Here is a 104754-nt window from a genome sequence, read left to right as displayed (position 1 = left end):
GACTAAGTTTTGAATTAAAACTTTTTATCTGTAAAGTATTAAAGTTTAAGACATGAAAAAGTTTTTCAGAAAGTTTCATCTCTTAATATGACATAGAAAAATGTTACAGAAATTTAAAGAACATCAAAAGTAGCGGGAACGGTAGCCTCTCGGGCGCGCGGTTTATTTATTAATAAATAATAAGTTTTACCCTGTTAAACGTTAAAAATATATAAAAACAAATCTTAAAACAAAGTAATCAGTATTATATTTTTTTTTAATGAGCCGACGCGCTTGTACTAATAACTGGCACGAAAAACAACCCGCGCGCGCCAGAGTGGCTGCCGCTCCCGCGCTACGTTCGGTGTTCTTTAAATTTCTGTAACTTTTTATCTATAGCAAATTAGGAGCTGAAACTTTCGGAAGACTTTTTATATCTTTATACTTTAATAATTTACAGATGAAAAATTTAAATTCGAAAATTCGTCACTCAACTTGGTTATATATTACTATATTAATGTTGTGCGTGTTACTTACTGTATTAATGTTTTGAATTACGAAATAATATTTTTACATTTGTGTATTCCTGCAGTATAAAATAACTAATAATTTATTTCTTTATTATTACCTTAATTATTACCTTCTGTAACAATTTTCAGTTGATATCCCTAATTTACAATTTTTCTATGCCCAGGTAGATAAGAAGGGTGGATGTAAAGTTATCCGACAAAATACATTTGACTCGCATGCGAGTAAAAAAAAATATAAAATAAAGAGTTGTACAGTATTTATAGCGTCATTAATATTACAAGTAATTTATGCCATTTTTAAAATAGGCTTAGATTTTGTAGAGATTTGTAGAGATTAGATTTTGTTGTATATATTTGTTTTATTGTTATCCTTCAATTTTTTTTATTATTTCAGATAAGCTTCTTCTTCTTTGTCTCTCCTAATTTGTCTGTAACTTAGTTGTGGTTATCTCACTACTTTAAAAAATAAAAGTATTAATTGACATAAAAATATGCTTCTACGTTAAGATAAATTATTATTTACGACAACCTATTGTTAATATAGCGGATGTGTTTTGCAGAACCGTTTTTCCTGCAAAGTAAAATCACTTATAAACAGAAGAGATAGACATATCTCCCCCACCATTTGTCTTGTGTACTGTTCCTTAACGTCCAGCATGCTGTTCCTTAACGTCTAGACTGCCTCATACACCGTTCGCATCTGTTGTATATAGCAGTACCGGTTGTTACAGGGTTTTAACTTCGTTTTGTGTTTTCTGGCTTCTCGTTCATTTCACTTTCAAAAGATCATAAAAGAATATCAGGTAATAAAATATTTTATTCTTAATAAGTATGACTCTTAATTAGTTTAATGTATTTTATATTTCAGAAAAAAAATTAATCACTTTTATTTTAATTGAAATGTTATTTATCCATTTAAAAAATAATAATAATAAAACTAACTTTTTTAAACAAACATCAAGTTTTCAAACGGAAAAGATACATTTTATTTATCTAATTACTAATTTATTAACATAAAGTCTGTGTTTTTATGAAATCAGAACTTTAACTTTTTAAAGCGGAGTTTAATTTTAATTTTATTAAACAACGGATGAAATTTAAAATATATTTTATTAGTAATTTATGCAAATAAACAGCTTTTCTGTTAAAAAGTAAGCCAAATTTTAAAAATTGTTCTGTTATTGTAAGACTTAAAGAAATACATTATATTGTCATGTTTTAATATATAGTTGTTTTAATGATGAATTATGCTAGCTTGTAAGTGTGCTCTCAGTATGTGGAAGAGCGCTAGCGCGGATGTACAAATCCAGTCGTTTCTTGATTTGCAATGAATTTAATGAAACTGCCTGATTAATAAGAAATACGGATTTTTATTTATCGTCAAAATTAGTTTGATGAAATTTTGATTTTATTTTAAATCAAATATATAAGAAAAATATAGATAAGCATTTTTAAATCCAGGCATGTAATACATTACCTTGCGTAATTTAATAATAATAACATTTTTAAATCTATAATTGTATCTTTTAAAGCGACTAACGTCGCAGGCTGAGATAATCATGTCAGTCTACAATGGCTATTTGAAGGAAGTGTTGTTAGTTTATTTATTATTGTTTATTTATTGTTTTTATAGTCGGGCATCGACTATTGTAATCATTATTCCTATTATATTTTTTTTTTGTACAAACATATATGGTCATTAGCCCTTTTCCCAAACAGAAAAAGACAATTTTCTTTCCCTCACTGATAAAATCACTAGCGAACTGGTAAGAAGAGAACTAGTAAGCAGGTATGGACGAAAAATCCGTACCTGTTCATTTAATGTTCTATGACAAATAAAACATTAAAATTCCCAAAAGAACACAAGATAACTGTGGTGTATAGGACGCTTGCCACTTAAAAACACACTTTTAGACGCTTGCCATTTCGAAAGAAATGTTGTCAAATTTATCAAAACAACTGCAAAGTCATACAATTATTTTAAAAAGTCATCCTTTCATTAAATTTGTCCAAAGCTTATAAAACTCTAATATCCTTTTTTTCTAATATTAAAATCTCTTTCTTCTCAGTTCCCTGAATGGTGATTTTTTCAATTTATTCTTCGGCTTCAGGCTTCTTCTGCATTTTGGTTTCACTTTACTTCCTCTTGAAACTGGTCCAAGGCTCATTGCTCAGTGGATAAAAACTCTTTTGTTTAATAATATTTGCGTTTTTCTTTACCGGGTTTAGGCTGTCTTCTCAGGCTGGATGATTTCCAGATTTCTTATTAATAATACCATCAACCATACTCGCTAATGCTGGTACTAGCTTGGCAATTACGATTTCTTTCGCTTTGAAAGAAGCGTCAGGAGCCGCAGTAACCTGTGTATACGACATTACTTTCGGCCATCTATTTTGGAAAAATTTCCTCGCTTCGAAGTAGTTCACTTTTTCAGTGGTCCTAGCATGTTGAATTGCTACTTCTTCCTTGTACTCTGGACAGTTTCTCAATCTTACAAAATGATTCTCATAACAGTTGACCCAGACAGATGGATCCCTACACGGGTCATCGGGATGTAATGGGATACAAACATAAACACAGATTTGTTTCCTCGTACAATGTGCCGCTGTTCAAAATCTCACACATCCAAACCACCGCAATGGAGTCGGGATAAACGGAGGTACATCTAATCTATGAAATTCAACCTTTATTTTTTCCGAACACTACGATTTATTGAAGGTTAGGACATGCAACATGGAGGGTTCAACTTCCCGTTTCGTCGTATCTTTAGTCGTCGACACGCAGCAACTCCTTGTTCATGTAGCTCTTCGAAAATTTGCTCTTCGGTGCAGTTCAACAAGTCCCTGCACGCAACACTTTTAAAATATTCAGTATACTGTGTGGCGTATCCTCAATGTGTATCATTCCAATCTTCTTCGCCTTGAGTAACCGGGACGATTGTAAATCGTTGACGGTTTCAACAAACAGTCCAATAGCGGTTTTCCTAACCTTCTTTGCCAGTCCTCCAGCAGTTTTCGTTATGCCTCGAAATATCACAATAAACTAATCTTGCCAAAATCTCCTTCTCTCCTTTTAGTAACCAAATAATTTTGTATCAGTGCGCTGCCTTTTAGTCGAAACTCGTTTTGTTCCGTCTTCTCTACATTCGTGAATCCTATACTCTTCCTTCGATTCGCTTGTGAAGACAAAGGGTTTCTAAAACGAGACGGTTTTTATGTGAACCCTCTGCCACAAAAATTGAGGAAATATATATTTCCGTAAAAAACAGTGTCAGTCAATATGTCGTAAGGTGCGGGCGGAGAGACGTTAGACATGCCCCGGATCACTGATCCTGGCTGGGTTCTTCCAGTTAGCCGCCTCCTGCAAATTCCCGGGGAGTCAGATACTGCCTGACTCGATATACCGACATTCCAGAGCTCGAACGTAGCAGTAAGGTCTCCGATATTCTTACCCGAGGGACGATCCCTGCCAACGGTCGAAGTGGCTGACTCGTCGCTGAGCGGCACAAGACTTCGGTAGAGCAACCTCATATCAGCTCACCTTCAACCCGGTTACACTATTGGGATGAGCACTTCTCGTCTGCCCACCGCCCAGCGACTTACGGTCATGCCTCCCGTTCCCTCTACAAACAACGAAACCGGGAAGAACAACCGCAACCAACTCCGACAGCTTGGGACTGTCAATCCTGTACCCTCCCAGGGGAACAAATTATTATTATTATTATTATTATTATAACCGTTTTATACTTGTACTTAATGATCAAGATGAAGGCGATAAAATAACTATTAAGGAAATGCCAGATTCTCTCCTGTAATGGGATTACTTAAGGATTTAGAGGATTTTGTTGACACGAAAATATTTAAATATACTAAGAAGGGTCTTTTTTGTCATTCTATACAATTAAATGATTATGAAATTAATCATATTAGTAGTGTTTTATCTTTGCCGATGTGTTTACAGACTTAGTAAATCTGTTCATAATGACAATAAAAAATCGAGGTGCTGTTATTTTACACTATAATATTATTTCTATTAAAATATCCAATTTAATTACATTATTGACTTTTTTTTTTTTTTTAATTGAAGAATAGATGAAGCAACTTATAATTTTTAACTTAACACAATTTTACGCAGATTTGTTTATACAAAAATATTTGCCGTTAATTGTTTTCAGGGCTTCTGGATCAGTGATTTTCCAGTTATCGACCTTTTTTAAATAATAGCTATTTCAGTATAAGTTTAAAAAAAAAGTGTTAATCTTTTGGTAAGCTAAATATAATAAAAAAACAATTATTACTACTAGTGAAAGAACTGATATTTGTAAATTAAACTGTGCTCAAGTATTTCCCGTCAGTGCTGGTGATATACGTTAATATTTGCGGGGCATTGTTTCATGAGCAGCCGTCTACACAGCCACTGTTATTAAGTGATTGTACCTTAATAGTAGCAGTTATTAAAAAAACAAAAAAGAAAAAATTAAATATCCTTTTACTAATACATTCCCGATATAATAAAGTTATATTTTAATTACTATACGCATTTTTTATTAAGTTTTTAAAAACAAATTTACCAGTTAGATTTTAATTTAACTCCCAGAAATAGTTAATTCTAGACTGAAATATGTTTTACAAAGAGTGGTCGAACAACCGGAAAACCGTTAATCAAAACACCAAAATTGACGAGGACAATTTTTAAGACAAATTTCATTTATGAAATTAAATTGCATAAGTTAGCAGGAAAAAAAAGATTGATAAATAATAGCTTCCTGTATTTGTTATCTTTTTTATGAAGAAAGTGATTGAGCTGCAAACGCACGAACAAATTCAGCAAATGTCAAAAGAACATCTGATAGCTACTCTTTTTAAAAGAGATTTACTTCATAAATTTTTAATTTTACTTATTAAATTTACTTTTGGGTTAAATTTGATCAGGCTTTTAAATTAACGACATTATTTCAAATATTGCTGCCCTGAGTCTGGATAAAACAAACAACTTCTGAACTGTAATTATGGGGTTTGTAGTAGCTTGTTTTGAATCAATATTCGATATTATGTAATATTATATTTTATATTATTATATCTTATGATATAATATATCTTATTATTATCTATTATATCTTATGATATTATTATCTATTTATTTGATATTTATATAAGATTATTTTTGTATTAATTAACTTAGCTGATGAATTACCTCTTAATTTTTATTTTCAAACTTTCTTTTCTTTTTTTAACATTTAGTTTTTAATGCTTCCAGAATTTTTCTCGTAGAAAAACATTATTTAATAATAGTTTATCTGGTGTTAAATGAGAGAAGGTCTACAGGAATACCTTGCTATAACATTTATTGAATTATAATTATAACTTGTTATGAAAACTTAATATTTATTTCCTCTAACAAAAAGAATTATTATGCAAAAATTGTATTCCAGAATGGTCAACCCAGTTCCTTTGAAATTCCAGTTTAACGCATTACCAATCTTTTTTTAATAAATGTTTATAATTAGAATTAAAAAATATTTCTTTGATTCAACATTTTTCAATCATATTGTTTGCAAACAAAAATGTTTTATATCTTATTTATGAAATGAAGAATTGTACTCTTCATTTAATTCTTATTCTTCATAATTCATACAATTATTACAGGAACTTCATTTTAATAAGGTTTGAATTAGCGAAATTTGTAAATTACGAACTCGATTTGAATAAGCATGATATTCAAATAAAGATTCCTTTCTTTTTTTTGTTTTTGTTTTTTGTGTGTTTTTTTAAAGGAATTATTTTTATTATTTGATAAATTTAAAGTTTAAAAAATACAAATTTTATATTGTTATTTTGCCTTAAAGAAAATATTTCTAAAATTTTTCCTCGTTCCACACAGATATTAAATCGAAGTTTAAACAGTATTAAATAGTTTTATAAAAACATACCTACTTTAGTTTTTCTTAATTTTCTTGGAGAAAACTTTAAGAGAAGCAATACTTTCTACTCTTCATCATGCTGATGTATTAAATTTTTACTTAGCAGCTATTGGAGGTATCTTCATTCTGTTTTTTTCTTTTTAATAATGATAATTCTGAAGTTTAATATTTTTAAATTCTTTACAAACTTAAAATAACTGTTAATAATGTGGGCCAAAACAGACATCAGGAGGTTTTTCTATGAAATTATTAAAAGTATTCATATAAATTTCTGATATAATTTAAATCTGCTCTGGGACAGCAGACAAATTTTAAAGTGACAACATGGATCCGACCTGAAAAAATGAATTTAAAAAAATAATAAATTTGTGGAAAATACAAAGTTACATTTTAAAACATTATAACTTATATTGGTATATAACTCAGGTAAAGTTTTGGTGAATAGAAAGGGTTATCAGAACGCTCTTATAGTGTACTTTTACGTTACATATTACGTATTAGAGATTCTCTAATACCTTTTTTTACTTACTGTTTTTTCTTGTCTTATCATATTTCATAGTTAACTACAAAAAAATATTTCACCTTTTGATATTCAACATAACTTATGCATTACTTCCAAAAAACTTTTCACTATATCTAAAATTAATTCAGTGAGCCCTAAGCGTTTCTGAAAATTATATTCGTTAAATATTCTGTTTTATGTACACTGAATGTCAGTTTGTTAATTTCAACGAGGTTTATTTAGTTATAATGACCAGATCACATTGTTTGTGATTAATTAGAATTTTACATTTTACCATTTTTTTAGGAAATTGGTTGTTGAGTTTCAATTAACCACACATCTCAGAAATGGCCGACCTGAGACTATACAAGACTACACTTCATTTACACTCATACATATCATCCTCATGTATTTGTATTTCTAAAGTTTTTTGTATGATTAAGGTATTGAAACATAAGCATTACACAGATTAACAAAAAAAAAAAATTATTTGGAACTGAGATAAAAGTGGGTATTCAATACTGCTTTTATTGTTTTAAACCAGTAAATAATTTGGAAGTGAAATAAAAATAGGTGAATTAGAATGCATTTTTTATGCTAAATCTTAAAATGAAATCATCTTTTCTTCATCACTCAGATTTTTAGTTATTACCCTTTAAAATATTGAGAAACTTCTTACATAATAGAAATTTCAAAACAAAAATAATAATAATAATTACAATTAAATTTCCTACCTTTATTTTGCAGACATTTACGTTTATCTTAATTTCTTTTTTCTTATTTCCCATTTGTGTTCCCATTTGTCTTCTTTTTTTATCATCTCATCAGAAATTCATCCCATCTGCCTTGATAACGTTGTTCCATTTGCAATATATCTTGGTGGAGCCTTTATCCTTGTTCGTCGCTGATATCACACAAGTTTAAAGGGAAAAAGTGCAAATGAGAATCTAAAAAATGAATTTTTATATGACATTCTGCAGCCTCATTTTTTTTAGTTCACTAAGAAAAACTAAGTTCATTTAGAAAACCAGGAACGACATCTTAAAATAACTTCCATGCTGCTAGTTCTTTAGGATTCAGTTTGCTGTTAAACATATTTTAACAAATTAATTTTCTTATTTGTGGGCCAACAAAAATTCCCTATTTTACGTCTATTTTGGCTTCACTAAACTGTTAAAAAACCTCAGCTAAATATTTAAAGCCATCTCTATCTTTATCTAATGCTTTTAAAAAATTCTTCATCAGTCCTAGCTTTATGTGTAGAGATGATAAAATAATATCATGTGCTTCGACAAGGGGAATATTGACAACATTTTCCTTTTCTGGGGTAAACTGATTTCTTTTTGACCAGTCTTTAATTGCATAGAATTTTTGTGTAGCCCGAATATCCCACAAAAACAAGAAATACGTATATTTTGTAAAGCCACTCTGGAGTCCAAGAAGAAGCCCTGTCGCTTTCAGATCAGTAATGATTCACCTTGAGTGTTCATCATATTTAATAGCTTTTAAAATTTTTGACATACTTCCATACATTTCTATCATTCCAACAGCATGTACTACCATTATAGAAGAAAACATATTCAAGTTATGCAACAACACTGCCTTTAAGCTTCTTTTTGACAAGTCTACAAATAAATATCAATCATGAATAACATACTCAATGTCCAGTTCAGATATTAGTCCCCTAACAGCATGGAAGGAAAAAATAAAACCATGTCTTCTAAAGTATTTCAGTAAATTTTTGTTTCAATTTCTATATACTGAAATTTTAGTATCCTTGTTTAATAAATTCCATTTTTTAAGTCCTGAACCTAGGAGTTCTGCATGTTGTTTTGATAAATACAAGTCACGAATTAGATCGCACAGTTCTGCTTGTGTGCTGAGGTAAGGTGAGATTCTTCTGGAATGTAATTAATATCTATTGAAGTTGAGGTTTCATTGGTTGAGCCTTCTGGGAAATCAGAAATTTCTTTCCAAGAAGTTGGAGCAATCAGAATCGGTAAATCAACACCATGAAGTACTGATCTCATAGCTGAAAAAACATTTGGTTATTCAATACTGCTTTTACTGTTTGAAATGAAACCAGTAACATTTGTTAAGCAAAAATAGCAGTTATCATAATGGTTAGCAGGCTCTTGCCAAGTCATAGCTACCCCAAAAGACAATACTGTTTTTTTTCCTAACCACTGGGCTAGTTTAACTTAGCACTTGGATGAGCTCATAGCTTTAACATAGCTACATGTGAAGCTCAGATTTATCTTGGTCTCCCAATGGACAGTCAAAATATTGTAAGCAGTTTTCAACAGATTCATTACTGGTTTTTAATGACTTTTCATGGTAAATTCTCTGCAAATATAACAAAAAATATTTGGAAAATTTTCCAACCCTGATTTTTATTCATTGTAAAATTCAAAATGTTTTAATGAATGAAAGTAAACTGAAATATTACAGAAATACTTACTTAATTATAGAAATAATCAAGTTTTAATTTATAAATACTTGATAACTTAAAATACTTTATAAAATTGTTTCACCATGGAGTGCAATAAAACACTGTATGAAACACACACACACACACGCACACACACACACATACACACATGATTTAACAATCTTCATGTTCAATAAAATAATACCAAAAGTTGTTCTGTCATAAAAATTTAATTACTGATTACTTGACTCACTGACATGTCTATTCATGTCTGGCTTGACGTGAAATGACATCATTCAACTGTTATGTATCAAATAAAGGTCCACAGCATGCATCATAATATAAATAAGATGTGAATAAGCAAACATACAGACATACTAACTTATTTGTATTGTTTGTTCCACAAATGATGGAACAAATAAATTTAAGGGGTTGTAAATTAACAACATTATGTGATGGATCGTTTCAGAATACATATTCAGATTCAAATATAAAATACTATATAGAACACCTACTCCCTTTTCAGTTCCAAATTTTATGTTGACCAGTGAATAAAGTCATAATTTCCTCAAATAAAATGAAACTATTTTATGATTGTAATTTTCTTCCACTGATATAGCTATTGTACAGCTGAATCATGTAATGCATTGATTTCTTGTTTTACTGAAATTCGGTAAATGGAAAAAATAAAATAAAAATATTTTTTCTAGTGAACCAATGTTTATAAATTAGGTACTATTTTAAAGACAGAGTTTTGAAGAACATTTTAGCTACAAAAGAGAATCCACAATTTTTCTGTTAGTTCATATCCTTTAGTAATGAAATAAAATTTAACAGAAAAGTAACTTTGAAATAAGATAAGATCTGCCCCTATTTTTTAGCTAATTATGAACTAAGTAAATACTTTTCCCTCATTAATAAATTTATAATGTTAATAGTTTTTTGATAACGTAGACTAGAATAAAATGTTCAGCATTTTAAAAAATGTAGGGTTCAAGTATAGAGATAGAAGAACAATTTCTAACATTTACAGCAACCAAACTACAACAGTAATAATCGAAGGACATAAGAAAGAAGCCATAATAAAAAACGGAATCCAAGAAGGATGTTCCTTATCCCCGTTACTTTTTAATCTTTACATATAATTAACAGTTACTGATGTTAAAGAACAATTTAGATCCGATGTAACAAAGCAAGATGAAAAGATAAAGATGCTACGATTTGCTGATGATACAATAATTCTAGCTGAGTAAAAAAGATTTAGAAGAAACAATGAATGACATGGATGAAATCCTACGCAAGAAAAACTCATGAAAATAAACAAAAACAAAATGAAAGTAATGAAATGTAGTAGAAATAATGTAGATGAACCATTGAATCATTGAATATAAAAATAGGAAGAGAAAAGATTATGGTGGTAGAAGAATATTGTTGTTTGGGGAATAGAATTACTAAAGATGGATGAAGCAGGAACGATATAAAATGCTATAGGAGAATGTTAAAAATCAGGTGGGTGGATAAAGTGACAAATGAATAGGTGTTATGGCAAATTGATGAAGAAAGAAGCATTTGGAAAAATATAGTTAAAAGAAGGGAAAGACTTATACGCCACATCTTAAGACACCCTGGAATAGTTGCTTTGATGTTGGAGGGACAGGTAGATGGGAAAAATTGTGCATGCAGGCAACATTTGGAATATGTAAAAAAAATTTTTAGTGATGTACGGGGTACACCAAAATAAAACGATTGGCACTAGATAGGGAATCTTGGACAGCTGCATCAAACCAGTCAATAACAAAAAAAAATAATATTAATAAAAACAAATACTATTAGTAATATTTGTTATAATAATAACAAATAATATTTGTTAATACCTCGCCTATAACATATTAAGGCATCCTGGAATAGTCGCTTTGACATTGAATAGACAGGTAGATGGGAAAAATTGTGCAGGCAGGCAACATTTTAAATACGTAAAACAAATTGTTAGGGATGTAGGATGTACGAAGTATTATGAAATAAAACGACTGGCACTAGGTAGGGAATCTTGGAGCATCAAACCAGTCAAATGACAAGACAAAAAATAAAACAGTTTTTTATAGTGTAGTTTTTTATACGATTACTACAAAATCAGAATAATTCTAAAAAAAAAATATTTTCATATTAAATTCTTTAATAACAAAAAGTGTTTAAACAGGTAAGAGAATTTCGTTAAGTTTTTTTTCGTTAAACAGGTTTTATTTTTTAAATACATTTATAAACTAATATTTCTCATGAATATGATAAACAGCCTATATGTAAGTATAACAAAGATATAATTTTTAATTAAATTACTGTGAGATAATCTGCATTTGTTATTATTTCTATTACCATGACATAATATAACTTTATTTTACAAATAGTCTTTTACTGAATTTTTACGAAACTTTCTTTTTAACGTAACATATTAGGTATTATTACGTATCCAGGGAATATTTACTCCACTGTTCTGTGCATGTATTGTTTTAAACTAATTAAAATGCATTTTAACAAGCTTCTCTGTTACGTTATAGTTTTCATAATTTTATAAAGGTCGTTAATTTTTTTCCTCTAAGAGAAACAAAGGAATATAAATTTAATTATCCATATTTAATTTATTTTTCTTTTACGTTTAATTTTTTAAATAGCTACTTGAATACCTATGTTTCGTTAGGGGTCTTTAATTCATTACTTATGTAATGAATTACATTGTCTTAGATAAAAATATCTAAGACAATAGTTTTAGTTGTGACTCTCTGAGAGTCAAAATTATCGTATTGGTAGAATTGTTATTTTTATAAAATATAAATAAAAATTACCCGTCGAAATGCTCTTGTCTTTTCTTTAGGAGTACATAATTTAATTAGGAATAATGTTTAGCTTAAATTCATACCATTGCCGAGAATTGAATTCCAAACCGATGATCTAAAAACCAGACTGATGATCAATACACCAGTTGACGTGATGTTCAGAAAGTATTACGATTTCGTACTTATAATACAGGATTTTTAGGAGACTAAACTGGAAAATATAGTGGAGTTAGGCAGTTTACCATTAACCTTGTTTTACGATCTTATGAGCTGATGTAAAGGAAATTTCCTAATTTTGTTGTAGGTAATGTTAGAATAAATATTTATACCGAATTTCAGGTTGTATTTCAATTAATTTAAGAGATACGCAAATTTATATATACATCGTATACATGTAACTTGTATGAAACTTTGAATGTCTATCTATTCAGACATCTTTTAAAAATTCATCCTTTTATTTTTATGAAAATCGGTGGTTAAAGTTTCTTGACGGCTTGATTTAGACGAAGGCTATTTTTCATTTAAAAAATATTCCTGAAAGATGTCGCTTTTTTAGTCAGTTGCAGTTTTTCCTCACTTTAGAAAAAAATTATGAAAACAAATTTTGAAAAACATTTAATAGACCGTTTTTTGATAAACTTGATGGTTTTCTGGTTACTTAATTCATAAGCTTACAATATTGATAGTCAATTAATTAATTATGTCGGCATATTTGTAGAAAGAGTAATAATACATAATTTGAAAATATACGAGTAAAAATATGACAGTGATATCTCAAAAAAAATTATAATAAAATTGTAAACCTAAGAATGTCGCAAATATCATTTCTTCTTTGGTGGTTTAATTAACCACACATCAAAAAATGGTTGACCTGAGACTGTACAAGACTACACTTCACTTACACCCATACATATCATCCTCTTTCATCCTCTGAAGTAATACCTGACGGTGATTCCCGGAGGCCAAAACAAAAAAAAAAATTGAAAAGAAACCATATCATTTCTTCCGCTCAAAAAACAAAAATTTCTGTAATATAAATAAAACCGTTTTTAACAAAATGATACTGTTATCAAAAAAAGGTAAGACACTACATCTCTGTCATCAAAATCTGTTATTAATTTAGAATTTTCTTTAAAAAAGAATTATATGTTAAATATATGTGATAAACAATAGATATGCAATAGTAGATAATAAACAATTTTTAAGCGTTCCATATAATAAGCAAATATAAGTAAAAGTATTAAAACATTTAATATGAGACGAAAGTAAGTACAAAACCCATGTGTGTCTTAAGACACAATTTTCTGCATGGGAATTAGCTATAGACGCTGTAAAAATTCTGAATAGTATATATTTTGAAAGAATTTTCAGAATTTTCTTTTAAATCAGATATACCCAGACCATTCAAAAGATATAAGACAGAATTTGGTACTTCATTCATAAAAATTTATATATCTTTTGTCACCATGTACTTCGTTCTAGTCTATAGCATGTTTATTCGTCTGTTTTTTTTCTTAATATCAGTTACAATAATTATTTAAACATTCCCGCTTACTTTAAATTTCAGTTTCATTCAGTTTATTTTAAATTCTGTCATCATTTTAGATTTCAGATTTTAATTAATTTATTAAGAGTTTATTTTCATAAATAATAATATTTCGTAGAAAAATATTCTTTTAAAGAAAAGCAGATTTTTTAATGATTACAAAGAAAATTCTTAAATCTTTTCATCTTTTTCTTCGGTGATACGTTTGCAAGGACCACACAAATATCACTTCATTTCGTTTCTATGTTTTTCTTCCAAATGTTCTTAAATCTTCCGGACTGTACTTATTCTTTCTTCAGTCCATTCTCTTCGGAAGAGTGTTTTCGTTTCACCTAAAGGAACCTTTAATTTAAAAATTATCCTTCTATATTCCTCACGATCCAAACAATCTTTTTCTGTAATATTGAACTTTTTGAACTCTTCTTTCATCTGTTTAACAAAATGTCCTTGACCTTTGAAGCACCACAGTTTATTAAAAATCTGTTTGTTTAGCCTTGATTGGTTTATTTGAGACTGTCCACAGATTTTTAATACTAAAATGACACTGCGGTATCGTTTTTAGGCTAAGGATTTGTTCTGCACAAGTTCTATTTCAACTGAATCCACCTACCTTGATATTCACCTAATTTTGAATCGATCTGCGTTTTAAGTCTGTTAATTAGTAGTATGGAAATATTTTATATGTGATAGGTAATAATGAGATTCCTCTGTAACGAACGAATGATTTCTAGTGCAATGGTGAATTAATGCGACAAGCCAAAAATCTGAAATTTTTTCTTCTGTCCAAATTTTCCGAAATATTTTGATTGTTTCTGTTATGAATTTTTTATCTGCAACCTTCCATAATTCTGCTTTATGCATCTTCACCGGATGCTTTGTTGTTTTTGAGTGAGCTAATCTCTTTCTTTATTTCTTCTTTGTCTGGTTGATTAGAGTCAGAATTCTGTTATTTTGAATTGGATATTTAGCGATTGTTGGAGAACATCCTTTTAGAACTATGTTTAGCATTGAAATCTCTTAGTAGAATTTTCACATGATTTACTGGGATTTTGAGTGTTTCTTCTAATTTATCCCAGAATACTTCGACTTTTTATAGAGTTGTTTTATAATCATTATTTGTTGGAGCGTGTGTGTTAATTAGTATGTATTTTTTGTTTAATGATTTGATGGTCAGAAGTGACAAACTTGCGTTTACACTTTTGAAATCAATAACTGAGTCTAAAAAGTTTGTTGACTGTAGAAGCGGTTCAAAATTGTGGGACATTTTTATTGCTCTTTTGCCTAGTTTTCCTTTAAAAATTCTGAAGCTATCCGATTCAAAAGTGTCTTCATTTAAGAACCTAGTTTCTTGAAGGGCCAGTATAGAGATATTTAATTTGTGTAGTTCTCCAGTTAATTAAGTTTTTGTACTTGGATTAGGGAATTAATATTATACTTCCAAAAAAGTATTTTCTTTTATATTTAAATTTGTTAAGGTTTCTGCGATGCTGCGATCTACTTTTAAGCTTTATAATATTACCTTTACCTTATCATTTTAATTAAGGTGGAATGAAATTTTTCTCAATCCGGCAACGATTACTCCAATATTTCTAGGCTTACTGGATAAAAGTGAACAATATTTCCCCGTCACCGTTTCTAAATAATAATTGTAGAATTTGAACATCTGATGGAAAAAAACTGAGAGTTAATATCGTATTAAAAGTTATTCTTTTCTTGCATATAGAGTAGATATTGTATTGGATCGCAATTTATTTGAAAAATGTGTGTAGTAATTATGGAAAATTATACACGAAGCATAACCCTTTTTCTTTTGTTTTCCCCTCACAAATATTGTTTTTAACTAAACTGTTACAGTTAACGTAATATATTATCCATTTTGAATAGGCTAAGTTGTAAATCACTTATTAGTTATAAATCACCTATTAGTTATGGCGGTATTATTTGTTTACTTATTGAACTCGTGATTATTTTATGCATTAAAAAACAAAGAAAAGAGCTTTTATTTATGATTTACAGAAGGATAAACGTATCATAAATTATACATTACTACTATTCATTAGCCTATTATCTGTATGTTAACCTACCTTTATTTTTTCAGAGTTTTCAGCATAGCTTAAAAAACTGAAGTAGAACGAATTTAATTAAATTAATTTTGAAAGAATATTTAGATAAATTTTTGAAATTTTTATTCGTATAAATTTTTAATCTCATAAACTGATAGAATTTATAAAATTAGCTGCGAATTAAGAACAAACGTTGATTTTCTTTTGTAAATGCATTGTTTCATACAGTAGAATGCATTCGAATTCTATAATAAGGAAAACCGTTTATTCCTATTCTACAACCGCAGCAATTAAATCCATCCTGTAAAAGAAAAGAGTTCAATGAAGGAAATCTATTCCAGAACATTATGAGAAGTGATTCAAAGATCGAAACTTCAGGAAAAAAACATAATGTCATTAGAATATTAATCTAATTAGAAAAAAAAAATGTTTTTAAATAGTGAATACTTCGCGCTGCTTGAGCTTTTCCAAGGTTTTCTGGTTTTAATTCTCTGAATACAGCTGAAAAAATAAAAATAGAAATAATTATCATAAATTTTTTTTGCTGAAATTTCAATCGTAGGAATGACTAAGCCAAAAGCATTTTTCTATAATTAAGAAATATTAATATTAATAACAAAACAAAAATATTAAATATTTAAAAACAAATACTAAATATGAAAATAGAAATAAATATAAACAAAATTTTGTTTTCTTGAACTGTTTAAAATTCCATATAATAAGTCTGGTATTATTCTATAGAATAGCTAGTGATTTTCATGTTCATTTAAATTGTCTGTGATTTATTTTAAAATTGTAATACAAGTATTTATAGATCAGGGTCATAAAATTATCGTAGTAGTTTTTTACAGTTTATTACTCGTGTAAACATAGATTCCTTTCACTTTGTGCTTTTTAACTGTCGCTGAATAAACTAGTAAATACAATTAATTAATTGTAAGATTTCCCTTAAATTACTTTATGCAACACTGAGCACTGCAGAAGGGTCAATATCGACAACAATTACGTAACCCTGTACTACTGATGTACTGTAATTTTAATTGCAGGTAATATGTAAGATTTACATAGTTAGGTCAAAAATGATAATTTTTTTTTAAAGCCTAATTTTTACCAGAGAGGCCTTATCTCTTGACCATCAATGGGTGACCCAAACTCTCCACTACGTTTGCTGTAAGAATAACAATATATAAAAATTTAAGCATTAAATTTTTTAGCAAATTTTCTTTATGATTCTATACAATATTAATACGATACATATTTGCAGATATAATGATTATTGTGGTCTTGACTGAAAAGAAAGTAAGTAATTCTTAACTTGTAATTGGTAAACCACAAGCTTTATGAAATTATTCAAAATTGTTATGAAAATAACACGAGTCCAAAAAATCGCATCGTCATACTTTTTTTTTGTAAATAGGCTAAAAAGCTTCTCTTCTTATCTGAAATTCATCTGCTGTTCAATTAATTATTTTCCAGTTGTAAAAAAAACTAATCTTACCGGAATCTGTTGATATTGGTTACACCATTAAGAAACGATTACCATATTAAATTTTTAAAAAAATTTGTTATCAACATGAGAGAGTATTTAAATAATTTTGGTACGAGTAGATATTTGTTTTATGGAAATCAGACATTAAAACCTACTGCTTTTAATAATGTTTCTTTAATGAGCAGACGGTAATCAATTTTAATATTATTTTTTATATTTTTTAGTACTTTATGATGGTAATAATATTCTTTTTAAATTTTCTTTACTGTTCTTACTATGGCATCACAAGCTTCAAAATTACACGTCTGAAACTAAAATCAATCCAGTTGTTTTCACATAATTTACATTACGGCAGTTTGGCTTGCATAGGTGCGTGTCTCTCTCTCTCACAGACACATGCACACACACGTGCGTGCGCGCGCGCGTAGAGAGAGAGATCTTAAAAAGTATAAAATGCAATTTAAATACACGGAAGGCATTCTACACAACAGGTTGCATTATAATATACCCGTGTTTAGGTACGATACACTTTAAGTTTGTAACCAGGCTTGGCATGAAATTAGTCACTTCTGAAAAACGGGTATTTCTAGAAGTATAAATATTCCATAGCACAAATTAAGGAAAGAAAAAAGTGAAATGATTTCCCATTCCACGCCATGGAAATCATTTTAGTAAATTATTTAGATCAATAGTGTAAATATTCTCAAACTATTTGAGGGAAATTAAGTTAATCTGGAAGAGATTGCGGGAAAAAGATTAATTTACTCCCCTTTCGCTTCTGAAATAATGCATCCGGCTATTATCTCCTCTGTATTTTCTGTATAATTTATTGCGTACAATTTTGAATCAATCTGATTCAAAATCATAAAAATTGATAACATTAACAAAATCAAATAATTTTGCTACTACAGCTTGAGTCATTTTATACGTTTTTATTTGAAAATCACGAAGTTTGAATGCATACAGCTACATCATAAATCAGCATTTTAGTTTTTATTCTAATTCCCCAAAATTAAGCACTGGTAATTATCAAAAAATTAAATACAGGAACCCTTCATAAAATTAAACTTCTGTTTGTTTTTATTTCTGTAATTAATTATTTTTTATCTTATTTTTCATCAGAATCCAATAAAACCTTAAAGTTACGGAGTAAATTGACGGACAAACATTACTTCTATTTAAATTTTTCAAACGGGTAACAAACAAAAAATATTGAATTTTTTGTTGATTTACGAATATAGATGGAAAATAAGGGAATGAAAAAGGAAACGCTAAAAATTGGGAAGGTGAAAAGAACATGAAAAAAAATTGAAAATAAAAGAAAAGATGTGAAATATTCGTCCAAACACAAAAGTGTTTCCAAATTTTTGAGTTTTGAGGACCTCAATAAAAAATTATAAAAAAATTCTGAATACAAAATTCTAAAATTACATATACACATTTCAAGAACAGATGACTTAAAGTTAAGAAGTTAGAGAATTATAAAATTTCATATTTTTACGAAAACATAATTTTAATGGTAGTGAGCGTATAAAAAGTTGAATGGATTAGTTGGAATATACTAAAACAGTTGTTTATCTAATGTAATCAAATAATAATATAAACAAGTGAAAGTTATAATAAAGTGAAGGAGCTTGTACTTAACGTGTTTGAAACAGTATTTTACAGGCCTATTATGTTTTTTTTTCATTCACATCGTCTTTTAGCATTAATCGTACTTCAACAATTTTTTTTCCATTTTTTGTTCTTTTTTAAATGATATTTCAGTAATTTATTTATAATTACTGTTATTTATTTTTATCTTCCACTCGAGTGAGGAAATGTGTCAGAAACTGTTCGTAAAAACAAATTACTCTAATCGTTTTACATTCTAAGTTTAAAAACCTTCATATTATAGCATACGTGTAACCGCCTTATATTATTCAGTAAAATTACTTGCTCTTTCTCCAGATTTGATTCAAGGTACCATTCCTGTTGCAGATACCACAATGGAAACACTTAGCACAACTTTAATACCAAATCGGTTTAACTCTTCATTAAGCTGGTTATATTTTGAAATTTTTCACACGTTGATATTATTAAAATCATTATTATTATATTTTTAATAATAAATATAAAAAAATAATAAAGTGTACTTACTATTTATATACCTAAAATTTCACACCTGTGACAGGTAAAAACTTGCTTTTTTTAAAAAAACAGCGTTATCTGTTGGACGTAAAAGCAACACACACTATACTAAATATTTTACGATTCCATTCCAATGTTTCCGATATGTGTGTCCACTATAGACTGAAAAACTGCTGGGCCGATTTACGAGCGAGGAAAAAGGAAGAAAGGGAAAAATCGGAAAAGATAAAATTCGAAAAAGGTAACAGGAAAAAAGTTAAAAGGGGGAAAATGGGAAAAAGAAAAAGGGGAAAACGGGGGGAAACGGGAAAGAAGAAAAAAAGAAAAGTTAAAGGGGGAAAGAGAAAGGGGGACGTGGAAATAAGGGAAAGATAAATGGGGAAGAAAGGGGGAAATGTGAGATATGGAAAAGATGAAGGGGAATATTGTTAAAATGAAGTTGGAAAAGGAAAGTTGGGGAAATAGGAAGAAGGAAAGGGGAAAGGAAAGGGGTAAAGGGAAAAAGGGAAAGGTTAAATTTTGTGAAGTTCCGTAATGTTCATTTTGTTAATGTTTTATCAAACTTTCAATTGTGTTCATTTAATCTATTTATATACTCAAATCTAGCAATAGCTTAGCATTGTTAGGTCTGCTAGTATTAAATAAGAATTAAACAGTTTCACAAATTAATTTATGAATTCACAGTTATTTAATTACTGAACTAAGCTATATTTAAATTTTCTTATTAATTCTAAACGATAGTTCCGATCATCTTTCACAATTTTCTTAGAAGTAATCAGTCTTTACTTAATTTTTTTTCTTACTGTAATGATGACTCTAGCCAACTTCAACCCTGCTTATTCATGACTGGGTAAACCCCGACAAAATATATATAACTTTTATTCTGTCAAGATTATACAATGTATAAAGCTTTTAAGTCCTTTGCAACCTTGCCTGTAGTTCGAATTCCACATTTCCCCACATTTGCAAAAAATAACTGATTTTCCATTTCTTGTAAATTTTTTGTTAGTATCTAGGCTATCTCCAGATTGAATTTCCTATAAATTTTAAGATATATTATTCTCTTTCCTTATTCATGACAAAAGTCATAAAATCATTACTTTCATTTTCAATAGTACAAACTGCGTCTGACACCTTTCACACTCACACATATTCCAACCATTCTTTCAGTAAACTCACATTTATATATATATTTCTTACGCACAATGTCATTCGTCCATTCTTTATAACATACAATTTCACATTCAGTAATTTTCTTTGTCAAAATTCAAGATTACCATTGACGTGACATAGCTTTAACTTTTACGATGGAACTTTTAATATACAAGTATATACCGATCTATATAAATGTGAAATCATAACTAAGTATAATGTTTGAAAGGTGAGTAATTTGCTTTCACCAATGGTGAAAGTCAATCGTATTCAAATAAGAAATAAACAATTTTGTCAAATTGTAAAAATCTATTCAAATAATGAACAGATTGTTTAAACTACCATTACAAACCATTACAGATTACCTATCACTACTTTTTTTGTCAGAAAAAGTGTTATCTTAATCATCATTTGGAATATCCAAACAAAAACATTTCAACATTTGAACATAACAACAATAACGAAGGTTTGATAGATGTCCGTTATGTTAAAACATACACCTACATCAAAAAACTACTACTATAACTTGTGTTACAACTATAAAACCATACCTATTTAAAAAATATAGCTTGTGTAAAAACATAAGGTAGTTAGGTAGAGGTGAGACCTTTAATAGCCAAATGATTTCAAAAGTATTATAATTATTTTCTCTTTAAGACTATATTAATTTAGTAATAACTGGAATTAATAAATAATAATGTAATTTGGATTAATATTTTTTCTAGGTAATTTGTTTACATATAAGATATTAAAATTATTATCATTATTATCTTGGTATTATGTTATATTTTTATACTTTTCTTACACATTACACTAATAGAATTGTACAAAAAGAAGACAGGTATCCTAGTAGTATAGAACAGTATTTTACCTTGCCAAGTCTATCTTCATTCTCTTCTAGCTCTTGCTAAACTTTTACATTCATGATAACTTTCTTGTGGTACATTGTAGCTAAATGTTCTTTTAGAACAATTTTTCTTGTCTCTCTTTGCATTTTCTACTGATCCTTCTAGCACTGACTGACTTAATCAATACTTTTCATTTCATGTTACATCCTATTCAACAATTTTTTCTTATCTGAATTGTTCTGCTGAACCTATTTTAAATAATGTTGGAGATAAACAGTAATGTTTTCTTACACCTCTTCAAAATTTAAATCACTTATTTTATGCGTCCCTTAGCTATTTTATGATTTCAGATATTTCTTTTATTTATATCCTAATCTTTCCTGTATATTACTCTTTAGCATTTTACTATTTTGAATTGTTAAATCTATTTGAACAGCTGACTGCTATTCCACACTTATAGAACATTCATTTATCCCTTTACTTCTTTTTATATAATTCTCATCAAAAATTATTTATCAAAATAGATTCTTTGGGGCTTTTCTCTTCTTAAATCACCACTATTTACAATGTTCAGCAAAAATTGTTCCTTTATTTACCTAGTCTTCAGATCAAGATACTCCGAAGAATCTTTCTGGATGCAAAATTAAACTAATTATTCTGTATTTTTGAACTTTACTCCACTACATATTTGAAGCTTGGAATTTATTTATTTATTTTCTTTTTTTTAATATTCTGCCCATGTCCCAATATTGTAGATCAAATTACACAATTTTACCACCTTCTATAATCCTTCTTCATTAAGATATTTAATCCCTTCTACTTACTTCTCACTAATTCCCATAGGTTTTCCACTTTTCTTATATTTTATGGTTCGTTCAACTGATTTTATTGTTTTCCTCTTATTTCATCTTGAAGGTCTATAAGGATAATTCTAACAGAAACAATTTATATTTCTATATATTGTTCCTCTACATATCCTTTCCACCTTTTAAATGCCTCTTCTCCTTTGTATAAGGTTTTACCATCTCTAATGTCATTTTATTTAGTGCTTGGACCTTCCTTCATTAATTCCATATTGCTGGTCTTATATTTTTTATTAGCCTGCATTTTTCCTTTGCTTTTACATTACTCCTCTTAATTCATACTCAGTTTTCTGCAAAGCCTTTACAACCTTCTTCATTCTTCCCATTCTTATAATTTTTCTGTCAGCCTTTTTCATTCATTTCATCCAAAATCTTTTTTAATTACTGAATCCCGTTGTTAAAAATTCATTCATACCATTTTCTTCGGCATTTGTTGTCTTAAATATTAGACCTAGATTTTACATTGCAACCTATTTTCCAGTTTTCTCTTTCTTTAGCCCATAATAATCTTCCACTTCCTAATCTCAATTTCAATTAAGAGATTATCATACATTACAGATTATAAATTTATTTATCTATCTATCTATCTATCTATCTATATATATATATATATATATATATGGCTCTTGACCAATTATTATCATTTTTAATTGCATTTTGTTTTTTGTTCCACAATTAAGTCAATCTCATATCTATTTTCATCCATCAAATTTCCAAGTGCAGATTCTTCTTTTATAGTTTGACTTAAGCACTCATTATGAACATCTTTTTCTTCCTGCAGATTTCAATAAGCATTTTCATTCCATATGCCCAGGCCATACTTATCCACTACTTGGTCTTCTATAATTTTTATTGCAGAATTCTAATAACCAATTGCATTTAAATTTAAATTAAAAAAAAATAATAATAATACTGTAATATTTTTTTGTGTCCTAGCCTAATTTGACATGCACAATATCTAAAACTCTCCATCTCAATCCAAATTTATTTAAATTATAAAACTGAACCAGTCTATACAAACAAATTAGATAACTTTACAATAAATTACAATAGGCTAGTGTCTCAGTGTTTTTATATTATCACAAATAAACTGTTATTAAACCGGTTCTGTGATGCTACAAGATCCAGATATTCAAAATAAAAAGTATGCTCGGTGCAGTTAAATTAACTGCAATATATTAGGAATGTCAGACGACTTTAAATGCAAAATTTGTTAATATACTACTTGTTTTATATATATAGATAGATAGATAAATACATTTATAATCTGTAATGTGTGATGATATCTTAATCAAAATTGAAATTAGGGAGTGGAAGATTATTATGAGCATAAAAAATTTGAATGAAAGATTCTCATTCACAGCAATACTTGCTCTCAAAAACCATGTTAAGTGCAATTTTCTTAAATATTGATCACTTTTATATACATATAAAGTAAAATATATAAAATAGATGAATTGTTTTTTTTTTTAGGTTGTAATTTCTCACAACAGGTTGTAAATTTAATTACAGTCTGCTGTGTCAATTAGATCTGTAGATCATCCAATCTCAGACTAATCATAATTTACAAAACAATAGTACAGGGGATTCAATTTACTAAGAAAAAAATACTTTTCATAAACATAATATACTCATAAAAAACCCTAATATCAGTTATTATATCTGCAACATTTTCTTTCGAGAAAGAATAAGTTTTCTTCTGATCAAATATAATTATATGAAATATCTAATAATTAGTAGCAAATCATATAAAATTTACATTAAATGAATAAATGTTTTCTTTAAATTATGTCAAATGATTTCAGTGCTTTTATAATCCAGAATAAAAGCACTGTTTTGAATATGGTTTCACTGACATTATTGATAAATGTTTTAATTTTGTTTTTTCTTTAATTAGGAAGAACCTATTTATCATGTGGTTTAGAGCTTGTAAGATTTTCGTTATATTTTTCACTTAGTAATAAACAGTTCTGTTTGGTTTGGTTTTGTATTGTAGTATTTTATTGTTATTTCATAATGATCTTAGCAATAAGAGTTTATAAAATATTACTCGCCGAATTATCAATTAAAAGTTGTAATTAATTTTACATTTCAAAAACATTATTTTTATTTTATATTGTATTATTTATTATTACGATATTTATATTTAAATCTGATACCTTTTCTTACTGCTGCTAGAAAAGTGAGTATCAGTCAAAAAAAGGAAATAAAATAGGATAAATTTTTAAAGAATTTAATATACCAGTTTCTATAGATCACTGAAGTTAAATTGCATTAAATCCTGTTTTCTCTTAGTCAAGTCATTAACTAAAATAAGATTCAACAAGATTCTAATTAAATTAAATAATTATAAATTATGGGAATATATAAATCAAATCAGTGTATAGGAAGTAGCTTAGATATTTATTTAAAAATAGATATTCTTGCCTCATTTATATGGTTCTGATTACTGTTGCAATTAATTAAAATTATTACTTTCACTTCATCTTAAATGATTTCTGTACCGGTTCATTTTTTTTTCTTAATATTAGTTAGTGTGACTCGTTTAAGCTGGATAATTTAATTACAAGTAAATTTATGTAAACTAACCTGTTAATCGATCTAATACTTTAAAACATACCTTTTTATTAATAGATTCTATTTGAAATCAGAAGTTATTACTTAATTTATATTTTCTCATATGTTATACTATACTAGAGAAGAAAGTATTGTTACTAGTCAAAAATGTTTCTTGTTATCATTTATGTTTTTCAAAGCTTTAAAATGTCCTGTTTCCAAAAAAAATACTAAAATCTTAGTTTAAATATTCTATATGTGTAGGCATTTAAGCATATTTTGCATTCTATTATATTTTCTTGTATTGGAAAATGTTTAAAATACAATCATGAGATTTGTAATGGTGCAACTTGTGTATTATGACAATTATTGAAATTGTGTATTATTAAATAGGCTTAATAGTATATTAATTGAGGCTGAACTTAATTAAAATATTATTGATATGTGTTGTATTTTTTTAGCTTATAAAAAAACTTATTAAAAAGGTAAAAAGAATATAAAAAGTGATGTAATTTAGTCTGTTCAAACAAAAACAAAAGATTAAAGTTTTTTCTTTTTTTTCACTTTTTCATCCATTCAGATAGAAGTTTTTCATTATTAATTTGATGTTATTGGGTGATGTTATTTGGGTGCTTTACAGGGATTGCATTTTTTCAATTTTTTTTTTTAAATAAAATGTTCTGTTGAAGTAGCCAAAAAATAAATTTAATTTGAGGAATGTTGACTATGTCTGAGGGTACTTTAGGACTATGTTCTAAGCAGTCAGATGACAAAAAATTTGGGTACGAAGTCTTAATTTAGAACAGAATTTTAAATTAGGATTATTTTTGACTTTTTTTTTTTTTTTGCAAATTCTAAATAATATGTTGAACGTATGTTATTGTTAACCAAGTTCAAATTCTGTTTACTGAGCTCAGTCGTCTACAGCCCTAGAAAACTTATTTTCAAATTTCAAACAAGATTTCCATTCCTCTGGTAGTAAAAGCTTTTTTATTATTTAATTATTGTGGTTAAAATTTATTAAAATAGTTGAGAAACAAGAATTTAAAAAATATGATGTAGACACCACATGACTTCCTTGTACGCCTATTAAATTACATATACACATTTTTAAAAGTGCATAAAATTTTATTTCATTAATAACTGATTTTTTATTTTTATTTTTTGTTATTATTGAATTATTATTTATTGTAATTTTTTTACAATCACAGGTTAATAATTATTAATAAATCAATATATTTAAATTTAAAAAAAGTTGAAAAAAAGGAAATAAAGTCGAATTCAAACTTATGTGTCTTCCCCTTGTAAGATCCAAATATTTCATTATTAAAAATTTTATTGGTTATAACTCTGGAACCGATGAAAATAAGTAACATTTATGATATATCGTTGAAAAGCTCTCAATGAGGTCTTATTTCTGTAGTTAAGAAAAAAATTAAAGCTCAAATTTTTTGGATTTTGGTTTTTTTTGGATATTTTGGTCAAGTCGATTGCAATCAAAAAGGGAATGTTTCGTTTATGTTAAGTGGACTGTTAATAAAACAAAGACTGATTCGAATTAACAATTGTATATTAACATGTTCATGATTTAATTTAATTTGTATTACTTTGTTGAAAAATATACTTAATTTAATGTATGTATATGTCTACTATTTGATGTGTAAATTTTGAGTGAACAATGAGTCTTCAAATGATAGATCGAGACTAGACTAGACGAGATGAGACTGAGTCTGTGACATTTAATGACTAAGACTAACAGATTCTAGTGCTGAGCCGACTTATGTAGTGTAGATGGAGCCGAGTGAATCATCAGGAGCTATATCTCAACTACTGCCCGCCATAATTTAACACATCTTACGATAATATAAGATGATAATTATAATTACTATAAGATATTATAATAATTGAATCCAGCAAGCTTGGCGACTAGGCCGTATCGTAAGGCCTAGTGTTATTACACACTAACAATTAATGAATAAAAAACATGTTTAATAAATAAAATAAAATTATGTTGAAAAGACGTAAAAACTAATATTTAACATCACATGATGCCAGACAGCAGTTCTGCCTGAACAGGGGAGGTGAACAACTAGATGTTACAACCGTCGTAAATCCAAAATTTCAACATCCTACGGCTAATCGTTTTTGAGTTTGCGAGATACATACGTGCATACGTAACGCCGAAAGTAGTCAAAATAGATTCAGGGATGATCAAAATGGATATTTCCATTGAAATCTGGAAACCGAAATTTTACGCTATTACAGCAAAAAATCAGATGTTGGCACTACATGACTTCCTTGTACCCCTATTAAATTACATATGCATTCATTTTTTTTTTAAATGAAAAGTACATAACATTTTATTTTATTAATAACTTCTGATATTTTTTCAGATTTTTTTTATTGTTATTAAATTATTTATTGTAAAAGATTTTTACAATCAGAGATTAATAATTATTAATAAATCAATATATTTAAATTAAAAGAAAAAAGTTAAAAAAAAAGAAGGGAGATGAAGTCTAATTCGAACCGAATCAGACTATACGTACAGACGTCACCGGAAACTTGCCAAAATGGATTCAGGATTGGTCAAAATTCAAACAATTTTCTTGTACGCATTAGCATTCCAGAGTTATAACGGTACAATGGCAACGCAGTGGTCCTATTGTTACTGTAGCCGGGGAGATCGGCATTGTTCAGCGACTAGACCGGTTTCGAACACATTTCACATTTCACTGGTGCCCAATTCACATTTTAACACTTTCACAATTTACAGCTCCAAAACGGTAAGTCGTACAAGAAAATTGTTTAAATAAAAGTTGTCTGTTTTTTTTGAGATTAACAACTTTTCCAAATGCAATACAGACGAAAAAAAATTTTTCCGGTAAAAAAACCCGAAAAAACACGTTTTTTACAACTTCAGCGCCACCTAGTATATCAATTTCAAATTATACGGCATAACTTCAAAGACATTAATTGTAGAGGAGAATGTCCTTTACATTTTTTGTTTGAAAAATGTTTCTCTAAAATGCATAGATTCAGAGAAAAACGCATTTCAAAAACTTTTTGAGTTTTTCAAAAATCTATGGGAGGGAGATGTTAAAAATCTGGAGTTAAGCTTCCCTCATCACCCCTAACATATGGAAAAAAATCAATCGGCAGGTAAGGATTTTCAAATAAAAATACAAATTGACTGTACTAGTAGAAAGAGTAAGTTTATCTTCTTGAAATGAAAACAAAAAATGTTTAACAGCAACAAACACCGCTCAGTCTTATTTGTAAAATTTTCTAAATTCAATATGAATCTACAGCAAAGTGAATATGAAAGGAAACGTAGATAAAACGCATGACAGTGAAGAGGTCAAATTATTTTCTATTAATCAATTTAATACACGCTGATGCGCTTTTATTAAGCTCTCAATTTACGTTGATCGTCTAATCCTAAATTATTTAATACATCTTCCTACAACTTTAGTTAACTGTGTAATGAATTTTTTTTTATGTTTGTCTTTCTTTATGTTTTTTAACTGCTAAATTTATTTTATTAAATTATTTAACTCTGAATGTGATCCAACAATGTAGTTTCTCCACCACAAGATCCTATAACTTCTTTCTTTCTCAATCGATCTTAAAACTTTTTCATTTCATTATTTATCTACCGAATTAACTTTTTTATCACGCTTCGAATAGAAACCTATTTCAATAGCTTCATCTATTTTCCATTTTAAGTTTTTTTTTTACTGTTTTATCAAGATCGCTGCAAAACTTGTTCCAGCATAAAAATACTTTTTTTTAAAATTGTCCTCATAAGCTTACATTTGATATTATTATTCTTCTTCCATCCGTAATATTTCTAATCACTTGCGCTAGATTAGGCTTGACATTATCCTTAGTTCACTAATTATTTGTAATTTTACCAACTGAATAATAAAAGAATAGGACTAATTGCTTATTTACGCATGCTTACTTACGCAACTTAAGTCAATGAACCGTCAAAAGAATAAAGGTAATTCGGAAACATGCGCTGTTAAATAAAAAAAAATTAGCCTGATTATAAATCATAATAAAGGATGATGATACAAAATAACTGAAAGACTGAGACTTATTGAATCCGAAATTAAAATTCTCAAAAAATTGATTCAATGAGAAGCGAGTAGCATCAATGAATTCTGGGAAGTATAGCGGGTACTGGGACTGTAAGAGAATAATAAGAAGGGGTCATTTTTCTTTGCACTGTTTCCTTAAATTTGTAACTCCATCCTTATGATTAAGGATAGAAATCATATAAGAGCCTTACTACGGCAGGATCTGTGTTCAATTTTTTTCGTTTTACTTAAATAAGTTAATTCTAACATAGATAAACAATAGCCCGTTTTTACTTTTATCTTATGTACGAGTATATATATATATATATATATATATACACGAGACAAGTGTACTCGTACAATAAATTTTGTGCATAATAAATTATCTATGTTTAATAAAATTTTGCTATTTTTTTATATTAAAACTTTTTTTTTCTTTTTTTAAATAGAAAATTATTTTCTGGAACCATCTTTCAGATTTTAGCGGTAAGCTTAGTTGGAAATTCAGTCATATTTATTTAGTAATTTTTTTAAATGAATCGTCCCTCATGAAACAACTTAATCACTGACGATGACTGTAAATTTAAAAATTCGAAGATTTGTCATAACTTATATATTATGGTAGGTCAGTATCGGTAATATATGCCTGTATTTCCTTTACTAATCTTCCTCACAACCATCCATATTTTAGACTAGGAGCTTTAGAATAACTGAAGCAGCTGTTGTCAAATTCCAAATGATTTAAAACGTATTCAAAATGAGATTAAAAAAATGTTCGGGAATAATTTTTTTAAATTTTTCACTTAAGATTAATGAATAAAGGAATAAAAGTTAATATCATGGCATCGTTTTTATTAACTTTTTTCTCTAGCCTCCTAACGATATTAGCTTAAATTTTATCAACCAATAATTATAAAACTTTTTTTTCTGTACGTAGTCTGTTATATTATTCAGTTGTTGCTTGCTTTTATTCTATTTTACCGTTAGAAATCATGCAAAAATGACAGCCAGTAAAATTAAAAATAAATGCATTTATACTTATCCTTTTCAGTATAATTCAGTTACCTTCTTTTATTTCAAATACAAGTTCTTTTCTAGTCGGCGGAAAGTATTACTTTTTTTTAATTTTATCTCCATTACATGGTGAAAGTTAGTCCAGCTCCAGCACAGCGATCTTATTACAAATAACAGCAGATTTAACAGGAAATGACATAACCACTATGTAATACTAAAATCTAAAATATAACACTAATAAATAGCAATAAATAAAGAATATCACTGTCCTAGAAACATTTCAAATAGAGTTATTTTGGTAGATAATAATTATTTGTTTATATAATTTTTAAAACGTCTTGTTATCGTTTATTTTACGAATAATTAACAGCCTGAATAATTTATTTTTTATTTGGTATGTTGCACGTGTTAATATATTCTCTATTCTAACAAATTCCATTAACTTATAAATTTTGTTAATCTAAAACCTGTTAACATGCGTTTATAAACAAAACCAATTTAGTTTTTCTTCGTCTTTGTTTACACTTAACAGTAATTTATTCTTCATTTACTTTCTCTTGTGTTTCTTTATTCTAGGTAATAATTTATTTACAACTGGCAAGCGTACCAAGTTTTACCCGAATGGTAACCATTTACAATAAAATACACAATTTTTTTTACTTTTTTTGTGCTCAGAGGGATCGTTCGAAAATTGTTACGGGTGAATACCCAAACTTAAACATTTTACGTTAAAAGAAAAGTTTATTTCAATTATTTTTTAGGAATCATTTCCTACACAAGTTTTTTTAAAGCTGATATCGTAAAAATTAACTGATAGAAATAATAATTGTACTATTTATTTTTATTGTCACATATTAATGACAGAGGGTTTCTTTGTGTGTGTGTGTGTGTGTGTGTGTGTGTGTGTGTGTGTGTGTGTGTGTGTGTGTGTGTGTGTGTGTGTGTGTGTGTGTGTGTGTGCGTGCGTGTGTGTGTGTGTGTGTGTGTGTGTGTGTGTGTGTGTGTGTGTGTGTGTGTGTGTGTAATCGTATATGTGTATATATACATACATTTTTTTAACGCTAAAATATGAAAAGACCATATTGAAAGGTACGTACACCAAAGAATAACTATACATGTATAAATTTCAGTAACATTTAATCATTTTCTTGCCAAAATTACTATAAATAGTAATAATACATGGCCCAATTAATTCAAAATATTTAATGATATTTATTACACTTAAACCATATATTTACAAATATCACTTAGCTAAAATGTCATTATTCAATGAAATAACATATTAATAAAGAATAGATTGAAAACAGAAATACCACCTTCAATTTTTTACTGTTGTGAAGCTACTTTTAATAAGATCGCGACTAGTACAAAATAATTACCTTCAAATCATTTTATTTCCGCAATTTATTTTGGGTTGACTGATAAAAGTTATTGTAATTCCATCATTATAGTTTTTATTCCTTTTTTTCACTTCTACCACTGTCTTTCTCTCTGTCTTTAATACTTTCATTTTAATTTATTCCTTCGTAATAAGCTTGCTATGAATACAAACCTTTTCACATATGCATTAGAATTAAACTCATTTAAACAACATAACTATAATTTTGCGTGCAACATATTTATTACATAATACGTGATATAAAAAACCACCTTTCCTTTTAAATTAACATATATTTATTATTTATTTTTATCTGAGCTGTAGAATACCTTGATCTGGGTCATATGTGATTGTAATTCCCTGATACTATTATGTTATATCGCAAACAGTTCTAATTTCAAATACTATAATTTCACGTGACAATTAACCGGTTAAGAAATATTTAAAAATATAACCTAATATTTAAGATTCTAATTTGCAAATTAGTTTTTCTAAGATGTATAAATTACAGATGTAAACATGTCTTAACATCAGGATTTTTTTTTCATAATTATTGAAAACCAGCCGTACTAATGTAATACACAATAATCAACTCTGCAATTGATAACTTTACGCTGTTCACTGCAGGGGGTTTTATAATGAACATAATTACTCACAGAGAAAGTCATTCTTACTTGTGCCTCTTAAAGCTAAAGTGCATTACATGCATCACAGATCTAAGAAAGAGTCGGGCAGATATTTTAAAGCAACAAATTATATACCTTTCTAATGTAAAACAATATGTTACAAAACAGTGCTTCAACTCAGCAAGGGAAATGAACATTCTTTGAAAATGTATTTTGGATATCCTTTAAACTATTTTTAAGAGAACGAAAATGGAAAAATAGTTTCGTATTCCAATTTATATTCCGAAAGTGCGCGAAACATTTAACAAACATTTGCGAGAGAAAGCTTCCATTAAAGTCAAAAAAATTTCGTTCACACATCAAATTTCAACTTTGTTTTTCGCTACAAGGTCTAAATTGATTTACAGATATAAAATATTTTATTGAGCTCAAAAGGGTATAGAAATAAAAAAAGATCCTAAAGTATGGTTTTGACTTTGCAAAGAAACACATTTACTAATTACTTTAGCTGCTTAACTACTTTAAAATTGTTTCTATTTTTCTATAAATTTCAGCTTTTTGAAATAATATCTAAATTAATTATAAATATTAGTCCTTAAATTAATATTTAATTCAAAATTTGAAATTTTGAAGAAAGGTTTCACAAACGAAATATTGTTGTTGTGTGTTTTTAAGCAGTTTAAACTTTTTAAGTTATTTTCTATTTTTAATTGTTTAGTTTTGTGGAGAGCTGCATCAAACCAGTCAAATGACTGAAGACAAAAAAAAATTATTCTTATTCTTAAAATAGGTTACTCTTACAAAAATTGTTGATCGATTGGCAAGAAAACTGCTTCTTGATAAAAAATAGATAAATAAATACGAAAAAGAATGCAGAAAAATGATTTGAAGAAAGTGCTACCCAAGTTTAATTAAAGCTATCTGGAAATTACGAATACTGTTATGGTTTTATGTCAAGTTTTTTAAGTAATTTTCTTGAAGCTTGATAGGGAAAATACTCTGAATATCAAAATTACATCAGATTATATGATATGTTACATGAATCCAATATTAAGTGTGATGACAAAGAATATTCTCAATCAGACTAAGAGAACATCTAATTTTTGTTTAAAAAACTTTTCACATAATTTATCTAGTGGATACCTACTACCAAAATGTCTGAGGATCTTCCTTTATAAAACAAATAAGAATTATCAAAATAGGTGCATTTTGAGAAAGGTAAGGGATGTATATGCATTAAAAAAAAAATATACGGGTTGAATTAAGTACCTCCTGTTAGAAGCGATTTAAAAATAAGCAAATGCAATCTGAAGGATTACTGAAAAAAAAAAATATTATTTTTTATTTATAACGTATGAAACTGAAGAATGGATTGAAGAATACGATCAACTGCTAAAGCAAAGGAAAAAAGCGTGGCAACGACGACATCACTAAAAAACTGAGCAAAATAGACTGAACTTTTCAAGCAATAGAAAATTTGTCGCCAAAAATCTCAAAGGAATCAAAAAACTCAAGAAGACCAACTTTTCTCCCAGGTCAACTAAGACTTCACCAAAAGTAAAATGAGGAGCTTTTACAAGACCTTAAAAAGAAAGCAAATCAAAAACAACCTTCCGACCCTCCAACTCCAAGATAAAAGCGGATAACAACACGATAATTACAAAATTCTAGCGAAGTAGAAATAGGAGAACCTATTAAAAGTTTTTCCATTGGCGTAAAAAAATGTTTCAATGAAAAATGATATTATATTCATAGACGATTTAAAGTTAGTATTCTTTTTATCTTTACTTAGTATTTATTATTATAGCTTCATAATATACACCTTTATGTCATTGTGATGAAATTTTTAGAAAGATAATCTATTTTTAAATTAAATTAAATTTATAAAATGAAAATTATCTTTCTATAAAATTTAGAATGAATAAGTAAACAAAATTCCCGTATTCTAGAAATTCTTAGTTCACACTCGAATCAGTCTCTCATTACATCATTTTTTTCAGTCTTTTCTTACTTTTATAAAATTCAGCTTTCTTGGTTTTGCATTTCTAGTGACCATTTTAGATCATAGGGACATTTTCTATTTTTTTAAGTGTAATACCCCAGTATTAGATGCTAAAGACTAGGGTAATTTATTTAAAATTTAACATTTTAAGATAATTTTGAAGTACGTAGAAATTATTTCTACTAAGTAAATACTGCTAATTTGTAGTAGAATTTTAACTTCAAAATTATTTTTAAAAACACTGGATATAATAAATCTTTCTTAAATAAATTTGTCTTTAAAGAATAGATAAACCGAAGGACGTTGTACTAAAAAAAGTAATTATATTTATTAAAATAATTCTATTTGCAAAGGGTCAAAGAATATAAATATATTTCATTTTTTCTTTAATAAGTAAATTCTAAATGTTACAGTTAGTAAAATAATTAGAACATATTTAATGTTAGTATAATGAATTGGAAAATACTGAATGGTTTGATTGCGTCTTTTGCATTATTGTTAAAAAGTAAACGTGTATATAAAAAAAATTGTAAGAAATTTGTACCGTTAGAATACTACAAAATTATAAAAGAATTGTAGTAGCATATGAAGTAAATATGTTTTTAAAAAAGTAAGGATATTGAAAGAACTTTACTGTTAGATTTTTGTTCACATTTGCCGTTAAATTTCCATTTATATGTAATACAATTATTTAAACAGGCACAATCCCTGAACTCAAATGTTTGCGGAGTTAAGTAAGTTTGATATTATTGGTTAAAAGTAACTAATAACATGAAATGAATGAATTGCTGTATTTCGATAAAATTAAGAGGATTTATATATTAAGACAAAGTTTATAAAAGGTAACACTCAGTTTCGTAACACGTGCTCTTTATTAAAATGTAAGACCAATTCATGACATAATATTATGTCGCCATGTGCGTGAGTTGTAAAAATGTAGTTCTTCAGATAGAGAGCATCTATAAGTTAGGATAGTAAGATCATGAGATTATTGAAAATAACTGTATGTTTTGTTTTAATTCCTAAGAAATGTAAAATCCGTACATCATTTAAAAAGATTGTTGTTTTTACACAACTGCCCAAAAAGGGGTGTTATGGTTTTAGGGTGTTTGTTTCACTGTAGCAGCTCAACGGCTGAACCGATTTAAATGTATGACCCCTCGTTGGAATCCTTACGTTACGGGAAGTGTCATAGGCTATATAAATATGTACGTATATATGTATGTTTAATTACAATGTAATATGTATATTTTAACTACAGGACCAAAAAAAATCATATACGATTCTAAATGGATAATCGATAGTATTTTCAGTATCGATTTATTTGTATCGAAAATAGTTGTGTTTTAAGATCTGCTACGATATTTAACGAATGAATTACGGTAGTAAAATTTATTAATTTATTTTATAATTATTATTTATTGTTTATAGACTTTTAAAAAAATTCTTATGATTTTTGAAGGGCAGTATGTTCGATCATATAAGCATCATCTTTCTTATTGCTCATATTTGTTTGTGTTGTTTCTTCTTACTTATTGTTTATAAAGTTTTCAGAAAAACAAATCACATGATTTTTAACGGGCAGTATATTCGATCAAGTGAGAATGTGCTTCTTACTGCTAAATATTAACTAATAATCCATTTCTTTTATTAATAAAATAAATAAAAATACAAAAACAAAATATGAATAAAAATAACTCACGCTTAGCAATCAAATAATCTATAATTGACAACGGACTGCTTCTACCAGGAGAGAGAGTCGTGGAGGGAGCCATTGATCCGCTTTGTGCCAAAATCTTATTGTTGAATATTAACTAACAATCCCTTTCTTTTATTTTTTTATACGACTGCCCAAAAAAGAGTGTAATTTATTTAGGATGTATGTATAATTTTTCCACCGTACCAGCTCAACGGCTCAACCGATTAAGATGTATGAACCCGCGTTGGAATCCTTACGTTACCGGGAGCGTCATAGGCTGTATAGATATGTATATGTATATATATATATATATATATTTATTTATTTAAATAGATTTAAAAAATTTGAAAAAAATATATACAAAATTGTCATCCTCTTCAAATAATTCTTCAGTAATCCATATTTGTCAGGAATGTTTTTTTACGGCAGTCGTGATTTTAATTTTCAATATTTATCTCTTGTTTAATTATTGCTCCTTGAGATTTTGAATGCAGAATAGCTGTGTTTAATTGGTTTTCTTAAATATTATGTTATTTCTACATTGAAAGTGATGGTTTATTTTATTTAATGTGACCAGAGTAATTAATGTTTGTTTGTAGTATGAATATAGTAGCAAATATTCCTAAAAATGGTTCTTAAAGTTTCTATTTGAATTTAAAGTTCCTAACTGAATTTTTATAATTTTTCTCATCACACAATTTCATAAACTCTTTTGTTTTACAGATAATAGAGCAAAACATGCTATAATTATTTTATTATTTTTTTTTATTAAGAATCATTTCTAAAAAAAAAACTGTTAAATTTTCCCCAAAAAGCACGGGAGACCCCAAAATAAAAAAAAATATTTGAAATTGCTAATTTTGATGCTTAAATCTTATTTTGGTAAGTATTATAATCAATGAAAAATCCCAGTTGATATGGAGGCTCCAAAATTTTTTAAAATTCAGAAAATTCTGTTTTGTTATTTATATTTAAACCTTAATGATAGTGGTGGGATGGGATTAAGCGTCATATGGTGGAGGGTTCCCTTGTCGAAAATTCAAGATCTTAATTAAATATTTTTTAAAGAAAGTAAGTAACTAATGAATTTGAAGACGTTTATTTGCACTGGTATATAACAACTGGTATTTGAACTGGTATTGAAAATATTTTAGTTTTTAATAAAATTTTTAATATCATGATTAAATTTTGTACTACATTTTTTAGTAAGTAATTTTATAATTTAGTCGATTTACGTTTAAAAACCATAGTATTTAAAAATATAAAAAGGTTTAGAGAAATTTTATCATTAAAAAATTTTAATTAAATTAATATAATTAAACCACTTTAATAGACGAATGATTTTAATAAAACTTTACAGTTATTTTTTATTAAAATTTATAAAAAGTAATCAACATTTTGGGATGATAAATTATTATTCTTAATTTTCTAAAAAAATCACCTTTTAAATGTTGAAACCAAAACCAAAACTTTAAACATCAGGGTTTAGTTTCTTAAGATTTTTATTTTGTTCTTACGTCATTAATCTTAGAAAGACTGAACATTTTTTTAAACTAACTTCACTAAATTTCATCCATTTTTTCTATATTTTATTTTTAAATATATAAAGAATATTGCAGTTATTTTACATTACAAGTGTTTGGAGAGTCCCTGAGATTTATTTTTAAGTATTACTTTTAAGTTAATAAATACTCCATAGTTACACAAAAAACATTTACACAGAAACAAAACTAATCAAAAAAGGTTTAATCAGTCAATCAGCAACACTAAGAAAACTTTTTTACTTTTCAATAGAAAGGTTTTCAAACCTAGAGAAACAAGAAATCAGACAAATTGTAAATAAACATTTAAAGAATCAAAAGTCAATAAATACAAACAATAAATTAAATGATAAATTTATTGTTTGTATTTCTTTATAAATATTGAAACATTATTTGCAGAGGAAGCTTTGATTCATCTCTATATTTAAAAGAGAATGTCCTGACTGACTGATTCATAATCAATGTACAGCCAAAACTATTATAGGTACAGACTTGAAATTTTCAGGGTAGCTTCGTATCTTTAAATAGGCTTGCACTAAGAAAGGATTTTGAAGAATTTTGATTTTAAGGGGTTCAAATGAATAATCAATAGTATTTCAGTATCGATTTATTTGTGTCGAAAATATTTGTGTTTTAAGATCAATCGATATTGAATGAATGGATTACGGTAGTAAAATTTATTAATATTAAATTTTTTAATTATATTTAAATTTATTATTAATATTGTTTATTTCTTCTGGCTCTTATTTGTTGGTGTTGCTTCTTCCTACCAATCGTTTATAAACATTTAAGAAAAAAGAAGACATATGATTTTTTATGAGTCAACAGGTTAGTGTAGTGTTTCAAAAAGTGAATAAACATGTGAATTGAAAAGATAACTGTCAACAACACTTTAATAACCCTTACAGTTTAAACTATCAAATGAGATGGTGCATGCCTGTTCCAAGCACTTGCTTTTCACTTATTCAGTGATGAAGAACAATGCCAGGAGGTACAAACACAATCGTTTTGTACGTGGCTGATCATTGGATTGACTTTGCTCATATGTCTTAAAAATCTTCAAATGGTGACAACTTTCCAACTTGTGAGGAATATGTACGCGAAATGTCAATTAATTCAGTCTACGGTAGTTATTACGAATTAAAATTAAAAAGTAAGTTTTTTATTAAAATTTATAAAAAGTAATCAACATTTTGGGATGATAAATTATTATTCTTCTTAATTTTCTAAAAAAATCACCTTTTAATTGTTGAACCAAACCTTTAAACATCAGGGTTTAGTTTCTTAAGATTTTAAGAAACCTAGAGATTTTATTCATTTTTCCATTTTATTTTTTTTTGATTTTTCAATTTTTATTTGAAGTTTATTACAACTGCAATGTTTATTTTTAAATTTGGTACTGGCACTTTGCCCGTAAAAAGATTGCTTCTTACTGGGAATATTAATAGTGGTCTTTTCAATGTAGATTTGCCTGATTTAGAAGATAACATTTCACAAAATTCTTCTTCAACTATTCCTGTTAAAAATAATAAAAAGCATAGTGCGAGGTTCACAGACAGAGCAAGAAAGAATCAAGTCAAAAAAGAGGCAAAAAAGTATGCACAAATCAACCCAGAAGGTAATAGAATAGCTGTGAAAAATTATCAACAAAATCATTGAGGTCCATATAGCTGCAGTAGTAGCCTATCAAAATAGGCATCCAGAAGTACACAGAGCCACTACAGCTACATATCAAAGCAATCATGCTGAAGTTCATAGAGCATCCCAAAATTGATATGAGTGCGATTTCAGGGATTCGTACAGAAAACCGTTTGCGCCCATGGAAAAATAAAAGACTGTCTGGTTTGGCTTACAATCCTAATATAGATTATAAAAATAACATTGGAGGAGTTATAACTGAAAAATGTCAGTTTTGTTATGCTTTTAAATGGAAAGGTGAAACACATGGCATGTGCTGCAATTCTGGAAAAGTACAACTACTTTGAAACCACCACCTGAACCATTTGTGCCTTATTAAATGGCGATCACCCTGACCATGGCCACTTTATTGACCGTAGTGGAAAATATAATGGTTTTATTCAGATGACATCTTTTGGTGCTAAGCAGATTGTTGAAGAAGATTTTATGCTGACTTTTAAAGTGCAAGGCCAAGTTTACCATTTATATGGCAGTTTGATACCACATTCTCAGGAAGAGGCTAGATTTTTGCAAGTATATTTTGTTGGTGAAGATGAAAAAGAAGTTAAACTTAGATGCTCTAACTATCCAGAAGTCAAATGATCATTGGTGAAACAGTTGCAAGATATGCTCCATAAAGAAAATCAGTAAATAAGAGACTTAAAAACTACCATAGATAAAGTACCACAGAATTGCGAAAAATTTCAAGTGGTGATTCGCGCAGACAGAAAACCTGCAAGTGCTCAGAGAAGTTGTTATAATGCTGCGACATCTAGTGAAGTAGCTTTAGTAATAGTTGGACAGCAGTTTGAAAAATGAGATATTGTTATTCAAAGTCACAGTAATTCACTGCAACGTATCAGTGAACTTCATCGATCTTACGACGGACTACAATATCCACTTTTGTTTTGTTACGGAGGAGACGATTATTCTATAGATATTTTTCAACGTGACCCAACAACAAAACTTCCTTTGAGTAAGGCAGTATCTGCTGCCAGTTTTTATACATACAGAATCATGATAAGAGAAGGAGAAAATATTCATTTGCTATGTTATGGTGTTTTATTTAATGAGTATTTAGTCGATATGTACACCAAAATAGAAACTGAAAGATTAAATTTCATAAGATGCAATCAAAAAAACTTAGGGCAGGTCCTTTTAAAAGATGCAATAGGGAGACAAGACGTTCAAGCAGATCAACTAGGTAAAGTCGTGGTTTTGCCATCATCTTTCACAGGAGGTCCACGATATATGCACAAATGAGCTCAAGATGGACTGACATATGCTCGACATTATGGCAGTTCGGATTTATTCATAACTTTTACATGCAATCCCAAATGGAAAGAAATTCAAGAAGCATTATTACCTGGGCAAAACCATTATCATCGTCCAGATATCATTGCAAGAGTTTTTAATCGTAAAGTTAAAGAGTTAATGGACCTATTAGTAAAAGGAGAACTTTTTGGAAGTGTGAAATGCTTTATGCGTTCAATTGAATAGCAGAAACGAGGCCTGCCACATGTTCATATATTACTCTGGTTACAAAATAAAATTAGAGCAGATATGATAGATAAATTCGTGTGTGCTGAAATTCCAAATCCAGATATGGATCCACTATTACATGAGATAGTGAAAGCGAAAATGATGCATGGACCGTGTGGGCTTTTGAATAAAAATTCACCTTGCATGAAAGACCGTGTCTGTACTAAGCATTATCCAGCAAAGCTACTTCAGGAAACTCAAAAAGTCGAGGACGGTTATCCAAAATATAGAAGACGATCAACAGATGATGGAGGTTTTAAAGGAAGTTTTATTAATTCAATGGATTTAGACAACATATGGGTTGTCCCATACAACCCTGTATTATTACGAACTTTTAACGCACACATCAATGTTGAAATAACCAGGTCAGTTAAATCTATAAAGTACATCAATAAGGGCAGCAATCAAGCAGCTTTTGGTTTGGACAAAAATGCTGACATTGATGAAATAAAAATATATGAATGTGGTCGATATATCAATAGTTCAGAAGGAGTCTGGAGAATTTTAGGATTTCCAATTCATGATAGATATCCAACCATAACTCACCTAGACGTTTACCTGGAAAATGAACAACATGTGTACTTTACAACAGATAACATGATGCAGCGGCAATCTAATCCACCTAAAACAACTCTTTAGGTGTTCTTTGAATAATCTGAAACAGATGATTTTGCGAAAACCCTTCTTTATTCTCAAGTACCTTCTTACTTGACAGTACAATAAATTTGTTTGCCGTAAATGGGGAGAGGATGTAGAAGGTTGGCAAGGAATCGAAAAGGACCCAGCTTTGGGAAGAGTATATACTATTCATCCTAAAAATGTAGAATGTTATAAGCTTCATCTTCTGCATTATGTTAGAAGACCAGCATCGTACAAACTGTAAATAATTTGAGTATCCAACATTTAAAGCTGCGTGCAAGGCACGTGGCTTATTAGAAGATGACCAACAATGGGACTTACCTTAGCAGAAGCTGCACTATGCCGTTCACCTTACAAAATGCAAGAAATTTTTTGTGTAATGTTGATATTTTGTCATTTATCAGATGCATTAAGTATCTCGAATAAGTACAAAGACAATATTTCAGAGGATATTAAGCACCGTACTTTAGACAGCATATGAAAAATAATGTAACAGAAGATGAAATATATAATAGATATTTAATATTACTTGAAGATTTTGTTTTAAATTTAGGTGGTCAAAGTTTAAAAGATTATGGCTTACCAGTACCATTAAGACGTGGTGAAATTTTGACAAACAGAGAATATTTGAGGGAAACCAATTATGATGTTATAGCTTTGAATGAATTTGTGTCGGATAACGAACCATTGTTGACAGATGAACAATTTTCTGTCTACAATCAACTTATACACAGCATTGAATCAAATTCAGGAGGTGTATTCTTTTTAGATGCTTCTGGTAGAACAGGGAAAACTTTCTTGACTAATGTTCTTTTGGCTAAAGTAAGAAGCATTGCTTTGGCTGTCGCATCTTCTGGCATCGCTGCTACGCTATAAAGTGGAGGAAAGACTGCACATTCAACTTTCAAGCAACCACTTAATCTCAATAATATCGAAACTCCTACATGCAACATAAAGTAAACAATCTAATGTGGCAAAAGTTTTATAAGAATGTAAATTAATTATTTGGGATGAGCATCCAATGTCAGACAAGAAAGGGATTGAAGCTCTAAATAACTGTCTCAAAGATCTCAGAAATTCATATACACTCGTGGGAGGAGTTACTGTCCTTTTAACTGGAGATTTTCATCAAACTCTACTAGTAGTGTCTAGAGGAACTTGAGCCAATGATTTAGAGGCATGTATCTAATTATATTTAGAAAAAACATCATGTTAGGTAAATTAGTCCACAGGTAAAAATATGAACAGCCTAAGCATTATGATAGAATAAGGGAAACTGTGGAAGAACCTTGATTAGAATAACATTACAAAATATCCAATTAATCGCAGTAAGAAATACATACTTTTTTCTGGTAGTTCGAGCAGTATATACAAAACCTATTGCTTCACTACAGGAAATGGTACTCTAATTTGTTATTTTATACTACCTGTCTTCCTTATGGCTTCTACAGATTTAAAAAACCCATCTGAATTATAAAGACTAAGGACTGAATTATAAATTCAGACCCATCTGAATTTATTTCTCTGAGAGTAATGATAATCACTTTACAGCAGTCCCACTGATGAACAAAGAAAAGGTGCCAATTACACAGATTATACAGATTACACAGATCATCACTTGCATTTCAGTTGGGGTTGGCCTACTGATATGTAACTGTATATTTAGCTTAGTGAAGAAGACAATAGGAAATCACTTTATTTCTCATTTTCGTTTGCAAGCCTGGTATAGGTTGTTTGTTATTCTTGGGAATGGTTTGTGACTTGTCAGATTTCCTAAAACTGTTATAGATATATTACTTAATTTATATACAAACAGGTTGTTAAATTCGATATTAGTACATAAAAATAATCAATACTAGTATATAAAGTAACAGTAACAAATATGTAAAGATAGTAAAGAAATTTAAATAAGTACAAAAGAAAAACATTACTTAGAAGATGATAATTATAATCATTTAGATTGTGGATAATGGGAGCTGACATTACAGCATACATTATTATTTGTAAACATTAAACAAATGATGAAAATTCAAATTATTAAATAAGCTTTTTAATTAGTAGTTTTTTAAAATCATTTTTAACAGATTTATGCAGGCTTTATAGAAGAAAATATTTTATTTCAAATAAACTGATGGGAAGTTGTTTAGTTGTAATTAAATAGATATTAATAAAATAATGATATATGCTTATCTCCATGGCAGAGTAGTAGCATCTCTGCCTTTATCCTGAAGTTCTGGGTTTGAGTTCCAGTAGACATGTCATTTTTTATACACTTAAAAATATTATTTATAATCCAACACAATAACTGTTACTGGGCATTAGCCTGTTATTGCTGATGAATAACTAAACAAATGAATAATAAGCCTCTTTCTCACACAGCAAAGTTTCATGCTTACATAAAAATAGTTGTATTATATATTATAGAGATAGATCTTATTTTTTGGGGCTTTTTTCTTTTCTTTCACTTTTCACACGACTGCCCAAAAATGAGTGTAATGTATTTAGGGTGTATGTATGTTTGTTCCACCGTACGAGCTCAACGGCTTAACCGATTTAGATGTATGCGTTTATATCCTTACGTTACCAGGGTTACACTCCCTTGGCGGGAGTTTCTTAGGCTACATTAATATGTGTGTGTATATATTTTAAATAAATCTAAAAAAATTGAAAAAATCTATTAGGTGAATGAGTCGTTTTTGAATAACTCGCATCTCAATGCTTCATTCTGAACGATTTGGAAACTTTGTATCTCATACATGTGAAGTTGTCTTACTAGTGTTTTTACACGACTGCCCAAAAAGTATTTATTGCATATGTAAGTATGTTTGTTCCACCGTATCAGCTCAATGGCTGAACCGATTGACACCCGCACGCTTTATAATTATCATATATTAGTAATTATTCTATACTAAAAAGTAATGGTTTTTTTTTTTTGGCAGTCGTGTTTTTTTATTTTTAATATTTACCTCTTATTACAAAGCATTTCTGCATTGTAAATTCAAAAACCGGGAAAATTTTTTTATCGCTTTCATAGCTGACAAAAAACCAAAGGTGTAATTGTGCAGAAACACCATTCCGGTAAAAAATAAACCTAAATTATAAAAATAAGACCGCATGAAAAATTTCCTTCCTTTTGGATTGCCTTAGGTTACTGGCGACAAAAAGTCGCTAAAAATTTAATTCACGAAAAAAATTAAACATTTGACATGAAAAGATAGATTTTTTCTTATTAATGTAAACATCGAAATGAATGTGCATTTTTCCTAACACTGTCATATAGCCAGCCGCCTGTGGCTGTGAACTGGTTCGCAAACACTTACGGTCTGCTGTAATACTCATACTAGATCAAACGTTCCGGTACTGGAAAATTTACGAGTACATTTCAACAAAAAGCTACTGTAAAACCACATACTTCAGCTTCATATACAGTACCAGTAAAATATTTATATTGGGTATACTCGTCCAGATATCTTCAACACCAACAATCACACCTCATCACAGAAAAAACGATTATCTTCAAATCATCGTTTAATGTAATTGTCTTTGTTTCAGGATATTTTATCTAAAATCCCCGATCGTATCGAAAAGGTCTCCACACATTATTATAAATTTTAATCGTATATTATCAACAATAATTTTTTATTATTTTACCTTTATTGGGAAATAATATTATTATCATGTCATCTGTTGTAGGCCTATGACTCATCATCAATGAAATTTTTTTTCGTATCTCATAGTGTTTGTTTCCGAAAAATATTTAATTTTCAAAAGAATTTTTTAAGGCCAATTAGTATCATTACTAAACAACATCTTTCTACAAAACTGTAGCCACTATTTTGTAAAAAGTTTTTTCACACATTTTTTTTATAATATAAAAACATAAAAATGTGTTCATTTCCGTTTTTTTCAATTATTGTCAAAATAAAAAAGTAAAAAATCAGATTCTTCTTTGTTTCGAGCCCATATTTTTGTCAATATTTTAATAAAATTAGCACATTAATTATATAGGTGGAGATGAACCCAACACTAAAGTCAAACTTTATAAGAGTACTCGTTTAAAAAAGTAAAAAATCAACTAAAATCAAAAACCTAACGTTCATTTCTATTATTAAATAATTACCATCAAGAAGATTATTAAAGTGTAAATAAAAACAAAAATGTAAAAACATAAATAAAAATTAATATTTGCCTAGTACAAATATATAACAGTAAAAATAAAAAGGTAAAAAAAGTGAAAACTAAAAGTTTTAAAAAGGCTTTTATATATATATATATAACAGCCAAAAAACTCGTTATAATTTGTCCAAGCTGTAAGTAAGAGATGGACTGTGGCTAGACAGATTTACAGGTTTTTGCCAGTGTATACTGTATAGTATACACCGTCCTATCCATCCGTTGTGTATGGAACCGGCCTCCGTGGCGTAACTGGTAGCGTCTCGGCCTTTCAAAAGAAGGTCCCGGGTTCCAATCCCAGTCAGGCATGGCATTTTCACACGCTACATTTGTCATTCATCTCATCCTCTGAAGCAATACCTAACGGTGGTCTCGGAGGTTAAAAAATATACTATTCTGGAAGCTAATCATTTGCTCCTCCGCTAGGACTGCTCATAGAGGAGATTTTTTTTTAAACTCGGGTAAAACTTTTTAATCCCTTTATAGTATTTTTGTTCTAACATTTATTTTTATTAATTCTTTTATTATTGATAGGTGATTTTTTTATCGATCGATATAAGCATTTATTTCTTTAATTTTATTTTATATAAACAGTTATTGAATGTAGGTCTGACATGATAATAATAATGACATGATAATGTTTTACTGTATATCGATCAGAATGAAATTTTTTTTCAACCTTAATTTTTTCAAGCAAAAGTTTAGCGTAGGACTTTTTTAAATTTACGTATTGTGACAGGTTTACCTATAGTTAGGTTTATCTTAAAGTAACAAGGTAATAATTTTTAAATTTACACATTTTATTTTAAGCGACTCGAAAAAAAGAAGATTTTCATTTTATTTTTATATTTGGTTTTTTGTCTTTCCATCTTACTCTACACAAAAATGCACCATTTCAATGATATTTATTTTCTTGCTTTGTTAAAAAATATAATGGTTGCATGGTAAATTTCTTCTGAAGTATTTGGAAATTTATGAAACGAATGGTTTCGCACTGTAACCAGACGATGGGAAAATATTTTTAATTTGTTTGAAGTTATCATTCAGTAGTACTGGATTGTTAATACACGGCCAAATAATAATTTAACACAGTATTTTTATGCAAAACTTATAAGTAAGCATATTTTAAAACAAATCCATAAAAGTCGTTTCGTTTAATGCAATATATGAATGTACATATTGTATATTGTATACAAAAGCAAAAAAAGAATACATTTTTCTGCACTCCCTAAATTCCTCCAATTTGAGCCTCACGCTCAGAAAAGGTTTTTTAACGTTATTTCTTTACATTCTTTTTCATATTTTTATCAGAATTTAGGTTTTTCAGCTTTTTTATTTTTATGCAAACGATTTTTTAGATTGAGTAGCCTTTTTTTAAGTCTATCTTCAATTAAAATCAAAATAAAACTAAGAATTCAACACAAAATAAGATTTAAAAATAAAACACTTATTTTTAGAAAACCTACAACAAATAAAAAGGAATATATATTTTTTTACAATTCTTCTTTAAATTTCAGTTGTTGAAGTCGCTGTCAAAATTAAAAGCATATACCGGCAACTTACTTATCTTTATCTTGACGACGATTTAAAAAAAAAATTAATCAAATTATAAGTATATTTTTTCAAGCATTTAGTACGTTTTATTTTAGTTTTATTTTACTTGAATTTACGTTTAATGAAATGTAAAGGTTCCATTTTTTTTCTGTGTAATTGCGATAAACGTTTTTATCCATAAAAATAAATTTTATTTGCGAAACATGTTTTCAATCCACATCAGAATCATGTAGCATAATCATTTCACTATTATTTAAATTTCACCTCTTGTTTATACTTCGTTTAATTATTTATTTGTTGTGGTATTTAAAGTTTGCTTTCCTTTTCATAAATTAAGAGAAAAAAATAAAAATTGAGTACATTTCTTTATAATAAAGCAAAACTTCAATTATATCATGTTTAAGTGAATATTTTTTATTCATATATAATAACAATAACTGTATGTTCCAGAAAATGGGAAGGCTATGTGTGGTGTTAATATTAGCTTCTATAGCTCTTATCAGTTTGGCACAAGATGAAATTCCTCAGGTAAGCACATATTAAAACTTATGAATTTTATATAAATTTATAAATATTATTAAAATTTATTGCAGTTGATTAAAAGAGTAAAATTTTGTAAAAATAGTACAGTTTTATAATTTTCTTCAGTGGTTAGACATGGTAATTTTATAAAATAATTTATTTTAATTTAAAAAAACCACTTGACTTTTAATGCATTGTTTAGTACTTATTTGTTTCATCTTATTTATGTACTTTCCCTTAATAACTAAAGTGTTATGCTCAGTTACTGCTACTTTATCCTTCTTTTTTGAATGATAAATTGATTTTGTAGCATGTTAAAAAATGAGAAGTCTGACATGGATTGAACCCATAACCTCATAACCTTCCAAATGAAACACTAAGCGCTATCAAAAAAAAAAAAAAAATCTCTATGTAATAACAAATTTTGGTGTAAACTATTTAAATTAGCCCGTGTTTATAAATATTTTCACATTGCAAATAAATTAGGAGAAAAGTGAACCACCAAAAAGTTTTACATAAGATTATTTAGTTGATAAATCTGAAATCTCCTTAGAATAAAAAAATTGGATGTGGATACCACATGACTTCTTTATAGTCCTATTAAATTACATATACACATTTTTTACTGCTAAAAATTTCCTTAGCATTTTATATTAGTTTATATATTAATTTTCATCGGTTCGAATCCGACTTCATATACACAAACATTCTTTTAAACCCTTTTTTTTAATTTAAATATATCGATTTATTAATAATTATTAACCTCTGATTGTAAAAATTGTTTAATTAAAATGAAAAGTACATAAAATTTTATTTCACTAATAGCTTCTGATTTTTTTTTTTTCATATTTTAGGTAGATTTCATAAGAACTACCTATCGTAATGAGTATCATGATTCATTCGACTTCCGAAAAATGTCGACATACCTTCGCGTTTCACATCCCCCAGACCCCAAAACCACTGTCAACTCAAAAGTTTATATATATATTTCTCTTTCTTGTGAACACGATAACTGCCATAATTTTGCGCCAGTCACTTTCAAATTGTTCCCTAAAAAAACTCGACTCAAAATCTCGGTTGAGTTTGTTAACCGCCAAAACCGGACCATTGGGGTGAAAATGGGTGACTTTTTTGAAAAAATATATCGCTATAACTTTTTTATTAAGTAAAATATCGAATTCGTTTAAAGTTCCTACGATTTTTTTGATAAGGGCCTAAAACTTATGCAAGTAAAGTTTTTTGATATTACCAACCACTGGCCCAGGGGGTGGAAAAAATGGAGTTTTGATGACAAAAAACATCATACCTCTCTTAATAGCCACAGTATCGAATCGGTTTAAAGTGGTCTTTAGTCCTCTAAACATTACCCAAAATCTTTGTCTGAAACAAGTTTTGATATGACCAACCCTTAGGCAACGAATGACCAAACGTTTGCTGGAAGAAGATGGCGCTTGTATGCTAAACATGTGAAACTTTTTTCACGAGCAACCATTGTCTTACTGCGTTAATTTGATGTTTTTCTTCATTTTATGGTGGAAGGAAATCTTTTTTATCCCCTGCTTAGCACCGGTGAAATCTAACTCTGCCTTTCGGAGTGCCGAAAGGGTTTTTTTGCATTGTTATTATTGAATTATTATTTATGGTTTAACATTTTTTAGAATCAGAGGTTAATAATTATTAATAATCTATATACTTAAATTTAAAAAACTAAAAAAATATATGTATATGAAGTCGTTTCGAACCAATGTGCCTTTCCCTTGTAAGATCAAAATAATTCATTAATTAAAATTTTATCTGTCTACAACTCTGAAAACAATGATAATAAGTACCACTTAAGATATATCGTTGAAAAGCTCTCAACGAGGGCTTATTACAGCAGTTAAGAAAAAGTCTAAAGCCCAAAGGTTTCAAAATTGAATCCCGGTTTTACTTTGAGGTCTGACTGTATACACATTTTTGGCCCAGTCGATTGCAATCAAAAGGGGAGGTGCACAACTAGATGTTACACCACTCCTAAATACAGAAATTCAAAATTCTAGTGACTCGAGATTTTTGAGTCGGCGAGTAATACATATGTACGTACAGACGTCACGTCGAAACTAGTTAAAATGGATTCAGGGATGGTCAGAATGGATATTTCCGTTGAAATTTGAAAACCAAAACTTTTCACAATTACAATACTTCCTTTACTTCGTACAAGGAAGTAAAAATCAATGTGATTTTAGATATATATTTGAATGCAGCTAATTAATAAAGGGTTAAATATTTTTATTTCTTTTTTAAGGTACGAAATGTATTACTTGAAATTTTAATATTTTCATACAGCTTTAAACAATCTACCATTACTTTTATTGACCTTCACAAGTTGGTGACACTGTCAAAATCATTATACTTAAGGGAACCTAAAGGGTATGATCATTTATAACTTCATTAGATAGTACTTTATTAATATTATTATAATTTATTTAGGTATTTTTCACTTTCTGGATAAGGATTAAGTTTTTTCCGAAATTAAGGTTTAAAAGGAAGGTACCTTAAGAAAATATAATCTGAATTAAATCTATTTTATACTTTACATAATATCTACTTTACCTTCTCGTTCAGGACTCCAAAACTTTTGAACTTGTCTTCATTTATAAATTTTCATAGTTGTAACAGATATTATGGTATCAGACCATCCATATTATATCATTATGGTATCATTTTGTTGCTGTCCATAAAAAATAATCCAATTATTTTGAACAAAATAGGAAAAAGTGAACCACCTAAAATTTTGATTCAAGATTATTAATATGGTAAATCTGAAATCCCCTTAAAATAAAAAAATCAATGTGATTTTAGCTGTACATTTGAATGCAGCTAAGTACAAGGTCGTAATTTATAGCATTTATCTTTATAAGTAGCTGGATATTGTTCATGAAGTGAATTTGCATGTGTTACGTTCTAGGTTCACCAAGCATGACATGTTATTAATGGAATCAAACAAAGAATACTAGCGGAAAAACATAACAGAGGAACTATTAACATTAAAATTTTAGTAGTTTAGATATAATGTGTAACGTTCATACAATAAGTAGAGCAGTTACCTGCTCTACTTATTGGCACCCAACTGAGGCTCAGCCGAGCGATGCACAGGGTCAGCGCCTGGCTGGACGACCAAGGGTTGTCTCTAGCCCTCAGCAAGACTGAGATCGTAGTTCTAATGAAGAAGCGTATTGACACCGTTCTCCCTTGCGGGTCGAGGATGAGATAAACGGGACCAAGCCGGCGGCCAATTTTCTCGGTATGATGATTGAACAAAAACTCAGTTTTGCTGAGTGGCTACGGAAACATTTAAATTCCATGTTCCTTAAATTTGAACAAGCTACAAGCTCAACAGGTGGTTCTGGCGAATAGGTAAGTTATCATTGATGAAGTAATATTTTCTTTGAACACTAGTCGTAGTTCTACCCATCAATTTATCAACGACAAGCTTGGCTTATAAAGCCTATTGGCAAAGAAGTGTTATTGCTGCATGACAACGCCTGCCTGCAAATAGCTTGCCACACTGTTCAAACCATTAACAACTTGAATTTTGAGGTATTGGAATATCTCCCCTACACCCCAGGTCTTGCTCCCTCCAACTTTTATCCGTTTGGGATGCTCAAGGATGCTTTGCAAGGTTGTTGATTTTCCACAGACTTAGACGGGCAAAAAGTGGTGCAAAAGTTGGCTTCGCGACCAACTGAAAACCTTCTTCTTGGTAAAAGTATGCAAGCTTGTGGATTGCTGAGCCAAGTGCATTGACAAGGAAGATGACAATGTAGAAAAATTATGTACAAGTTGAACCCCTACCTCAGTATAAATAAATTTTAGAACAAAAAGTGTAGATAATTTTTCACTTGTCCTCATATTTCTCAAGATGGATGTAATCTACACTTTTTAATTTTTATACACAAAAAGAAATTATAAAAAAATTAATATAATTAAAATAAAGATTATAAAAATTAAGAAAATTAAAATAAATTTGAATCCAGAGACATAAAATTAATGAGAATATTGAAGTTTTCTGATAATACTGATATTTTGGCTGAAATTAGCAATAATTTAACAAATAAATAAATGACATGTACATATTCATTGCTGGTAGAGAAATTTAATTTAAAAGTAAACATTATTAAAATAAAGATAATGAAGAGTTAAAATATTAAAATAGAACACAAATTAGCAGAAGCTCCAGAATTTTGTAACATATGTAGTAAAGTTAGGAAGGGTATTTTGAAGCAAAATCAAAATCAGAATAAACAAAAACAGAAGTATAGAAATCAGTTAGTATCAACAAGTTCAGAAATTCTTTAAAAGAAGAAATTCATTAAAATCATTCATTCATTGAATTAAATGAAGCATTTTAGCAAAATGTAGTGGAACGAAGTCAGTCATAGACTATAAAAAAGCAAAAAAAAAAAGAAAAGAGTATATTTCTTGAGACATGTTACAATAAAAGAATGCTGAATATTGGGAGTAATGGTAGAATCCAAAATGAAATGACTGCCAAATTATTATAAGATGAACACATTGATTATGAACAACATTACATTATTGTTCATTTTGTCTTAGTTTAGTGTACTTATCTCTAGAAGAATGTGTAAATATTGAAAATGGTAAAGAAGACAAGATTTATAATGTATGGAAAAAATAATTGTGGATGTAGGATTTGTAAGATATGTTGAAGCAATGAAACTGGGTCAGAATAGAAGGAATGAGAAGGTGTTTCAAACCATTTATCCAACTGATAACACAGAAAAGAACTTCTTAGGCAACATAAATAGCCTAGATACAAAATATTTTAAGTTATAATTTAGTAATATATTATTCATTTTTTGTAACGATATTTAACATTTTCATGGGTTATTATTTGTAAGTTATCAAAATGGAAACTCCCAGTCAAAATTCTAAATAAAATATCTAACCTGACTAGTTTTTTTATAAAATACATCTTGATTTATCAACTGAGCAAGTTTTAGGACAAATTCAGAAGTGATGGTAACAAAGTCAGGTAAATATTAAAATACATAAAAGTAAAATTTGATACATAGAATGTTGGTGTTAGTGTATTATTGTTTCCATTGACATTTCATAGATTTAAAACCCTGTTTACAGGTGAAAATGAATAAAATAAGAGTGAAAATACGAAATTAAACTTAGATTGGGATGTGTGTGTTTTCAGCTTACTTTAGTCATTGAAGTTAATAAATGGTATTGTGAAGATTTATAGGCCTGAGAGAACAAATTCAACTAACAAACCAACAATTTACAACAAATCTCTTTCATTAGACCTGTCACTAGAATCACTCTTTTATCAAATATAAAACTTTTCTTTCAGCAAGCACAAAAATTCTGAAAATTTAACAAAAAAGAGAAACTCTGGAAATGTAAAATTTTACATATTTCTTAGCAAAGATGTTCAAAAGGAGCTCCCAGTATAGTTATATGTTTTTGTTCCGAAATAAGTGAAATTTAAGTTGACAAAATGACAGTCTGACAAAAATAATGCTTGGAATACTTACTTTTACTTCCTTCAAAGTTGTAGAAGAAGGTTTGTGTTGTTAACTTTCTCCTACAAGAAACTCCAAGATAACTGTATAACTGTTTTTCCAACCAAACATGAAATAGTATAGTATAATAAAAATAAATAACTACCTTTCCAAGCAATTAAATTTAAAAATAATTTTTAAATCTTTTCCTAATACGTGCAATTAGTGTATGTAATGTATTTATTTTCATAAAATGGCACATTAATTTGTTTTTTTTTTTTAATTTTTTGCAACAGTCTTTCTTATAACTATCATACATACAAAGCAATTTATATAGAAGAGAGTAAGAGAAATAGATAATTCATGAGAGAAGATATGTAAAAGACTTGCTTTCTATGAGAGTAACCATGTTCATTATATTTACTGCACAGCCAGGCCCACTGGTAAACAGCATGTAGGTACTTGAAGCCTAAATTTCACCTGCTTTTTGGAGAGCTTACTTAATTTTATGGAATATTACATTTAGTTTAGGGAACAAGGTGAACACCTTACTTTCCCCAGTAAGTTCAGTTAATGAAAAATAAACTGTTTAGCAAATCACCTAGTAACTACCTTTCTTCTACCCTCAAAACAAATTAATGCTAATTTGTACTAGCAGAAGTGGTCATTTATTTTAGATTAGTAATTTGTTTAAGTGTTCAACTTGCTGATTCCAATAGAACTGCATGTTTCAGTAAGGCATAAGATTCTTGTCATTCTTTGGTAAATTATACAATTTTTGGATATGATTGGTGCCTATGTCAGATCACCTTAATTTATTTATGACACCAAATAAATCAGAACTTAACACTTAAAAATAGAGCAAATGGATTCACATTTCTATTTATTAATATGTAATCATGAATTGCTTTTGGTAATAACTAGCAAATATTATTCACACTTATTAATGCTAATATTAAAAATATTGTTACAATTACATGATATTAAATGCACATAGATTAATCAAACTAACAAAATTCAAGGCCGTGAAATGAAATTTACCTTTATTATACAACATCATAACTAAATATTTCAGTAATTTAAAAAGCATTTCTTCAAATAATTAGGGTTTTTTCCTTATATCCATATGTTTAAAGATAACATTTATAAACTCATATTTTACAAAACCTGTCAGAAACTGTCTACTAGCTTTATATTAAAAAAAAAACTGTTGAAACTTAATTATAATAATAGTCAAGTGTAATAATTTTCATGATAATAACTGTGTATAATATAATCATTATCCATGCCAGCAAGTTAATGAGGCTTTAATAGTTTCAATAGTCTGATAATAATAAGTAAATTGACCTTTATTTCTGGTAAAGCTAAAAAAAATTGAATGAATCTAGAATTATTTCAGTAAAAATGTCCTGCCAAATAAATTCATATCAAACAAAAATGAAGTTTATTTTTTAAAGAAAATGACTAAATTTGTGATATAGAATCAATTTTTTTTCATTTGAGTTTACTTTCTTGTCTTTTATGTACTTTTTCTTGTACTTTTATGATTTTACACCCAATCTTCCATTTTGGAATTCTAAATTCTTATGACCTTAGACTACTTGATTGCCCAGAAGTTACAGTTCTATATGGAATCAGCAAATTGCACCCTTCAAATAAGTTACTAAGGTAAAATAAACCACTGCTCCTGCTAGTACAAATTAGCATTAGTTAGTTTATTTTGAGGATAGAAGTAGTTAGTTTTTTTTTAGGGTAGCACTAGTTTGATGGAAGAAGAAAGATAGAAGTGATTTGCTAAACAGTTTATTTTTCATGAATATAACTGGCACTAGCAGCCACATGACTCCAACATGTATGCACTGAAAGAGAATAAAAAGTTAATTTGTTGTTAGAAAGTGAAATTTTAATTAATTTTTTACAAGTGTTGTAATTTTTTAACCTCTTCCATATCTAACTGCCCCTGATTTACTTTTTTTTAGTACACTCTACAGTATAAAAATAGATGAGATCCGTCCATGATACATCATATCATTACACTTTATCCACCAATCTAACTTCTTATATTACTTCCAGTAATATAACTACACCTAGATTTTTGGTTTGTCATAATATATCAATTTCCTCACTATTATGTTTTGGTACTAAGTAAAAGATTTTATTATTTTATCATATATTTATTCCTCAGATAGCCACAAGTGACTGAAGTGGTCATTTGAATAAACAACCAACTTCAATAGATTAGGCTCTATTATACAATTGTACAACCATTTGTAATTTTTGACCAGAGGTTGTAATATGGGTGGCTATTAGCCTATGGTATAATTTAAGCTAGGATTCATTGTATTAGTAATGACAACTTACATACTTAATGGACATACAGGAAGCTTACAAAGCCATTTACAGAGTGAATACCTCCAGTATCTCTTGTCATCTTTAGAATCTGTTCAACCTATTAGGGAAGAGTTTCATGTTGCCCCTGTTTTCTGATCTGGATTGAAATACTGTCTGTTCCTGGTTATTGGGCCGAAGTTATTGGTTCCAGTTACTGGGCAGGAGTAGCAGTTTAACCCTGTCCACCACTTATGACAGGAGTAGAATATTTATTGATTTGGCTGTACTGAGGTCAGTTCAACAATAATGGTTTGTGAATAAGAATGTATCAATTATCACACTTCCGCTTATAATTGAACTGGGTGTTTCAAAGCCAATGATTTTTTTATGTCAATCATGCTATATATGATAATTTTTTTATGTCGATTATACGCCCTCCTTCATATGCTCCAGATGCCGAATTTTATCTGTTATGTGGCTTTACCATGCAAAGAATCTCATAATGGAGTATGACTAGTAATCCTATAACACTTGGTAAAATGATATACCTATGAAAACCTAGCAATATTACACCATTACTTGTTTAATCTTCTCAATTTTCTTAAGGTTGAACCACAATGACCTGGTTGTAAAAGTAAACAACTGTGATACGAGTTATTCGGTATGATGTAAACTGTCTATCAACAGAGGTTTTATTAAATTCCTAATTTTTAACGACAAATGACCCCAACAAAAAATTGATAGGAACTCTAATTACAATGTATTATCATTGCTTAAACATAATTGAAAATTAATAACAACCTGCACCACTAATTAAAAAAATAAATTCAAATTGATATTAATAAAAATGAATAAAATTCAATGTTTAGGCATGTCAAACTACTAAACTGTGTTTGTCCACTTTATATCCTTGTTGCTTGCAGATACCACCATTAGTAGCTATTAAATAAAGTCTAAGAAACACCACAATTGAATTTTCACAAAAAATTGAATGATTTTTGTTATTTTCCATAGTTTTTCCAAATTCTTTTGACTCACGAATAATAAACATGATTTAAAATTCATAGAAAGAATATTAATATGTTTATTCATTACTAAATAATTTAAAAAAAGTGAACTAATTGCAATAGTTTATCCTTTATTTCCACATAAGTTACTAAATAAATAAGATACCTATTATGCAGCAGTAATGATGGTATCAGCAGTATGAGTAATAATTAACCTGATAAGAGTAAATTACTGTTTTACTTTCACTAAAATACAGTACAGGTATACAGGAATTAAACTGATTATAGATCATAAATGATTAAAAAATATTAATTATCATAAATTGAATTATGTTGTAAATATACATTAAAATTATGAAAATTTCCTAAATAAAAAATTGTAATGCTACTTTCTAGTTAATTCAAATCTCCTCCCTCCTCTCCAAGCCATTTCAGCTGAAAAACAGATTGTCAAAAAGTACTTCCCCATAATACCACTAATCATATACCTATTATATGTACTTACTCGTATGTTATTGTAAAATCAAATAATTCTTTTTAACCTAATATATATTTTTTTTTTTTGTAACAGAAATCAAGTTAGTGATAGATCTTTCTTTAAAGAAAATTTAGTTGAAGTGCTGTCAAACCATCCTGCTCTAGGTTTTTTAAAACTATCTCTATTTAAAACTTCAAACTTATTTTTGTCACTATTAAAAATCTAAAATTATTTACTTCCCCTGAAGTTTCTACAAGGATTGTCATATTTGTTCTCAAATCTATTTTATCAAATTTAGGATAAACATACCGTACTGTCATTTTACATTTGAAGCAATTTCCACATAAAATTTAAGTAAGATTGGTTGGAAAACATACGATAAAAAATATGTATTTTATATTCTTGCAATTCAGAAAGTCTTTTTACACTCATAGCAGCCTTTGTAAGTCATTTAAATACATTCTTTTTCTTACATTTTTATCAAGACAAAGGTTTCTTGCAAAAAGGTTCACTTTCAGACAAACACCACGATGCTAAATAACTAATATTGAAGAAATTTAGGAAAAATGTTTTCTTTATTACTGCAGGAATTAATAAATAATTGGAATGGACAAGATTGGATTTTAATAGGTTAATATTGCAGTAAAGAGTGATAATATAATATATATGTATGAATGTATGTATGTATGTATATATATGTATGTATGAATATATAATATATATATATAGTCACCTCCTCTATGAATCATGAGACCTTGCCGTTGGTGAGGGGGCTTGAGTGCTCAGGGATACAGAGTAGCTGGACCGAAGGTGCAACCATATCGGAGAGGTATCTGTTGAGAGCCAGACTAAGGAATGATTCCTGAAAGAGGGCAGCAGCTCTTTCAGTAGTTGTTAGGGGCGTGAGTCACAATGACTTAAACGGCCGTATCAACATCACTCAGTCCTCTGAGTACTGCGCAGCTGAAAGCAATGGAAAACTACAGCTGCTTTTTTTCCAAGAAAATGTGGCTCTCTGCATTTTCACATAGCAACAATGGAGGCGCCTTCCTTGGTAAAATATTCCGGAGGTAAAATAGTCCCCCGTTCGGATCTCCGGGTGGGGACTACTAAGGAAGGGGTCACCAGAAAATTAAAAAATAACATTCTACGAGTCGGAGCGTGGAATGTTAGAAGCTTAAAAAAGGTTGGTAGGCTAGAAAATTTAAAAAGGGAAATGGATAGGGTGAATGTGGATATAGTAGGAATTAGTGAGGTTCGGTGGGAAGAGGAAGGCGACTTTTGGTCAGGTGATTTTAGAGTAATTAACTCAGCGTCAAATAATGGGCAGGCAGGAGTAGGTTTCGTGATGAACAAGAAGATAGGGAGGAGAGTGGAGTATTTCAAAACGCATAGCGATAGAATCATTGTAATAAGGATAAAATCAAAACCTAAACCGACAACGATTGTTAACGTTTATATGCCTACAAGCGCCCATGATGATGATGAGGTAGAGTGTGTATACGAAGAGATTGATGAAGCAATTAAACACGTAAAGGGAGATGAAAATTTAATAATAGTTGGAGATTGGAATGCAAGCATTGGAAAAGGCAAGGAAGGAAATATAGTGGGTGAATATGGGCTGGGCAAAAGGAATGAAAGAGGGGACCGACTTATAGAATTTTGCACGAAGTATAATTTAGTAATTGCCAACACCCAATTTAAAAATCATAATAGAAGAATATACACTTGGAAAAAGCCAGGCGATACTGGAAGGTATCAGATAGATTATATCATGGTTAAGCAAAGATTTAGAAATCAACTCGTTGACTGCAAAACTTACCCTGGAGCAGACATTGATAGCGACCATAATTTGGTGATAATGAAATGTAGATTGGGGTTTAAAAACCTGAAGAAAAGTTGTCAGATGAATCGGTGGAATTTAGAGAAGCTTGAGGAAGAGGAGGTAAAGAAGATTTTTGAGGAGGACATCGCAAGAGGTCTGAGTAAAAAAGATATGGTAGAAAATGTAGAAGAAGAATGGGAGAATGTTAAAAAGGAAATTCTTAAATCAGCAGAAGCAAACTTAGGCGGAATAAAGAGATCTGGTAGAAAACCTTGGGTTTCAGACGATATATTGCAGCTGATGGATGAACGTAGAAAATATAAGAATGCTAATGATGAAGAAAGTAAAAGGAACTATCGGCAATTAAGAAATGCTATATATAGGAAATGCAAACTGGCGAAAGAAGAGTGGATTAAAGAAAAGTGTTCAGAAGTGGAAAGAGAAATGAACATTGGTAAAATTGACGGAGCATACAGGAAAGTTAAGGAAAATTTTGGGGTACATAAATTAAAATCTAATAATGTGTTAAACAAAGATGGTACACCAATATATAATACGAAAGGTAAAGTCGATAGATGGGTGGAATATATTGAAGAGTTATACGGAGGAAATGAATTAGAAAATGGTGTTATAGAGGAAGAAGAGGAAGTTGAGGAGGATGAAATGGGAGAAACAATACTGAGATCTGAATTTAAGAGAGCATTAAAAGATTTAAATGGCAGAAAGGCTCCTGGAATAGACGGAATACCTGTAGAATTACTGCGCAGTGCAGGTGAGGAAGCGATTCATAGATTATACAAACTGGTGTGTAATATTTATGAAAAAGGGGAATTTCCGTCAGACTTCAAAAAAAGTGTTATAGTTATGATACCAAAGAAAGCAGGGGCAGATAAATGTGAAGAATACAGAACAATTAGTTTAACTAGTCATGCATCAAAAATCTTAACTAGAATTTTATACAGAAGAATTGAGAGGAGAGTGGAAGAAGTGTTAGGAGAAGACCAATTTGGTTTCAGGAAAAGTATAGGGACAAGGGAAGCAATTTTAGGCCTCAGATTAATAGTAGAAGGAAGATTAAAGAAAAACAAACCAACATACTTGGCGTTTATAGACCTAGAAAAGGCTTTCGATAACGTAGATTGGAATAAAATGTTCAGCATTTTAAAAAAATTAGGGTTCAAATACAGAGATAGAAGAACAATTGCTAACATGTACAGGAACCAAACAGCAACAATAACAATTGAAGAACATAAGAAAGAAGCCCTAATAAGAAAGGGAGTCCGACAAGGATGTTCCCTATCTCCGTTACTTTTTAATCTTTACATGGAACTAGCAGTTAATGATATTAAAGAACAATTTAGATTCGGAGTAACAGTACAAGGTGAAAAGATAAAGATGCTACGATTTGCTGATGATATAGTAATTCTAGCCGAGAGTAAAAAGGATTTAGAAGAAACAATGAATGGCATAGATGAAGTCCTACGCAAGAACTATCGCATGAAAATAAACAAGAACAAAACAAAAGTAATGAAATGTAGTAGAAATAACAAAGATGGACCCCTGAATGTGAAAATAGGAGGAGAAAAGATTATGGAGGTAGAAGAATTTTGTTATTTGGGAAGTAAAATTACTAAAGATGGACGAAGCAGGAGCGATATAAAATGCCGAATAGCACAAGCTAAACGAGCCTTCAGTAAGAAATATAATTTGTTTACATCAAAAATGAATTTAAATGTCAGGAAAACATTTTTGAAAGTGTATGTTTGGAGTGTCGCTTTATATGGAAGTGAAACTTGGACAATCGGAGTATCTGAGAAGAAAAGATTAGAAGCTTTTGAAATGTGGTGCTATAGGAGAATGTTAAAAATCAGATGGGTGGATAAAGTGACAAATGAAGAGGTATTGCGGCAAATAGATGAAGAAAGAAGCATTTGGAAGAATATAGTTAAAAGAAGAGACAGACTTATAGGCCACATACTAAGGCATCCTGGAATAGTCGCTTTAATATTGGAAGGACAGGTAGAAGGGAAAAATTGTGTAGGCAGGCCACGTTTGGAGTATGTAAAACAAATTGTTGGGGATGTAGGATGTAGAGGGTATACTGAAATGAAACGACTAGCACTAGATAGGGAATCTTGGAGAGCTGCATCAAACCAGTCAAATGACTGAAGACAAAAAAAAAAAAAATATATAGTCACTCTTTAATATATATATATATATATATATATATATATATTTGAACTAATTAAAAAGTTAAACTTTTAATTTTACTTGTATGTATTGAAAATTAAAGAAAAATGGTTGTATCATTTTGCAATACCTTTTTTAAAGAATAGATTAAAATTTTATCTGAATTTTGCTGTTGATAAACTGGTTTTTTATTTAATTGTAATTACATAAAAAAAGATTTTGGTAATTTTTGTCTTCTGTTAGTTTTGTTCTCTGTGAATAATGAATAACTGTAATTTAGGCTATTGGAAGAAAATATTTATTTAATATTTTGTTATTAATGTCAGACAGATAGTTTTATGTACAGTGAATATGTTTTTTCATAGTTAAACCACTCAACCTCTCAGATGGTCTGTCCTCCTAATTTATATGTTTTAGTATGATATTGATGTTGTAATATTTTTCTGCTACTTAGAAACTTTATTATTATTTCTCCTATACAAAATAAGCAAGAAACAAAGATAAACGAAATAAATAGTATTTGTACTTTTTATTTAGTTTAGAGACAAAACTAAACTCAAAGAAAATAGATCTTAAAAAGGTCGGATTTAATGCAGTCTTCAGAACAAAAAATAAAACAAATCATTACACATACAACATAAACACCAAACACAATGCCTCTAGAATACATAAACGTAATTGTTAAAACTGCACAATTTAGAACATTGGTGAAGCAGAATGTGGTTTCTAATAACCATATAAGAATAACTAATACCATCCAGTTACAATTAAAATCTAATGAACTTTTCAATCCCACAAATCAGACTGACTAATTTAAAAAAAAAAAAAAAAACAGCAAGAATAACATCATCTGACTCTAATAATAACACTAGCTCCAGTCACTGAAGACAGCAACTAAGACAATAGAAAACCTTTTGGATAGTGAATAACAAAGTTTTATTAGACTTTTCATTTGGTTTATCACTGTAAATGTTTAGCTTCTTTAATTAAATAATCACTGTTCATCAAAGACAAAAACATAGAAAGAAACTGGGAAAAAATTACTTCTAAAAATTCAAGCACTGGTAAAATATATAAATCTTGCTTTAGAATAATAAAATGTCAGTAGAAATTAACATTCTTTTTTTGTATTCAATGGAGACTGGAGTAAAATCATATAAAATAAAAATTTATTAATATAAAAAAATGGGAGCTGTTGAAAAATTTTTTTTGCATGGAAATTTTTAGTTTCATCAAATAGCACAAAAACAAATGGAATAAAAACTTCACAAATTAATACTGAAAAAGGAGAGTTGAAAAAAAACACTTTTTAGTGAAAATGTGTTTCTTTTGGTGAGCAATGTTTTGGGAGATAAATGAGTAGGATAAAAGAATTTACAAAATAATTAAAAAACTAGGGGTTATCTAAATAGAATATATTCCTGAGCACTTCATCTACCGAGAATTAGTCCACAGAAACAGAAGTGAATATTTCTATTCACTTATTTTATTCAGTATTTAATATTTTTATTCAACATTTTATTTATTTTAGATCCGTAATGTTAAAATTATTGTAAGGTTTAGTAATTCTTATATTTAAATCCACTGTAATTTAAAATGATCATAAAAGCTTGTTCCTATACTAAGAAGCAATAAACACAGTTCCATCATTCATTCTTTGAAAGTATTATGAAATGAAAGTACACAAGCACAGAGAGAGGGAGAGAGAAACTTTTGAAGGAAATAATTTTTTTAAACTTTGAAAAATTCAAGAAAGGTTGATACAAAGAATCTGATCACTATCTTCACAGATAGGTATCCCTCAGTAGTATCTTAATAAATTACCATGCAATAGAATTAGACATACCATCTGAGATGTACATTTTCTAAAATGTTACAGAAGTGTACTTTAATTCCTGTTATACTTAAGGTAAAGATGAAAAGAAATCTGTCAACAATAGTTATTTAATCTGCAAGATTACAGAATTAAATGCAGCATATGTATATAGAATATCACACACTATTTAAACAAATGTTTGATATAAAACTATAGCAAAAGATTTGGTCCATTAGATAGTAATTTTATCCAACTAATACTATTATAAAAAAACTCAAATATTTTGAAATAATTTATTGTACTCAAAAATGCAATAAAATCCATACATCAATATATCAAAAAAAATTTAATGTTAATGAACTTCCAGCAAATTTACAAAAATATTAAATTACAATATCAAGTACATAATTTTATTACTATAACAAAAAGTAAAGTAAATTGTTGAAACATAATATTGTGTTTTTTTATTTAACTTACCACAAATTGTACAACCAAACTGAAATGTTTGAGTGACTAGAAAAACTTTATTACTCAGTTTCACATATCATGTGAACTCATTTTACAATCCATGTAGCATGTTAACAGTCTAATACTTTTTAATCAATCCATAAAATCAGTGTATGTAAGATTCAAGCTGGATATTATATTAAAAACCAAATAAATATTTGCCAATGTAAATAAATTTAACAGTTCCATTACTGTTTTTCAACTCACTCTCATTAGTCAGAATTCACCACATTCAATAAAAATGTGTGCCTCATAGTATTTAGTTTTTCTCATCAATCACTTGGATGGTTTCTTCGTTCTCTTCTGTTAATACTGAACTTGTAATTCACTATATTTACTTAATAGTATTTATTTATTTTATTTGCTTTTATTATTCTAATCTTTTTTTTCCTTTTTTATCTTCAATATTCTTTGCTAAAAAGTCCTAATATACAACATCAAAAGTCCTGATTCTGGTTGTTTAAAATACTACCTATTAACTTAGTTCTTCCTGCAGGAATTTTCAACAATTTTTTTTGAATTTGCAATTAAAATTTTTAATTTCTAACTTCTTTATCAATTTATATACGTTTCAAGATTTATTCACTCTTTAGTTTGCAAATCTTTATAATTTACCCAAACTACTAATATATTTTTTTTTCTGCCAAGCATAGCATTTCATTCAAAGATTTTAAAAATGATTTGAAATGATTTAAAATTCCCAGTTTGCTTCATATAAGCAAACTTTCTATTCTATTAGAAAATTTGCTTTATTATGGTAATTTTCTTTTAATATCTTTGTTCATTTACATAGCATCTCATCCTTAAAAAATTCACTACAATTTTAGCTCATGACAGGTCCAAGTTTAAATGTTCATACAGTGATATCACAGTGGTGGTCAATTTTACTTGCTTTTATGTAGCGACTAGTACTTGTGTACTTACTCCATGACTTAATTTTTTTAAGACATTCACAATTCAATTCAGAATAGTGTGTGTTCTTTATTAACAAAATCATAAGAAATTTACCTCAGTTGGTTTATCAAAGCATTAACCAGTAAAAGAAAAAATTCATTAAAGAAAAGTATCTAGGACTGATGGTACTTCAACACATTTCATTGTATAAATGTCCTGGAAGGTACTTTTCAATGATACAATGCTGTATTGCCAAGCAGCTTTCAGGATTCTTGAAGAGCAGTGGTCAGGCTCAAATTGCCATACAGAAAGAATGTACCAGAACAATGTATCAGAATTTTCCAAAATTTTGTACCAGAATTTTTGTTAATTTTGCACAATGTACCAGAATTTAGGCTTATATTTTCTAAAACTGTTAATTTTATCTTTATCAATTCTTGTGAATCTTCCAAGCATTTATCTGACTATAAATCCAAGGTCTATATATCTGTGTAAATTTCTAGTCATCACTTACATTAGTGTTTTTCTAGCCCAATTCATAAGTTAAATTATTTTAATTTATTCTATTTTCATTCTTTTAGCAATCACTCGTTTATGTTTTTTAGTTGGCACAATTTCTTTTTGTGTTATAACAGAGACATTTCCTCTTTTGTGGCCAAAATCGGGACAAATGTAATCATTATTACTTAAATGATGTGGAAAAAGTATCATTCTCAATTTAGGACCTTTTTTTTATAATTGATTGTGAGTGAATTTCTATAATCATGATGTCATCCTTAAAATTTTCTTCAAAAATTATTGATCATTTCATATGTCCAAATTGTTCCTAAAGAATAGCATTAATCCATATTTCTTGTAATACTTCATCTGATAAAAACTTTGAAAAAATTATTTAAATCTTATTTTTTGACTAGTAATTTGATTTTCAGTCAGGCATACAATATTTGAATGGTTTTGCTTATTACAAGCACAAATATAAAAACAATATGGTTCTACTGTAACACCAAATCTTGATAACTAGAGAACTATTGTTTTGAAGATAGGCAGTCATGAACACAGAAAAATCAACAAACAGCCACAGTAGAAACAAGAGAAGACAAATGTACTTTCATAAGCATCTGTCTAAATGATGAAATATGACTGTTATTGTGATGGGAAGTAAGCATTCAGACCTGTCAGTTATCATAGGCCCTGTTACAATACACTCTATCTTGAACTATTGTCAGGAGAATGTGTGCATGTCCATGTTAATCCACTATTTTCATTTTTCCACCAGTAACATATTTTTGCAGTTCAACCACCTCTAACTTGTGTAATACATTAATTTCATTCTGTAGGTAAAATATAAAATGAAATTTAATTATTTAGAATGGTGGCATAAGAAAGTTGGTAAACTATATTTTTCATGCAGTCGTGAAATGAAGGTCCTGCATGGCATGAACATCCCCTCTCACAAGTCTACCCATTTCTTTATCTCACATTTCTTCTTACTATATGTTCCATTATTTCTTACTGTAATATTCCATAGGAATGATATAGTTTCCAATTTGACTCTACCAGTGTCACTATGTTTTCAACTTTATATAATACGATGAGCAAGGTAGCAACTTCTTTATTGAGAGGTATTTGAATGATGATTCTAATAGAACGACTGTGCAAAACTCGTTTTCTGTCTTGAGCATAGTAGTTGCAAAAGTAGATATAAAGGTGTTGGATAAAACAAGACACCTTATTTCCATTAAAATCTAAATCTCTATTATCTCAAAGAAGTTCAGTAACAAAGTTGATTACTTGTTTACTTATTATAAAATTCTAATAATTAGAAAGATACATTTTTAATTAAAAAGACTTCTTCACTAATTGTTATAGCTACTCTTTAGTAAAATGTTTTAATTTTTTTTTCATTCTGTTACAGTAATGAATTTTTACTATTATCTTCATCCACTGTTTCATTTTTCTCAGTTATAAATATTATGTTTTGATTTCTTTTCCTTCTTTTAATTAAACATGCAATTACTGGAGAAAAGAAATGTAGATTATCATTATTATTATTATTATTATTATTATTATTGTTGTAAAAATTATTTCCAGTTAATATGCTTGTTATAATTCCAGTGAATAAAGTTGTTAATAATCCAATAAGTGGATACCATACATAGCTAATTTCATGAATATAAAGATATTTTTCATTTTTAAAAGATTTCAAGCAATTTTCATCCATTATATTTTCGTACATTATTGAGATATTTTTTTCTATACAATTATCTGTAGACATAGGTAATCTCTCTAATGGTGGTTTAGGTCCACCAAAAGCAATCCATAACATTATTGTAAAACCAGACACAAAACCAGATAAAGCGCCATATGCATTAGAAAATGGTATAAGCATACCTAAACTAAACATACCCAGCATCGGTGAAACAAATATATTAATCACAGTTATTTGAAATTGTAATAGACTTTTTATATTTCTAAAAGCAAATGTAAAAATTATTGATAAAATACCTGAAGTCACTGATACAATTTTAACAAAAATAACATTTTTATTATCAGGACACTCATTATTATAATGTAAATGATAAAGTGGTTTGATAAAATCTTCAGATATTACGGCTGACATTGAATTAATATTTGATGAGGCTGTACTTAAACTAGCAGCTATTATACTAGACATAAATAAACCGACTAGGCCTGGGAAATATTTAGCATTATCTAGTATATAAATTGGTACAATTTCATCATATTTATTAATACGTTGTGATTTAACAGGATCACAATCTTTATATGTAGCATAAATTGCTAATCCACCATATACTGATATTAATAAAATAAATATATTACATATTGTTGACATCCACATTAACTTTATAGCTTTATTTCTACTTTTTAATGTCATATATCTTTGAAAACATGTTTCATGAACGACTGTAAGCGATAGATATGTTAAACCTCCACCTAATACACTATTCCAAAAAGTATAACGTTCAGTCAAATCAAAATTAAAAGAAAATAATTCAGTACGATTACTTTCATAACTGATTTTAATTACAGAAATTATTCCACCTTTATCATGTGTTGCTTTTATCGTAATAAACAATAATATCGATAAAAAAACTATAAATTGAAAAACATCTGATAACATTACACTTTTTATACCACCTAGAATTATATAAACAATAAAAATAAAACTTAATATTAATATTGACCATTCTAATGATAAATTTAATAAAACACATAATACTAATAATGGTACATATAATGTTACGCCCGATAATGCAATCATTAATAGACAAGATGACAGCGATGCAATTAATCTTATAATATAATTAAATCTTTTTTCAAAATAATGGTAAGGTGAAGTCAGTTGCATTCTGTAAAATACTGGAAAATACACAAATGCTGTTATTTGTATAAATATTAATTTACCGATACTTGCTGCCAAATATTGTATACCAAACGAGTAAACTTCTGAAGGTGATGATAATATTATTAAACTGTTGAAAAATGTTACACTCAGTGAGAATGAAGTGGTTAATAAACCTTGTTTTTTATTTGTTGACACACGTTCACCTAAATTTCCTTGTTTATAATCAGTAAAATAATAATATACACTGATAAATAACATCACTATTAACTCTATTAAAATTATTAAAATATCAAATGACTGAAGTTTATTTTCACCCATTTTTAAGACGTGATAACCCTATTTCACTTATAAATCAATAAAACAATTTTGTTTTTTGGTTTTTTTTAAAATTTAAAACTAAAGTAAAACAACTTTATTTAAATATCAGTATTATAAGTATTCAACTGTAAAATTTCTACTGCTCATAAGTTAGGTGTATCACTGAAATTTAAACCAAATAGAGAACTAGAACTGCAATATTTTATGTTTTTTTTTTTACTTTCTTTTAAATTATTTGTTCTTTAATTGAACTAAATGTGACTACCAATCAGTTTTTTACAATTAATGCATTTAAGCAATTATGCAATTAACTGTCAATAATTACTACAAAATTACTATTTGCTTTTTTTAATACTATAATATGCTAAAAGTAATTTATAAATCATTCTACTTATATTTTATTTTGTCTAAATTTTAACATGAAATGCAATAATTACAGACTAATTTTCTCTTTGTTTTTTCTTTCTTTAAATTATTACATAAGATATTTTATTACGTAATTAATTCATATTCTCTGAACTTTTTACAATAAAAGTAAAATTAATCAAATAATGTTAGACTCAGTAAAAAATGTTATAAAATTAATAGTCTGTTAAATTACTCATATTTATTTATTACTCGACTGTAGAAGAAGATTGTTGGTAATATGTTTGGATAATGTATTTTTAGCACCTGTATCTCTATAAGTGCACAAATTCTAAATTGCATATATATATATAAATATATATAGAAAGAGAGCACGCGCGAGCATGCGTACACACACACGCACACACACACGCACACACAATATGTATATATATATATATATATATATATATATATATATATATCTTTCTCTCTCACACGCGCAATAATATATATATATATATATATGTGTGTGTGTGTGTGTGTGTGTGTAAAAGCGGCGTAGTCGTATATGTGTCTTTTTTAATTTTTTGCGCATATTTTGTACGAACAGAAAGCTTTCTTTCACTATGAATCGGAAAGTAATATAATCATAACTAAATGTCACACAATAAATACTGTAGTGAAGCATGAGTATATTACTAGTTTTCTATTTTAAAAAATATTCCTCGTACTTAATGTTTAGGGATGTTGATAATTTCTTAAATTTAAATTGAGAATTCATTTTTATCTTGCAATTATTGTATGTACAGAGTGCAGAATGTTCTTTTAACTGTTGGTTGGGGATTTCATATTCAGTCTTATAAATAAAAATATTTTTTTTTCGAAAAATATTATAATTATGCTTACCCACTTATAAAGAGAAAATTTAAAAAGGGAAATGAGTAGGACAAATGTGGATATAGTAGGAATTAGTGAGGTTCGGTGGGAAGAGGAAGGCGACTTTTGGTCAGGTGATTTTAGAGTAATTAACTCAGCGTCAAATAATGGGCAGGCAGGAGTAGGTTTCGTGATGAACAAGAAGATAGGGAGGAGAGTGGAGTATTTCAAAACGCATAGCGATAGAATCATTGTAATAAGGATAAAATCAAAACCTAAACCGACAACGATTGTTAACGTCTATATGCCTACAAGCGCCCATGATGATGATGAGGTAGAGTGTGTATACGAAGAGATTGATGAAGCAATTAAACACGTAAAAGGAGATGAAAATTTAATAATAGTTGGAGATTGGAATGCAAGCATTGGAAAAGGCAAGGAAGGAAATATAGTGGGTGAATACGGGCTGGGCAAAAGGAATGAAAGAGGGGACCGACTTATAGAATTTTGCACGAAGTATAATTTAGTAATTGCCAACACCCAATTTAAACATCATAATAGAAGAATATACACTTGGAAAAAACCAGGCGATACTGCAAGGTATCAGATAGATTATATCATGGTTAAGCAAAGATTTAGAAATCAACTCGTTGACTGCAAAACTTACCCTGGAGCAGACATTGATAGGGACCATAATTTGGTGCTAATGAAATGTAGATTGGGGTTTAAAAACCTGAAAAAAGATGTCAGATGAATCGGTGGAAATTAGAGAAGCTTGAGGAAGAGGAGGTAAAGAAGATTTTTGAGGACATCGCAAGAGGTCTGAGTAAAAAAGATAAGGTAGAAAATGTAGAAGAAGAATGGGAGAATGTTAAAAAGGAAATTCTTAAATCAGCAGAAGCAAACTTAGGCGGAATAAAGAGAACCGGTAGAAAACCTTGGGTTTCAGACGATATATTGCAGCTGATGGATGAACGTAGAAAATATAAGAATGCTAGTGATGAAGAAAGTAAAAGGAACTATCGGAAATTAAGAAATGCTATAAACAGGAAATGCAAACTGGTGAAAGAAGAGTGGATTAAAGAAAAGTGTTCAGAAGTGGAAAGAGAAATGAACATTGATAAAATAGACGGAGCATACAGGAAAGTTAAGGAAAATTTTGGGGTACATAAATTAAAATCTAATAATGTGTTAAACAAAGATGGTACACCAATATATAATACGAAAGGTAAAGTCGATAGATGGGTGGAATATATTGAAGAGTTATACGGAGGAAATGAATTAGAAAATGGTGTTATAGAGGAAGAAGAGGAAGCTGAGGAGGATGAAATGGGAGAAACAATACTGAGATCTGAATTTAAGAAAGCATTAAAAGATTTAAATGGCAGAAAGGCTCCTGGAATAGACGGAATACCTGTAGAATTACTGCGCAGTGCAGGTGAGGAAGCGATTGATAGATTATACAAACTGGTGTGTAATATTTATGAAAATGGGGAATTTCCATCAGACTTCAAAAAAAGTGTTATAGTTATGATACCAAAGAAAGCAGGGGCAGATAAATGTGAAGAATACAGAACAATTAGTTTAACTAGTCATGCATCAAAAATCTTAACTAGAATTTTATACAGAAGAATTGAGAGGAGAGTGGAAGAAGTGTTAGGAGAAGACCAATTTGGTTTCAGGAAAAGTATAGGGACAAGGGAAGCAATTTTAGGCCTCAGATTAATAGTAGAAGGAAGATTAAAGAAAAACAAACCAACATACTTGGCGTTTATAGACCTAGAAAAGGCTTTCGATAACGTAGACTGGAATAAAATGTTCAGCATTTAAAAAAAATTAGCGTTCAAATACAGAGATAGAAGAACAATTGCTAACATGTACAGGAACCAAACAGCAACAATAACAATTGAAGAACATAAGAAAGAAGCCCTAATAAGAAAGGGAGTCCGACAAGGATGTTCCCTATCTCCGTTACTTTTTTATCTTTACATGGAACTAGCAGTTAATGATGTTAAAGAACAATTTAGATTCGGAGTAACAGTACAAGGTGAAAAGATAAAGATGCTACGATTAATATTATACTCTATAATCTTAATAGTGGAATTATAGTGGAAATGTAGCCTAATCATATGCTTAACATAAATGTGAAACCGGTATTTTCAACGAAGTTTACGCGAGAATTAATCACGACACACACCATTTTATTTCATGATAATACATTTAAAAAAAAAATTTCTGCTTTCAGCAACTAAAACTTAACTTAAAATGGAAAAACATGTTTTTTTAATTAAAATATATTAAAGAAGATTTATATACTGAAATAACCTTGCTTACATAATATGATGAAAAAGGGAAGCATTAAACTAATAAGGATTCAATCCATCCCCATCGCTTTTCAATTTTTATTACAGCAGCAATACAAAAATTAAAGGGATAATTTGAAAGCCGAGTGAAAATCTAAAGAAAGAAAATAAAAAATTAACATTCACTAATAACAATGTTCTCTCGACGGAAGTAAAACATGACATTTAAGAAACACGGAATGGCATATTTATCGCTACTATTACATTTTAGTTAGAAAATAAGAAAAAACAAATCTAAAGATTTTAATGATAAATTTACAATCATTGAGGAGTGCAAGTTTCAAAACGTTTGTTATTTAAGTGAATTACAAAGGAGGATCGAACAAAAGACATCAAAAATAGGCTGGCACAAATAAAGAGAATGTTTAAGCAGGCAAAAAATTTGATTCACGGAATCAAAAATAATATATAGAGCATTATTTTACTTAAATAATGAATAAAAATAAATAATGATATATGCACAATGTTATATATACGGGTGGTATTATTGGTAATCGATGATGATGTAGACTTTATCCGAGTAAAATCGTTGAAAAAAATTTAGTATTATAATAATCCCATTACAAAATGGATTAAAACCGAACAGAAATAAAATTTAATAAGCGATAAAAAAATTCAGTCGAATTCCTGTTTTTCATATACGCGGCCGGAATACAATTGTATTAGAGCATCCGTAAATCCAAGTAATTAATTTGACTGCGATCGTTTTTACTCGGTTTAATATTTGTATCACCGGTTTACCTTCCTTGCTATCTTTAATCGATTTTTAGCATTTTTCAAAGGATTTATTTCATCTTTGAATTTACGTTAAGACGGAAACCGACGGCGGTGAAAGGCTCAAAGCCGATGCGCTTACAACGACATAATATAATTTATTCGTTCAGCAAATCTTTTCAGTACCGTTATCATTTTTATTTATTTTTAACGCTTTCCGGTGTTAAATTTATATATTATAGTTTGAAAATTCTGTTGTAGATTGTTTCAGTTGTATTTGGTTTTAATTTGATGGTACATTTTAATTTAAAAGATTTGTTTACAAGTAGTAACGACGTTTGACTTTATTTAGAGAGCGTATTCACAATTTTTAAAGAGCATAATATAAAAAAAAAAAATGCTTACCTTATTTTTTTAAAAATACAACTGAAATCAAATTTACCAGTAATTATTAAAAATAATATAAATTTATTGTTACCTAAAAGTTTGGAAATCTATACAAAGATTTATAGTTTTTTTTTTTAAATCAGTGAACTACGAAAAATGTCATATTATTCGTACTATGACCGTAATTAATTCAAAAAAGATGACCATATGTTTGAAACTTTACAAGAAAGTATGATAAACATCTATTTTAATTAAGAAAATAAAAATAACATAGAAACATTTGAAAATGCTTGTGCGTACCCTCACAAACTGCAGTTTAAAGAAAGTATTGTAAATAAAATTGGATTTTAAAGATAGTAATTGTAACAATTACAATTGTTACAATTGTAACAAAATATAATATGACTAACATAATAACTAAAAGTATTTAACTGAATTTCTGATTGAAAAGATTGGCGTTAGTATTTTTTTTTTTTTAATTTTCTTATGAGCTTAATTGCAGTTTACGGATTTCTTTAATAGTGAAGGGTATGCATTGCATTCTATCACCTTTAATTGGATGTAGCACCCGTATAATTCGATTTAAAAATAAATAATCAAATGAAAGAGAATGAAAATCTTAAAATGATGTGCTCCACCAAAAATTCACTAAGCATAATAGTTATATTAAATATTTTTTCAAAAATATCAGATAAAATGTTTTAAACTGGCTGAAGCACTTTAAGGTTTAGATATAGAAGAAAACTGTCTAGAAACAGAATGTCTTTTAATGATATTTGTATTTTAAAAAAAACTTGTTTTCTACCATATTAGAAAAATGGACAAGCATCATCATATGAATATAATATTTTAACACCTTAAAAAGAACAGGGAATTCTCTCCATTTAAAGTTTATTGTAATTTATATAGTTTTTAATCATTAGAAGAAAAGTAAATATTCTGGCTTACCATACTTTTTACAACTTATCTACAAAAACATATGCAAATGTACCACTATCCCTTTGAACAAAGTCCATATGTCATAGTAATAGCCAAAATAGTTACAACTACTTTTTTTTTTGTCTTCAGTCATTTGACTGGTTTGATGCAGTTCTCCAAGATTCCCTATTTGGTGCTAGTCGTTTCATTTCAGTATACCCTCTACATCCTACATCCCTAACAATTTGTTTTACTTATTCCAAACGTGGCCTGCCTACACAATTTTTTCCTTCTACCTGTCCTTCCAATATTAAAGCGACTATTCCGGGATGCCTTAGTATGTGGCCTATAAGTCTGTCTCTTTTTTAACTATATTTTTCCAAATGCTTCTTTCTTCATCTATTTGCCGCAATACCTCTTCATTTGTCACTTTATCCACCCATCTGATTTTTAACATTCTCCTATAGCACCACATTTCAAAAGCTTTTAATCTTTTCTTCTCAAATACTCCGATTGTCCAAGTTTCACTTCCATATAAAGCGACACTCCAAACATACACTTTCAAAAATCTTTTCCTGACATTTAAATTAATTTTTGATGTAAACAAATTATATTTCTTACTGAAGGCTCGTTTAGCTTGTGCTATTCGGCATTTTATATCACTCCTGATTCGTGCATCTTTAGTAATTCTACTTCCCAAATAACAAAATTCTTCTTCCTCCATAATCTTTTCTCCTCCTATTTTCACATTCAGTGGTCCATCTTTGTTATTTCTACTACATTTCATTACTTTTGTTTTGTTCTTGTTTATTTTCATGCGATAGTTCTTGCGTAGGACTTCATTCATTGTTTCTTCTAAATCCTTTTTACTCTCGGTTAGAATCACTATATCATCAGCAAATCGTAGCATCTTTATCTTTTCACCTTGTACTGTTACTGCGAATCTAAATTGTTCTTTAACATCATTAACTGCTAGTTCCATGTAAAGATAAAAAAGTAACGGAGATAGGGAACATCCTTGTTGGACTCCCTTTCTTATTACGTCTTCTTTCTTATGTTCTTCAATTGTTACTGTTGCTGTTTGGTTCCTGTACATGTTAGCAATTGTTCTTCTATCTCTGTATTTGAACCCTAATTTTTTAAAATGCTGAACATTTTATTCCAGTCTACGTTATCGAATGCCTTTTCTAGGTCTATAAACGCCAAGTATGTTGGTTTGTTTTTCTTTAATCTTCCTTCTACTATTAATCTGAGGCCTAAAATTGCTTCCCTTGTCCCTATACTTTTCCTGAAACCAAATTGGTCTTCTCCTAACACTTCTTCCACTCTCCTCTCAATTCTTCTGTATAGAATTCTAGTTAAGATTTTTGATGCATGACTAGTTAAACTAATTGTTCTGAATTCTTCACATTTATCTGCCCCTGCTTTCTTTGGTATCATTACGATAACACTTTTTTTGAAGTCTGACGGAAATTCCCCTTTTTCATAAATATTACACACCAGTTTGTATAATGTATCAATCGCTTCCTCACCTGCACTGCGCAGGAATTCTACAGGTATTCCGTCTATTCGAGGAGCCTTTCTGCTATTTAAATCTTTTAATGCTCTCTTAAATTCAGATCTCAGTATTGTTTCTCCCATTTCATCCTCCTCAACTTCCTCTTCTTCTTCTATAACACCATTTTCTAATTCATTTCCTCCGTATAACTCTTCAATATATTCCACCCATCTATCGACTTTACCTTTCGTATTATATATTGGTGTACCATCTTTGTTTAACACATTATTACGATTTTAATTTATGTACCCCAAAATTTTCCTTAACTTTCCTGTATGCTCCGTCTATTTTACCAATGTTCATTACTCTTTCCACTTCTGAACACTTTTCTTTAATCCACTCTTCTTTCGCCAGTTTGCACTTCCTGTTTATAGCATTTCTTAATTGCCGATAGTTCCTTTTACTTTTTTCATCACTAGCATTCTTATATTTTCTACGTTCATCCATCAGCTGCAATATATCGTCTGAAACCCAAGGTTTTCTACCAGTTCTCTTTATTCCGCCTAAGTTTGCTTCTGCTGATTTAAGAATTTCCTTTTTAACATTCTCCCATTCTTCTTCTACATTTTCTACCTTATCTTTTTTACTCAGACCTCTTGCGATGTCCTCCTCAAAAATCTTCTGTACCTCCTCTTCCTCAAGCTTCTCTAAATTCCACCGATTCATCTGACACCTTTTCTTCAGGTTTTTAAGCCCCAATCTACATTTCATTAGCACCAAATTATGGTCCCTATCAATGTCTGCTCCAGGGTAAGTTTTGCAGTCAACGAGTTGATTTCTAAATCTTTGCTTAACCATGATATAATCTATCTGATACCTTGCAGTATCGCCTGGCTTTTTCCAAGTGTATATTCTTCTATTATGATTTTTAAATTGGGTGTTGGCAATTACTAAATTATACTTCGTGCAAAATTCTATAAGTCGGTTCCCTCTTTCATTCCTTTTGTCCAGCCCGTATTCACCCACTATATTTCCTTCCTTGCCTTTTCCAATGCTTGCATTCCAATCTCCAAATATTATTAAATTTTCATCTCCTTTTACGTGTTTAATTGCTTCATCAATCTCTTCGTATACATACTCTACCTCATCATCATCATGGGCGCTTGTAGGCATATAGACGTTAACAATCGTTGTCGGTTTAGGTTTTGATTTTATCCTTATTACAATGATTGTATCGCTATGCGTCTTGAAATACTCCACTCTCCTCCCTATCTTCTTGTTCATCACGAAACCTACTCCTGCCTGCCCATTATTTGACGCTGAGTTAATTACTCTAAAATTACCTGTCCAAAAGTCGCCTTCCTCGTCCCACCGAACCTCACTAATTCCTACTATATCCACCTTCATCCTACCCATTTCCCTTTTTAAATTTTCTAGCCTACCAACCTTTTTCAAGCTTCTAACATTCTACGCTCCGACTTGTAGAATGTTATTTTTTAGTTTTCTGGTGACCCCTTCCTTAGTAGTCCCCACCTGGAGATCCGAACGGGGGACTATTTTACCTCCGGAATATTTTACCAAGGAAGGCGTCTCCATTATTGTTGTGTGAAAATACTGAGAGCCACATTTTCTTGGAAAAAGAAACAGCTGTAGTTTTCCATTGCTTTCAGCTGCGCAGTACTCAGAGGACTGAGTGATGTTGATATGGCCGTTTAAGTCATTGTGACTCACGCCCCTAACAACTACTGAAAGAGCTGCTGCCCTCTTTCAGGAATCATTCCTTAGTCTGGCTCTCAACAGATACCTCTCCAATATGGTTGCACCTTCGGTCCAGCTACTCTGTATCCCTGAGCACTCAACCCCCCTCACCAACGGCAAGGTCTTATGATTCATAGAGGGGGTTACAACAACTAGTTTCTTTAATAATTATTATTTGCATAATAAAAATGAATGTTGAAAAAAAAACACAACCAACAAAATAGAATTAATATATTTTAAGATTTAATAGGAATTGAAATATAAAAAATTATCACACAAGATGTTTTAAATAGAATTTTGAAAGAGAATAATGGTAATTTAATAACAGGTATCGGTAATTAAAAATATACAGAAAGGTTTGCACCTGAAAAAGATTTATTTATTTTTAGTTTCTGGGTAATAAAAACTATTTTTTATTTTTTAAAGAAAATAATAAAACCAGAATGATATAAGAACAAGTTATGAAATTTCCTTTTTGTTCAGAAAATTGTTTTATTTCAAAGATACCAGTCAGTAATGTTAAATATTCTGGTTGTAGAACATGTTAGCTAATTCTAAACATAAAATGACAAGCAATTATATGAACATGTATTTTAGATTATACTATGTTTTTTAGGTGAAAGTAAAACACTTTTTTTTAATTTTTCTATTCATTACTTTTTTATGTATTCTATACATTAATATGTATTATTTCAGATAAGTATGAAAAGTTCAAGTTTTGTAGACTATAGTTTTTGGGTTATAAGAAAAACAAATTATGAAAGATGTTGCAGCATAGTAAAACCAACTGCACTCATTTTAGTAATACTGTTAATGTACATGAAACCAATTAATATTTATTATACTTTCTTTTTTCTAAAACATTTTGCATAATTTCATGAATTAACTCCAACATATATGTGATGTTGCTTGCTGCAGATTAGATTTATTTGTACTTGTTTCAAACAATTTAAACAAAAAAAAAAAAACAGTTGGAGAGATCTATAGCTTTACAAGAAGTTCTTATGATTTTATGTTTACACAGGAAGAGGAGAATTTCGTACTTCAAAGTGATGATACAGATGAAAAAATCCCTGAAATAACAAAGAAACCATCAACAAAATCATCAAAACCTCCAAGAGAGTTAATAATAAAATTCATCAATGATCTATTTCAGGTATATTTCAAATTAAACTTAGAAATTTATTTTCTTAATTACTTAGGTCTTGGTCCAAAGTAAAGGTTTAGTCAAAGACTGATCACTTTTTTTACAAATATAATGCCTTTGTCTCCTACCCCTGTCTAATGTAATTATTGTGTTGACACAGTTACTTGACTTGGTAAAAAACCAAATTTTATTGCGTACTTCAAAATGTTCAAACAAATTTAAACATCAGTTAATGTTTACATCAGTGTATGTTAAAGGTTTAAAAAATTTAACAACAGTTACTTTTGAAACAGAAAATAATAATATCCAAAAAGAAAGTAGAGTAACTGATTATTAGTTAAATCATTTTTAAGTATTTATAAAAAAAAGTGAGTAAATATTATTGTATAAAACTATATGAGAAAAGGTAGTGTGTATATAAAATGTTTGATGTATTGTGCATATATTTTAAAATTTCTTTTACAGCAAGAGTATACCAGTTAATTTACAATTTAAATTATTCATTCCAATTTTTCTTGAGATGTTGACCTATGTGTAATTTGTAAATAACAAACAGTAGTTGTCAAAGTTTTTTTCCAGAAAGTAATGAAGATTATTACAGTTATTCTCTTTAAAATACTGAAAGATGTTATTTATGGAACTGAATATGACCTGAATTTTGCTGAGTGTGTTATGTTGATTTGCAACAATATATTCCAGCTTAGTGACAAAAAAACAGAAAACCATTTCACTCATCACTTTCCCTAGTAAATGAAATTGACCAAAACAAACATTTTCCTCTGAAAATGAAATTGACCAAAACAAAAGTAATGTACAACAGATGGGCTGCTGCAGGAGAGATAGTAGTTGACTACAATATCCTAGAGAATGTGGAAGAATACGTCTACCTGGGGCAGCTAATTAACACCAGATGGGATATCAGACCTGAAATTTTCCGAAGAATCAGGATGGGCTGGAAATCATTTGGAAGACATTCAACAGTGTTCAAATCTAACATGCCAGTAGTCTTGAAAAAGACCGTGTTTGATCAGTGTGTTCTTCCAGTACTCACATACAGATACAAGACTTGGACTTTAAATGGGTTTGTGAAAGGAAGGCTTCAGACACCACAAAGAGTCATGGAAAGGTCAATGCTAGGCTACACAAGGAGGGACCAGAAAAGAGTGGAAGACATAAGAGCCATAACGAGAATGCATTACATAATGGATACAGTGAAAGCTCTGAAATGGCAATGGGTAGGGCACATCGCAAGAATATGTGATGGAAGGTGGAGAAAGGCGGTCCTTGAGTGGAGTCCAAGAGAGTGACAAAGGCCAAGAGGCAGGCAGGCCACCAGACTGAGGCATTAGAAGGGAAGCTGGAACCAACTGGCAGAGGGGAACACAGGACAGACAGGAATGGCGAAAACTGTTGAAGGCTTACCTGTCAAACTAGACTTGAAGAGGCTACATCTTGTAAAAGATTGAAACAGCTGCATAATAATAATAATCTATAAACATTTGTTTGTGGACCCTAGCATACAAAATTGAAATTAGGCATATATCGGAATTTTATACTTCAGAATTTTTATACATTGTAATTGCAAAAACTTCCGATGAATAAAAAATTGTCACTGTCTCTTCAAAGTCACTACTTCTCAAAGTATTAGTAGGATTAAAGTTAATATAAACAGAGAAATATTTAGTATTTTTAAAATGCATTTAAATATTTTATGTTGAAACTGTAAATTTTGTGAGTCCAACACATTTTTGATCTTGACTGAGATAATCCTGTGTAAAAGTTTTTTATCAGCTGAATAGAGTAGAGATATACCTTAGAAAGCTAAGATTCATCTGGATCTTTGTGGGCTTAATTTTCTGTAACCCAATATCATTTTGAAGAAAGCCGTATGAGTTCACTTCAATCTCTTTTTTTTGTAATAACCCTGTTTTGTAATAATTTGTTGTGGATTCTTATTGTAGCTTTGCCATTTTCAGTAATTACTTGTGTTTCATTTCAGATCACCTACAACCATTTGGTTGTGCTAACTGACCAATATTAAAAACACAAATAAATTCATAAAAATTAATAAAACTTATTTCTTTGTTTCAGATTCCAATAACATTATTAAAGACAGTGAGTAATGTGCTATCTGCAGGATTGGAAAGTTTTACTTCTAGCACCGGTCGAAATTCCAATAAAACATGATGATATGATGAATAAAATAAATAAAAAATATAAATAAGTGTAAAATATTACACAAAAATCACAACACCTCAGACTTCTTTTACTGTATGCATAAAAAATTGCTTCAGTTGAAGTTGCAAACTTAACTATTAATCTACATAAACAGAATATTTATAAAAAAAAATATTTATATAATTCCACTATAGCTTACTCTTCTGTGCATAATATAAATTAATTTTAGGTGTTTGTCATATTTGGTTTCTATAGGACAATCCTTTTAGAAAATGAATTATGTCAAATTGAAATCTACATGCAACAAATACTACAGAAGAGAAAAAATAATGGCTATAATTTTTTTCCACAAAAATTAACTAAATTTTGTAAAGTTCATAAATGTTTCTGTAATATGTTTCTTCTAACAGTTTTAAGATGAGTCCTTTTCAAAATTAAGTTATTAAACATTTCTAGAGGATTTATAATGCATATATTGAAAAAATGCTCATATTTTTTAATGAAAAAATATTTGTTAGTTTACAACACATTCCCTTGTAAAGTTAAATGGAAAAAAGTCTTTAATTATATAAGGTATTAAGAAACATATCATTGTTACATTCCTTTACTGATATTATCCAAAAACAAATGCCAAGTCAACTTCTATATACTTAAGCCAAAATGTTTTTTTACACACTTTTTTATCTGATTATTTTATTTCATCTTAAATGAAATTTAGAATCTCACTCACCAAATCAGAGTTTTTATCTAGGAGAGTGGAAGCTCCAAAAATTATATTTATTTGTTCTCAGAGAACATCACATTCCAACTCTTATTACTCTTGCTAAATTGTGATAATTATATTGTCTTCTAAAAACATGTGCACAAATTTCAAATAGTTCCTGAAAATACCATATACAGTTAGGAAACCTATTTTTTTATTTTGAATAGATCAAGAAGACAAAACATCTTCTTCAATGAGAAACCTGTAAAATTTTAGATTCTAGTCATAAAATAACAATAAAACACTGATCAATGGTCATTAAAAATATTCACATTAAACAATACTTTTAACTAATATCCAAATCTATGGATTTTACTTCATCATAAGTGTCACTCTGAATCATTATACTACATTGTGCCCACTTTCCATATTTATGTTAAAATTTAACCTTACATTCAACTGAAATATTGTATAAATAAAATCTTATTACATTTTTTTCATATTGAATGAAAAGTAGACTTTTTATCTGCATTTGAGTAGCTATTATACAGGAACATTATTTTCATAATTTAATAGCTATTAATCATAAATATACCTAATTTGGCATTAAAATTATTTTGATTAGATCAACTAGTTAGAATATACTTATCAATATATAGATATTAAATTTAATGAATAAAATTCATTAAATGTAAATAAATGTAACATTTAAAAAATAAATAAATTTTACTAAAAGTATCAGCGCAAGTTTATTTTACACAGGAACTTAAAAAATTTTTATGATATTTGTTAGTCCCAGATATGCAACTTACATGGGACCAACAAGTGTTTAATAATAATCAACAATGAAATGAAGTGGAATGCTAACATTTTAAAAATAGTTAAATTTAAGATTTTTTAAAATTATTAATTAGTAATCCACATAATTTTTCTATGAAATCATGAAATTCATAAGTTATCTCGTATGTAAATAAAGGCAGTAGTTTTCACAGTAGTTCCTGTTAAGCTAGAAAGCAAACATTTTTAAGAATGTGGAAGAACAACAACCTCCAGAAGTTTCTTGTGATAATATCCACTTTATATTGCATTTGATGAAGTTGCTGCAGTTTTATTGACTTATTTCTGTATTACGTACATCAGTGTCTTGTCTGTTTTATTAGATTACTACGATTGTTTATACAAGTATTTTTTTTGGTTTTGAAAGCAGTGTAGTAATTTCTTTTCCTTTTCTTCTTTCCTATGTTGCTTTCAAAACCACAAAAATACACAAGATTAATATACAAAACTATAAAAGTAAATCACATATACTGATAAATAACAACCAGTAGTAAACAAACTAAAGTGAAGAGATTGTACAATACTAAAATAGAAACACTAGATACATTTTCAGCCACACACACCAACACTTATGAGCTCTATCTACAACATGATCAATCTTTGAAAATCATATCTTAAAAAATGAAACATTACAATGTTACACATTGTTTTCAAAAGTCAAGAATTCAGTGTGTTCAAGCAATATAACCAAATTAACAATTAAAAAAAAAAAAATAATTTACTGAACGGTCATAAAACACTTCTACTGCTTGAAAATATAATAAAAACTTTTTCTCACCATTTCTAGAGGATTGCATTAATATCTGTTAATGCATTGATATCTGTTAATGCAATCTAGTACGATAACTAGCAACATCACAGCTATAAAAGTATCTTCTGAATTCACATTACAACACAATTGAAAAGAATCATTTTTTATGCATTTTAATAATTTTTACTGCATTTTTCATGTACAGAGATTTCATTACAAAAGAAAGTTGTAGTTTAGAAGATTATGTTTCAGATTTTAATGCATCTTCACATTTGAGGATACCATAGGGTGAGGGGCATTGTAAATTCACGCCACAAAATAACCAAAGAGGCAACATCAAACATTTTTCATGAACCTAGAACTGCAGGAGAACAACAAAAGTATATTTGAGTTAAAATACCTAGCAAATTGCAGCATATCATTTGAAACATCATGGAAACTAACAGGCCTCATGCAGTGGATGAGGTGCAACAATACAGGCACACCAAAAAAATTGCTTGAGGCCCTTTTGCTGTGTGAAATGTGGGGAAGGCTACCGAACAGCCGATTGTCCCAGGAAGGAGACACTCTTGTCAACTCTATGGACTTTCCAACTCATTATCAGTTTCACTCGCTCAGTGTTACACTACAAAAATAACCCACAATATGAACTTCAAGCTACATCCATAGCTGCTGAAACTAAAGATCAAACTAGCGTCAAAGAGTTCAAGCTACACGCGTGCGAAGCCATGGGTAGCCGCTAGTCTGATATGAAAATTGTAATGGGAAGAGAAATTTCATTTGGAAAATCTGCTTTTCGTAACTACAGTAATCAGTTAAAACATTAAGAAGAATGTTTTAATGAAATATCATATTTAGTTAATGCAGTCATTAATCAAACTGAACAAAAAAATGAACTGGATTTGGAAATGTCTCATAATGAAATTAAATTAAAGTTTGAAATTCTTATTGGTATGTAGAGAGTTACTTTAGAATATAGCTTACAAGCATTAAATCTATTGAAGTAAAATATTTTTGTTGCCAATTGTTATTTCTACAGAAATTATTCTACAAACATTCATGAAAGCAATGCCTTTTCTACCAAAAGGTTCAGGTTATTAAATCACTAGTAAAATTAGCAGCACATAGACAGTAAATTCTATTGGTTATGTAGTAAAATTTCTTTAGTTGAACAAAGATTCTTTGATTTATTTAAAATTCCACCAGTATCAAAAATATTTAAAAATCGAAAGCTAGTATTCATAACAAACAATATCAAGACTTTAGCAATTGATGACATGCGACAATTTTATCTATCATTGGATGCAAATAATTAAATAAATACATGTGTAGAAATAGAAAAAAAATATTGGTTTTTGACAAAAGATTTGTTCTAAAAAAAAAGTGATTATATGAACTTATTTTTTTTAATAGCAATACAGACTCAAATATTGAAGAAAATTATAAAACCAATAATCTTATTATAGAAGAAATAAATAATAATAAATGATTTTCTCTACAGCAGTTCAAAGGCAGAAATTAACCTAAATGTAGAAACAGCGAAACACTAACAATAAAATTATTTGGATCTGGAATGTACTTCACTCCTGGAGCAATGCCAACCTCAATACTCAGAAGTTCAAATAACATACAATGGGAAAAATATTACAAACTTAAAAGCGAAATAGTACAACCGTTACTTGAAATAAATATAGATGTAACCCGCTCACTATTGGGAAACTTGAACTGCACACACAAAGACAAACAAATAATTTTCAAGAAATAGCAAATTTGGGAAATTACTTAAATGAATTACAGCAAGAGTTTATACAAGTAGTTTTGTCAACCAAAACGAACTTGTCATTCCGTATTCAATTTTTTTTAGCCTCTGAGACCCACTCTTTAGTATTATTTCAGTATAAATTCTTAAAATTCTTATTTTTCTTATTCGATTTTTAGCGTGTGAAAATTTCATACCTGCCCGGGATTCGAACCTAGGACCTCAGGTTGATTGGCCGTGACGCTACCACTCGCGCCACCGAGGCTAACGTTACGATTTACATATTCACTTGCTATCATTTTAGTTAGTATATATGTTTGGAAAAGAAAAAGGAAAGAAATTAATAGTACCACAATTCAGCTTTTATTACATTCTCTATAAGTAAAGAAATAATCAGGTTTTTTCCGTATTTATTTAATTACGTATCATAAAATTAGAAATAAATATTTTTACAGAAATGTGTGAAAATAAGAGTTCATAATGTTGTTACCGTTTTTCAAAAAAAGGAATTATTTTATCATTAAAATAATCGTACAATTTACTTTGTAGAAGAAACTGTGAATAATTTTCACAATTTCTTGTTTTCACAAGAGGTAACTAACAACTATTTGGAAGTTACATTTAATTAAATTAAAATATTTTAATTAAATTGGCTTTGATCGACTAAATTTTAGGTTAGGATGGATTCTTAACCAGCTGATAAAATCAAAGATGGGACCTTCGCTGATAGGGTTAACTACAGGTCGCCTGATTGTTTTTACCCACCGGATTGGTCTAGTGGTGAACGCGTCTTCCCAAATCAGCTGATTTGGAAGTCGAGAGTTCCAGCGTTCAAGTCCTAGTAAAGCCAGCTATTTTTACACGGACTTGAATACTAGATCGTGGATACCGGTGTTCTTTGGTGGTTGGGTTTCAATTAACCACACATCTCAGGTATGGTCGAAATGAGAATGTACAAGACTACACTTCATTCACACTCATACATATCATCCTCTGAAGTATTATCTAAACGGTAGTTATCGGAGGCTAAACAGGAAAAAGAAAGAAAAGGTCGCCTGATTGTGAAGGTTTGTTATCATCACGAAAGCGTGGTCACTTAACGTCGTCAAAAAGGGACCTGAGGTGGGTAGCTCGCTGAAAATTAATCAGAGATAACATGGCGACCAATTTATTCGGAAATTAAAGCGATAACGATAATGTTGTTATGGAATCCCTGCCTACCTCCAGTACGTGGAGAACCATACCTACACCGAGAAAGCAAACTGCAATCTATGTATTTGTTGCTTTCCAAAAACACAGAAAGAATTTGACTGTCTTTCCAAAATGTACAATTCAGTTCGTAGTGCTAATCGCTCCTAGACTAAAACGTCACCTAAAAAGTAATAATGTCAGTGATGTTTGCAAGCGATAGTAACTTGGTGCTTATAAACTGTAGCTACCCTATAAAATTAAACCATTAAACCAAACGGTAAACCAGAAAGAGTTAAATTTGTAAAAAAATATGTTACACTTCACTGCTGTTGATGAAAACTACCTGAAGCATTTTATTTTTTGATGAAGCAACATTTTATTTGCTGATGAAGCATTTCATGTTCATGGAGTCGTTAATCGTCATAACTGAAGAGTATAGTGTTCAGAAATACTACAAGAATTGGTGGGATTCGTTCTCAAATTCTTGAAAGTGAATTCTGGGGTGTATCATGCTTAATCGAATTTTTGGGCCATTTTTTTCTGCAAGTGGACTATGACGAGCATATCGTATTTGGACATGTAAGAGAACTTTTTGTTTTAGCAAATTGAAAATTTGGTGAGCGTATTTTCGAACAGGATGGAGTGCTTCCATATCACGCAGGAGTTGCACGGACTACGCTCAACGACAAGTTCCCAGAAACCCGGATAGGTAGAGAAGTTCCTTTCCCTTTGTTACCAAGAAATCCTGATTTAACGCAGAAGAATTTCTTCTTTTGAAGATATGTAAAAGATATTCATATACCAAGAAGAAGGCAATAACTTAAACAGCAAAGATTAACTGCAGCCGTGTAAGCGATTCCAGAAGACATGTTCCAAAGTGTGGGATGAGCTGGATTGTAGATTTGACGTATACATCGTTATAAATGATGCTCATGTTGATTTACGTTAAAAGGAAAAACTTTAAACTTTGTATTTTAATGTAATAAAACACATTGTAATTCTAAATGTAATAAAGTAAATTTAAATTAGAACCGTGCTGTTCTTTTTTGGATACCTGGTGTCGAGTGGATATATATATATATATATATATATAGGTTGAGAGTGGGAGAGTGAGTGAGCGAGCGAGTGTGTGTGTACGTGTGTAAGCTTGGAAGTAAATTTAAACAAAACTTAAACCAGCTTAAGAATAAGTTCTTTATTCTAGGTGATGGGGATAACATTTTTTTTAAGTTTTAAAAGAAATAACAATATGTTAACAGTTTTCTCTTATTTATTATATTTTTATTAACGAACCAACAAATATTATTTTTTATTTACATGAAATAATATAAAATAAATTAATGATTTTTCTTTTTTTTTCTTTTGGAGTCTGACCTCTCGAAAATATATACCAAAAATATGCCACTAATTACATAAAAAGTATATTTAAATAGAAACTACTAACATCATGAAGAATTTTATTTAAAAAAAAAATTAAACTTAAATTCTATAACTAAATACTACATTTCATCACATCGTATAAATAGAAATTAATTAAAAATAAATACAAATTGAAAACAAAGATAAATAAAATAAAAAAATTAAGAAAATATTTTCCTTTCTCTATTTTTATTCAAATGCTTTTTAAGACGAAAAGGTTCAACTGTTATACTAAATTAATACTGACGATGATTGTTTAACAATAAAATGCATATCTGGTTATACATTTTTATGTTTATGATTTATTTCTTAGCCTCTTTTGTACTTCAACTGCTCACTTTTGTACTCACTTTTTGTACTTCAACTGCTCACCATAGTTTTTTTTTTTTGTAACCGATTCTATCTGGTAAAGATTATGGTGAATTACACAATACAGCCTGTATGACAAGGCAAATGAAACGTGAAAACTAGTAATTTGTCAGAATGTAAGATTTAGTACCGGTAGCTACAATCATGAAATCTGTAGTAGCACTGAAGAAACTTAAAAGTTAATTATTATTATATTATTTCAATATGTATATTCCTTTATAATAATATTCATCATTTATGAATGAGTAAAAAAAAATTTATTAAATAGATTTTCAATATAAATTTATCTTTTTTAATATCTTTGATAGTTTTTTTATTTTTTATCTATCTCTTTTTTTAATTTATATATATCTACTGAAAAAAATGTTGTACCTTTCTTATATAATTTTCTAATTGTTGCTTGAATATTTTCACCCAGGAATCTATATCACTCAGCAGTTTCAGGCCAGCCTCAACTTTTTCAAGGAGTGCTTTAATGTTTTATATCTGCATTCACATATTCTCATCATGTAAACTATTTCAGTCATTATTTGATTTGTTAAATTTTATTTTAATTTTTAAAAATCTGATGTGGACAACACATGACTTCCTTGTACGCCTATTAAATTACATTTACATTTTTTTTTTTTTTTTAATGAAAAGTACACAAAATTTTATTTAATTAAAAACTTCTGATATTTTTTCATTATTTTTTTTTTGTTTTTTTTTATTGAACAAATTTTTTTTTAACAATGAGAGGTTAATAATTATTAATAAATAATATATTTAAATAAAAAAAAAGGAAATGAAATCTGATTCAAACCGATGTGCCTTCTCCTAAGACCCAAATATTTAATTAATTAAAATTCAATTTGCCTAACTCTGGAACCAATGAAAATAAGTACCACTTATGACATATTGTTGAAAAGCTCTCAATGAGTGCTTATTACTGCCGTTAAGAAACAGTCTAAAATCCAGAATTTTTTGAATTTTAGGTTTTTTGGACATTTTTGGTTCAATTGATTACAATCAAAAGGGAAGTTGCACAACTAGATATTACAGCAGTCCTAAACTCAAAATTTCAACATCCTACGGCTAATCGTTTTTGAGTTATGCGAGATAAATACGTACGTACGGACGTCACACCGTAACTAGTCAAAATGAATTCAACGATGGTCAAAATAGATATTTCCGTTGAAATCTGGAAACCGAAATTTTTCGCGATCACAGTAGTTCCTTACTAAGTACACGGAAGTAAAAATAATAAAATGAAACTAACGTTTAGTTTATCTAAACAAAACCCGATTGTCATAGCGTACAATACATTCATAGTGTAGATTTTATTAACTAATTAGAAATGTATGAAAAATTCCATTTAAATTATAATTATATCGGTAAAATAAAAATTAAATATTTATACCGTATGTTCTAGGTTATGTTTCGGTAAAAAATAACGATGATTCGATACGTTCGTTACTAAATTTTTATATTACTAAAGAGCAAATATCAATAGGAGGAGAAATAATTGATAGTAATTGTTCTTTCCTAACCAGTCATAATGACAATATAATCGTCCTACTTCCGGAAGAGAAAAAAAGGGATAGTCGAAGGGAGAAGGAGAGAAAGACAGCAAGTTACACGGTAGAACGAGGAAGAATGAGATAGAATTACTGAGAGAAATAGGTGGAAGAAATAACTGAGAGTTATAAATTAGGAAAATTAAACAAGATTTTCATTTAAAATATTATTAAAAAAATCATTATTTGAAATTTTAAATGTGGTACAAATTATTATATATAGTAACTAAAAATAAAACTACACGAATACTGGTGATAGTATTAACCTGCATTTTTACATCACACAAAATGTTAAGTTTTTAAGAATACAAATAAATAGAATTTAAAATTTTTTTAATATGAAGTGAAAAGTCCCTTGAATGAACGTTAAAAAAGAGGATGAGGAAATAAAACAAATTGTGAATAAAATATAAAATGGGTTTACAAAAAATTATCTTTGAAAGGAGATGATCACTTATTTAGTAGTTTTTCTATGTAGCCTCGTATTAGTTACCCTTGCATCTCTCTCAATCCGGTTTTTTATAACTTACTGGAGTTACTGATGTTACAACCCTTAACTTGATAAGTTAATTAATTTCTTTATTATTTTTCATAATTTTGTTTAATTTATACATTGGCTTTGTTCCACGATTTTGGGACCTTTGTTGGAAAACTAGTTTCCAACATTTTATTTTAAATAAATATTTTAAGTTGGTTTTGTATTTTGTACAGATTTTATTTTGCGTCCAAGTGTGTATAGCTTACATTATAAAATTTTTTATCGGATATTTTTAGCTGTAGATAATTTTCTCTAAATATCGTAATTTTCTTGAACATTAAGTCAACATTGATCCCTTGATATCTTCCTATTCCATTGAGAACGGCAAGAAAACTTCCTGAATTAATTAATAGTAATTCGTAATACATAATTGTGTTTTGGAAACAACTATTATTTAGTTACTCTCAGCTGTTGTAAAATATCGTAATTATTTGCTTATTTTATTGGTTTTTAAAAATTAATTTTAAAAATATCAAAAGAAGATTTATTTGTTTTAGCTTTAAACTAATTAACAGAAATTTATGTAAATAATCAGTAATCGGTAAGAACGATTTTTATGAAATAATCTATCTAGGTGTTGTCAGTGCAAAAAGTATTTAAAAAACATAGGAGGTTTGAGTACAGCTAGAACTATTTTTTGCTTCAACATATTGTTCACTGACGAAGTTTCATTTCCTTTTATGGGGCTGTTAACAAATTCAATAGAAGGTACTCGTCCCAAGAAAACCCTCATTGATATCGTGAAAGTCGTACCCAGCATCCAAGCGGTTGAATGTTTGGGCTGGAATAGTATGTGACACATTTCCTGGACCATCTGTCATATGGTGATATGTACTACAATCCCCGGAAAGAGCAGACATTTCCAGCTAAGATAGCAGCAAATGGACAGCCTTTATTCATGAGAGAAGATGTGTTTTTCCAGTTAGACGGTGCTCCTCCGCACTACGTGAGCAATGCGTTGAACCGCAGTTTTCAAATTGTTTTATAGGTCGATGTGGTAAAATTGAATGGCCAGAGCCAGGTCAGCTGACCTGAATGCACCCTTGATTTCTTTCTGTGGGGACATTTAAAATTAACCCTTTATACTTCACAGCCAACTCCTCTCAAAAAGAAATAAAGGAACGCAATGAGATAGAATGTAGAAAGATTTCACCAGAAAACCTTTTTAATGTGATAAAAGCTTTCGATCAGCGTCTTGTATTACAGCATGAAGGAACAGGGAGGGCAGTTAAGCGTTTAATATGAGGTGAGAAGCAATAACATTCTTTAACTGAAACATTTATGTACATTTGCTGTAATTTAAAATATATTTTTTGTTTAATGAGGTTGTTTAGTATATGTACATACTTTATTTATCTGTAATAAAATAACTCAAGTTTTAATTCTTTGATGGTTCAAATTTGCACCGAGATGACCTTTAAGGGTTAATAAGATTAAAAATAAAAATTAAATTTAGCAATCTTGAACAAAGTTATTACATTTTGACGGTAATCTGAAATTATTATCATTATTATAATTGTAATCGTAATTATGAATTCATTAAATAAAAATTCATAATTAATTAAAATGAAACTTTTTGCGGAAAGGGTGCGTTCAATTTGGCTTAGATTACAAGCAGAATTCGAAGATGAACTTCAACTATGTGAGAACACGTACAAAGAAAGCGAGTGGGTGCATTTTCCCAGTTTGTTACTTGTAGCTAGTCAGTCTCAACTAGACTTCCAGCAGGAAAGGTTCCAGCAGACCTTTCCGCCTCCTGACGTCGTTATTGAAAATGAAAATGAAGATTAATTGTTGTAAAAATAAATGTTGTGTTGTTTTAAATAAATTATAAAAACTGCGCCACGCCTTTATTTAACTAAATATTTTCATTACTTTTAATTTTAAAATGTAATAATTATTACATTTATTTATTTTTTATTTATTAGATATTTATATAATTTATTTTTTACTTTTCAGTGCATTTTTATATTTGTTAATATATTATATTTTTTTGTTTAAAATTCTTAATTTGATTTAATTCTTATTTTTTACTCTTTAGAGGGTTTTTCTAATTTGTTTCCTATTTTATTAATGTTAATATTAATATTAGTTAAATAAAAGCTTTTTTAAAAAATAATTTTTTATATATAATTAAGAAATTATTATATTGACTAAAGACGGATTATCGAAGAGTTATTTGACGGGTTTTCACTTAAAAAAAAAAATACATAAGATTCATAAAAATAAATGGAAATTCTCTCCAAAACTGGCATAAGGTAATCATCAGTTATTTACCTTATACGTGTAGAAGAAATGTGTAAAATAGAACATGGTGTTTGATAAAATATTAATTTTAAATGGCACTATTAAATATGAAAAAGAAATATCCATAGATTGAGATGGAAAAATAAAGAAACTACAATGAATGTGAAATTCATAAAACATGCTACATTATTTGATTCCCTTTTATACAAAACGACCGCCCTCAGGGCCGACCCTAGGCGGTCGGAGAGGTAGGCAACTGCCTACGGCTACAAAATTTAGGAGCGTCAAAATCACCTGAACTAGAGAGCAAAAAAATAAACACAATCCACAAAAATATATTTCGATTACTTGAATCTAGAAAATAATATTATTATAATACTATTTTTGTTTATTATTTTAAAATATATTTAAATTATCCCTGAAAATAGTAGATACTAGTTTTAGCTTGTAATTTCGTTGTTAAAAATGTAGATTTAGTTTTTCAATAAAACAATTTTCCGTTTATTTGTATTATCCTTATCGTCTTAACTCAATTACATGTAATTTTTCTGGTTAACGTGGTTCTTTTGTAATTCTGTATTTTTTTTTAAATATTAAGTTTTTTTGAAGCTTGGAGGCAGCATTTTTTGGTTTGCCTACATCGGCAAAAACGATAGTACTGGCTCTGCCGCGCTGTATGGTTTCAGGATATAACAATAAAACTCGAAATACCACAGATTATAAGGAATTAAAATATTTTTTCTATAACTGCAAAAATATGGTCTTTTAATAATATATCTATGCAACATATAAAAAATAAAGGTAAATTTTTAAAATTGTTATAAAATAAAAAAAAAGTTAAATCCTATAAATTTTATAAAAACCATATATGAAACTTTTTTTGGAAATTTTAAATGATGTTTTCCTTGTGAAACCTATTCTATAATTTATAAAATAAAGACAGATAACAAAGGAAAAAATTGATGTGGACAACACACGACTTCCTTATACGCCTATTAATTTACATTTATACATTTTTTTAAAATGAAAAGTACATAAAATCTTATTTCATTAAAAACTTCTGATATTTTTTTCTTTTTTTTGTTACTATTGAATTAGTATTTAAAGTAATTTTTTTTTACAATAAGAGGTAAATGACGACGTTAAAATACCTGCAGAATAACCAATCAACTACCTTTACTAAAAATTGAACCTTAGAACTTCGACTTCGAAATGACGCTGATGACGAGTTCACCGCTAGACCAAACCCTTAGTGCTGCCTATGTATTACTTTTGTGATGCTATATAATACATGTCCTTCAGTCTATTAATTATTTAATTGCAAATCAACTATGTACAATGTGATTCCGAAGAATATAACGAACCTTCAGGACACGTTCTACTGGTGAAAAAAAAAAAAAAATTTCATATAAACATAGGTTCGGAAACGCTTTCCTTACATATAATAACAAAAAAAAAATAACTTTTTAACAAATAAAAGTAATATTGAATGGAGAAATATTAAATATTGTAAGTAGAAGTAATTAGGAAACAAAATAAATGGAGAAGTGAAAGATATGTCTTACTAGAAATAACATCAGTTGAATGAGAAGTAAAATATTATTAAAAACATATTTGGAGTTTTTTCTGAGTAGATATAAAACCTGGTTTATAGGACCCCTAAAGAGAAGTATTATTCAAATAGTTCTGTAAAATAATGTTGAGGATTTTTTTAAGAGACAGGATAATGAATGAAAAATGTATTAGAAGACAGAAGAATTTAATAATATCGGATATTATTAAATTCTTAATAAAGTTAACAGGTTATATTCTAACAAATAAAATTTCACTTAAATTATGTATAGAGGGAAAATGTACGAAGGAATACTACTATTTTTAAGTGTAGAGGATGCTAAAAAATAAGAGGCAAGTGAAGTTTTTTGTAGGTCAATCCTTGTATTGAATCCTATTAAACGCTCAAGAAGAAGACGTTAGGAGATTATCGATAACGGTATAAAGTGAACAATACCATGAGCAGCAGCGGATATTTGTCTAGTAATAGGTTTAAACATTTCTATATTCCATTCACATTTGTTTAGAATTGACGTAATCAAACCGTTCCTAATCAGGGTCGGGTTAATAAAACCACTTTTGTCATAGCTGAGAGAACGGATTTTCTTCTACCTGACCATACAACAACAGTGAATGCTAATCGTCTTATAAATAAAATATATTCAATATTAAATGTTATTTTAACTTTATAAGTGTAATTTAATAGCTTAGACATGCACCGTGCTAATAATTTTCAGTACGTTGAAGGACACAGTCCACCGGTAGACGAGTAAGTGTTTGTTTTTATCCTTTCTAAATAAAAGTGGAATGAACTTTATCCTGTTTTTTTAAGTTAATCCTTCTTGGTTACCGAAGGCATCGGGTTGAAAAATTTCCTTTTCAAATCAACCAAAACGTTAAATCGGTTTTACAAATACACATTCAGAAACATAGAATACTAAATGCTAAGATTAAAAAAAAAGATTCACATTTGTTTTTTTTTTTTGTTAATTTAAAATCGAAATTAATGTTTGTTAATCAGCATAATGAAATGTCATTAATTTTGTTTTAAATTACATTTGAAAATCAACTCAATTTTTGAGTAAAACAGGTAGCATGAAGCTTGACACTTGTTATGAAAAGAGATAGCTATGTTGAACTGGGGATTGAATTCAGTGGTTGATTCTTTGCAGTAAACATCTACTCACAAGTTGAGTGACTGTTTTAGTCTCTGAATTTTGTTTGAAATTTTAAACATGACAGACACCTTGCTACAGCACAGTATACAAAAATAAATTTGTCAGTACGCACATAGACATATGTTCATAAACATTTTTTTTTCTGTTACTAAAATTAATCAGACTTAGAACAAAATAGATATCATATATCAAACATACAATCTCTATGAGCATTATTTATACAGCCATAAGAACACATCAGGCATGCTGCTATTAAATCTTATTCTAGACATTACGAATGTTGAGCAATAATTAAGTGATCAATGTAGAGTAGAATAGAGCAGCATGTAATTTATAAATAAAAAGCATGAGTAATGCTAAAAGCATCAGTAACTAATTGTACATAATTAGTTCCACAGAAAAAGCAATTTTTTACTCAGATTGTCTGGTTTTCTCCATTAATTGCCATAGAGTTCTTGTTTAATGAATGGGTAGATCTTTATTTTAGTAAATAATTTAAGTTAAGTGATTAAATAATTTAATAAATTAAGTTTTATTTGGTGTCATAAAATAATATTTTAATTTAGTTATTTTTTAAAATTTGCATTATGATAACAGTACTCTATATTTAAAAAACGTTTTTCTTACATTTTAATTACGATGGTGAACCCTTTGTTTAAATTAAAACTTTTGGCTAAAGTAAATAATGTATGCATATTAGTTGGCCTATAAGAAATGTGTAGATAATATGTGATGTTTGCTTATTGTTTAAGTGTGTAGCACAATAGTAATACTACTCAAAACAGTAGATTTTTTTCTTGAACTGCCCAAGCAGATTGCTAGAACAAGTGCCATGCTTCTTGCAAACCACAACAAACAAAAATTTACTTCTAAAAAATCTTTTTAGAACTGTCAAGAAGCTCTTTTATCAGTGGTGTGTGATATTGTTAATAGTGCTCCTCTTGAAATGACTAAGAAGCCCTTTTGGTAAACGTACAAATTATACTTAAATTGACTTATGTGTGTTCGTTTAGTTTTCTTCCCACAAGACAAAGTATAGTTTTTCCAGAATGTTAAATTATTTATTTCACAGGTCTATGTCAACTGACAAAAAATTGAATTACTTAACATGTTAAAAATATAGGGTATATTAATGGTTTTGCACTATACTTAAAGACAACATTCCACTTAAAATACAGAAAAGATTAAAAATATACCTAATGAAAGAAACTTACATAATCCTAACTTATGTCAGTAATTGTTCAGACATATTTGCTATTTTTCCTACTAAAAGTTAGTTGCTTTTATATGTATTTGAATACTAGAGGGTGGTTGGGATTCAATTAACCACATGTCTTAGGAATGGTCGGCCTAAGTCTATACAAGACTACACCTCATTTACTTCTCATGTCATCTTCATCTCATGGGGCCGTGGGGTCGCTTATTGCTCACTAGCTGAACAGATTGCAATGAATGTATCAGGAAAAGAAATATTTTTTTATTTTCAGAAAAGGTTTTACCACAATAAATAAGCATCACACAATTAACTCAGTAGTTCCTAAACATATTTGATTCTCGGCACTCTTGCTTAATTCAATTTTTTCTAATATGCCCTAAGTCAAATCCTGACAAATACACTTTGCATAATGATCAATAATGTTTTACAAGGATGTTTTCTCAGGGTGCCTAAGTGAACACTTTGGGAACCACTATACAAACTGATAAACATAAGAACTTAATAATCTACACATTAAAGTTGGGTGAATGCTTCTAAGAATATACTGGAAGATCATTCACACATTTATTCATACATCTAAAAATTACATGATCATTGCTCTCAACACAATCTCTGTAATTCACATCACAGAAAATTGACCCATGCTCAAAGATATTAAATAAAATATTCTAATTCTACACAGTATATACAAATTATGAATTCATGCATTTAAATAATATTTAATGATCACTCTAGATCATAACAAAATATTTACAAAAACATAACAAAAACATTTAATATACAATTATAATACAAATCAAATATACTTTTTATGCTATTAAAAATGTTTCTTAAACACGGGAAGATGGAATCAATTACAGTGTTGTAATATTTTAAAGTGAGTTGTAGTTTTATTTTTTTATGAAAATATTAACCTCATTTCATCACAATGAAATTTATCCAAATTGTGTATTTATAACTACATTTATGATCCAAATTTATACATTAAGATGATGAAATGAGGTTAACATTTTCATAAAATAATAAAACAAGGCAATTATCAAAATGAAAAGTAAGTTTGGACCAGTTGATGATTCAGTTATGACATTGTTATTACTGGGTTTACCTGAAAACTTTATGATACTTTTCAGCAATTCCAGTTTTTAATTGAAAGCTTTCAAAGGAAGGTAGGCATTTAAACAATTTAGACATTAAAGCCTATCAAAAAAAAAAAATATAAGGTGTCTGTTATGGCTTATGCCATTTCAAGATATGTAATTTCTTTTGAAATTTATATTGGGAAATCCTTAGATGGTGCAACAACAATAAACTCGGGCAAAAGCATGGTGAATCAACTTATACTTTTTTGGGGTTTAAATGACTATTTTTCTTGATAATTAATTTAATTAAATTTAAGCATAAGTATTTATTTAATTGAAGTAAATTCTTACTTTTTAATTATAATTAAATTTAATTAATTTGCAGTATTTTCTAATACAAATAAATGTACTTGTAATTAATACATAATTTATTATATATATGATTTACATGTGGGACAATTAGATAAAACTGACAAAGTTTTCCTTCACACTACTGAAAAACCTTCTAAGATGAAAAAAGTAGATTTTTTATAGCATGGAGACATATCTATGATAAAATAGACTGCATCAGAAAAGAAGCCAGTACATCCGTTTACTTGGATGATGCTCTTGTAATTATAAAAAGAAAAAAGAAAAAGTAAATGTCTATACTTTTGAATTTGTACAAGACTGTGCTGTGTACAATGTGCACATGAGCAGTATCTACACTGTACAGTGAGCAATTATGATAACAGTGATGGTTGAAAATTTTATATTACATAATGTTTGATGTTTATGTAGTGAATAATCATATAAATAAAAAAGGGGGAGTAAACAAAATATGTTGTCTTCTTTGTATTATGATGGATTTTCATCAAGTAACTGCTTCATCCATCAATTATTAATAATTATATCAGTAACAAACTAAATATGAAAAAACACAAGGGAAAGAATTTTATAGAATTAATATTATTGCTCTCGGCTAGCAACTCAGTTGACTGGCTCCTTCAGTTTTAGGAAAAGAGAATTCCATTCAAGTTATTTGAGACACAGAAGCTAAATTTGATAATATAAAACAGCATGTACCTATCAAAGATGTGAATACTAGAGATGTGACAGCTCTGGAATTAGTCAACTCTTTGATTCTGATTATCAAAAGAGATCATAGAGCTGAATAACAAGTTGAAGTAATTTCTTATACACATAAAGTTACCTGTATTTGATTGTGTATACATCTTAGTAATATATGTACTCAGTATTTGATCAGTTACTGAAAATGTAGATGTAATTTCATCATTTTATAATTTTATTTTCCAAGCCAACATAAACATTTTTTGAGTAATCTGTTCCTATTATCTTCTGACTACATATATTTGAAAATAAGCAAAAGGTTTGGCATGATAATTAGGAACAGTACATGGTAAATTAAGAGAACAATAATAGATTCATGTAGTCAATGAATTACTTTTCAAAAAATTGTGGGATCATTTTCAAAATTCAAAGATTTTTAAAAATTAAAGTTTTAAGTTAATTAATTATTTAGTTTTAAAGAATTCTAAAAGTGTTTTAGAAAGACTCTTATTTAATCTAGTGAATAGGTCATCAAATCTACTCTAAAAATAAATAAATCTATTTCTAATTTTCAGATGATATAAACATGATTCGTAATCTTGAAATTATCAGAAGTTGATGTAATAATAATTACAAAAAAAATTGTTGGAAATTCCATTTAAAAACAACTTCTTGAAATAATGTTATTTCAGTGTGAAAAATTGCATATTAATAATTGTGAATTAGTATTATCCTAGATTTTGATATCAATAATATGCGAGAAAACATCTAAAACAATTTTTTTCAAAAAGAAAGGGATGAAATTTCCTTTCAAAATTAGAAAAAAGGGCTGTTAAACAAAAGGTAAAATATTTAGCTGAAAGTTTGTTAATATATATATCTAACAAAAAAGAAAAGTATAGGAACCAATTTTTCTCATAAAGCTTTCTCGTAATTTTAATTTCAACCTTCCAAGATGTTGACATTAAAAAGATTATTCAGGAAGAAGTTGTAAATTATATTAGCTTTAGTTTTTTCTTACAACTTTTTTATAGACCAAAAAAAGGGAAAATGGCAGGAAACTGTTAGGAAGATTTGTCATCTCTACACATTTTGAAATTTTACATAGCTTATGTAAAAATTATGTTCTGTGATTCTTAAGTTAAAGAATTAAAGAACAAACAGATAAGATTAAAAAATAATAGAAGCTTTTATGATGTGATTGCAAAATAAAAACCTTTTGTATCTGTTAGAAAATATAACATACATCCAACACATCAGATTCATTGATACAGCTTTCTGTAATTATTTGTTCCCTGAAATGTTATCTATAAATATAAATGATTCCATCTATTCTCCCATCATTAATTCTTCCAATTTCTTAACAGAAAGAAACCTCAAATTTAGCATAGTTATTTTTTACAAGATAAATACATAAACTGTATTACCTTCAATTATTTTTCTTACAATTTTTTTATACAATGCTAAAAAGAGAGAAAGCAGCAAACAGTTTTTAATTTTACTGCAGCGCATCTGGTCAAGTTAAGATACAAAACTGAAATTTTTCAGAAATATTTTGTGGGGTTACTGCTAAAAGTGACCAAGTCAAAAATTGGCAAAAATGGGGTTTTGTAACCAACAGAATATGAAATATATAATATATATTTTGTCATTTTTAGCAGAATACTAAATTCATGTTTGTTACCACATGATCAGCTGTTTATTAGTTTACAGACTATATGGTTAGTTGTGTTTTGAAATTTTTCTAAAAATGAATGAATCAAGTAGCAGTCATGGCCATTTTTTAAAACAATTTTTGCAATTTATTATTGAATTTATTGGAAAATACTAATTTATAATTAATAATTATTTCAAAAACCTATGTGTAATTTCATTTGATAAAATTTTTAATTTAACATGTTTATTAAATGTGAAAGATGATTAATTATTTTCTTTATTAGGAAAAACTACCAAGTCAGGTAAAGCGATGCTTTGCTAGTGTCTCAGTCACTTCTTACTCATAATTCAAGAAACTCGTACGTAGACTTCAAAATAATATTTTATATTAGAAATAAAATTACAGTATAACAAAGAGAAAATAACAAAAAACTGGTAAATGAAAATCCTGAAATTTTAGCAGTATGATGAATTAATATGAAACTTCTAAACTCAACTTCCCACAAAACATAAAAACAGACTTGATCACTTTTAGCCATAGCCACATTATTTTTTCCAATGACATTAAGAGTAATATTACTGTCTGAGTATCAAAGTGTAGGAATTTCCCGTATAACCTTCTAAAAAAAATTAAACGAGTCTAAAGTTGTATTCCATAACTTTCCTATCATTTCTGAAATTATTGTGACAGAAGCTAAAAATTTTGAATTAATCATTTATGAAAACATAACTTGGGTTTTCCCTTTAAACCACCAGTAAAAGGATGAATTTCATAATTCCCATTATAATACAAAAAGATTGTGAAATAGAGGCTAAAATTCAGAATGTATCTACTATAATATTTGGGAAATATATCTGATGTGGACACAACATGACTTCCTTGTACGCCTATTAAATTGCATGTACAAATTTTTTGTTAAAATGAAAATTTATTCCATTAATAACTTCTGATATTTATATATATATTTTTTTTTGTTGTTATTATTGAATTATTATTTATTGTAAAAAATTTGTATAATCAGACATTATTATATTTAAATTACATTATTAAATTATTGTATTAAATCATTATATTTAAATTAAAAAAAAAGTTAAAAAATTGAGATGAAGTCGGGTTCGAACCGATGTCCCTTCCCCTTGTAAGATCCAAATATTCCATTAATTAAAATTTTATTTATCTAGAACTCTGGAAGCAATGAAAATAAGTACCACTTATGATAAAACGTTGAAAAGCTCTCAATGAGGGTTTATTACTGCAGTTAAGAAAAAGTCCAAAATCCAAAACTTGGATTTTGGGCGTTTTTTGGATTTGAAAAAGTTCAGTCGATTGCAGTCAAAAAGAGAGGTACACAACTAGATGTTACAACAGTCCTAAATCCAAAATTTCAACATCATACGACTAATCATTTTTGAGTTATGCGAGATACATACATATGTACAGACGTCACGCCGAAATAAGTCAAAATGAATTCAGGGATGGTCAAAATGGATATTTCCGTTAAAATCTGAAAATCGAAATTTTTCGCGATCATTTTTTCTTATTGTTATGGTTACTTCGTACAAGGAAATAAAAATAGAATCTATCTTTTAATTTTAATAACAGAGTGAAGAAAGTTAAGAAAAGGTTCTCTAATCTTCTTAAATATTAACACAATAAATAGAAATAAGCATTTAACATACATACTGACTTCATAATTCGATGAAAACTTACACGGCGATATTTTTTTAAACTGGTTTTTAAGACAATAAAACTGGAATGCATTTTTATCTATAAAAATCTTCCCCATCTTCCTTGAAACATTATATTTTTAATTTATTTAAGGTAGTTATGACTAATGAGGAAATAGCTCTTAATGGAGATGAGAATATCTTTTGTAACGTCATTTTAATATTACAGTATTTCACTTCTGAATTGCTTGTTAGAAATTTCACTTTTATTATTTCTAGAAAATAAACCATTCGGTGTGAAAATTTTAAGGAGACCCCCGAAGAGCAGAATGGATTTAGTTAAGCTGTGATCACTGGAATAATTTATTTACAATCCCAAACTAATAAGGAAACTAAAATAACTATCTAACTAGCAAACAATTTGATTTTTTTTGGTTGTTTTGCTGACTTCACTGAAGCGTTTTATATATTTCTCAGTCGTAGCTTTGGAATAAGTTTTTAAAATTAAGTGTAAAATTAAAAATAATTAAAATTTTGAAATTGTTTTTAGAAAATTAAATTTTAAATGTTGTGTTTCAATACCTACAAATAATGAGTGGGATATTGGAAGGCAAATCATTATTACTAGTTTTATTTAACTTATTAACCTCTAATATTGTGTAATTCTTTGTTGCTCACGGGGAAGAGTCTTCTTCGATTAATACTTTTGTTTTCAGTGATGTATTGCCGTTTTGCTTTACTGACGACATCGCTTAGTTTGCCGATTTTATAACTAATCAAGAGAAGATTGTTGACTTTTTATATGAATGTTGCGATGTAATTTTCTCCAAGTTCACAAAAAAAAATTAAAAGCATGTACTTTTCTTATAGTTGTAAACCTTGGATATTTTCTTTTTGTTTTTCTTTTTTTGCAGGTACTACCATTAAAATTGTTGATGACTTTTATTTTTTTGGAGTCCCATTTTTGGATAAACGTTATATTTTTGTAAGCTATGGAATATTATCTTCATAAAGGCAGATGACCTTTTGTCTTGTCTTGAAATGCAGAATTTCAAAAATTGCCTTTAAGTAGTAATGAATCTCTTACAAAATTGCTGTTTATTATTGTAAACTCTACAGTTTTATATATATACTAGCGGACCCGACAGACGTTCTCCTGACGTGGCATTGTTCTGTAATAAATGCACAACACATAAATATAAGTAACTTATTTAAGTTAAAATTAGCAGAAATGTGGACGAAATTTCATTAATATGACTATTAGTATGACTATTATCAGTTTGTGATTGTTGTATTATTGTAATGGGTTTATTGATTAATTATGTGTAGTATGGTTAATATTTATTTTCACTAAATATTGAGATATCTGACGAAAATCGAAACGTCGTAAAATTAATAATTAGTGTAATTCATAAATGTTGGTACTTACGTATTAACGCCACCGCAGCTACAGCTTTATTTATAAACAAAGTAGTCAATCGGATTTCGGTGGAAAATGGGCCGATATAGAGTTTAACATAAATTCAAAACAGTCTCTTTATTAATTTTAATAAATGGTTATGGTTATTTATATTTATTTATTTTATAAATATAATTTAACCAAACTTAACCTACGCTCGCTAACCTTGACTAATTAACAGGAGTGTTTTGATTATTTAAATAATAAATAATTGCAATAATTACTGAATTTATTAAATAAATACTCAAAAAATTACGGTATTAATTAGTCAAGGTTAGCGAGAGCAGGTTAAGTTTGGTTAAATTATATTTATAATATAAATAAATATAAATAACCATTTATTAAAATTAATAAAGAGACTGTTCATTTCCACCGAAATCCGATTGACTACTTTGTTTTTAAATAAAGGTGTAGCTGCGGTGGCGTTAATACGTAAGTGCCTAAATTTTCATCCACGTTACTTCTAATTTTCACTTAAGATCATTTTAAAAAAGCACCTCCTGCATTTTTTTTAAATTTAATAATTTTTAAGTTTCATAACCATGTGATAGCTTAATTAATCAATTAATAAAAAATTAAAGCACTGTAAAAAAAGCAACGTTGTTAAAATTTTAGTAGAAATTTTTATCATTTTTCTCATTCTTTATTTTAATATCTATTTTACCAAATTTGAGATAATTGTTAATTAAAAACAATTTTAGAAAATTTTTTATAAAATTAATCAGCTACAAAAATTATAACTTCAATTTTTTAAATATACTTTAAACTATAATTATTTTACGTAAATTATATTTTAATTTTATAAATGTTATAATTTATTTTACAAACTGACATTTTTATTTTCAAAGAGCCGTTCAATACTTCATGAGTTGCATAGAATCAAATGAGAACTGACAATTTAAATTTATAGGTTAAGTTGATTGTTATTGAATACAGGTGTATACATCATTAAAATTCATGTAAAATACTCACGTCAATACTGCATCTTACAAATTTGCACAATGTATATTTTTTAATTACACTTTAAAACGTTAATATTCTTCACTTTAAATAAATAATATTCTCAATAAGCGCGCAATTCTAGCAGACTCGGCAATGCTTCGCTATTGCTAGATTTGAGTATACATACAAATTAAATGAACACAATTTAAAGTTTCATAAAACCTTAAAAACAATGAACATTAGGAACTTCACAAAATTTAACCATTCACTTTATAAAAGTGTCAGAAGGTAAATAAATCCAAATGGCAAAACAACAGCACTACCTGTCGGATTTAATTCACACCACTCTCTGATCACAGTATTCGGTGGAAAATAATTTTTTAACGAAAAGGGTTGTGGCTGCAAAATCATTACAATTAATACTCAACATTAAGAAACGTACAAAACATTACGGAACTTCATAAAATTTAACCTTTCACTTTATAAAAGTCAGAATGTAAATAAATCCAATTGTCAGAACAGCACTACCTATCGGATTTAATTCAAACTACTCTCTAAACACAGTAGATTGTTAAAAATACGGGTTTTAATGTAATAACAACATTAAGCTACGACGCAAGTAACTGATATGCGAAAAAGCAACAAAATAAAAAAATTTCCTAGAATCTGATCGCACCACGAACTACCGGTTCTGACTGATATGCCAAAAATTAAAATAAATTCTAAAACGCGATCGCAGCGCTGCCTACCGGATTTAATTGCGAACCTTAAGCATTGCAACAAGCTTAACCTAAACTTACAACACATAAATAAATAAATTAATTTAAAAAACATTTTCTATCGGATCAAATTGTTAATCTAAACCATTCTTGAATCAGCTTAATCACACACACAAAATTTCATCAAAATCAGTCCAGCCGTTTAGAAGAAATTCAGTGACATACACACGCACAGAAGAAATATATATATATATATATATATATATATATATTTATATATATATATATATATATATATATATATTTATATATATATATATATATATATATATATATATATATTTATATATATATATATATATAAAGATTTTTTTTTTCTTTTCTTTCATAGATTGTTTAGAAGCTCCAGTTTTTAAAACAGATTTATCATGTTTCAAAAAATATGTCAAATTCTTTGCATGTTTAGAATGTGGAATTTTCCCAATTAAGTGCACTTTTTTAAATCAAAAATTATTTATTAATTAATATTTTCGAGGTTCATCCTACTTTTTATCCTATATTTGTCTTAATATTTTATTTGATACTCATTTACCCATTTGGAAATTGTTGGTCTAACAAATTAAAATCAATTATTGCCGCTGCTGGGATGTATTCACTGCTTACGAATCATATCTTTTTAGAATGAACAAATTTTTTGTTGAAAAATTACAAAATAACTTTATGTAAGGGAACAATAATTGATATTAAATAGTTTAATTTGATAAAATTTCTTCAAGTTCATTAGCAAATTGAGAAGAAAAGATTCATACATGTATTTAAAATTCAATATTAGAATAGTAAGATTGAAAACTCACTTCTGGATGTATAACTTAAAGTGCCTGATTATATGTTGCAGGATCATTCTGCTTTTTTTTAACGTAATATTATGTTTGATATGTAATTTGCATTTGCAGATATAGTATTTAAAATATATATAGTATTTTACATTTTCTTTCAATCTCATTTACATTTGACTCCATAATTTATAATATGCTAACAGATACAAATTGATAATTGTAAATATCATTAAAATCTGCTAATTTTGTTTTTAATCTATTTGTTTATAATATTAAATACTGAATATGTGCTAACTTAAAAATTCGT

The 104754-nt window shown here is 28.7% G+C and overlaps 3 protein-coding genes across 3 annotated transcripts; 2 read left to right on the top strand and 1 right to left on the bottom strand.

Moving 5' to 3' along the window:
- Nucleotides 1–1209: 1209 nt before the first annotated feature.
- On the top strand, nt 1210–80971 carry LOC142320291 (uncharacterized). Its single transcript, XM_075357999.1, has 4 exons — nt 1210–1312; nt 47219–47296; nt 77423–77554; nt 79637–80971. Exons 2-4 carry the CDS (start codon nt 47222–47224, stop codon nt 79730–79732), a joined length of 303 nt encoding a protein of 100 aa, XP_075214114.1. The 5' UTR covers nt 1210–1312; nt 47219–47221; the 3' UTR covers nt 79733–80971.
- Nucleotides 40424–41041, top strand: LOC142319990 (uncharacterized). Its single transcript, XM_075357670.1, has one exon. The coding sequence runs from the start codon at nt 40424–40426 to the stop codon at nt 41039–41041; it is 618 nt and encodes a 205-aa protein (XP_075213785.1).
- Nucleotides 65099–67549, bottom strand: LOC142319810 (putative sodium-dependent multivitamin transporter). The gene is made up of 2 exons (XM_075357488.1): nt 65869–67549; nt 65099–65182 (listed from the first exon to the last, which is right to left on the bottom strand). The coding sequence occupies exons 1-2, from the start codon at nt 67534–67536 to the stop codon at nt 65099–65101; spliced, it is 1752 nt and encodes a 583-aa protein (XP_075213603.1). The 5' UTR covers nt 67537–67549.
- Nucleotides 80972–104754: the final 23783 nt, after the last annotated feature.

Source organism: Lycorma delicatula, chromosome 2 (assembly GCF_047948215.1).
Source record: "Lycorma delicatula isolate Av1 chromosome 2, ASM4794821v1, whole genome shotgun sequence".
In the NCBI taxonomy this organism is placed as follows: domain Eukaryota; kingdom Metazoa; phylum Arthropoda; class Insecta; order Hemiptera; family Fulgoridae; genus Lycorma; species Lycorma delicatula.
This window is presented reverse-complemented; position numbering and strand designations above follow the sequence as displayed.

Excerpts from the sequence above, each read along its gene's own strand:
- LOC142319990 (XM_075357670.1), top strand. The coding sequence starts at position 40,424 with ATGATAGATAAATTCGTGTGTGCTGAAATTCCAAATCCAGATATGGAT.
- LOC142320291 (XM_075357999.1), top strand. The coding sequence starts at position 47,222 with ATGGGAAGGCTATGTGTGGTGTTAATATTAGCTTCTATAGCTCTTATC. Across the intron at positions 47,297-77,422 it reads CACAAGATGAAATTCCTCAG|GAAGAGGAGAATTTCGTACT; the intron begins GTAAGCACATAT and ends ATGTTTACACAG. Across the intron at positions 77,555-79,636 it reads TCATCAATGATCTATTTCAG|ATTCCAATAACATTATTAAA; the intron begins GTATATTTCAAA and ends TCTTTGTTTCAG.
- LOC142319810 (XM_075357488.1), bottom strand. The coding sequence starts at position 67,536 with ATGGGTGAAAATAAACTTCAGTCATTTGATATTTTAATAATTTTAATA. Across the intron at positions 65,183-65,868 it reads ATCTACATTTCTTTTCTCCA|AATGAAATTAATGTATTACA; the intron begins GTAATTGCATGT and ends TTTTACCTACAG.